Source organism: Alnus glutinosa, chromosome 14 (assembly GCF_958979055.1).
Source record: "Alnus glutinosa chromosome 14, dhAlnGlut1.1, whole genome shotgun sequence".
Lineage (NCBI taxonomy): Eukaryota > Viridiplantae > Streptophyta > Magnoliopsida > Fagales > Betulaceae > Alnus > Alnus glutinosa.
In genome coordinates, this window is record NC_084899.1 from 23224637 (window position 1) to 23349549 (window position 124913).

The 124913-nt window shown below is 36.1% G+C and overlaps 12 protein-coding genes across 29 annotated transcripts; 4 read left to right on the forward strand and 8 right to left on the reverse strand.

Moving 5' to 3' along the window:
* Positions 1 to 2479: 2479 nt before the first annotated feature.
* LOC133857396 (uncharacterized) lies at positions 2480 to 6755 on the reverse strand. The gene is made up of 4 exons (XM_062292655.1): positions 6596 to 6755; positions 5777 to 5911; positions 3421 to 3608; positions 2480 to 2881 (listed from the first exon to the last, which is right to left on the reverse strand). Exons 1-4 carry the CDS (start codon positions 6652 to 6654, stop codon positions 2691 to 2693), a joined length of 573 nt encoding a protein of 190 aa, XP_062148639.1. The 5' UTR covers positions 6655 to 6755; the 3' UTR covers positions 2480 to 2690.
* A 2994-nt stretch (positions 6756 to 9749) lies between these two features.
* Positions 9750 to 13426, reverse strand: LOC133857080 (hypothetical protein At1g04090-like). Its single transcript, XM_062292198.1, has 2 exons — positions 12921 to 13426; positions 9750 to 11770 (listed from the first exon to the last, which is right to left on the reverse strand). Exons 1-2 carry the CDS (start codon positions 13141 to 13143, stop codon positions 10164 to 10166), a joined length of 1830 nt encoding a protein of 609 aa, XP_062148182.1. The 5' UTR covers positions 13144 to 13426; the 3' UTR covers positions 9750 to 10163.
* Positions 13427 to 17426: 4000 nt separating this feature from the next.
* On the forward strand, positions 17427 to 20763 carry LOC133857166 (uncharacterized). Its single transcript, XM_062292312.1, has 4 exons — positions 17427 to 17586; positions 18899 to 19796; positions 20092 to 20264; positions 20364 to 20763. Exons 2-4 carry the CDS (start codon positions 18954 to 18956, stop codon positions 20491 to 20493), a joined length of 1146 nt encoding a protein of 381 aa, XP_062148296.1. The 5' UTR covers positions 17427 to 17586; positions 18899 to 18953; the 3' UTR covers positions 20494 to 20763.
* A 1920-nt stretch (positions 20764 to 22683) lies between these two features.
* On the reverse strand, positions 22684 to 38850 carry LOC133857218 (nuclear transport factor 2). Of its 2 annotated transcripts, none has more exons than XM_062292400.1 (9): positions 38138 to 38850; positions 37880 to 38014; positions 30744 to 31053; positions 29894 to 30153; positions 28986 to 29184; positions 28556 to 28677; positions 28409 to 28474; positions 26718 to 26799; positions 22684 to 23196 (listed from the first exon to the last, which is right to left on the reverse strand). In XM_062292400.1, exons 1-9 carry the CDS (start codon positions 38174 to 38176, stop codon positions 23048 to 23050), a joined length of 1362 nt encoding a protein of 453 aa, XP_062148384.1. In that variant the 5' UTR covers positions 38177 to 38850; the 3' UTR covers positions 22684 to 23047. The 2 variants fall into 2 exon arrangements, with proteins under 2 accessions (XP_062148384.1, XP_062148385.1); XM_062292401.1 differs by having other exon boundaries at positions 29894 to 30150; positions 38138 to 38836.
* A 1601-nt stretch (positions 38851 to 40451) lies between these two features.
* On the reverse strand, positions 40452 to 54246 carry LOC133856979 (pre-mRNA-processing factor 39-1). 7 transcript variants are annotated; one of them, XM_062292056.1, is made up of 14 exons: positions 54108 to 54246; positions 51565 to 52064; positions 51020 to 51129; positions 49470 to 49699; positions 48663 to 48830; positions 47749 to 48112; positions 47118 to 47261; positions 45271 to 45423; positions 45051 to 45167; positions 43651 to 43734; positions 43414 to 43563; positions 42100 to 42399; positions 41326 to 41439; positions 40452 to 40775 (listed from the first exon to the last, which is right to left on the reverse strand). In XM_062292056.1, exons 2-14 carry the CDS (start codon positions 52028 to 52030, stop codon positions 40659 to 40661), a joined length of 2517 nt encoding a protein of 838 aa, XP_062148040.1. In that variant the 5' UTR covers positions 52031 to 52064; positions 54108 to 54246; the 3' UTR covers positions 40452 to 40658. The 7 variants fall into 7 exon arrangements, with proteins under 7 accessions (XP_062148040.1, XP_062148042.1, XP_062148039.1 ...); XM_062292058.1 differs by having other exon boundaries at positions 51565 to 52072; XM_062292055.1 differs by lacking the exon at positions 54108 to 54246 and adding an exon at positions 53051 to 53101 and having other exon boundaries at positions 51020 to 51123; positions 51565 to 52072.
* Positions 54247 to 55970: 1724 nt separating this feature from the next.
* On the reverse strand, positions 55971 to 57467 carry LOC133856910 (uncharacterized). The gene is made up of 5 exons (XM_062291956.1): positions 57402 to 57467; positions 57168 to 57278; positions 56826 to 56888; positions 56504 to 56599; positions 55971 to 56359 (listed from the first exon to the last, which is right to left on the reverse strand). Coding segments are annotated over exons 1-5 (459 nt in total). The 5' UTR covers positions 57403 to 57467; the 3' UTR covers positions 55971 to 56171.
* A 2756-nt stretch (positions 57468 to 60223) lies between these two features.
* LOC133856508 (mitochondrial import receptor subunit TOM9-2-like) lies at positions 60224 to 60982 on the forward strand. Its single transcript, XM_062291556.1, has one exon. It carries the CDS (start codon positions 60295 to 60297, stop codon positions 60610 to 60612), a length of 318 nt encoding a protein of 105 aa, XP_062147540.1. The 5' UTR covers positions 60224 to 60294; the 3' UTR covers positions 60613 to 60982.
* Positions 60983 to 66649: 5667 nt separating this feature from the next.
* LOC133856485 (plasmodesmata-located protein 1-like) lies at positions 66650 to 69271 on the reverse strand. Of its 2 annotated transcripts, XM_062291522.1 has the most exons (3): positions 67942 to 69271; positions 66997 to 67166; positions 66650 to 66901 (listed from the first exon to the last, which is right to left on the reverse strand). In XM_062291522.1, exons 1-2 carry the CDS (start codon positions 68750 to 68752, stop codon positions 67033 to 67035), a joined length of 945 nt encoding a protein of 314 aa, XP_062147506.1. In that variant the 5' UTR covers positions 68753 to 69271; the 3' UTR covers positions 66650 to 66901; positions 66997 to 67032. The 2 variants fall into 2 exon arrangements, with proteins under 2 accessions (XP_062147506.1, XP_062147505.1); XM_062291521.1 differs by having other exon boundaries at positions 66650 to 67166; positions 67942 to 69270.
* Positions 69272 to 70900: 1629 nt separating this feature from the next.
* LOC133857998 (homeobox-leucine zipper protein HDG3-like) lies at positions 70901 to 75630 on the forward strand. 2 transcript variants are annotated; one of them, XM_062293401.1, is made up of 11 exons: positions 70901 to 71012; positions 71554 to 71697; positions 72399 to 72542; positions 72653 to 72967; positions 73350 to 73463; positions 73579 to 73791; positions 73956 to 74133; positions 74521 to 74765; positions 74867 to 74950; positions 75042 to 75336; positions 75476 to 75630. In XM_062293401.1, the coding sequence occupies exons 2-11, from the start codon at positions 71638 to 71640 to the stop codon at positions 75505 to 75507; spliced, it is 1680 nt and encodes a 559-aa protein (XP_062149385.1). In that variant the 5' UTR covers positions 70901 to 71012; positions 71554 to 71637; the 3' UTR covers positions 75508 to 75630. The 2 variants fall into 2 exon arrangements, with proteins under 2 accessions (XP_062149385.1, XP_062149386.1); XM_062293402.1 differs by lacking the exon at positions 72399 to 72542.
* A 2087-nt stretch (positions 75631 to 77717) lies between these two features.
* On the forward strand, positions 77718 to 88865 carry LOC133857195 (probable inactive histone-lysine N-methyltransferase SUVR2). 8 transcript variants are annotated; one of them, XM_062292362.1, is made up of 11 exons: positions 79765 to 79830; positions 80104 to 80337; positions 80444 to 80479; positions 80575 to 81073; positions 83132 to 83343; positions 83548 to 84369; positions 84556 to 84818; positions 85922 to 85988; positions 86108 to 86158; positions 87715 to 87811; positions 88335 to 88865. In XM_062292362.1, the coding sequence occupies exons 2-11, from the start codon at positions 80155 to 80157 to the stop codon at positions 88361 to 88363; spliced, it is 2259 nt and encodes a 752-aa protein (XP_062148346.1). In that variant the 5' UTR covers positions 79765 to 79830; positions 80104 to 80154; the 3' UTR covers positions 88364 to 88865. The 8 variants fall into 8 exon arrangements, with proteins under 8 accessions (XP_062148341.1, XP_062148342.1, XP_062148340.1 ...); XM_062292363.1 differs by having other exon boundaries at positions 79766 to 79830; positions 80578 to 81073; XM_062292357.1 differs by lacking the exon at positions 79765 to 79830 and adding an exon at positions 77718 to 77843 and having other exon boundaries at positions 83132 to 84369.
* Positions 88866 to 90056: 1191 nt separating this feature from the next.
* On the reverse strand, positions 90057 to 95675 carry LOC133857027 (cellulose synthase A catalytic subunit 4 [UDP-forming]). Its single transcript, XM_062292123.1, has 12 exons — positions 95527 to 95675; positions 95254 to 95452; positions 95038 to 95156; positions 94652 to 94709; positions 94380 to 94530; positions 93082 to 93694; positions 92824 to 92961; positions 92326 to 92451; positions 92012 to 92224; positions 91410 to 91922; positions 90965 to 91315; positions 90057 to 90879 (listed from the first exon to the last, which is right to left on the reverse strand). Exons 1-12 carry the CDS (start codon positions 95608 to 95610, stop codon positions 90298 to 90300), a joined length of 3147 nt encoding a protein of 1048 aa, XP_062148107.1. The 5' UTR covers positions 95611 to 95675; the 3' UTR covers positions 90057 to 90297.
* Positions 95676 to 100548: 4873 nt separating this feature from the next.
* LOC133857190 (protein PHOSPHATE STARVATION RESPONSE 1-like) lies at positions 100549 to 110428 on the reverse strand. 2 transcript variants are annotated; one of them, XM_062292349.1, is made up of 10 exons: positions 110053 to 110428; positions 107204 to 107265; positions 105583 to 105661; positions 104852 to 105493; positions 104549 to 104750; positions 104387 to 104463; positions 104243 to 104282; positions 103248 to 103305; positions 102270 to 102339; positions 100549 to 101089 (listed from the first exon to the last, which is right to left on the reverse strand). In XM_062292349.1, the coding sequence occupies exons 4-10, from the start codon at positions 105485 to 105487 to the stop codon at positions 100763 to 100765; spliced, it is 1410 nt and encodes a 469-aa protein (XP_062148333.1). In that variant the 5' UTR covers positions 105488 to 105493; positions 105583 to 105661; positions 107204 to 107265; positions 110053 to 110428; the 3' UTR covers positions 100549 to 100762. The 2 variants fall into 2 exon arrangements, with proteins under 2 accessions (XP_062148333.1, XP_062148332.1); XM_062292348.1 differs by lacking the exon at positions 107204 to 107265.
* Between the last annotated feature and the right edge of the window lie 14485 nt (positions 110429 to 124913).

Sequence of the window (124913 nt, forward strand, 5' to 3'; positions counted from 1 at the left end):
AAAAAAAAAAAACAAAAACAAAAAAAGGAAAAAGGTGGCAACCCCAGCCACCCCTTGCCTGCCAGTTTTTTTTTTTAAAAAAAATAATTAATTAATTAATTAATAAATTTATATTTTTTATGAAGATGGACACGTGTCGCCATCTTATTGGCGACACGTGGTGCTGATGTGTAGGACTAACAGATTCCATCAAAATTGTGGACGGAAAATCGACCTAGGGAGTAAAATGTAATTATTGTATATCACAGAGACCTCCCATGCACTTTTTAAACCATAGGGAGTGAAAAATAATTATGGCATACCACAGGGACCAACAGTACAATTATCCCTTAATACTATATTAAATTACCATTAATCTTAAAAACTTAAGTTTATAGGAAAATATAAATTTATCACAACTTTAACATATTTCACCTTAATCTTAATGGGACACTACAAACAAAATGAAATAATAGTTAAATAAAATTATAATTCATATTATTACTATTACCCTACCGACAAACAAAATGACATAAAATTCATCCTTAATGAACAGCAAAGAAATAATCATGAAACAATAGACTTTTTCTTTTTTTATTATTATTTGTTTTGTATACAAAGCAAGCCCCTAAGTCTTCTTCACTATCATATCGTATGGCGAGAAATAAGATGAAAAACTCAAAACATAAGAGGAAAAACCTCCAAAGTAGGACCGACGACCTATGTGCTCCAAACGACAACCCGACAAGGTGGGGGCCCATAGGTCACAAGGCTCTACACGTCGGAGGTAGGACCAGCTGGGTCCCGCTTCGTAATCACGAACCCTGTGACACGTGGGGGACCACCAACCATCAGATTAAATGTAGACAGCTCAACGGATGACCAAGAAAAAAAACGTTTTTTTAGGCCACCTTTCAAGTCCGCAAAACGCTTTGCCCTGTCCGCCCGCGGCTTGCCACGTGGTGACCCCGATCTCGACGGGCGCACCGCGGTGTCGAGTGCCGGGGGGACAGAGTCCACAGTTGCCTCACACATGTACGCGCGTGAGGGCCCACGAGAAAGGGGACCTGCACCCGGCTGTTATCCATATGTTTCGACACCGACCCGTTGATCTCTCGACACGTTGAAAATTTGACGAAGCAAAAAAAAATCAATGGTTTTAAGTAATAGTAATTAATTAACATGATTAGATCACAAAGCCGAGTCAGAATAGCAAGATTAAAAGCGTTTTAATTTGAACGTGTAAAGCAGATTAAGATCAAAAAGAGCCACACAGGTGGTGGTATTATGGAATTCAACTTCTGTGTGCAGGTGATGCTGATTTGTGGGCCTGCTCTTCAATGAGTCGTGTCCAACACGCTACTTTTCATTGATTTTTTTTTTTTTTTGTATTTTTCAAAAAATCTCAATCCTGAGAAAACTGTTGGTATTAAATGTGAAATGGACATTTACTGGTACCTAGTTGGTGGTAGAGTGGATGATGCAAACATTTGTGGGCTCCAGAGCTTGATATAATAAAAGCTCATTTTGTGGCTATGATGATTTATGGGTCAATTTTTATTTTTTTTTTTATTTTTTTTTTTATAGTTTTAAAAAAATTGTAAATTTTCAAATTGAATAATTTATGCTGTTTTTAAGCATTTTTGATAAAAAAAAAAAAAAAAAAAAAAAAAAAAAAAAAAAAAACCCTATTTTCTGGATCATTCTTGGGATATGCTCGAAGAGTCCGAACAGCTGAGGTTTAAATTGACCGAACATTTTTGCCAAAACAAAGATGAAACTGGAGTAGCCTCTCACGTAAGGTTGCCCGGTGCATTCTTGGCAGCTTTGTCCAAAGTCGGCCAAATCAGTGCCTAAATTCAATCGACCTAATTTTCGTCTTTATTGGAAATGTGCAATGGTCCCAATGCCATTTGTTTCTTTACGTCACTTCTATATATATATAGTTTGTTTGTTTACTCTTTTCTGGGCTGGTGTCCTGTTCTGCAAAGCTTATCATAAACAACAACTCTGAAACCTCGTTGCCTGTTTAGCTGCACACAGTGAAGCTGAAAAGGCAAACATTTTTACATGGTAAAACATCCCATAACTCTTAATCAAGATATCACTAAAAGCATAAGCCGTATCTTGGACACCCGAAGTCTCGTATACACTCGAAGTATACAAAAAAGCCACCTAACTAATCCACAACCACAAGGGTGTCCATTCGTGTTCAGATTCGAGTCGTGTCAATGTATAAATCAACCTTACACTGGTTCATTTAATTAAATGAGCCAGACTCTTAAACCTGAACCTGCTAATTTAATGTCGGACTCCCCGGTAGTAAAAAAATTGACAGCCCTGAGTGACAAGCTAACCAAGGAAACTATTTTGCAGAGTGCAATTAAACCAGTAAACCACAATGCTAATCATATGTAACATTTGGTGCTTTGAGTCCCTCTAGGAAAGGGCAACTACATTGCTAACCAAATATACTGCATTACTGGGGTGGAGAAGAAAATAAAACAATAAGAAAAAATTGGATCTTTCATTTCATTTTGTTGCATTACATGCCAACATATAACAAAAATTTCACAAAACTTATTCCATAAACATATCAAGAATGAAAAGCCACTCAGTTCGGTTTACCAATCTCGGAGTGGAGGAAACTCATGTGAGTACAGAATTCAAATGGAAAAAAACACGTTACAATAATCAGCAGAATATGACTTTCATTTCTGCTCTGGATCCTCTGATTCTTGAGGTTTGCAGTCGGTGTACGGCGTACAAGCTGCAGGAGGGAAGTCAGAAAGAGTAACTCTCAATGTTTGATGCTTCTCATCATTGGTAGGAACATGGAGGAGAGCATCCATGATTAGGATGTCCCAATCACGAGGCCTGAGAAATGAAAACCAGGAGTCGTCTGTTGAAGAAACCCAATGACTGTTAATGAAGTAAAACAATCAAGGAAATTCAAGCGATATAAGCAGCTGAAATCACGAGTTGTACAGAAGAGTTGGGATAACTTCCAAACAAAAGCTTTTGCTAGCACCAACTTTTATTAAACGGTAAGGAAAAGGTCAGAAGGGGAATAATTTTTTATTTTATTTTTTTTTTTTTTTAAGACTAAGAACCTCACTAAGGCAGGGCCCTTCAGACTCACCCCTAGGGAGTAAACCCCGAATACACAACTCCACCGGGCAAAACCGTGTATCAGGTAATCCAGGGAACCTTCTAGTGCAGAATCGAATTCAGGATGTCCGAGTTTACAGCTCATCCCAAGCCCACCCTTTGACCACTAGGCTGCACCCTGGTGGCCTGGAAGGGGAATAATAACTAACATCTTGATGCAAAGTCTTACTAAGGTTATGGTTTTGAAAACATCAAACGTAATCAAAAGAGCTTGAAGACCACCAGAACAAAACAGTAAATATAAACAATATATTGAAGGGGAGAACAAACCTCCATCACGAACTGCCTTCACCTGGAGGACTCCCGAGCCTTGTGGTCCAGACACGGGAAATGTGCAAGACACAGAATGTCTTTTATGAGCTACAGCAAGTGATGCATTGTACCATGGACCCTTTACAATAGGTTCCCCAATGGCATCTATGACTGCCTGGTTCTTAATGGCTTTCTCCAAGGCCTTGCTGCAAAATTTTTAGGCAAATGATTAGCAACCTTGCCTTATTGTCAACCTTTATTTCTTCACACCTTTATCACTTGAGCAGATAGTATCGATATTATGGAATGTGCATAATTTGAAGCAAGTACGTTTGCAATAACATACAATATATAAACAACAGAGCATTATCACCCAAACCCAAAACTGACATACCTTTTTTTATTTTATTTTTTTTATTTTTTATAAGTCCCAAAAATGACATACCTAAATATAATTCAATTCAACTAAACTGTAATTCCAACTAAATTTGGGTCAACTTCATGCATCCTTTTTCAGTAATGGGGTTGTTACATATATCTTTTTCCACCATTCTGCCATACTAAAGATCATACTCTCCCTCACCTCCTCCTTTATTATATCCTTTTTTACCTTTTACACGCGATGGATTCGACAATGAAAAATATTTCGATTTCAATAGAGGGACGGTACCATTCTACATGCATTATATCAAACATACCTAAACGTGAAAATGTGATAGAACCTCAAACAAAGATTGAAGGGCTAATAATCAATCACTGAAAAAAAAAAAAAAGAGTAAATAATATAGATAATAAAATAAAATAAAAAATTCTAGCCTTCAGCTTAATCAGTGCACCACTACCAGACTCATCAATACCAAGCCCTAGTTCTAGGATCTTCCACAGGTTGTCAAAAGACCTTGGTAAATATTTTTCTTTCTTTCTTTCTTTCTTTTCTGATGGGTTGTAAATATATCCGAGCCTAAAATTTAACGACGAATATGTCACCATCTGTCAAAATGATTTAAGATTTTGAAGTGCTCAAGTCTAAGGATGACTAAATCATTAGTACAATATATTCTCTTACTATTGCAGAGAAATTTTCATCATAGCAGCACCTAAAACAATTGGGTACACCTTGCACTGGTGAATAACTGTAAGTCTTCATCATTTCTCCATTTCCTGAGCCTCTTGTTACCAATAATTGCTATATACGAAATCAATTGCCTAATGTCCATCATTAAGGTATCTGAAACTCTTAAAGACATCTCAATCCCAGTATATATCCTTATTAGATTCATTAGTACATTAGTCAGTACAAAAGTTCAATCAAGAAACTCAGAAAATTTTGTTTCTTTTTCTCTATTTGGAGGATACAGGGAGGGGAAAGGGTAAGGAACTGATGAGACCAACAACTAATATAAAAAATCTATAACTTTTTAAGATACCTTTGAACTTTGGATTCAATGGAGAATAAAACACCTCCATGATTATATATATTCACTATCTGACGCCAAATGATTCCCATAAAACTTCATTTTGGTGCAAACGGAAAATGAATACATCCAAGTACCAGTGTACTGTGCTTGGCAACTCATGAATATCCTTAGGCACGCAGAGGGCCACCACTAACCAGCAAAGGCTCAAGCATACAGAATCCATGGTAGAATTATTTACCAATATGTCTACTTATCAAAATAAAATTATTGACCAATATGTCCAATCATTCATAACACAACTTTGTGAATTCAAAATGGGAAGCTTATAAAGCTGCGGAAAGCAAGGGCAAAGAAAATAATGCAACATCTTCATATGAGCCCTCTATGTCCATAGCACCTCATTGGTATGCTATAAAACCCAAATACGATGGGTTCCTATGAGTGAGCAGCAGGTCATATAAGCACCATCATAAGAGTCTTAACAAGCTGATTTGCATTTCTACTCTTTCTGACAATGTTCTAACACATTTATTCCAATGTCAACAGATATCCAATTGCTGGATACAATTGAACAACCAAGGAAACAAGTACACTGGTCCATCTAAAACATTTATAACGCTAGCAAAAGCCCCTTCTAGCTAAATGGCTTAAGAGGATCCCAAGTCCTGATTTCAAATGTTCAATATCTCCACCCTCATGTGCACATGATTTTAGGTTGGGGGGAGGAGGGGGGGTAGGAAGATAGAAATAAACACTGAACATATGAATTGCATATGCTTTTCTGGTCTTCGTATCGTTAAATTTATGAAATATAAAATCAAAAAATTCACAGAAGAAACATTTTTTTTACTAAAATATCTAATGCAAACCATGTCAAGATTGATATTAACCATTTAATCAACAAAACTCCTAGTTTCTTACATGCAAAAGACACTCCTAAATACAATGTCACGTACCTGCTACAGCTATGATATATAAAAAGGTCATCAAGAGCACTCAAAGCAACGCCACCCGTTACAGTAAACAAAACAAAAGTCACTGCCTTTCGACCGAACCACTTGCCCTTCCCTTCATAGTCAGACTTTGCAGAGCTGCAGCACAAAATCTTATAAGTAATATATCATTGACCTAAACTTCCGTATTCAAATAATTGAATTAGTATGAAACATTGATTTCTTTGAACTTATAATTCATCTTACATGATCTCAAGACAATTATACAGAAAATGGGTCTGGACTCTCATCTCACAAAATTCAACCTCTCAACTCTTCAAATGCACCCTTCTCTTCCCATTTTCCATTTCTCTTAAGTTAAAACGTATCATTGGTTACTCGGGGAAAATAAGAGACTAAATTTAAATAGTATAAATGCTTTTTATTTTATTTTTTAAATTCCCTCACTCAAGAGAGGGAGAGAAACAGAGAAACAGGTTTGAGAAATAACACCCTCCAATCAACTGAGCCTAACAGAGAAACGTCAAGCCTGTTTCCTCATTTTTCTCTAACCAAAACAAAACATAAATAAGGCACAAAAACATCATTCCCTAGCCTTTTTCTCCCCATTCTCGGCTACCAAACCGAGTGACAGTAAAAATCTAGCATATAATACCAGAAACTCGGCCAAAGAAAGAAACTGGAAGGACCCAGATCAAAAAAATTCCCCAAAAGAGGGTCAAATACAGTAAAAACTATTAATTTGATGTATTAGTACATGATATTCAAAACCAATCTACACCAAGAGAAAAACAATAAAAGGGTTGGCAAAGTATTGCGTACCTGGAAAGCTGTGACGTTGGGGAGCTTTTGAACAAGGAAATTAGTCTCCTCCCTAACATTTCCCTGCTTATCTCTCACTCCGTATGCTGCCCTAAACCCTTCTTCTGACCAAGATGGTCTCTGTGAGGTTTTATTTTTTCTTTGGCCTTGTTTGGGAAAGTAGTATGCAGAACAGGATAATTGACGGTTAATTTTAAAATTAGTAAAAAGTCATATATGCGATATATAGTTAAATGAATTTATATATAAAAGTAGAAAAAAAAAAAATTTGTATTGTATTGAATTTTTTTATTTGAATAATAATAAAAAATTATTAATATAATATAAAAAGTAAAAAAATTAAAATATTTTGATATTAATTGTTAATAAAAAATATAGAAGTAAAATGAGAAATTTTTATGTTTTTCGCCAAATAAGGCCTGGTTGCACCGCTTACGCAGCCAAAAGCGGCAAAACCCGGTTCAGATTTTGCTTGGACGAGTTATTGAGTTTTTTTTTTTTTTTTTTTTTCATATATATATATATATATATATATATATATATATATATTTGTGAAAATGAATTTGATATTTAAGACTTTAATTGAGTTGAGTCTAGCCAATTGCTGAACGTTTAACTTTGGTTGGATTAATTTTATTTTGAATATGAGTGAAATTTGAACTTATAATTAAATTAGATAATATCTTTGAACTCAATTTTTTTATTTTTTGAAAGAATTCAAATTTATTCACAAACTACTTAATTAATTTATTCATTTTTTTTATATAATAAATATCATTTTCATACTAATAATTAGTTACTTAACTATTAGATAATTATTTTTTTATTTATGAACTTATAAAAATTAGCATCACAACCTTATATTTATAATAAATCATATAATTTTTTTTTTTATCACAAAGTCTTTTTTTAAAAAAATTATATCTTATAACTTTAAACAATCCAATATTGAGTTTAATGTTAATATTTTACTGTACATATTTACAAACACCAGCACACACTAGAAAGATGATTCTCTTTTTATCTTGTTAAATACTTTAGATGTTATTGTTGCAAAATTAAAAGCAATATTATAAAATAAAATAAAAATGAAGTTATACCAATTGAGCCAAATTTATACGAAATCTTTTATAGATGTAGAAAAAACTCATAAAAAAACTCCTTGAATCAATTTCCTTGTTGTCTATAAACTAAGGAAACACTAAGGGAATCAAATGTTGTACCCTAGATCTAGGGAAGTATAAGTGGTTCCTCCCTCAAAATTATTTTAATATAAAAAACTTTATATTTCCTCTCTTATTCCTCTAGTATTTATTTAAATAGTTTGTGTCTCTCTAATAGAAAACCCTAGCCGTCGGGTTTCTCTTCAATTCTTGGTTGAGGAGGGAGCCCCCCTCCCCCCTGCTTTGCTTTTTCGGTTTTGTTCTTTGCTTTATGTCATTGTTTTGTTTTGGCTTGGCACTGAGCTGTGGGCTGCAAGTTTTCTTCCCTCTCGGTGGCTCTCTGTAAAACCAAGAGGTGAAGGTGATTTTGTCTAATCCTTTTGAGGATTTGGAGTTTGTGTGTTTCAATCTATTGTTGGGTTGATCTATATAAGATGTCAATCTTAGTTTTTAGGCCATTTTTTGAAGCTAGATTTATGATTTCCTGCCATTCTATGCATCCCATGCGCCTCTCTAGGGCGTTCGTTGTCGTCCTCCACCTCTGCTGCAACTAGACGTATTTTCCTTAGCACTCCGTACACTGGAGCGTGGTGTGCACACGCCAGCAAGTGCTCCTCTCTCGCTGGCGCGTGTTGGCTCTTCATCTCCTCTAGTTTGCAGTCGGTGGATCCTATGAGATTTGATGGTTCCTCTGATGGTGAGGGGTCCTCTGGTGAAGGCGCGTGGTATACACGCACCGTCACTGGCGACTCCCGGTGTTCTTTGCCGGCCAGTGTTGTTTTAGTTTGTGTTTTTGGTTTTTTAATTTATGTTTTGTAGTTAACCTCTGCAATAGTTGTTTTTAGATCAGATTTTGTTCTCTTATCTCCTCATAGTGGAACTCATTGTAAAAAGAGGTGTTATTGTGTGTCCATTTGCTATGGCAGTTGCCATCAAAGTCAAGAATTAGTCATGTACTTCGTTTTTAAGAGTCTTTCTATCTCTAATTACAGCGTTTGGCCATTTGGATCTCAGATTATAATGAAGGTTCTTCCCTTGGTAGAAAAAAAAAATAGTTTCTCTTTATTTTCTCTTTCTCCTAACATTTAATTTAAAGAATATTTAAATGGTATAGAAAAATGATAAGAGTAGTTATTGTGAACAATGTGAAGTGCATTTAAATAGGAAAGCAAAAAATAATTTAATCTCTAAATTAAAAAAAATAAATAAATAAGATAAACCGTTGCTAGTACTCTTACAAGCTAGCTCGAGTCCAATTCATAAACCGGGAAGTTCAACAGGCTTCTATATGCTTTAATTGTAAATGGGCATCACCAATTTCCAACAACACTTGAAAGTAGGACCGAGGGCCCGAGGCTCAAAGCAGAGCTTATATTCCCACCTGTTTACTTCAAGCACTCGTTGCCTTCATGGCTTGCTAGTTGCTTCATCCATTGAAAACCTTCCCCTTTGCGGCACAAAAAGGATTTTTCGCTGTTTGGACATTGCATATGGCTGTTTAGAGTCTTTCTGAGCGGATTTCTCGAGCTTTCTCTGAGCATTTCTGTTATTAGATGCATAAATACAGTCACGTGGATTGGAATTGGCTGCAATTCTGCCTAGCAGGTCGAGGTGCAGGGTTTACTTATCCGGACAAATTGGACCGCATAAGAACCTCTCACATTAGCTACTTGAATTGGCAGGAATTCAGTAACACAAATTACAACTGCCCCATGGACAGTCTTTGGCCTATAGCTCTGTTTTCATGACATTGGATTCATCTATGGTAACAAAGCTCACAGAAATAAGGTGATTTGGTTCCTACAAATCCAGACAACAAAGCAAAATCATGTCTCTCAATTCACTTTCAGTGCAAAAATCTCTTAGAACACTGATAATTCTGATAAAAGTAATGTTTTTTAGTAAAATGCTATACAACTGTCATATTGTATAACAATCGTACGACAATCTACTAAATAGCATTATTATTCTGATATAATTTCTGCAATATCTGCATAATTTGAAATTCATTCTATGATTCTGATATACATATTTGTAATATCCACAGCTCACCATTATACTAACCTAAACAAATCCACATCTTGGAGACCAACCCAATAAAATACTCTGCTTCATTCGGAACGACAAAAATGGCCCTTAAGTATAAGGAACCGGTTCCTCTCCAGTTTAAATGAATTGGGGAGGATCCGAATTCGCTTCATCCACCCCTTCCCCCTTCTCCTTCCAATGATCTTTCGCTCAAATTAGAGCGCTCTCAAGCCTATCTAAAAATACAAATACAAAAATGACAAATATACTACAGTTTAACAAGACCAGCCTTCAAACAATACTCACTAACCATGTATGTACATGACCATAAACAGTAGCAGATGAAGAACAACCATCAAGGTGGTTCTGAGACAAATCTAGCTTCTTTCATCTCCCACCCAGTTGTTCTTCTCCTTCGGCCCGGTAGGACCTTCCTCCCCATACAGCTCCAACGGAAACTTATCAAATATGTTCTCCACTGAATATCGAAGCATCACAGGCAAAACATTAATTATCTTATCCAGTTCGGTTCTTGAATCATAGATGATAGTCGGACCCCACTCTCTCATAAACTGCAACCAAAATGGCTCTGTAACAACCTCATTTCCAAGATACTCTGCTGCAACAAGTTCATAATGGATGCTTGAATCCACATAAAAGTCACTTCGAGCACAATCATTTCTCACTCCAACCCCAAGCTTTGCGGACCCCTGGATATAGGTTCCTGGATGAGGGTAGCTTGCATGCCCACTTTTTGATGAGTAAACAATAGCTTTATTTCCCTCTAGGTACTCTAAATCATAAGCTTCCACCCAACCACCACCGCTGTGCTCTGAGAAGTATATACTCCAAAGCTCTCCAGTGAAGTTGCATACACGGAGTGTGAAATGCTCCCAGTCACCCACATGCTCTCCGATTTTGCTAAGAGCAATATTCACTAACCCAACTTTAAGTGTAACTGGCCCATTGAAGGGGCAGAAAATCCACATTGCAATGTCAGTAAATGTACCACCTAGAGCTGGCTTCACATGAACATAAAGTTTTGCACTTTCCAAATTACCATGTTTGACACGCTCTCTCTGATCATCACCCGGCAAGTCAATCCAAAACTCTCCGTCATTTGTTCCCCCGCCTGGCAAATTTGAGCCGCTTTCATCAATAGGCTCACCATATAAAGTTCCAGCTCTGAACAACAGTGCTCCATTTTTGAACATCCATGAAACGGAAGACGGCAAGAAGAGCTCTTCAGGATGAAAAAATACAGTGGGTCCATAGTGGTGGATTAGTGCATGAATCTGATCATGGTTTGGCATTCCAGGTAGAATAGGATTTAGATTCTTCAAGCAAGCAACATGCAGATCTTCTCTAGCGTCCCAGTAGCCACTGCAGAAAAATGTTCCTACAGAAACTCCTCCCCCCAGCATTCCCCGGTGCAAGGGCCTTGTTTTCCAAACTTGAAATGGAAAATTTGGAAATTTTGGACTAGCATCAAATATGAGGTGGTAACTTTCGCATTTGTCTGTTAGGTCAGCTCGAATACATCTTACTTCATGCAACTCAGGCTTGTCTGGCTTGTTGGTAACCAAATATCCCACAGACTTGTAACCCTCAGGTGGCTGAGGTAGCCAAACATAACCACATCCAACAAACTTTCCACCACTCCCATCATCGGAAGTCCATACTAAGGCATAATCAAGGGGCATTTGAAGAGCTGGTGACTTATCAGGGTCACAAGCATTGGAAGTTTCTGGCAGATAAGTACCTACTTCCCTAGCCACAAGAAGAAATCCGCGTAAAGGCTGGCTGTTAAGTTGGCAGTAGTGACCAAGGCAATAGAACCCATCAGGTATACCCACTGGTTTATAAAATGAAATACCCTTCTTCTTGTCGTGTATCAGACTGTATCCCCAAATGTACTCAAACCTGGTAATTTTCATAACTTCTAATTCTCCAAGACTTATTCTTCCAGAAGCAAAACTTCCACCTAAGAAGGCAAGCAAACGGTCAAATGGATTAACAAAGCAAGCTCAATTTCCGTAGTGAAAAGAGATTAAAATGCACAATAACTTGAAACATTAGATCAATATATATGTGTTTGTGTGTTAAACAACGCCAATCAAGTACAAAGGATAGAGAAGTGCCAGCCAACTATCATGACGGATGTTTCTTTTTCAAAGTGCTGGAGCTCACAATTTACAATCATGTTCTAAGAATAAATTTACAAAACGAAGAACACAAATCCAAGGTCCAAATTCACAGAAAGTAGGAATATCCCAATGAGTTTACAGTTCCCAAAGGACATCCTTTCTCTACTAGCTTCGATAGACCAAAATCTACCCATCAAGGAACATAAAAGAGACTCATAACGAAAAGAGACAGAAAAAAAAAAAAAAAAATGCTAAGATCATTTCGATTTTACAGAAACTAGGAATAATCATACATGGTTCCAAAAGTACAACTTGAATGAGAAAAAAGAACAGATCAAAAACCGTTTTCCTATTATTATGTATACAATCAACTTTGAATATCTTTTCCACAAAAGCACACAAGTCAACAAGAAGTCACCCAAATGGTCTATAAACACGTTCAAGTACGCTAGCAGCATACCGAGTACATGAGTTGGCATTTTCCTTTTTCTTTTTAACCCTCAGGTAAGCTCAACTACAAAGATAGCCTACCGACAAAACAATACGAACCACCTTACCAAAGGAAAGGAAACTAAGGAATACAGCTGGAAAATGAAAAATGATCAAGCTCAAACAATCAATTAAACTTCAAATTGACACCTCATACAACAATTCAAAGAAACTGCACGGTTTAATTTGATCATTTCGATCCATTTGAGCAGTAAAAATCTGATTTGAGTACACGGTAAAGTCAGAAACATTGACAAACCACTATAACCAGAAGAAACAAATGTCACCGGGAAACAACTTCAACCCATGATCCACTCCCACAAGCAAGCCATAACCAGAAACACCCATTAAACAGAAAAGCAAATCCCACAACAGCAACTGACCCAAAACACAAAATTCAGCAAACCCCACATATCCATGATTTACCTTTTATTTCACAAAACAAATCAACACTCAAAAAAAAAAAGAAAAAAAAAAAAGAAAAAAGAAAAGCTTTACCTTCCGGCCATTTGGGAATCGGAGCTGGCAGCGAGAAAGGTTCGGGCTCGGTAGGCGGCGAGAAATCGGTGACTGTGTTCCAATAAAAACGCTTGCGCCCAAACATTATCGCTAAAAGCTCTCTCACATACGAAATAACCTTAAGAAAGATGGCTTTCAAAGCTTTGATCTTTAAGGCCTCTGAACCTGATCGGAGTATCTGGGTCCGTGGAACACCCAGCATATTCCAAACTCATATGAGATTGGAGGGGTCATATCATTTTGTGGGACCCTTTTCTATATAAAAACAGAGAGGTGTTTCCGTTTCCCTCTGAAACTCTTCGTTTTTTTTTCTTTTCTTTTTTTTTTTCTTTGGGAGGTTTGGGAATGGCTTTGTTAGGCAATTGGGTTCAATATAATATATTGTTTATACAATCATATCATGTTGGATGGATTGGGTTTGCTCTTTCATGGGTGGTTTATAGCCTCTGTTGGTATGGAAATTGGTGGGTGATTGGAGAATTCAATGATTGTTACAGCTTTATAAAGTGGCAACCTTTCCATCCACTCATAAGATGCTTGCACTAAATTCAATCCCGTGAATTATTTTTCTTCTGTTTTTTCTTTTTCTTTTTCTTTTTTCCTTTTGTTTGTTATGGGAATTTTAAGATTGATAAACTCTCTATTTGCTTTTTTTTAGCATATATACAATCATATTGTTGGTTCGCTTTTTGTTTTACCGCGTAAGGCGGAGTCGTATAAGACAGCATAGAAGCTTCTATTTAACCATCCATTTTTATTTGGATTTATGATTTTAAAATATAATTTTTTAAAATGCAATTAAGTATTTGGTAAAATCGTAATTTAGTCTTTAAAATCGCAAGTTAGCCTTTAAAATTTTGCGTTTTTAGAAAAGCATCAACTTGCCTGCGATTTGAAAAAGTAGTTTTCTGCGTTTTCAAATAGCAATTTTTTAAAAATGCAATTATCAAATGATTCATTTGGTTTAAAATCACACTTTTTATCTACGAAATTGCAATCTCAAACACACCCGTGTTGCATTTATATATATATATATATATTTGTCGAATATAGTCTCAACTAAAAAGTAGGGACAGTTTTTCATATGAGAAATGATCCCTACACTCATTTCTCACAACAGCCCCACAACAAGCTGACGTGGCTGGTAATATTTTATTATTTTTTTACAAAAAGAAAACAAAACAAAACAAAAAAAATAATAAAATATTACCAACCACGTCAACTTGTTGTGGGGCTGCTATGAGAAATGAGTGTAGGGATCATTTCTCTTTTCATATATTCCATGCATGCATCTGATCTCCACTTTATTTAGGAATAAATTCTAAAAACATATACTTATTGATTTCATAGCACTAACTACATTTTTTTTTTATTATTATAAAAGTTCTTTAGACCTGTCACCCCTGAATTTGTAAAATAATTATAGTAAAAGTTGTAAACATTTTTTAATGATGCGTTTGAGATTGCGATTTTGTAAACAAAAAATGTGATTTTAAACTAAATTGCAAAAAATGGAATTGCAGTTTTAAAAATTGTGATTAGAAAACTGATTTTTCAAACCGCAGACAAGATGATGCTTTTTTGAATGCACATAATTTTAAAGACTAATCTGTAATTTTGAATGCCAAACTACAATTTTGTCAAACGCTTAACTGTATTTTTAAAAATTATTTTTTCTAATCACACAATTTAAAATCATTATTTATAAAATTGCAAACCCAAACAGACTTTTAATGACAATCCAATAAGTTTAAAGAAATTCTAATTATACGATTGTGAAGTCTGAAAGCATTTTATAAGGGTGTAAATTTTGGATATAATATTGCTTCCGCAAAGAATTGTTTTTAAGGAAAGAAAATCCAAGTAAACTTGTAACAGGCTCTTAGTCTTAATAGCTTTTCTTGGAAGATGGGCTGCAGTGATTTCTGCATTTGCATGTTGTTAATCAACTAGTTTAAGGAGCAGTAATCGGAGGGGGACTTCCCCTTCCCTTCCTTTTCAATAAACAAATTAAATTTATTGAAAAAAAAAATAAAACAATAAAAAAAAATTACTTTTTAAATAAAAATAATTTGTTTATTAAAAATGAGAGAAGAGAGCCGGTCAGGAGTCCTCCAATCATTGCTCCTAGTTTAAGTAAAGAAAACAGAAGAGGTTAAGACCGTCCGTACCGACTCCTCTCTAATATTCAATTAATTAACGGTTAAGCAATTTTATAATTTGAGCTTTCCTTAGCCAAGTGACCTTACTTGGTACGTACCCTTATCTTAAGGTAGTAACCTACCTTAGAGATACTTCCTTTCTTACTTTAGTACAGGCTTTGCGGCTTCAAATGAGCGATATGTTTTTTTATTATTGAATTTGGAATGAGTTATTTTAAAAACTGCATTACTTTTGAAAAGTAAAAGAGAAATAAAAGTTTTACGTATAATATTATTTTTTTATTTAATTTGAAATAACTAGGCCTTACTTATTATGATTAGGAGGATGAAAGACAGAATGGTGTGTTTAGGGGCTTTTTGATCGGAGAAATGGAGGGTTGTTGATCAGTGTGGGTTGGTGTGTCAATGGGTCGATGGATTGTCATTAGGAAAATGTATTCAATTTATCATTAGAGTTGTTATATCCTCCTTTTGCGTCTAAAATGACAAATAAATAAATAAAAATAAAAGAAAATTCAAAGCGAAAAAATTCATAAAAACGAAAAAAAAAAAAAAAAAAAAAAAAAGGAGAAAAAATTGTTGAGAGTGGTTCGGCACCCCATTTTTCTTTAAAAAAAAATAATATTTTTTAATATTTTATTTTTATTTTTATTTAGATTGTTTTGTTATTAAAAAGAAAAATAATTTTTCTACATTACATTACATTACTTTACACTAACTCTACACCAAGACACATAAGGTGTGTAACCAGGGGCGGGCCCACGATTCGTCCCCCCAAAATTTTGAAAAATATCCTTAAATATACCAAAAAAATAATTTTGTTCTTCCAAAATAATACTTTTGCCCCCCCAAAATAATATTTGTGTCCCCTTTAACTTATTTTTTTTAGTTTTGCCCCATCTTTTAACACAAAAAAATATAAAATACACCATTCATTTAATTTCCTTCCATATTCTAGTTGGCTTCTAACTAGAAACTCAATTTAGTTTAGAACTCTGAAGATGCAAAAGAAAAAAGTTAAATGGTTTGGGTTCTTTGAATAGTTATTCTAAGTGAAGTCTGTAACCAACAATCAATTTTTTGAGTAGTAATTTTGCAGTCATTTGGGTTCACAATATTTTTTTTTGGCATCATAAGTTAAATGGTTTAATCATTTGTTTGGTTCGACTCATAACATTGTTATTTGGAGCTTTAAGGATTGTTAGGAAAAAGAGTTCACGTTCATAAGTATCATTTTTATTGGACCCTATAGATTAAGTTTAGTTTTTTTTTTTTTTTTTTTTTTTTTTTTTTTTTTTTTTTTCGAGTTTTTTTTTTTAAGCTATTATGCTAGTTGTTTATACCACTATGGATTTGTAATGCCATGAGATTAAATGTAAGACTTAAATGCTTTTATTTAATATCAATATGTACAAACACAAATATATAAAGATTTTAAATATTTATACGCTTTTGTATTTATGCAAGTCTGTCTCCCAAAAAAAAAAAAAATTCGTCCCCCCTCACCAAAAATCCTGGTTCTGTCCTTGTGTGGAACCCATTTATGTAGGTCTCATATACATAAGTTACACACCTAATGTAACTTGGTGTAGAGTTGACGTAAGGTGATGCGATATAGAAATAATACATCTCGATTGAAAAATATTGATAATTTAGAGAGGATATTTAATGCAGTAATTTATAACAACATTAACAATGAAATCGAAATTTGCGAGAAACATATTTGGGATGTGTTTTAGATGCACAATTAAAAGTGTACAATTTTTACATAACTAAGATATACTGTTAGGAATTATGTATAATAAGACCCACATGCATGAATCTCACAACTGGATCTTAGTCGTGTAAAAGTTGGAAAAATTATTTTCCTACTACTTTCTCCCGAAAATATCTCGTTTCTCACGTGCATAAAAACAACCGCACACAAAAAAAAATATCTGCAATATAATCCTGCATTGAATAGTCCGAGGAACAGTTTGAGCCACTTGTACGGTCTGGAGTTTGAAAGGACACGCAGATAAACAACGCGTGTTGAAGAATAGTAGTCTCTCGAGTCAACGCATGATGCTTCACAGGGTCCTTCGGCAAATAGCATTCGATGGCGCATATGCCTCAGTGGCCCAGCGGGAAGCGCGTGCGGACTACGCTCATCAATTTGCATGGGAAAGAACAGGCTGTCTCAGGGTCCTTCTGTGGACCTTCTTGAAGCAAGAGAACAAGCCGATATTTTTCCCTGCAACATCCAGCTAGATCAGTTTCTTTCTCCACCATACACATCTTTTTCTCTACTTTATATAAATATTAATTTTCAGAGAACAAATCAAAGTTAGATACCATATATGAAGCACAATATTCATCTTCCTCTTATATATAAAAGAGTGGTTCTGTAGAGGGCTCATTCGTTCAGTTTCTAAATTCTTTTTCTGGGTATCCTTTTATATTGCTCTGGGATCATTGGGTGACTCTTTTACATCTCAAAAGAGGTACCTTTCTTTCTGTTTTTGCCTCGTTTCCATTTTTCTATGCAAATCCATTGAAAACTGGTATATTGGCAATACAATACTAGAAATGGCTTATGCTATTGCATTGTTTTTGTTTTGTTTTTTTTTTTTTTTTTTCTCTACTTTGTGAATTTTGTTCTGTTGTTCTCTTTAGGAATCTGCACCCCCATGTGTTGTTTTCATTGTATTGAGAATTTCAGCTTCAGAGTAAACAGGTTGTAGCACCGGATTGGGATTACATGCCATATCTAGAGTAAATCTGGGGTGAATTGATTTTTTATTTGAGCCGTTCATTTAAAATGGACGACTCAAAACTTGCCAGCACATAGAGGGGAGAGGAGAGAGGAGAGAGGAAGGGTGGCCGAACCACCCCTTTGGGTGGTTCAGCTACCCTCAAGCTGACCTTTGGAGGCGGCTGAACCACCCCTTTTGGCCACAGGGTGGTTTGCCCATTCAATGGCTGGGTTCTCCTCACCCCCAACCCGACCTTTGGAATAGCCGGACCATCACTTTTCGCCACAGGGGATTGGCTCTCTCTCCAATCTGCTATCGCGTTTGAGGCCGTTCATTTTAAATAAACGATCCATAATAGAGCTATTGCACACGATGTCAATCTGGTAGCACCACTTTGTATGGAGCAGGTTGTTCCGGTAGAGGATCTATGTGTCATTAAAGCTATTGCTTGATTAATGGGAGAATTTCATCAAGGAGATAAGCATACCCAAGTGTTTGTAAAATTGTGTTGCTCACTTCACTTTGAGTCGTTGGGTTGTATTTCATTCAAATGCAATCTCTGTTTATTTGTATCTATCTTGTAATCCTGTATACATATTATAAATGTAATATATGTGTACGATAAACAGAGATTGCATTTGAATGAAATACAAGTACGATTGTTGCTGAGTTCCTTGTGAATGAATGACTTTATCTTGGGATGAAGTTTTATTTTCAGTTTTATCTTCATCTTCTCTTCTGGTGTTATCCTTCAATGAAAGCTGCTGGTGATGTTTATGTTTATCCTTATCATAATCTTAAATAGAGTGAGAAGAAGAAAAAAAAATAAAATTAAATGACCACAATATCTATGCAACTGGTGTAGTATTCTATAGCAGTTGAATAATAGGTTAACTTTACTAAGTATGTAATCAACCTAATTGTACTATTCCTTTTGCCTAGTATACCGTAAAGATTAGCCTTCTCAACTTTTGCACTTTTTAATGATATTTCTCTTATCAAAAAAAAAAGAAAAAGATTAGCCTTCTCAACTTCACTCAACCTCTCCTTTTCTCCACAGGATTTGATATTCAAAACAAAGACAGCCATTGAAGCTATATTGTCGAAGAAGAGAAATGCTGCTTAGAAGCTCTTCAACACCAGTTCTTGGATCCCTCCTCTCGTCCGTCCCAGACAGCCCCAACAACAACAGCAATCACTATGAAACCAATACCATTATCAAGCACCCACCAACCACCATCAAGCACCCACCAACCACAATTCACCAAAACCACAAGAAGCTCCCACTCCACCCAACCGGGTGTCTCAAGCTATCCTCATGCAGCTCCTCTCCAATCTCACCCTCCATTGCTGAACTCAACCGCAATAAAGGCTTTCGAAGAGCGCAGTCTGAAGGAAACTTGGAAGGACTAGCCTATGCTTCTTGCAACAGCAATGAAAACCAGCACTTTGAAATGAACCAACCCAAGAAGTTTCTTGGCAAACCCATGTGCTTCATGTTGCAAACTATACCGTCTTTCCAAGGTGGACGTGAAGATGAAGAAGAAGAAGAAGAAAGTGATATAGAGGATGATGAAGAGAGAAAAGAGTTGGAGGAAAATGAAGAACTGCTAGAGAGGGATAATAGAGGTGAAGGGAGGGTCATGGCTATGGAAGCACAAATTTCCAATTTGGAGAACAAAATGAAAAACATGAATTTGACAGAGGTGATTGCTAAGAACGAAATTTGGAATATGGGTTTTGGAGATGTAGAGCTTTTTGGTCAAGAGATGTTCCTTGCAAGAGGGATAGGTACTGGTGGTGGCGGCAGCGGCGGCGACGGCAGAGAGTTCAAGTCAGCAGGCTCTGGTGGCGATGGTGGGGACAATCCAGAGGTTGAGGGGCATTATAAGAGGATGGTGGAGGAAAATCCTGGCAACCCTTTATTTCTGAGGAATTATGCTCAATTTTTGTACGAGGTTAGTTTTGTTATCTCTCTTTGTTTACCTGCTTGTTTCTTTTCTTGTTCATCAACGCTGAGGCTGTATTTGGGAAAACCTTAACCTAAATATCACCTAGCAAATAGCCGCGTTAGTGTATTTTTTCAATTTGTCAAAATGATCAACATTTTGCTTCCATATGGACATATTGCTTTCTCAACCTATGCAATGATCAACATATTGCTTCCATATGTGATTTCACTGCTCTAATTTTCTCAGTGGAACTTAGCTTCATTTGGGCATTATTGGTTGCTTACAATCATGATTTTGACAGACCAAGAGAGACCTTCAGGGGGCCGAGGAGAAATACTCTCGTGCTATCCTAGCAGATCCCAAGGATGGTGAAATTCTGTCTCAGTATGCTAAGATAGTGTGGGAGCTACATCATGACCAAGATAGGGCTTCAGGCTACTTTGAACGTGCGGTTCAAGCTTCTCCTGAAGATAGGTGTGTATACCAAAATTTAATATGCTAAAATGCAATTTCTTGGTCAAGTACTTGTCATGCACTCGCCACACTATATAACTTTTGATTCTTGCTTTGCAGCCATATTCAGGCAGCATATGCTAGTTTCCTCTGGGAATCAGAGGAATATGAGGATGGCAGTGATGTGCCGAAAGATCTCGAAGCCATGCCACCACATTTTCATGCAGCTGTGGCTTCTGCAAGTGCTTAAATTGTGGGAGCCCTTGTGAACAAAGCACGTAGATTGTGAACACATCACAGTATCAAGCTGTTGAAACCATGTCAGGGGTTAGAGAGAGAGAGAGAGGGAGGGAGGGTTGCCTTTTCCAGTATGACTTTTATTGGATGATGATAGCATAGCTCTAGAATAAGGATTATCCTATAGCTGCATATGTATGTAGGGCCGATGTAGATGTATATATAGACATATAGGTCTCATTGACATAAACCATTTGGTGGCAAAATTTTTGCTTTATTTAGACGAGAATCTGTCCGATGAATATCCAAAACTCATCTAAATCTTCATGCAAATTTAACTCGTAAATGAGTAGTTCAGATAATAACGGAGTAACTGATAGGAACACGTGGAGGAGGTTAAGGAAAGGTAGTGTTAGTTGGTTAAGAGGTTAAGGAAAGTTTATGTATATCTCAATTTAGAATAACTAACTAAAAATTACTTCATTAGTTTAGACACCATATATCTGATTATCTATTTTTAACTCTATATATATATATTTTTTTCTTTTTTTTATTATCGTACTTTTTGACTTTTTTTTTTTTTTTTTTTTAAATAGTCATATTTAGCCATATTTGTCGATGGTCGTTTTGTTAAAACAGTCATTTCTCTAATGTAAATTTTTTACGGTCATTTTCACCAATTTTTTAACAATCATATTTTTTTAATAATTGTTTTGTTAAATCTGTCATTTTTTCAATGCAATAATTTTTAAAAATCATATCAATTTAAAGAAAAAGATTATCCTTTTATTATTACTGGTGATTAAACAAATGAATAAAGCGGCATTGGCAGCATGAAAATGATGGATAAACTATTATTACTAGTGGTTAAACAAATGAATAAAGTGGCATTGGCAGCATGAAAATTGCTGAAAATGATGGGATAAACTATTATTACTAGTTGTTAAACAAATAAATAAAGTGGCATTAGCGGCATGAAAAATGATGGGATAAACTATTATTACCGATGGGATAAACAATAAACATAAAGCAACTTGGAATATTCTCACTTGTGCAAATAAAATTTCACAACTAGTTGAGATATTTATGGAATCTCATTGGCAATACTGATACTTCATGTAGAACGTGGAGTGAAGAAAAAAATAAAAATAAAAAAAGAACGTGGAGGGCAAAAATAAATAAATAAAGAACATGAAGGGAAAAAAATAAAGATATGTGAATGGTGCAACTTTACATGTGAAGTTGCACTATTTATGGAATTAAGTAAAATCTATTCTAAAGTTTGAATAGTTAAGCCAATGAAGTCTCTTTTTAGCACTTTGATTATCTATTTTAGTCTAAAGATGAAAATACGTAAGCCATTAGAAGTGCTCTAATAGAAGTTATATTGTAGTAGGTTAGTAGAAGTTATACTCAGCAGTAATGGGTAATTTACATGCAGTATCTTAGTGGGTAGTTTACAATTCATGTAGTGATCAGTTATCCGTAGCTCTAGTATAAGACAAGGTCCAAAATGTAGAGAGGGTATTGAATATTGTATTGGCATTTGTCATTATGGTTAATGGGTTTGTTTGTTAAGCTCGAGGACAATACAGAATAGTGCTAGTCACTATTCACATTTTTTTTTTTTTAATTTTTACATTTTTCAATAACAATCAACATCAAAACATTCTTACTTTTTTCACTTTTATATCACATTAATAATTTTTTATTACTATTCAAATAAAAAAATTCACTGCAATACAAAACTTTTTCACTTTTTTATACAAATTCTTTTTATTTTATATCACATCATCACTTTTTACTAATTCCAAAACTAACAACCCACTACTCTGTACTTTGCCAAACAAACCCAATATCTAACCCTAATTGGATTCATTACCTATCATTGTGAACTTTCCTACCCAAAAAGAGCTATCAAATCCTATCTCACGTCACTAAACAATATTGGGTACCTATCAGTAACGTTCTCCAGTATTTTCTATTTTGGCTTACCACCATCTTACATATGTTGTTGTAGTCGTAGTTCCTTTCGGTGATCTTAAAACCCCCATCTTCCTGGTTTCTATTTTCTTTTTCTTTCTTTTCTCTATTTTTTTTTTTTTTTTTTTTTTGTTGTAGTTTGGTTTCTGATCATTTTGTTGTGTCGTCTTTGCCAAGGAAAAGAAAGTACGACCAGCATAAAGAACAATTTTGAAATAAGTGAACTCAGAAAAGTAAGAATCATATACTAACCCATTAGACAAGCACCTTGTTTTCCTGAAAACATTGGGATTGGGCTCAAAATGCCAAAAAAAAAAAATTCCCACTTGAATTGCATAATAAAACTCATTCAAGGGGAAAAAACAACATAGCTATACCCAAACAAGAAACAACACAAACAAGTCTCACCAATTCCATTCGTGTAAAATGACACACCTCAAAAAGTACACCATACTTTCCTGAAACCATCACAAGGAAGAAAGTTTGATTGGCAAAACTAAAGAGCCTAAATGGCTCAAATCACCCTCAGATCAAAAACCTAAGTAATGACCCACGAATATTTCTGCCCATCTGTAGTTTTTGTCTCATCGTGAACCACGCTGATAAAAATCATTGCCTCTTACTCTGTTGTAGTCACCACTATCCTGACTGCTTCCCCTGCCCAAGCTCCGTGCACCAAAACGCCCCCTTGGGGCCTCTGTTTGATAACTTCCTCGTCCTCTTCCTCCCCTTCCTGGTGAAGACAATTCAAAATTAAGCCAATTCATTTTCCAAGTTGACAACAAAACAGAAGAAAGACAAATTGGTTACTCAAAGCACACCATGTCAAATGGAAAATAAGTTAATTAAGTATGAAAATTGAATTATGTGCATACAATTGTAAGAGATGGCCCAATTTATTTTTTTTGGCATCAATCAATCCTGTTGTTACCATATGGTTTGACATGAATCATAAAACAAATGATTAGTTACAGACATTATCCTAGCAGACACAGCAGTCATTGTTTATTGAGTCATGACTCATATTCATCACTACAACAAAGTAGAGACCAAGGGCCAGCACAATTGCCATAGCCACTACAGAAGTTGCCATTGTTTAAAACCTGTTTTTTTGGCCCGAAACCAGCTTTGTATAGGAGAGCTTAAGGTGACCTAAGAACACCCTACAAAGACGAGATGTAAGTCGAGACCTACACTCTAAAGAGCATGAACATAAGCTCACTTTGCATGATCCATGTGCAGTAAATTGAACATACAAGCATAGTATGATCATTCAACGAAAAGAATTGAACTTGAAATGCGAAAGTGAATAAGTGAAGTGTGTTGAACTTTTGAAGCTAAAGAGAGAGGTAAGTAGATATGGTCGTACCTTTGCTTTCTTCGAAATGTAAATGTCAATGTCACGTTTTCTTAAAATTGCTTTTCGAGGTATATGATGTAATATTGTTCTGGAGGTCTATGATGTAATGTTTGCCTTTATTCGGTAGCCCCATTTTATGCATCCTAAACTATATGTTGGGAAAAGAGTTTAAATGTAATGAAAACGTTATGAAGATGTTATAAAAACGTTATGAAGATGAAAAGTGACTGAATAAAAAGAAAGGAAAGAAGTAAGTGATTGTATGAACTAATGAAATGTTTTACTGGCCATATGAAATGATGTGCATTATGCAATAGTACCGGAGCTAATGGGCGGGGCTAGCTATCTTTTATGGTCTGCCGGGAATGGCTCAATCGTGTACTTTAGTTTATACAATGGTGTTCATATCCTAGACGTCGCTCCATCTGTGGCCACAGGAACAAAGCCGGGATCCTAATGATCGCCAACCCTTACACACCAGGTGTAATTGTGTGTCAGCCACTCAAGAGTTTAAAGGAAAGAGTATTTATATTTTCAGAGTATTTGAGTCACCCTTTGTTTTTGAATTTTAAACCAACTCAGATGATGTCATTGATGGTTCTATTGGCCAAGGAAACTAGAGAAAGAAGCCCTCACATAAAAAAGGAATTGACTAAGTGAACCGAGCACATTAGTTTGTTTTGTTCCATCATACTTTCTATGCTAAAACTAAGGTTACATTTAGTACGCAGAATGACTACTTTCCATTAGAAAAAATAAATAGCTTTGATTAGGCATAGAAAAATGTGGAATAGAATAGCCTTGGTGTTAAAGTATATAATAAGGAATGAAATAGCCTTTGAATAGTCATTCCCTCATGGGCCATGATAATGGTTATTTCAAGGCTATTCAATTCCATATTATTCTATTCACAAAAAACTATTTCTTTTCCTAGTAGAATAGCTATTTTGCATACCAAACGTAACTTAAGGGTTTAAAGGTTAAGTTTTAATGAGATGAGTTGTAAGAATGGTAATATGGTGGCTTAAGTATAAATTGTTATAAGACGTTTGCTTTGGTTTGGTTTGGTTTGGTTTGAATTTTAGTTTCTTGAATCCGCATACCCTTATGTGTAATATTGTCTTCCTACCGGAAAGGGGATGCGACAACCAACCAACTCATCAAAGGCAAAACCTTTCCCCTTCTCTAAGGTATCAGCCCATCCTGATGTAACGAGTAAAGAACCCCGACCAGAGGCAATAATCATCTTTGACAGTAAAGGTATTGTCTGGGCCTCAACTCCTCGTTTCTCAAGCACATTGAGTCAACCACAATGCCTTCATTTTGACCTACAAGCTGAGCCAAACAAGGCAAACTCCCAGACCTATTGCTGTCAAAAGAGACAGGCCCAGCGATGGGACCATCTCAGCCTCCTCACCATAAAAATCTAATGGAAGGGGGCGAGCCAAATGCTTCGGCTGGACCACCGGGAGCTCCACTACAAACAGCTAGCAAAGGCACAACATCTCCTGAAGAAGTCTGCGTGTCTCACGCTCTAGCATCCAAAGCCTTGAGAGCTGCCGGCGAGCCCACCGAAGGACCAAAGAGCTAGGAAGAACTCGGGTCCGAGCGACCCATATCCTTTCCCTCCAAACCGCTTCCTCAACCAGGTCTTTACTTGACATAGAGGCCTTCCTAGCCTCCCCAGCCCGGGAATTCATAACAAAAGTAGGCTTGTGTTTCACTAGTGGAGGCGGGCCTAATTTCTTTTTAAACACATTCTGGGTTTTGGCATTTAGAAGTGGGATGTTGGCTTTAAGTGTGGGTTGGCTCCTCTCCGAATATTTCCCTGTAGCAGATTCAGGCTTCTCCAAGTTTTTGGCCCTGTTTGGCAACCCCCTCCCCTCATATTGGGGGAGGAATTTTTTTTGGAGGGATAGTAAAATGTGATTGATGTGATATAAAGTTAAAAGAATTTATATGGAAAAGTGAAAAAAAGAAAAAAAATTTGTATTGTAGTGGGGTTTTTTATTTAAATAGTAATAAAAAATTGTTGATGTAATACAAAAAGTGAAGAATGTTTCGAAATTGATGTTTTTTGAGAGAAGTGAAAATAAGGGAAGGGAGACGAGAGGGGATTGCCAAACAGGGCCAAAGAATTTCAAACCCTCATCCACTAACTCAAGAACCCGATCCACCTCCCATTTGATAAATCTCCAACTAGCTTCTCATATTTTGAAGGGTCCCACCGACACCCATCGTACGCTCACGCCTCCTGATGCAACGCAAAAACAGGTAATGGAGGCGGCTGAAGTCCTTCCTTGGGTGACCTTGGGTACTGACCCAACAGTCTTTGCACTGCCCTCCCCACGGGACAACAAACGAGGGGCACACTCCGCCGTTACTATCGGCACCATTGGGCATTTCTGCAGCTGCCTTTCCCGTGCAGGGCAAAGGATGAGAAGCACGCCCCACCGCTACTAACGGCAACTATGGGCGCTTCTGCAGCTGCACCTCCTTACCTAAAACATCCGCGAAGGACATTTTGCCAGCACCAATCATCAACACCTTTCCTTCAAACACCAAGGAAGAGCCAGTGGAAGCAGAGCTATGCTCCCCTTGCCAAGAGAGAGCTCGAGGAAAGCCAATGGCGCAGCTTCTCCAAAGATACTCTGACAGTTGCACTGTTTAATTCCAAAGATTTTTTTTTTGCAAGTTTTACATTCCAAAGATACAATTCCAGCCAAAACTACCATAAAGCAATATGCAATTCAACATTAAAACTAAACACAGCATATAATTAAAGAATAAATGAATAAGTAGAATACAACTGCTGGAGTACATTTTTTAAGACATCTCCAACCATGCCTGATTTATATATACTTCTAATTAGAGGAAAAGATTGAGGCACATACTTCCACCTCGATAAGTGCTGCCACTGTTTGGTCTCCTCTCTTCAATGTAGACTTGCCTTCCAGCCAACTGAATTGGAGATGCCTGCAGAGGAAACCATTTTAGGCCTGGCTAAAATTATTTTACAGAATTGACATTTAAAATACAAATCATTCTGAAATTTCATCGGATCATTGAAGCCATTAATTATGACTAAGGCAGACTGGTTCTTTTAGGCACCATAAAAAAAACAAGACAAACATTAAAAAAAAAAAAAAAAAAAAAAACTCAATCAGTCCCAAAAACAAAATCCCATCTGACCAAAAACACATTTTAAGGAAAGAATACTAAATGATATCCATCCGTGAACCATATCTACTTTTGATGAAAAGTGAAGAAAAGTATCAAAATTAGAAATTGTATTGACGTGATAAAAAGGGTATTATAGGAAAGTGAATAACGTAGATATTGACTTTTGAACATGGACATCCCAAAATGGCAATGTAGATCATACATATGGGACAGAGGAGGTAACATATTAATGCAGATTCCAGGAAATAATAATCAAAATCCAAACATACTATACAATCATATTCCCTATTTCTGCCAGGGATTGCCCCAACCAACCCCTGCCGCCTAATCTGGCGAGGGTCCTGGCGGAGGTGCGAGATCTTGTGCACTACCAAACCCTGCCAATAAATCCAGCGGCGGAGGTGCGAGATCTCTGGCAGCAATCTAGCCGCAGGGTGCAAATTCTTGCACCTCTCTCACCAGATTTTGCAGCAATCCTGCTGTGGAATGCAAGATCTTGCACCCAATTACAATCTCGACAGCCATCAATGTCAGCTAAGGTCAGACGGCGTGAAGCCGTCAGTCAATTCGAGGGTCTTCTTGAGCTTTTGACCAGTCAGTTTGGCTGTCAGGGGTGCCCACCCTTATCCATGTTTTTTTTTTATAAGTAATAATATATTAAAAAAGCGTAAGACGCCCTTAAGTACACAGGCAGTATATATAGGAGGCTCCAAATGAGCAGGAAACCCAAGCCTTCAAACCCACAAAACAGCAAAGCCCAAAACCCCCCGAGGCACTCAACGGTAGAAGACGTGAGACTTGCCTTTTCCCCCGCCTAGAGGATATACCCTTAGCATCGTAATTGATGGAGCATTCTAAATTTAGAAGCTCCCTTCTACCCTTTACCTTTCCGGGGGGGGGGGGGGGTAGCCTCCACCCTTGTCCATGTTACATTCAACATGTAACACAAATATCAATTAAGAAGTATCCTAACATAAAATAATGATGATGATGATGTAGCCTCAATCAAGAGCCACTTTCTTTCCTACCCATACTTTTAGTTGGACCAAATAAATGATTAAATAACAAAATCCAGAAGATATGAACAATTAAGAACTCCAATGCAAGGTTTTAAGGTATTAAATAGTAAAAAAAATAGTACGAATTACAAGCATATATTTTTATTCACATTCATAAAATACCCTAATGAAAAGCACAAATGCCACTAAAGTCACAAAAGGACCCAATTAATATATTTGACAGAATAAAAAAAAAATCATGTCATAGGATTGGGTAGGTAAATGGTAGAGGTAAAAGGACCATCATCAAACAATGAGATATTTGCCTCAACTCCTTGAAAAAGTTTTGAGCAGAATTTGAAAATGTTCAAAACAAAAAATGTAAGGAAAAGAGAAATACAAACCTTGAGCGCATTTTGAACACCAATAAGGTCTTCAAACTCAACAAACGCATAGCAAACTCCAATTTCCTGTATAAATAAATTGCTATTTTAGCTTCTCTCAAGGTTACATTGAAAGAAACTGGGTCAAAAGTAGAAAGAGAAGCTCACCTTGCGTAACCTAATGAAGATACCATCAGGTATAATTGTGCCAAAGTTCTTGAATTCCAGCTCGATTTCTGCTTCAGTAACAGTAGGGGACAAGTTTCTGACATAGACAGATTTTGGTTCACCTGGAAGGATGACCGAGGAAGGATCAGTTAACCTTCTCTAAGTCTCAAACTGAATTAAATGTTGTATCTCATAAATGGAATGTCAACAAGTTCATGTAAACTGTATATTGGCACATACCATACTAAATGTGGGAGTTTGGACCCATCACATAGTAACAAAAAACGTCAGTAAAATTCTCATATATTCTAGGATGCAAAACAAGGGGAAGATTAAACACTAGAGTAAGACCAACAATAAATTTAATGCAATAATTTCATCAATCAGGTCATGAGAGAGAAACTTGTAAAACATGAATCAAGAACTTAACCTTCTTCTTCCAGTGGCAGACCCTCCTCAGCTGCCTCTACCCCAGATTCAGGCACATATGAAAATGCAGAGTTTGAATGCTGAGCAGCAGGCTGTGGCGTATGATTCCACTCTGAAGTAGCTGAAGTAATTGGAGCACTTCTGTAGAAAGGTGGCTGGGTAGCAACTGATGATCCAGGCTGCCCACTAGAAACTCGCAGCTAGCAAGTTCCAACCATTAAAAACAACACAGGAAATCAATAAGTCAATTAATCCAACACAAACTAGTAAATTCCAAATTTTTTAACAATCAACAACAAATCCAGCACTATTCATTGAAAAAAAAAATCCAGCGCTAGTAAAATAAAGTATATATACATAAATACCAACAAATACATACAAAACGTATAAATACAAGTTCCACTCCTGCATAAATCAGTTTCTGTAATAATCAATGGCAAACACCCAACCCCTCCTATGTTGACTCACATGCATGTTTCTGTTCCTGCAATTCATTTATGTTCAATTTGCAAATAGCTTCTACGACCCCAGTTTCTCACTCATATAGATGGTTTTGTTCCCATCAATTATGCCCAGCTCCTCAAATTATTAATGCATCCAATAACGTTTGATGAGACTCAAAGGGTTGTGTAGCTCAAACAATAAACATCTTTTGACCATTTCATGTAACTTGATAAGAATGCATCAAATAAAGAACACATATAAGTTAAAAGCCTACTGGAATAAAGCTTCGATCTGGGAAAATAGCACATGCAAAGGCACAAGTGAAACCACCATGCTCACACACATGCAGAGGCACATCGGCCAAAGACAAGTGCAGCAGTACATTTGAAAATGCACACAAAGAGAGGCACAGGTAAACAAACCCCCAAGCCACCCACACACTCTTGTAATGGAAGAGGTGCATACAATAGAAGCGTAAGTTTTCTTTGGTGCCTCTCCCAAAGGTTCCTCCACAGCTGCAGCTGGGGCTTCATGCACAGTGTTTACCATGCTTTGAAGTGAAACAGATGTCTCCTCTGCAGGAGTTTCCTCCACGACAACTTCACTCTCATAGTCCTCTTGCAGCTGTTGCTCTGGTAGACTATACTTATCAACTGGATCGTCTTCTATATGGATTGAGTTCACGTACTCCCGAGCCTCATCCTCCAAAACATAGTCTGAAACTGCTAAAACCATGGGGTTAAAAGAAAACGAAGAAAAGAAACAAGAACAGCAAAAGGGCAACATTTTCTCCCATTAGAGAATCTAGAAGAGCTAGATGCCAATAACTGCAAAAAGGAAATTTCTCAGAGATTACTTATCAAAAAAATAAAAAAATTCTCAAAGATTAGGATTGGTTGTATAGTTCAACCAATTAATGAATATGTCTACCTTCCATATTAATATTCCAACACCAACAAAAGGGGAAAAAATAACTACATGCCCACAGTTCACAAGAAAAAACATACTACCTCAATTACAAATACTATTCATGACTTTGATAATTATGCCTTACACTAGTAACGGCAAAAAGAACCCATGATTCTATTAGACTAAACACATGCAAAACTATTAAACATGGTCTAGAGCTGTGAAAACTTGATAACTGAGTTGAAAGGCCAAAGACTAGGGCACTCAAAACTTGTATACTAATTTAACTGGACATCTGCATCATAGAATTAGGTTGAGCAATACAAATCTAATATGAAACCTACTGGGTTCCAATTACAAAATCTTCAACAATAGTAATTAACCAGCCTCACAGGAAAGGCATTACCTGGTGGCTCCGGAAGAGGGCTAGAAGCATTCAGTTGGGTGTCATATTTGCTTTCCGATGGAATGGGTACTTGATGTTGGCACGTTATCCCCTCATCAATGAACTGGAAGATATCATTGAGAACAAAGTAACCTTTCTCTTGAGGAGCCAGAAAAAAGGTCTGAACAAATTTTCTCCTTCCACTGAAATCCCTGGTTTTAACCAATCCTGAAACCATCACCAGGACACCTCCATTCAAAGAATCAAGAGAGTTGATTGTTTTGATCTCAATTGCAGTAAAATTTAGTGACAGTATAAGTGTATGAATTTCCTGCAGAAAAGAAAAAAACCAATATTAATTAACATGGAGAAAATATAAAGCGGGGATTAAGAAACATATTAGTTCATAAAGCAAAAGACACATGGAGAGTAAAGGATGACAAAATTAAAATTTAAGGAACAGCTATAGTTGTTAATCAACATCCAAAAGATATTATGCCATAACTAACATTTCCAATAGATATATAAACAACCCAGTTAATCGCAAATTAATGACAAGAAAAGAATCAACTGGCGATGGGAAACCATTTGTAGGTACTAAAGAATATGGATGACACATATTGGAATATTGGGTCATCAATGAAACCAGCTGGGTGACTGCATACAAGGTAATAAGATCTAAATTTACACATGCAGACAGGCACATGCACAATATAAACTTGGAAATATTAAAACATAAATCAGAAAAAAGCCCCTTAATTGACTCATTTTCAGCTTCCTAATATATCTCCTCTAATTACCAATGCTACTCGCACTAAGTCAAACATTTAATTATATACTCCAACAATATGATGCATCTTAAGGCTTTTTTTTTTTTTATAGGTAATAAACAAAATAGCATTAAAAAGTGTAAAAGGCGCCCCTAAGCATACAGGAAGTATACAAAAAGGACACCACAAAAAAAAAAAAAAAACCCGAAAAACCCGAAAGAAGAATTCTACATCAAACCCCCAACTTCTTGCCTCTAACCCGGCTAGAACCCACTCCCCTAGCATCGAAATTAACAGAACATTCTAGATTCTTGACCTCTCTTTTCCCCTTTTTCCTTTTTATCTCCTTAACCTTCTTAGAAGGGGAATCAGAGTCATAGCGCTCATCCTCAATCAAAGTCAAAAAATCCAGAAATCCCTTCTGATCAGATCCCACAAACGAAACCCCCATCGTGTGAAAACACGACCTACTATCTTTCACTACCCTGGGGTAAACAACAACACTTTCCTTCGGATCAATCCACTTTGAAGATTCCCCACCTCAAAGACCCCAGATGACAAACCGGGTAACTGGGGGTACCCAAACACCGAGGAGAACGGCCTTGGCCACTAAGGAAACAAGACCCATTGAAAATGGGGAATGGAAGCCGAAACCTCGGGAGGACCTCCGAACCTCCCAAAAAGAGGAACCCCACCAAAACTCCTCACCAAGGCAGGGGCAACCGAATGCACCACTGCCTGCCGAAGGAGAGATCCTAAAGGAGCACCAGAAGCAACGCCGACGGAAGCAAGCCCAACACCGCCTGACGAGGCACCAGGCTCACCAAACTGAAATTCCTCAACACCCGACCTCACCAAGACAGAGCCAGCCGACGGAAGAACCACTGCCTGCCGATGGATGAGCCCTGAACCGGAAAAACTTGAAACCATAGAAGACCGCACCCCAGAAGGAAGATCACTCAGAAGCACCGGAGGACGCAACACCGGCGCCGGAAGGGGGGGAAGAACGGTAGCCTGATTGACGGACTCGACCACTGGAATGAGCTGCCAACCCCTAGAACCCACCCGAAATGTGACAGACCCAGATCCACCCCAGGATCTGCCGCCAATGTCATGTCCTGCCAAAGAGCACTCCCATGGACTTCCGCCGAACGCTGAAGACACCCCGGACCCGATCCCCGCCCCGAAATCGCACCAAAAACCGAAGACAGCTTATGGCCCGAAACAGCGTCCAACTTGGCATTGGGCTTAATCACTTTATCCCCAGCCCGAAACCCTTTAAAAACAGACTTAACCCTCTTAAGCACCCGGCCCGCCACAAAACCCACCCTACATTTAAACCCAAACAAAGACTTAGAGCCCAACTTTTTCGAAAAGCCACAGGCCCAAACCAGCGCCTTGGAGAAGCGGCCCAAAATTTCAAAAACCTTCTCGAACACTCCAAACATGCCATCCCCTTGCAAATAAACGTCACCCTCAACAGCTGAATCCCTGGACACGCCAGCCGGTCTACAAACACAACCTCGAGACCTAAAATGATCATCTACACGATGGTCCATACCCGAGGGGCCAACCGCTTGCTCCTCCAGAACGGAGCAATCTCTCACCTGACGGACCGCCCCCATCTCCATTCCCCGCAGCTGCGTCTTCTCCACGTCGCACCTGACCGGCAAAGGCCAATCTCCAACAATCTTTGCCGCAACCCTATTTCCTGAGACGGTTGCTGCTGAACTCACCACCTCCGCAAACGACGGACGCCCTGTTCCTTTCCCCAGCTTAACGCCCGACGGAAAACCATCAGAGGAAGGTAGACCGCCAGAAGTCGGAGACCCAACCGTGGTTCCCAGAAAATCCAGAATTTTGCTCAGCTCCCCGGAAACACGGCTCCACCCTCTCCCGTCCCGACCTTCAGGAAAGAGAATACATCTTTAGGGAGGGGTCCCAGGATTACCCAAAACTTCTTCCACCCTCGACAGCATCCACGCAGTGCAGCTCAACCTGAAAACAGCAGAGCCTGAAAACCCTTTCCTCTTTTCCTCCACCCGAAGCTCGGCAAACCCTGTTTCCACCGAGAATCGGAAGGACTTCGCCTCCACAAAGAACCGGCTCTCCATCAGGCCGAAACCGACACCCCTACAGGCAAAGCATCCCTTCCAACAGAACGAAAAAATTAAACCCACCACCCAGGAAACTCCAAGAAAATGCAAGAGAGAACGACGGAGAGACGGATAGCTATTATTGTTGTATTTAATATTGGAAACGGTAGTATCCATCTTAAGGCTTGAAACCAGATTTAAGGTAAAAAAGACGATAGAAGATGTGGACATGCCAAAGTCTGATGATCTAACTGCTGATTAGAGTTACCACGAATCTGATCCTCTTTCCAATTCTTATGGGAGGAGGAGGTACCATTTGAGCCAAAGCTCATTGGTGTACAAATTGCATATCAAGATTCCTATTACTACAAGTTTTGTTCTCCTTAGTTACACCTATGGAATCCCAAAATGGAAAGGTGTGGAAGAAAATTGTATACATAGAAAACTTGTTTCTTAGCAAAAGGAGGAAAAGCAACTATAATGAAACATGCTATTTCTAAAATCGTATATATTTTCTCTCTTTTGGCTTTTTCTCCCTCTACAATTGCAAAGATGATTGTCATAGATCCATAGAGACAGTCTTCAGACAAGCAAGAGAGGAGATATAGTTCCTAGGAGCAACTTGGATTGTGGTATGTAATGTAAAGAAGAGAGGAGACAAGGGGCATCAAACCAATCGAGGAGTTCCACTCAGACTCTTCTGTAATAATGGATATGAAAATTTAGTCAATTGCACCTCGTCATAGTAAATAGTTGTCACAGGTTGGGGTGGGCTGGTTGTAGCAATTGGAATCAAGTATTCCATTCATCTCACAACAAATGAAAATTTACAAATTGCATGGTACTTTTACAAAAACCCTTTTCCTAAAATGCCCTTAGAAGGAACAAGAACTGTGGGTTTAAATTTGAAAAAAAAAAATGTGAGATCAAATTTTAAGGAAAATAAAGAAAAATTTGATAGGATAATATAGAAAATTAAAAAGATAAATGCTTTCATTTTTGGAAACTTTCATCTAATAAGACAACCCAAAAAGGAAAGCACGCCATCTATTATGGGGAGGTGGGAGTAACAATTTTGGGAAGATACGTGCTATGACAATTTCATTTTAAGTTCCGATACTCAAGTACCATTGCACAACTATAGAGAAAGAGGAATACAGAGAGGAACCATAATGCATAGATTGAATTAACAAGAAATAGACAAGGTTTTAAGTTAATATCATTGATGAATTTTCTGGCCAAATTTCACATACCAAAAAAATAGTTTCTAACTATATTGTTTGTTTTTATAAGTAATAAAGTTTTATTAAAAAAGTGTAATGTGCTCCTAAGTACACATGATGTGTACTTAAGAACAGCTAAAGCAGCCCACAAAAGAAAAAAACCCAACAAACCCTCAAATACCAAAATCCCTCAAACCCAAACCCTCAAGAAGCACTCCCCACTATAGCACGTGAGCCTTGCCTTTCCTATGCCGAGTGGAGGCCCTTGCATCACCATAGTTGATGGAGCTTACCAAATTCAAAATCTCCATCCTACCTTTGGTCTTCAGGCGCACAACCTTAACTTCCAGAAGAAAGTCCTCTTCAAAGGCATCCAGAATTGCCAAGGACAGATCCCCGTCCTCAACACTATCCAACTCTCAATCCAATGCCATGTTGGGAGGAAGAACACCCAAAGGGTAAGGGTAATCTCCATCCTCCCCATCCCAAATCTCATCTCCCTACTCCCACAGAACCACCTCCCCAAACGGACCCAAACACTAGCCACTTCTGAGATTGGGACAAACCATGCACCCTGAAATCATCACCATTTTCAATTGTAGAACCACTCGAGGGGGAGGGAATCCCTACCACCCCATCTTCCTTTACATGCAGAGTCGATGACGACATGACTGACTCTAAAAGCGAGGTATGAGTAGAAACTTTCACAGCCGGGCTCGGATTCAAAAACCCCCGCCGAAGGAAACCCTTATTCGAATTAGATGGCTTAACAATATCCTTCACGGAATCTTTCACTCCGGCAAAATCCATCACTAAAAGCACTGCAGCTACTTCCTCGGCTGAAAAACTAACAAGCAACCTCACTGCTGCCACAAACTATGCAAATAAATTCTCATCCATGCATTGATCTGCCTTCCGGTAGTACTTTTGGAAAGGCTTAGATATCGGTGACACAGAAAAAGAAGAGCGAAGCCTCTCTCCCAACTCAGCAGCCCATGAATACGAATCTCCAAAAAACGAAACCTATGAAGGGGTGAAGATGGGAAAAATATCCAATATGTTCTAACTATATTGCGGGCCATGAGGGAGGTAATAGAAGGAAATGGGCTTCTAAAGCTCTTTTTTTCTGTCGGGCCGCCATGATTATATCACAATCGCAAAATCCATCTAAAGTGACTTTCTTGTCTGAGGTAACTGATTTTGGAGCCAACCTAAAAGCTTAATATTCTAATTTCAAGAAACTAATTCCCAAAAGGATGGGTGTTATGAAACTAGCCTTTATAATCACTTCTACTGTACTCACTATTAACATATCGACATGAAACTCTGAGGCAAATCCAGCATTAGGAATTGGTTGAAAGTTGGATGGAAATGCTTGGAGTTTGAAATATTCAGATAAAGTGGGAACATTTTTCATTGTGGGTCTTTAAGAACTTCAGCAAGAAAGCAGGACTTGCTCAGGAGATGTTGCAATATGCTTTCTTACACCTAAATAAGAGGAAGAATAGTATCAGCAGCCTCTATCTCTTCAAAATCTAAATTTATTTCGAGATATTGTGATTAAATGCTGTCATGATTGCATTAGAAATGTTTTCTTAAGAAATCAAATCTCTATTGCCATGGCTTAAGCAAATTAATGACTGCTAAGAACAACTTAGTGAAAATTATGCTTCCCACTCTTCTGGATTGCTAGCATGGCTTGATGACACCGATGGAAGGAACACTGAAGATTCCCAAATATCATTTGTCCCCATTAATACTATCTTTCATGTCAAATCCATCCAAAAAGAAAAATTCAACATAGCCTTTGTAGTAAAAACAAGTGTCAAAATGTCAAGATACACAAGTCATTGCACTTTCCTCTCCAAAACCACATCCTACTTTTAATAAAAAAAAAGTTTCGCATATTTTTAATTAAACACATACAGACAGAGATCCCAAACCCACAGTTGGGCATTACTAGGAAAAAATAAAAACCTGAACAAAAGTATAAAATAAACGTCTGCGATTTTTGGGGAACTGTACAGCAATTTGTGTCGGACACCTGTGGAAAAGACACTCATGTTGACCCATTTCAGAAGTTTGCATGGATTCTACTAAAAAAAATATACCCTCATTTACATAGCTATAAACAAGTGTAGAACAACAGGAGTATAAATTGTTTTTTTCAATACTCAAGAAACCTACATGTCTGTTATATTCATCATTTTTTTTGCTAACCATGGATCTCACGTATCTAAACCTACATGTCTGATACATATAGTCATGCCCCAAGGAGTTGTCTCCAACACCGTAGGAGAAAGTCTTTCAAGTTATATTGAATAAGAGGAAGGCATATTTTGTCATTGGCACAAGACCAAAAGAAAACCCCTCTCCTACAAAACCATAATCTTGCAAGACCATATGAATCAAAACAAAAAGAGAAACAATCCACCAGCCATTTATCATAAAAAGAAAATTAGAAAATCAATCTACCACCCCATAACATGATTAATTTTTTTTTTTTTATAAGTAATCGACAATATCATTAAAAGCGTTAGGCGCCCCTAAGTGGAGTATACAAAAGGAAATACCAAACTAGAAGAAGCAAAAGAGTAAGGAAAACGCTATAACTAATCAACAAAGGAGTTACATAAGCATACAAAATTCTTTCTCAATTTACGAGCGCATAAGATGATTAATAACTGCCAATATACAATAATTTATTTTCTTTTTATTATTCAATAAGCAGAGGATAGAATTCAAACCCATACAAGACTTGCTATGAAAAAACAGATTCATCTTTTAAAAAAAATTAAATAAAAACCATAAAAAATAATCCACGCTTCATCGTCATATTCCATTCAAAACGCATGCACACCTTACCAAATCTGATTCCTCGAATAAAATAAAATAAAATAACCCACAAGAAGCAAACCTCACCCAGAAAGCACACCAAGACATTCATATACACGCGCAAGCATACAACAAACATAGATATAGGTATATGGTATAGAATGCACATAAACTCATTCATTCATATACATTTTTATATGTATACATACATATATAGTTCTAAAAAAAATTACCAGCATTGCGGAGGCAGTGTCGCTTGACTCGCCATCGACCCGAGTCATGGTGCTCGCCTCGGAGTAGAACTGATGGACAAGATCGGGATTTTGCTGAAGAACCTGATAGTACTGTCCCACAAAGTACGAGCCCACCTGACAAACCCAACACAACCCCAGATACCCATTAATATCAAAACCTACAGAAACCCAATCTCACGCATATAAACTCACATATACAATATATGTATATACATATACATTCTCACAGATATATACCTGAAAGGCACTGACACTGCCTGGATATGAAGAGGCCATTCTCACAGTGTCTCTTGGTCGCTCTCTCTGTTTAGAAAAGCATGCAGTAGTGGAAAGCTATGACTTTCGGTCACAGATCCACCCAGAACCCTAATCTTCAAGAACCAGGGTTTTGAATGAAAGGTTTTTTGTGTCAAAGAAAACGCAGTTCAGAGAAACAGTTCTTGGAGATTTCAGAGAAAGATATAAAGATTAAAACTCTAGAGAGAAAGAGAGATTTTAGAGAAGAGAACAGAAAAAGATTAAGAAAGAGAATGAGAGGAGTTGATGATAGATCTGTGAACACCGAGAGAGAGAGAGAGAGAGAGAGCTTTGTCTGCTGCACTGGTGCTTTCTTTGTATGTAGATTGTAGACCTTTGGATTCACTGGCTTTATACCGTGCTGCTGGCGAATACCACACAAAACCAGAGCCGTCGGATTAGGTGGTGGCGCTTAGAAAGAGCTGCCAAATCGGGACCGTCCAATGTAAAGCAAAAAAGAATGCTGTCATCATCAACGGCTGTGGTGAGTTCACTGAAATGGGTCTGTCTGTTAAATCCAAGGGTCGAGATTTGATCAAGGGGGGGTTGTGTGAGAATAGCAAAGGTGGTGAGCCCAAGAGAGGAGAGGAACTGTGTACTTTACCAATTGGAGTAAAAAGTATTTTGGGATGCCATTTACGGGTGTGGCAGAAGTGACTGAGTTTTGCTCAGCAGGGAGAGAGTCAGAAATTTATGGAGCTTCCTTCCTTCCTTCCTTCCTTCCCCTGAGTGGTTGGAGGGGAAGTTTACTGTTTCCCGATTTGGAAACAAATAGAAAGAAAAGTGGATGTTTGTTTCAGAGCCATATCACATGATAACCGAATCAAAAAGGGGGAAATCTCTGAGGTTTCTAGTGAATTTTTTAATTTGTGGCTTCCAAAGTTGATATTTCACAATCATAAAAGGATTACTTCAAATCTGCCGCCCAAATGTTTGCTTCCCATTTCAAGATATGATCATTTTCTACTCAATATTTATAATAACATCTATTTCCTTTTTTTAAATAAAGCAAGGTGATGAAGCTTTTTTATTTTTTTATTAGCAATTACACAAAAAAATAAATAAAATAAAAAGGATAAAAAAAAAGTACATAGTTTTAGGGGGAAATGATTTCTAAAGTTAAGATATTTTAGAAAATTTTATTCAATTCCAATGAGAAAATCTAGTCATCACCAAACAAATGAATAAGAATAATCTTTCATTCTAACTTCTTGTATTTCTATTACTAGTAATCATCGTTCAACTCTACCAAACATACCATCAATATCTTTTCCTAAAGCAAGGTTTAGAAACCATGATAAAGTATCTCGAATCCATGAAAGGGTATAAAAACAGTAGGAGAGCTTAAAGCAATTTATGGGCCGACCATCAGAGTCGAAAGATCCACTAGAGGTTCACAAGAGCTCTATCCAAAGTGAAAATTCCGGATATAGACCCAAATTAATAAACAACTCAATTTACAAAACAAACAGCTATCAATTTAATCACAACAGATAATGTCACCATAATCAGAATGAGCAAAAAATATATTAACACAAATTAGGTAACAAAGTGAAATTTATTTATTTTTTGAAGATCTCTTGAAAAAGTAAAACCACTCGAGGGACAGCAAACCCTAAAGACATCCATTATAAAAAGACTTAATGATAAAAATTGTTGTAATTACAAAACCTTTGTAAATTTGAAATTTATGATATGTTAACAAGAAATTATAAAGAGCTTATGATCTGTTGACTCTGAAGACTTAAAGCATTTTTTGTGATTTGAAATGCTAAACAAAAACTATGAGAAGTTTATGATCTTTTAGGTTCATGAACAATGATAATCTTCTCTCTTAACAAAAGGAATAACGCCTCTCTTCAAATTGATGAGTTGTATTTAATGGTTATATAGAATTGGAGAAAATAAGACTTTTATACTAAGTTGGCCACACCAAAAGGCAGGACAACATAAGCAATATGTTATTGATTTTTCATTATTTCAGCTCCAAAATATATATATTGACTGAACCCTAGACCTAAAACTTAGGTCCAAAAATGTATTGACATTGAAATTGCCAACTAAAAACCTAACATGAAGCGGTCACTCACGTCTGTTCACTGAAACAGTAAACATAAGGGCCTGGCAAGCACCAAGCCAACCGATCCTTAGCTGTTCGACTTTAAACCCCAGTGAGGAAGGCACGTCTATATATCAAGAGTTGAGTATAAAAGGGCACAACACAAGCACAAATTTCTCCATAGAAAACATGAAATAAAAAAAATAAAAAAAATTTTTTAATAAAACTAAAATACAATTGCTAGTATCACAACTAAAACAGGGACCTCTCAGCCCTTGAGTCTTGTTAGCTACACCATACCCATGTCTAAAAAACTCATGGTACGGGTCAGGTCTGTGAAAGACGAAAAAGTTAACCAATAGATTACAGCCGGCAAAACAGTGCAAGAAGAGTCTTGCCATTTCAGTAGTAACTCCCATAATATGCCTGAGGAACTGAAGCAGGTTGCTGGGCTGGGGCCGCCATCGTTACTGCTGCAGTGGGTTGTGCTGCGTAATTTTGTTGTGGGAAGGCCTGCTGCTGAAATTATAACCAAATCTGTCAGCTTTAGAAATTTTGTGTGTGTATGTTTGGGGGGGAAGGGAATAGTTTTCATAGTCCAACTGCCTTTTTTTCTTAACTGTTACAAAGATTAACATGCACCAAAGGGATTAAAGGTGTAATTCACAGATAAAGATTCCAAGCAATTTTGTTGTTCGAATTGTTAGCAATCTAGACAGCAAATATGAGAGAGTTCCCATGGTACTCATCTGCCCAAGCAAGTCTCGGATAGCCTACCTAGTTGTTTGGGCAGGTGAGTCCCATAGGGACTCTCACATTTACTGCCCAAACTGCTAACAATCCGAACAACAAATAAACCATCCAAAGAAAAAGAGATAAAGAGGGAAAATGAAAATTCAGACAAAATAAAAAAGAAACAAAAACAAAAACAGTTCCAATGTAATATCACAAAAGACATCGTCAATGAGTGACTCAACTCCAAAAAGTGATCATTATAGCAGCTTGCAAAAAAATAAAACATTAGAAAATTTTCAACCACAACAAATAAGCGACAAACAATACTAGGTACCTGTGCAGGATATGTACTAGGATAAGTCCCATAAGCGGCAGTTTGTGGTGCTGCTGTTGCTATTTGCGGATTAGCGTAGCTGCTTCCATAACCACTATATGCACTGTATGCAGCCTGTTGCAAGATGCCATTTTAGGAAAGAACATCCATGAAAAATGAAGGTCTTTCAAAAAAAAATTGGGCTAGTTTAAACAACCTTGCTTATGCACATGCAATTGGAAATCTATTAAAACATTATCAGCACATTTAATCTTGAAAGAGGGGGACATGTTCTCATTATACATGATAGCAGATGATCTTGAAAGAACCAAACTCACAGTTCGCATAACAGTCTGTCTTGTTTATTACGAGTGAAAATTAAATCCTCAACTACCCAAAATTCTTGATTCATTCAGGACATGGAAACAACACTTGGCACAATGGCTATTTTAGATAAGGGCATAGTCGAGGTCAGTTGTTTTGAGCACAATAGTTATGCTGCTTTTTCAGGAGTTCTAAAATAAATAGTTTTGCACCGACTAAAGAAACACAAAGAAATAAATTCTCCCCAATCTGCATTAACACTTCTACCCATTTGATACATTACTTAGCAAACTTCTTAACCAACAAAACGCAATCATTGGAAACAACCAATACTAACCATGACACGGAAATCCATATAATGTGGAAACTATAGCAAGCTAGTAAAAGATTTTCCTCAGCCAGCCCATGTCAAACAAGTAAAATTTGTACAAATGCATGTAAACAAGTTATTATAAAGAAATAGCAATCTACCTGTTGGGTATAGCCAGGGGCCCACTGTTGTCCCTGTGCTTGCGTAACTGGTGGCCAAGCTTGAGGCTGTACACCATAACCAGCTGTCCACTGGTTTTGCGCACTTGGATATGCACCCATCAAAGACTGGGCAGGTGAAGGAACAGAATAAGACTTGGCCATCTTCGTTTTATCTGATGCTAGAAAATCCTCTGCATGGCGCTTTTTCAATTCTGAGGTGCTTCTATGGGGCAAGAAAAGTTTGGCATGCCGATCCTCAGCCTTCTTGATAGATTGTACATCTCCATAGACGTTCAGAAACTGAAAAGTCCATGCAAGCACATGAGATCTCGAAGCAAGTATAATTCCTTGAAGGAAAAAACAATATCAACACAAGGGAAATGGGTGTTTGTCATTCTAGAAGATGTTCAACTTAGATGCATACTAATTCCTAAACTACACACTTATCTTTAAAGAGTAACAATTATGGACAAAAAAATGTATAAACTCCATTATAACAATATTAAGGGCAATTACTCATCGGGACAAAATAATTATGATGCATTGAACATTAAAAAGACTTCAGCCTCAAGAACACGCGCATTACCATTCAGCCCAAACCCATCCCATCAGACCCAAACAACAACTCCTTATACAAGGAAAAAGCATTGAAAGCATCAATCAAAAATCAAATAGAATTTTTTATTATTATTATTATTTTTTTTTGGAAAAAACAAAAATGTTCAACAAAAACATTGGAAGTGCTTATTGAAATTCCACACAACTGGAGAGGATCTTCTGTCTACTGCCACAATGCCAAGTTGCAGATAGAAGACAAGAAAAAAGAGCTAACAGACCTTTAACCAAAAAAAAAATGCACAAATTTACAGCTTTTGATTTGCTTGGAGCAACTATCTAATCTCAAACATACAATTCTCAAAACGGAATTAGGAGTATATGAGCAAATAGTTTTCAGCGGATAGTCTGAAATTACTTCTTCAATCTTCCCATTTTTTTTTTCAAGATTTGAAGTTAAGGATGCAACTGAACCAACAACTTCACCCTCCACTCTGTTCTTACCAGGAGAGGAAGTGTTATTAGAGGTAGAGCTCCGAGTTCACCCTCCCCTCTATTATTCAAATTCAATTTCTTTATTAAAAAAAAAAAATTTAAAACTATATAAAAAATTTAAAAAAAAAAAAAAAAAAAGGATGTTGCAGAAACCAGAAACCTGAAACTTGCCAGACAAGATCTTACACAGAAAACAACACGTAATACTTCTATCTTTTCCACTCAAAAAGTCATGTAATCATAAATCACTGCTAAACAATTTACCTCCAAAAAAATGCAAGATAACTCTTCCCTATCACCCGGACTAGCAACATTGGAGCTCTCCAGGTCAGAAACTATGAACTTAACAACCAAAGACTCTAAATAATCGATTCGCTTTGGTAAGGTCTGAATTGCCTCAAAATGTATTAAAGCCTGCAGGTTACAGAAGCAAAAGCGACATGTTAGTTGTAAGAACATTATTGAGATGATATTAAAAAAATGTCAAAGAGAGAGAGAAACCTCAAGCAGTGGTTTTGAAAGTTGCACATGCTCAAGTGCTTGAACTAGAATTTCCCTAGCTTTTTCTGCATTACCAGAAACCTGCTAACAAAATCAAATTGAATGAGAGACATCAGCTACAATATATTGATATCAAAACATAGATCAATCACCAAAATGCCCATGGGGAAGTACCAATGGATGAATACAGTACTAGGCTTATGGGGGCTATATCAGGAAATTCAGTTCATTTGACAGAGAAGAAACAACCAACATCTAAAAGAGGCAGAAACAAAAGCTTATTTAGATTGAAACACTCATGTAGCAAGTCCGGGTAGTTTGCCCTAAAGTAGAATCCGGAAAGTGTATTTTAGCCATGTTCACCTTGATAAAGACTCCTCGAAGAAAAAGAAAAGGTAATAAGAAACAAAAACAACTGCAAAATCTCTGAAGTTTAAACTTGCATAAGTCGTAAGCAGTGAAGAGAGATTTTTGAAAAAAAAAAATAGGGTTAAATACCCCAGAGGTACCTGAGTTTTACGTGTTTTTAAATTTAGTACCTCAGTTTCATTTCGTATCACAGGTAGTACCTAAATTTGGAGAAAAAAAAAACCCTAGGTAGTACCTGTTAGATTTCTCGTCCAAATTTCAACTTCTCGCCACGTGTCAACCGCTGAGGTTGACACGTGGCACCACATAAAAAAAATTAAAAATTAAAAATTAAAAAATTAAAAAAATGATTAAAATTAAAAAAAAAATGAAAAAAAAAAGAAGAAAAAAAGAAAAAAAAAAAAAAAAGAGGGGTGGCTGAGCCACCCCCTTGGCCGGTCTGGGGTGGCCGAACCGCCCCCATGGCCCTAGGGGGTGGTTCGGCCACCCCCTAGGGCCAAAACCCTTCAAAATTTTTTTTTTTTTTTTTTCAACTGTGGGGTGGCCGAACCACCCCATAGGGGGTGGTTCGGCCACCCCAGACAGGCCAGACCGGCCAGACCGGCCAAGGGGGTGGCTCAGCCACCCCTCTTTTTTTTCTTTTTTTTTCTTTTTTTTTTCATTTTTTTTAATTTTAATCATTTTTTTTTAATTTTGTAATTTTTAATTTTTTTTTTTTATGTGGTGCCACGTGTCAACCTCAGCAGTTGACACGTGGCGAGAAGTTGAAATTTGGACGAGAAATCTGACAGGTACTACCTAGGGTTTTTTTCTTCCAAATTCAGATACTACCTGTGATATGAAATGAAACTGAGGTACTAAATTTAAAAACACGTAAAACTCAGATACCTCAGGGGTATTTAACCCAAAAAAATAAAACAAAAGATGAGGAGTGGAAATACAGTTAGGTCTTGAGAATCAATCCAAACAAAAATCATTATATCTATAAGCTACACCAAACACACAACACACAAAGATGTTGCCCAACCTACCATGTACAAAAACCGAGAGTATTGCGCATACAACATCGGTAATGTCTGTGAATGTTCTTTTCCCTTTTCAATTGCAATCGCCTGTTCATACAAAGAACAAGCATCTTCCAGATTCCCCTGCAATAAAAGAGAAAAGATTGAGTGGAAAAAAGAAAGGAAAAAAAAATTAACCTATTTGTGGGAAATTGGAACCTTAAATAGTGTTCTTTGTCCAACATACCAGCCGATGTTCCATATTAGCATGCTTAATAATTGCTTCAATAAGACCAGGTGAGATTTCAGCATTTACTAGTTGATAGGCAGCTCTAGCACCAGGTATATCCCCATTTTGTTCTTTAAACCGAGCAGCAAAAAGGTGAATCTCTGGTTGTCTCTGTTATAAATTTGGTGAAATAAAATATATCATATATAAGGGAATTCAATTAAAAAATAAAGACAGTAAATAACTGTCATATCTCATGGCTGAACGCTAACATAGGAAGACGAAAATAGATAAGACTCATTTGCAAACAACATTAATAGTTCAAATATATCATGTTATAAATTTTTTTCTTGATGATATGAGGGAAGCAATTTAAATTCTCTATAATTAAAAGAAGAACAATTCTTGAAAGGTTAAGAACTAAATGATGGTTGAAAGGGTCTTCCAACCCAGAATCTATTTAACTAACAAAGAAAGGGAAATAGAACACAGGCAGATTACAGGAGGGAGAATTGGCTTCCTATACAAGTTCATGAAATTTCTTTTTAACCCTCAATTTAAACTATTTAAATAGTAGCAAAGCGGAAAATTTATTTTTGAGAAGTGTTTTGGGTTGGTTTGGCAAAATTTTGACATGTGTTTTGGGTTTTGGAAAAGGTAAAAATTTAGAATTGATTTGGTGGGGGCTACATTTGGAAAAAGTGTTGTATGTTTGAAAATTCGTTTGGTAAAATTTTGAAAAGTGCTTTTAAAATTTTAAATAATAAAAAATTGAAAGTGTTCCCCCAAAGGAAGGAAAAAAAAAAAAAAAAAAAAAAAAAAAAAAAAAAAAAACTATTGTAGTTTACACTACATGGTGGTGGCCACCAAAGCATCCATGCCAGACTGTCCTAGCGGCCACCACAAGGCCACCAAACATTCATGGTGGCCACCGTAGAGCCGCCGGACGTTCTTGGCAACAACTGCGGGGCTGCCAAACATTCATTGCAAATCGCTAGTACATGGCAGCCAACACGGGGCTGTCGTACATCAATGGCAGCCACTGTGGGGGCCACCGGACATTAATGGCAGCCACTGTGGGGCTGCCGAACATTGATGGCAGCCACTGTGGGGCCGCCAGAAGTTCATGGCCACCACAGCAGGGTGGCCGAAAGTTTATGGTAATTATTTTTTAATTTAGGTACATTTAACCAGCAGCCTCCACACCTAAAAAAATAAAAATAAATAAATAGTTGTACATGGATAATCTATACACATGGAAAATATATATATATAGTATTTAATTTTTATAGCATTGTGTTTTATTTTTTGAAAAATGTTTTGTGAAAACTGTTTTTGTTTTGAGAAGAGTTTTGTGTTTTGCTTTGAAAAGTGTTACTGGTGGGGTCGCATCTGAAAATCCATTTGGATAACTAATATTTGGGAAGTGAAAAGAGTTTTGGAAAAGTTTTCCATACAGATATATTTGAGAGGAATTTTCAGCATTTGAAAAGCAAAAACCAATTCTGAAATTTTTGCCAAACATACCCAGCTATACTCATTTTTCTACCCTTCCCTCCAGCCAAACAACAGTAAGGAAACTAAACTTCCCTTACTTGTCACTCCCCTTTATCCCCATCCCTCCTACCAGAGTGTTAACGCTAGGCGCTTCTCAGCCAAAGAATGATAAGCCAGAAGAGAAGTAGGAAAATTCTTGTCCTATTCTTCAATTCAACACAGCCAGCAAGGCATGTTGCTTCCTCTTCATCTCCTCTGGCTCGAATAGACCCATCCCAAACTTTATTTTCCAGTCTCCTGCTGTACTTTACTTCTCTATCTCTATCCTAATGTCTCAATGAAGAATATTCTGATGGGGAATTTCATACCTTGACAAAGACTTGGGTTGCCCGAGCAAGAGCATTATTTGCAAGATCCAAGCAAGCACTAGCCTCCATGCATAAAACATAACGTATCCAATACTCGGGATAATTGGCACAAGCAATCAGGCATCTCTCATATAACTTGACCACCTGATTCACATTAAAGGAAAACAACATCACATTATACAGCCATATTCACATTAAATTAAATAGGGATATCACAAAGCACAAAGGAGATATGCATAAGATATACTCCGTTAGCGGAACAGAGGGGCCCCTCAAAAACGAAGGGAGGGACCCTCCTTGCCTGACAGACAGATGGTTAGGAAGATAAGAAGACACCTGCATGCATAACATTGGAACTTTAAAAAGAATAAAATTTACTATACAAACACATCATCAACCTGGAACGTCCACTGACAAATGAGGGATTGAAGTACTTAGCCTTAAAGAAACCAAATCGAAGGTCCATGCTTTAAGTCTCAGTTCAATTTCCCGTTTAAAAAGTTGCTTCATCCAACGTTTAGCCAGTAAAGAATATCGGGCAGCAGATATTACTTAACTGTAAGTCAATTGTAATAAGGAGGACAACTAAAAACTACAAACCAGAGAAATAGAAAACAAATAACTCAAATACCTTGTTAAAGTCACCTTCCCTTTCCATAAAATCCAAATAGCTATGCCAATTTTCAAGCTCTGCAACGTTGAGGGGCCGCACATGAAAGTATGGCCTCCTAATAGCTGTTTCAAAACCAATGATCTTAGAATCGACCTCTTTAGCTTTCCTATACATCTCTTCTCTAATGGCGATATACTTCTGCAACTCCTCTGCTTCTGTTAAGCCAGCACTTACAGGTTTAGGAGATTGTTCCGCAGCATCAGGATGAACCTCTCCCTCGTTTGCTTGGACACTAGCCTCTGAAAGTGCACCTGCTGCTGCAGCAGCTTCTTCAGCAGTCCTTAATTCAGACAAAGGTCGACTTGCAGCTAACTCCTTGAAGCTGTAGAACCATAGGCACCAGGGATGTATATAAAACTTCAAAAGGGAAATCTTATGCAAAACAACAAACAAGAGGTGCATAACACCATATCTCAATAAACAAGACATGAAACCACAAAATATATATATATATGACCAGGGAGACATCAACTAAAAACAAAACTCAAATCTTGAAGACATCAGGGGCTCTTTGGGGAGATACAAAGATGTTGTAATTAAAGGCATATATGGAGGATTACAAAATAAGCAATTGCAATCTGGCAGGATATGTTCATAAATCCAAGGATATCAAGCTTACTACAAAAATCCTCCCTCAAAGTTAGTGAACCAGCAAAGATCACAATTAGGAGTGAGGAAATATCCAACCACACTAATTCCAAAACCCGCCACAAAGGCCTTCAACCAACCCAAATGTGCTCAATGCAACACTGTACGAGCACAAGAAGTTTACAGGAAACATAGAGCTAACATAAGAAACCTAAGCCCACAACTAAGGAGTACGAGGCCGATAAATAAATATATGGGCAACGTAAAAGGAGTCAAGGAATTACCTGTTAAAATATCGATCCAACTGTTGATTTGGATACTCCAAAATCCTGGTGTAAATCATAGCAAGGCGGCCCCATTCCTGCTGCATGTATTCATATTCAATATATTTATCCCAAAGGGCGAAAGACAGGTAATCTGTTCCAACATAAGTTAATCCTCGTTCAAAGAGCCTGAAACACCATAAAAATAAAATATACTGTGATTCTATAAGTAAAAGCATCAACTCAGTTAACACAAGCACATCCATGAATGGGTGACAGTGACACTATGACAAGGAGAAGAAACAATTCATTGTAACAGCATATCACTTCCAAGCGCTGCATTTACCTTCCTGAAAATAAACCATACTATGTCCGAGAAATGGAGCAGTGAAAGAGGCCATCTTAGCCCTTAACCTGACGAGATCTTCCCAGCAGCAAATTGCATATTGATGCACCTCAGAGTGTCAAAGTTTAAGGTAGCCATACTTCAAAGATAACTACATTACTATGGCACAGTCCTTTGGAGAAAAAGGCAAGAAAAGAAGGGGTATAACGAGACAAAAGAATTGAAAAAGATCCTAAAGACAGCTACCCTGTACAGTAGCATCAAATCAAGGGTTTGCACATCAGAAAAAAGTATTTCTGAAGTGCATTCCCATCAAACCTTTCCGCCATAAATGTGAAGAATCACTGTTGCAGGCATACTGAAATGATGTTAGCAGCAAAAAATCACTATAGCCTTGTGACTGAGGAAACCATGCAATCATGATCTCCCAACGCCTATTAACAAATAATAATAATAATAAGACATAAATCAACATCTATTACCTTCGGACAGTGTCTGGATCTCCATATGTGCTAATGGCAAATATGCAATAATGCAACCACATGTCCACCGAATAGGTCACTCCTTGAACTGCCCGTTCATAAACCTCCACAACTTTATCAACCGAACCTAGGTGCGCCTCATGGTCTGCATACTTTTTCCAATAACCATAACACAAAGGAAATTCTGCCAGAAAAGCGTCATAAACTTTTCGTATTTTCAATATGTTCTCCTGCACGAGGGATATAGAGGAATATGTTAGTTCCACCAGGACAAGTCCTCCAAAGCGCAGAGACAAAATTATATTAAAGAAATAATAACACCAACCACATAATTGAAGGGCAGGAATGTAGAGAGCAGAAGTTTGAAGAAAAAACTAGCCACGGCAAAGGCCTATTGCTCTAAAGAAATATATCAAGAGAATTCACATCAAAAAGTATACTGAATTTTGAAAAAGAGAGAAGAAAAAACAAAAAAGAACAAACACATTACAAAAATTTCAAAAGAAATCATGTTCGTTACACATTTACTAGTATACCATATTACGCAAACCCAAAAAAGGAATCCATCTAAACAAAGAAAATACAGATTTTTACAGAAGCAACAGCCCATAACGTGTTATTTTCACATATGCTCACAATGGCGCTCTAGGAAAATATTTCATCTCAGGGGCCACAGAACCATATAGCCCTATAGGGAGCCTCTACATTCAAAAAACTTGAAACTATCATATATAACAAAACTCGACGTGTTATTTTCAGATTGTTTTTGGTAAATTATAAGAATTTATTAGTAAAATTAGAAATCTCAAGTGTGTCACGACGAGGTTCTCTTAGAGATGAGAATCTAAAATAAAATAAATCAAGGAAGTTTAAAAAGAAATTATGTTTTGGATTTGATGGACCATATTGCAAATTCGTAGTTACTATGTGCAAAGTTGATATCCCCATTCACAAGACAGGTTAATAGAAATTTGTTTCCAAACAAAAGGGTGAGAACATTTTAACACCTAGGTATGTAAATAGACTAGTAGTGTTTCAGAAAGCCATAATGTACATATCAACCAAATTATCAGAAAGCTAAAGAGAGATACAATAAAGGCCATCTTTGAAATTGCATGCCATCCTGCCAATTTGTAGTCACCATCTAAAAAGGTGATATTCCCTTTCAAAAGCCATGTAAATGGAGATTTTTTCCAACCAAAAGGGCAAGAACATACTAACATATAAGCATGTAAATAAAGTAGCACTGTTTCAGAAAGCCAAAATATCTACACATACAAAGATGCATATGAATGAACAAATGTCTTAGTTGTCTTGTTAGTAGGCATGTAGATTGACCTGCAACAACTAGTTCATGTAAGGTATCAGACAGATAAAGAGAGATGCAACACAGAACATATTTGAAATTGCATACCATCGTGCAATCTAGCATGTAAATAGATAAGCCCATCAAAACCACATAGCCAATTGGTTGAGAACCTTCCTCGCAATAAAAGGTTGGCAAAATCAACTGAATGATTCATCATACATCTGAATTAATGATCACATACCTGCGCCACCTTCTCAGTCTCTTCAATCAGGGAAGTCCATGCATTAAAATCTAAAGAATTAGCCCTCACAATGTTCCACAGTCGATCTTCATCAGCGGACATAGCTGGTACTACAAATAAAAAGGAAAAGGGTTTAAAACAAGATCAATCAAACCAAGACAATAAATACATGGAGCAAAAATCATGAAGTTCAATATCAGATGCATCTGTCTAAAACTTATAAGTTTTCTATAAACAAAGATCAATTCAAAGCTATTTAAGCAAACAGGCTGATTTATTGGCATATTTAGCACTTACAATAAAAATAAAATGTCTGTAAAATATAATTCGAATAAGGAAGATATAATAAGTAGTGCTGGAACTGGCTTTTCAAGTTATTTCACAAAAACTTTAATGATTTCCACATTGTGTACTTGTATCATGTGCTCGTGATTTACGATGCAGATTCATGTTGCTCATCAACATAAATATAACAAATAAAAAATCACAGCCTCGTCCATAACAAATCAATATAACAAAAATTGCAGAGGAAAAAAAAAACATACCAAAACCATCAAACTGTTGCTCATCAACAGCTCTACCCACATTATCTGAAGCATTTCCGTTCTCAACTGCCAGATTTCCCGCTTCACCAACACTAGCATTAACGGAATAATTAGTACCAGCTACTTGAGACAACTTTGCTGCTGCGCTTTCTGGATCACTAACTTTCTCACTACTAACAGGTGGCTTAGGTTCAAATGTTGTATTCACATGAGCTTCTTGCATGACAGGATTAGGTTCTGTGCCATATACATTCCCATCTCCTAAATCAGAACCACCGGGAACAGTTGAATTTGCATCAGCTAGAGAAGCAGAAGCAGCAAAATCTCCAGTAGCCTCGGAAGGGGAAGCATCAGTATTGGGAACAACATTTGAGCTGGCATCAGCGTAGCCAGTGGAAGTATAGCTTGCAGGAGCATAGTCCATCGCAGCAGACGTTTCAGAAACTACTGTTTCACTGTCTCCCATACTTGATGAACAAATTGTTACTTGGTAGTATACCCTGCAAGACTAAAAGTATTACAACTGTAACTTTTGATAAATTCAGGAAGAGCATGCATAACATCAAAGCAATAAGCATTCAAATGCACCCTTACTGCATGTGTTTGCATCAATTCTTTTCAAACAAAAACGATTGCAATGGCAATCCAAAAAAATATTTGTCAACCACTAACCACGTTCAGATTTAATTTGGAAAGGTACAAGAAGGATGTTGGAGGGGGGAGGCAGCCAGGCAACTGAGGGTCTAACATATTTGATGCATGTGATGTGAAGAGTAGAAAATCAAAGAAAGAAACACAAACTAGAGTTGAGTTTTTTATTCTGTTTGCTAAGCCAAGCAAACAGAGCTCGAGCTAGAATTTTTGGCTAGTAAAAAAGGCAAGCCAAGCCCAAGAAAAAATTTCCTCAGTTAGAGGAGCAGGCAAGCATGACAAACAATTATAAGCTAAAAAATCAATTGGAAAGCAAGAGTCATGTTATTAGGTCCCCAGGGTCTCTTGGGAGCACCTTCTTGCTACTGAGGATCATAAATGACTGGAGGCACAGCTTTGTCAAGTATGAACTTGCCCAAAATGTCATACGTTAATACTTTTCTTTTTTCTCACCAATGTTAGTTTTAATTTGCACAAAAAGAGGTCAAGAATAAAAGAACTAAAAAAATGGATGTTGGTAGAACACGTATCACAGGCACGTTCTATTATCAGATGTCCATTGTTTAATTGAAAGCAACAGAATCAGGTGACAATGATCTATAACTTTTCTTCGCACTAGGCAATTATGTTCCTACGCAATTCATGTACAATGAAAAGGACCCACTTTTTCCAAACAATTGGACTTTTGTAGACCCAAACTTATACCACTCCCATGTTTTGTTTTTTAATAAGTAATGCATTTTATTAAAAGCACAGAGGAGCACAACCCTAGTACACAATAAGTATACAAGAGAAAAACCCCTTAACGAGAAAAAGAAAAAGAAAAATCTTATACCACTCCCATGTTATCCTCAGCTGGTATCATTTCCATCCCCAGTAATGTAGTGGGTTCAAATTGCAGCAATAGAGGTCAAGGTGTCGGTACCAATGGTATGGCAGCAGTAAAGAGGGGAAAAGAGGTGCCAACTGCCACATGTTACATAGTTAAAACTTAAAAACGGAGCTCAATTGGTCGCAGTGCCTGGGTGGCAGTCATGATGCAATTAAGGAGCTGCAGTGGTAGTTCAGTGGTCGTAGGCAGCAGCAACAACCACACAGATGTGTTGGAGCAGCAGTGGTGCCACGGCAACGGATATAGGTATTGCCTTGGAGGTAGGGGAATTCTGGTTAGCCTTTTTTTATATAAGTAATTCAATCTCATTAAAAATGTAGAAGGGCACAACTCAAGTAGACACAGAAAATATACCTCTAATTAGAAAGAATTCTGATCAGTTTTGGACCGTTTATAAAGTCCAATAAAGTTTTTATATTAGAGTCACAATTTCCTAAACAGGTTTTCAAGACCCATTTAACAGGAAAGTGATCTATTTGTAGACATTAGAAACTAGAACAAGCCAAAAATACAGAAATTTACCCTACATCTTGCTAAATATATAACCCAATCATCTATTTTTCTGGGTTATACCTTAATCATCTAAAACAGTATGTTTACTTGTTCAGCACAGTAAACATTCAGTATTTGGCATAATCTCCTTGTTCCTATAAATGGAGCAGGATTAAAACATGAAATTATGACCACTGAAACATTTCTTAGCGGTAAATATTGCTGTGAACATTGTGAACTAAAAGTTAACAAACATTGTGAACTAAGAGTTAACAAATGCTACCAATCTACAAAAACATTAACCACCAAAGCTAAACAAAACAATTAATAATTTCACAAAAATAAAAACCAAAACGCGTGGTTCAGATCCATTACACAGAATCCCACACCTATGTTTTCAGAGCTAAACCATAAACCTAGGGTTTCGTTTCGCACGCTAAACCCTAATTCGTACTGCGAGTATCCGAGACCGAACCGAAGGGGACAAAGAATTGCTTCGGGGGAGTACCTGAAGGAAAAAGCAAAACGGCGTCGTTTGCAGAGAGCTCTGGATTTGGCTTCGAAGGTTTTTGCTTGAGGTTTTGTAAAAAAATTGTGCAGTGGCAGCAGTAGTAGGGCATGAAATGTGGGGAGCAGATTTTATATCGTTGAGGGCGGGGTGGGGGCGGGACTTGATGCTGGTGTTGGATCTGGGCCGTTGGTAAATGGACGGTTTGACCAGGGCCGTGCGGATAAGAACGAAGAAAATGCAGTTCACCGCGGAAACCCCACCCCAAAAAAAAAAAAAAAAAAAAAAAAAAATATCACAAAACTCTTCTCATAAAACAAAACATTTTTTAATAAATAAAACAGAAAATTCTTTTCAAATTATAACTAGAAGTAAGAACTTTGTACAAATTTTTTTTTTTTTCAAATGTGGAGAGGCTATCTTGTTATATGTAAAAAAATAAAAATAAAATAGAGATTGATGTACCGGCTATTGATGGCCGCCTGACCGATGATGGCAATAGCCACGCCACCTCAATGGTCACTAATACGTCTGACAACTACTAAACAACCATCAAATGGATCGGGTGTCTCATGATGGCTACAAGGACCGTTTGGCAGCTTTGCATTAACTGTTAAAGTCAGTGACTGCCAAGATAGTTCAGTGTGGCCACCGCAGTGGAGTCTAACTCTAGCATTTTTTTTACTTTTTTTATTTTGCGAAATACTATTATTTCTTCTTGTTTCATAAACACTTTTAAAAAATTTACAAAATGAATTTTCTTTTATAGACTTTACATACAAATTTTTTTTCAAACATGACTTCCACCGTCAATTCTCATTTTTGACATGTCGTTGTTGCCACTATTATTATTAATGGTAACCATCACTATTGCTATAATTATACCATAATACCATTGTCATTGCTATTACCATTTATTTCATTATTATAATAGTATAGTTTATAATTTTTAAGTATACTCATAAAAAAAATAAAAAAATAAAAAAAAAAATAGATGGATCTATCATTGTTTTGAATTTTATAAGAGGTTTTCATATTCTTCAAACAAATGTTTTTAAAAAGTGAATATTGCTTTTTCTTTTTTTCATCAAAAAGGGAATAAAGTATGATCACATATGAAAATTTCCAAATTACAATTTGGTACGTGTATCAAATTATCAATTATGATGAGTATTTTGTTAATAAACAACTCCCGCATTATTTTGCTTTTACTCAACAAAAAAAAAAATCCAATTATTTTGCATTGATGAGATTAAGAAAATGTTTAGGGTATTATAGTGTTTATTACAATTTATTTACAAACTCACGCGACAGTCATGTAAGTGTCACGTACCATTTGTTGAAAAAATTAATTAAGCAACAAATTTTGATTGGTAAATTTGATTATTTAGTGGCTGACATGGTAAGTGACACGTGGATTGCCACATCAGTTTATAAGAAATTTGCAGTAAAAGCGATAATACTCGTAACAGCACAGCCAACACTCAGTAAAATAAAGCCTTTTTTTTTTTTTACTAAATCATCTTATAGCCCTATTATGATTATGTACAGGGAAGAACAAGGGTTTCAATAAAATAGTCAAGCAAAATAGTAAATCGCTACTTATTCTAAAAGCTTAGTGGTGATTTAACATGGTATCAAAGTTAAGGTATAAGTTTGAACCTTGATTCTACAATTTTTCTTCAATTTCAATTAAATGTTCTACATTTAAGGCATCACGTATTACGGAGGAATTTGAGCTCATACGTTAGGGAAAGTGTTAGAATATTAGTCAAATGATTAAATTTATTATTTATATCCGCTTAAACTTTTAGGACAAGTAGTTATTTAACATATATCAAATAAAAAAATTATTAGTTCGAATATTGTTTCCGTCGTTTACTTTCAATTTTTAAGAGCAAAGGTCACGAGTCTTCGACCCCTGTGACTCTAAATTTCACTCCATTTCAATTGAATATTCCCCCTACAATTTGAAAAACATTACACTTGAAAAGTTTGAAACCAAGCATCAAGAAGCCACCAAGGCATTTGGCATATTCAAAAGCAACTAGGCATATGGCATATTTAAAGGCATGAAGGTTCATGAAGTTTCCTTTGCTTATTATCTGATACTTCCTTGGAGCCTTTTTTGGTGCTCAGAGGCCTTGCTGCCTTGACCTTATTTTGGGCTGCAGGCATCTTCTCTTTTGGTCTAGAATGCCAACATTTTTCTTCCATCAATTTGTTTCTGCTTCCAATCATCCCATCATTGTCTGAAAACATAGTAGCAAGTTAATGGCATTAAGGGTCAAAAAATGCACCCTATATCGAATTGCAGTCAATTCAAACAACTCATAAAAGAGGATAGATTGGTCTCACATCTTAGACTGTCCAGAGTCCCAAAATATAAATATTACCTGGACTGGACAAGACGGCTCGCGGAGGTGGAGCTGAATTAGCTCTAATATTTGATTTGGTATTTTTATGAGTATGTGCAATGTTCTTCACTGTTCCTGAGAAGAAATATATTTTCTTTGATAAATAAACAAAAGTTGCTTAGTATTAAGAAGAAAAAAGAAAACAAGACTACTAAAAACAAAAAATATTAATAAATAACTCAAACGGCAAAATACCCAAAATTATTTTCATATTTATATCACATTATAACACCTTTTTTAAACAAAAAAAAATAAAAAACGCCATCCAAAAAATGTTAACAAACGGGTCTTAGTATCTTACCAAAGGTAGAAATCTTTGTGATTATGGCAAGAGAAGGCGAAGAATGGCTCTGGTTGTCCTCGGCTGTGAAAGCAATATATTCAAAATTTTCACTAACTCAATCTATTAAACCAACACATTCAAAATTCATGTGATTCTCACTCTCACGTATATTTTCAATTTTCATGTGCACTTTAAAAATGTACGTAAGAAACATGTATTTTAGAACTCACGTTAATTTAATAAACCGAATTCCTATGATCCAATTTATAGGAAAAATTTGTTCGAGATTGAAATATTACAAGCTCGTAAGTAAAACTTGAATGTTAATGGATGATAGATCGAGCAGGGCAAACAGGTTACCTCCAATGGATAGGGAGTCCTTAATCCTCAGAATCAGCAATGATTCATTATCACTTGGGAGGGAAAATTGATCATCTTGTTTGTTTACCCTCACCTTCACACTTGCATACACTTAAAACCCCAAAGCAAAAGGCTTAATTAAGTATAACAGTCTACTAAATAGAATTATTCTAACGATTATTATATATGAGATCACAACTTAATTTACAACAACAAAAGAAAAAACATACTCACTTGTGAGCCTTGTTTGGTTGAGAAGATGAAAGGAGAGACGAGTGGTGGTTCTTTAACTTCTTGAAGCATGAATGGCTACGAGCAAGGAAGTAGCGATATTTGTATATATAGTTTAGGAAAAGTGTACGTAGACTGAAACAGAAGGTAAGAAGCATGTGGAACGTCTGAAAAGTGCCATTTCCATTTCTTGACTTGGAAACCAAGAAGAAAGGATTCTCCAGCTGCTCTGACTTGCTTGCAGTGAGGGCCCTTTAGAAGAACACGTAAGTGTATAGGCATTGTATATTGTGGAGGGGTTGGGTGTGAATGGTTTTATGGGATTTGATGCTGGTGTTGGATCTGTACCCTTGATGATGGTAGGTGGTTTGGTATGGGCTTTCTTTATGATGAAGAGAGTATTTGGCTATCCCCAAGGTAGTTTTAATTTGGTCATCCTTATTTAAGTTATTTGGTTATTTGGAGTGATTCACCGCTCTAAATGCTGATGTGACAATGAAATATGCTATTTAGAACTGTTTCAGCATTTTTTTAACATTTTCAATTGACGTGACATGCTCAATTTATCTTAAACAAAAATTAGTTACAAGCTTAAGACTGATAATTTTTGACACGACTCACGAATCCGACACGAAATTAAGAGATTAAGGTTAAGCTTAAAATGATTTGGGTCATAAAATGGTTGACCTGATTGACATGTTTAATAAACAAGTCATTAACGGTTCAACCCGTTTGACCCGTATACTTAAAACTTTTTTTTTCGACATTAAAAAAGTAAATCTAAATAATTGTATTACTTCTTTATTTTTCTAACTGTTTAAAGAGTAAAGACTAAACTAAAAAAAACTCACAAAAGACAAAACAAATCTTTTTATTTTATTGAGTTAGAACTTGAACCAGAAAGGCAAAGAGTAAAATAATTAGTCTGAGTTTTTTTTTTTTTTTTTTTTTCAAGTTGTCGAACTTAAAGTTGAACCAAAACAAGTCCTATTGAGACATGTCAATCCAACGAGACCCGTTTAATAAATCGATCAACGGGTCGTATCGTGTTAACCAATTATTTTAATGGGTCGTATTAAGGTTAATCTGTTATTTTAATGGGTCGTATTAAGGTCAAACAGATCTAACCCTTTTAGTCAAACAGGTTGTATCAATGTTAACCCTCAACAGGTTGGCAAATTAAACGAGTTAACCCGAACCCAACATTTCAACCCGTTTTTGCTGGCCCTAACAAACGAGTCTAATAAAGTGACTAAGCCTTGGGTATCGAGTGATTCAGTGTCAAAAATAAGGCTTTTGATTTTCTACCTGAAATTGTCGGGTAATTACCCGACTATTTTCCATTAAGCATGAATTTCGAAATTGTCGGGTAATTTGGTAACTATTTGGTCGGTTAATCGGTTAACAAATTATCCGTGGGCTATAGCGAAAGATAGAAACCCCAAAGAATTACAACCCACGTCAATCAGATTCAACCACTACTATCTACAAAGCCTTGAAAATTCGAGAATTAAGTTACCCCTAATTTGGTCAAGATGATGTTGTTTAAGGGAAGCCCAATCGTGGTCTCAGCAGCACCCTTGAACAACCGGAGACGCAGGGGAAGAAACAGTGTGTCTCGGCTTGCCTAAAATGGGCGGACTAAGGAGTTTGAGAGAGAGAGAGAGAGAGAGAGGAGGGAGGGAGGGGGAGGGGACCGGGAGTGGGGGCTGCTAGGTTAGGGTTTAGTTTACAGAAGAGAAAAAAAATATAAGGATGAATATATTGTGTCAGCCTTGGAGTAAAAGACGCTGTTTCACTTATGTCGGTTCAGGTCAGTAGCTTACAAAAAAAAAATCTTCACCGATTATCAATCGGATATTCAAGGCAGTTAGGTAATTGTCGGTGGCGACAATCAGATAATTTGTCCACCTTAAAAGTAACACGTGTTTTTTAGCATTGTTGAAACATATATTTTTTGAATAGTATTAATAAAAAATAATGAATAATTGTACTATTAGTCCATGTGACATGTCATATTTATTTTTCATTTTCTATAGTTAACAATAATTACAAATCGATCTATATAGTCAAATTTCGTTAAAAATTTTAACAGATTATGTCAAATGGCACGTTAGTACCATGTGTCGTCAATAAGATGGCGACACGTGGTACTAACGTGACATTTGACAGAATTTTTTAAAATTTTTAATAGAATTTGACTACAGGGATCGATTTATAATTATTGCTAATCACAAGGACCTCCTATGAACTTTTTGAACTGTAGGGAGTGAAAAATAATTATAGTATATCACAAGGACCAATAGTACAATTATACCAAGAAATAATGTGCTTTTCACATGCTTTAAGAACACGTGTCACTTTCTTATACTTCAATTTGTTGCTAATTGTTGTCCATCCATCATTAAATCAATTTTAATTAAAAAAGGAAAAAAAAATTGAAGAGTGAATTGAGCATGCTACGTCAGCAGAGACTGCTGGGAAAATGTTAAATGGCATTTTTTTTTTATTACAATAGAAATATGCTATTTAGCATTCTCCTAGCAAAGTATTTTTATCTGATGTGATATGCTTAATCCATCCTTAAATTAATTTTAATTAAAAATAAAAACAAAAAACAAATTCAACCAACTCTTGAAGGTTAAAAAAAAATAAAATTAAAGATTGGTTGGGAGTGGGACTGCTGATAGTTATGAGATAAAATGTGTAATAAAGGCATATAACCATTTCTTTTTCTTTTTTTTTTGAAAATAATATATAGCCATTACTCAATTGTCAAACTCTTTACTTAAAAAAGAAAAAGAAAAAGAAAAAAATAATAATAATAAAAAATTGTCGAACTCTTTGTAGAGTTAAAACCCTCGTGCTCAGCCACCCACCCTCCGTTTCCCTCGCTATGGCGTCCCAACCCCGAAGAGGCGGAGTGTCCCTGCCGGAGAGGCGGGGCGCGAAGAGCGGTGAGACCAGCAGCGGCGTGATCGCGAGGCTGAGGGGGTCGCCCATCGTGTTGCGAGGCAGGCAGGCGGCGTGCGACGCCTCGTTCGTGGCGAAGAAGCTCCTGAAGAGCACCGGCAAGGCCGCGTGGATCGCCGGCACCACCTTCCTCGTCCTGGTGGTGCCCCTCATCATCCAGATGGACCGCGAGCAGCAGCTCAACGAGCTCGAGCTCCAACAGGCCAGCCTCCTCGGCACCCCATCCCAGCCCCCGAAGTGAACCCATAACAACCACGTTGGTACCGCTATTCAGTTTGATCTGTGAGTCTGGATTTGATATGGTTGTGTACCTCTAGGGTTTGGGGTTTTGCAATTATTTGCATTATGTTAGTCTTAGGGTTTCTCGTTTGCGTTAAAAAGGCGGGATTTAGCTGCTTAACCAATAACCATGTATTTTGCTCAGATAAGTTCTCTTTGATGTATTTTGAGAAATTGAAACGAGAAGTCGAAATAGGAATTTATGTGATTCTACAATTTATGCCAAAACTTCAAGGTTAAAATTGTTTTCATGATATGAATGCTGTTCAAGGTTTACGAGAGACGATGAATTACTTCAGCATTGTAGTATGAGATGATTGAACGGTGATGAATTGTGTAATCAATTTGTTGTAGTTGTAACATGATTCTAAAATTTTAGTAGCATGCTTTGATTTTTTTCTGTTTTGGGTGCAGGAATTGGAATCATATCATGTTGATTACTATCTCACTAATAGAAATTTTGGTCGATATTCAAGGAATTTTTGAATATAGATCCTTGTTGTAACGTAGTATTTTCTATGCAGAGTCCATAGTCAGTTCTTTTTTTCTTGATTTGTAATCAATTGCATGCTCCGGATATTACAGTTTGTTCGAAGTCGTTGATTGTTGTTGTCAATATTGAATAGAGTTGATTTTGTAGTACAATGAATAATGGACTTCAGGGAGTTGAGAGGTAGGGGGCCACAAGTTTTTAGGATTAATGCTTTGTTGTGTTAAATTGACAGAGGGGAGACTTGAGAGCCATTGAGAGACTTAGGTGAGAGTGGAGTTTATTAAAACCGAACTATTCAACCGGCAGGCTGTGAGGTCAGTTTCTTTTGGTTTGACTGATGGGTTGAATTGGTGAAATCAGAAAATTCAGTTCATTCCTTAATGTTGCTGTAGTTATACATAATGGAAACTTGCATTGCATTTGAGGTTTATGATATAGTTTTCCTTAAGGTGTATTATCTGCATGCAACATGTATACAAACCAATTAGCCCCAAGCTTAATTTACAGTGGTTTTCATAGAGCTTAGTTTACAGTTGCAAAGTTTGAAAGTCTGGCTGCTTTAATTTTAGTTTTAAGATCCTTGATTTCTGTGCTTACTCATAATAGCTGGTCTTTGTCATCTGCTATGTTTGCTTGTAAGGATCAGTGACCTGTGTTTGATTCTCAAACATTGTTACTGGTGAATAATGTTGGTATACATATGACTGAAAAAGAATGGCCGAGACATACTGTTGTTAATCATGATTTCTTGCCATTATGTCAATTTACTGCCGCAGAGATCCAATTTGTGTGAGAATGCTAGGGGAATGAGTGGGTAAAAGATTTTATTTTTTTGTTAAGTAGGAATGAGTGGGTAAAAGATGGAGATGAGAAGTAGACTAATTTCACATGCAAATGCTTTTTTTGACCCTCTGCTTTTTATGCTGGTTCTTTCTCCCCGCTTTTTTTATTTTATTTTTTTGTTATCTATTATCTTTTACTTTCTTTTATCTTGGGTTGGTACAGAAATCAAAAGTAGGTCTTAAACTTAGATGATGCTTGAGGTATGAGGTACTTAGGGAAAAAAAAAAAATGAAATGCTCATAAACCTCATACCCTATCAAAGGGAGGGCTGGGTATCAGGAACTTGGTGATGTTCAACCGCACTTTGCTAGGTTAATAGTTGTGGCGGTTTGGGACTGAGAGAGATGCTTGGTGGAGAATTGCGGTGGACTCCAAGTTTGATAGTTTGTAATTGTGGGGCGGATGGTGCTTCCTTAAGCCTGTAGGTGTCTTTGGGGTGGGTTTGTAGAAGAACATCAGGAAAAGTGGGAGACTTTCTCTAATTTTGCTAGATTTGAGATGGGGATGGGGTTAGGACACAATTCTAGCATGATCTGTGGTGCAGGGATACGGTTCTGAAGGTAGTGTTTCTTGTTCACTTTGGTATTGATCGTGTGAAGGATGCCTCAGCTGCGGATAATATGGAGATTCTAAGCGGTTTTACTCAGTGAAACATGAGCTTTGTTAGAGAGGCATATGATTGAGAAGTGAATATCTTTGCTTCCTTCTTCCAAGTGTTGCACTCAGCCATTGTGAGTAGAGATTGTGCATATAGGCTTTGGTGGGTCTCTTCCAAGAGAGGCCTGTTCACAGTCAAGTCCTTCTTTAGCTCATTGGCTTGCTTTGAAGGTAATTGTTTCCCTTGGAAGAGTGTGTGGCGGACTCATGCTCCTTTGAGGACGGTTTTTTTTCTTGGTCAGCGGCCCTTGGTAAGATCCTTACAGTGGATAATATCAGGAAGAAGCATGTTATCATAGTGGACAGATGTTGCTTGTGCAAGAGCAATGAAGAATCAGTAGACCACCTTCTTCTTCAATTCAATGTGGCTTTCGTTATGTAGAATGCTTTCTTTACTTGATTTGGTATGTCTTGGGTTATGCCTATAAGAGTTATTGACTTGTTTGCTTGTTGGTGGAATTCTGAAAGGTCGATGAGTGCTGCGATTTGGAAAATTGTGTCAATCTGCATTTTTATTTTTATTTTTATTTTTTGGTGTGTTTGGAAGAAAAGAAATCTTACGTGTTTTGAGGATTTGGAGAGTTCCATGGAGAATATTTTAGCTTCGTTTTTTTGTACTCTGTATCTTTTGACGGTGGCTTTTTTGTCCCCACTGTCGCTTAGTTTTGTCGATTTTTTTGTTCCTTTTTTTTTTTTTTTCTAGTTAGATGATTTCTTTTGAATACTTCTGGTATACTTAGGGGTGTCTTACGTTTTCAATAAGACTTGATTTACTTACTTAAAAAAAAAGAAAAGAAAATTCTAACCTCTTAGGCAAAGATCATTAGGGAAACATGAATGTATTACTGTGTTATTTGAACTCACTAAAAATTTGAATGCGGATCATTCATGTGGTGTTTTTTATATGTACTGTACATAGAATATAAACATTCATCTCGATTGGTTTGGAACTTCCATATGTGTCTTTGATAGCATTGGAAGGAATATATCCATTTGGTGGAATAAGATAAACTTTAGAAAGAGGTTTATTAACTTTTGTCAAACGCTTCACTAGAGGATGGATCTGTATTTTAAAGTGCTATGTTATAGATAACTCAGCAATGACATATCCATGCAACCTTCATAGCTACAATTTAGTATTTGCCGACATGTAGTAATATTTTCAATTCTTTCAAAGTTTTATTTATACAAGCTTTCGGATGAAAATCCGCTGTTATTAAGCTACCTTGTTCCGGACAGCTTAAGATGCAAGACCTACCTGTCTAGGTTTCACAACTTCCTTCTCTTGAGTAGTTGAAATTTTGTGAAATTCCAACAGCCTATTATCCCAAAATCCTTTTACAAAATTTTGCATATAGCCTAAGGAGAACAATAAAAGAACAGGCTTTGTGAACATCAACTCACTGCTGGGGAATTAGTTTATGAATTGGCTCCCTAGGAAAAAGGCTAGCTAAACCAATCCGAAAATATGTGTATGTACTTTGCTGTTTTTGCCACTCTTTGTGTTGCAAAAGCAAGTGATCCATATATCATATCAGATTGAAGTTGCACCAATAAAAGATCAATTTCTAGGCTCCAAATAGTTCAAGAACTCGTGTGTGAAATCTCATATATTAGGGAAGAAAAGGCTGCCGACAATGACTCAAAAGAGGTTATTTATAATAGCAGCCATTTATCTTTCATCTAACTTCGTGAAAAGGTAAAAGTTAAAAGTCACATGCTAGTTATATGGCATTTTTAAAATACTAAAACATAATAACATCAAAGTGGGTGGTAGGAAATTTTTCCGACGGAATTTATAAAATTGTCACATGTCATTTGAGCATACGAGAATACATATTTTTTTAATAGCATTAACAGAGTTAAAGAAAATTTTATTTAAAAAAGTTTTTGACATTATGTTAAAAAAGCATGTAAAAATTATATGATACAGAACACGTGTCAATTTTATGCATTTTGTCCATATAATATAAGAGAATACTATTTCTCCAATTCCTATCCAAATATTTAGTCCTTAGGTTTTTATCTAGTTTGAATTTAGTCCTTTTGGGTTTCTAATTTCAAAAGTAAAGTCATTAGGTTTTGCCAAGATTTTAAATCGGTATTTCTATAACTTCTCCATCAAAATGAATGGTTTGTCATACTTCACGTGTGTCTCAATTGACATGCTAGCATTCATATCAACATCTAATAACAACGTCTATCATTAAGCGTCAAATTATCCATTAAAAAAACAAAACAAAAGAACTCCAAAAACAAAACAAAAGAACTATATTATTTGTCATCTTAATCTCCTAGATTTGTAGTGTTAGAGGAAAAATCATTAACTTTTATGCTGATATAGACCCCGATGTGTCAAAATGAGACGCACATGACAAATAGAGAATTGTTAACTTTGACAGTAAAGTGATAGAGATACCAATTTAAAATTTGAGTAAACCTTAAGGACCTTATTCTTAAAATTGAAAACTCAATGATAAAATTTAAATAAGATGAAAACTTAGGGATTAAATGTGATTTTCCTATATTTTTTTCTATACGTGGGTTTTATATATCCAATTATTGATTTTTTTTTTTAAAAAAAAAATATTGGAGTTGAATAAAAGTTTAAAGGAGTTAGAGAAATAACAATTCTAGTACTATAAAGCATAGTTTTGACAGGATAAATTAGACTTTTACGTTTCTTTGTGAATCAGACAGTAATTAAGCAGGCTGTTTATGGTTTGACAGTTTGTTAATGGTGGTGGCCCTAACAGTCTTCTTCTTCTTCTTTAATTACAACGTGTCTACGTGGCCTCTTTGTGAGCATACTTGTTTTCTTGATTAAGACTTTCCAGAATGTAGTCCATGCTTATCATATAAGTTGCCCATTAATATGTAATACATTAATGCTTGGGATAATACATTTTATGTAATATAATTTAATATGTAATGCCTATCGTATTATGTAACTTAACTTATTCATAAAGTTTCAATCGCAAAAATAATAATTTACTTAGTAAAAAATGCTCGAAATACTACAGATTTCAACATTTTAGTGATTGGCGGATAGCGTTACGAGTGCCACGTGAACTGTCAAGCCAGTTTGTAAATATTTTAATTGCTGTTATGATAAGAACTACGTCAGTTTATAAGAAATTTATAATAAAAGCAGTAGCACCTTAACAATATATATTCTTACTTAATTGCAGCCAAAGTCCAACTAAAACACTCTTAGTTAATTGCAACCAAAGTCCAACTAAAGTGGTTCTAAACGTAGTGGTGATTGTGATGTTCTTAATTATTATTATTATTATTATTATTTTATTTTTTATTTTTTAAGAAATGCAAAAGGTCTCAATCATTGCCACACAGGAGTTACCCCAACACACACAAACAAGAAAAGGAAAAAGAAAAAGAAAAGAGAAAGATCATTGCTTAATTACGAAGGTATGAGGTTAAAATGATCAACTAACAATCTTGTTGAAAACATCCAAGAATCCATCCAATAACAAATGGCCAACCCTAAAAATATTCAATGGTTTTGTATACCTGGCCAGATATGTAGGCTATCTTAAACTCCTAGTCTATACTTGTTCGAAATATTATGCAGCCCTTTGGGTAAAAACTGACTTTATATAATATATTCATTCACAAACATCTTAGTTGATTGGACCAGTTTGGAAACAAAGGAAATGATGGACCCCAATATCCAAGATTGTGAAGAGAAAGATTCAGTGACATAATCAAAGTATACTTGCTATGGCTTTTCTTGCTAAAAGTTGCATCATGATCACCCACCATGCAATGTGTGTTCTATAACGTGTGGCTGAGGGAACAAACCAATATATGCTTTCCAACTCATGTTCATACTTGGCTGGAGTTCAATTGATTACCAGTACTTGGTTCAAAAGAAAGTGCTATATTTAAGTATCTTCTATACCGACATTATAGTATACTTATTACTCACGTCAGTTACTTAAAATATAAACAGTTCATGTAAAACTTATCACGTCAGCTACTAAACTTGCAGCAACACGAATCACTATATTAAAAGAATTGAAGTTTACTTTATGGATATACATTAACAGCTCTAAATCCTTTGTACATTCACATTCAGAGGAAACAAACTGCTGCTAAAGTTAGTAGTATCTTATCCCTTCACATTCCCCAATAAAATTCTGCCTAACTTTACTTTCTGTTACTCTCATATAAAAGCTACTGTCAAAAAATTAGACCCACCGATCTTTATAAAGCATTGCAAACTTCAACAAATAATCTGCATGTAATGACATAATTGTCAATTATATATGGTCACCAAGCAAAGTGATCAGAAAAGATGTAATTAAGGGTAAGAGAGCCAGGAATACTAACATGTATGTATATATATATATATATGAGCAATCAAACTCAGCCTCCACGCTTACCACCTTTTTTCTTCATCACTGATTTAAGAAACAACAGACAAACAATAACAAAGCCAAAAGCTGCCAAACCTCCTACTGCAATGGCTACTGTCCTCTCTGTGTGTTCTTGCCCAGCCCCTATACCAATCAAACATATCACAGGGATTAAAGCTTGACCCTATATGGTACCACAAGAGTAAATATAGAACTTAAGGACCCATCAATCCCAATCACACATAGAGACCACACATAATCATTTGGTTTTTAATTTCCAGAACAATAAAACAATAAAATAGAAACCACCCAGGCCCTCCCTAAATCATGACATCTGCCAATGTATAAAGGAAGCCTGAAAGAAGTACTAGTGTCATTCATAGAAGAAGTACTAGTTTGTTTTGATGTAAAGCTTTTTTGAAAAATGTTTTTACTTAATTTTTGGTGTTAGGTACGACCAAAAATCTTAATCAAACTCAAAACATTTTCAATTAATCAGAAAAACATAATTTAAGCGACATAAAATGGTTTCATTTTTCTTAAAAAAATAAAAATAAAAAATTTGGTAATTCATTTTTTGAATTAGAACTTCTCATTGCTTTCTCTCGCATTTCATTCTACGCCGTCAGCGACCTCCAGCCGCCGCCGTCGCTGATATTGATTTTCCGTACGAACGAAACTCATAAAAATTCAGTTGAAATGATTTTCCTTAAAATGATCGGGCTCAAAACATTTTCTAACAAAAAAAATATTTTGCAGAGCCTTATATTTATTTCAATTCTCGGAGAAACAAGAAGGGTGAGGATCCCCCTCCCCTTCTGAAGGTGATTTTTCTGGCCTTCCAACCGGGCAAACACCAAGTATATTACTTTATCTGTAAAAGGAGTATATGATAAAGATTTTTTGTCTCTATCTTTACCTGATGCTGAAGATAAGCTAGGGACACCATCTGGGTAATAGCTATAGCTAACATAGCACTTTTGGAGATACACTTGGGCAGAGATTGAATCATGACACTCATCTTTGGCCCGGTCCACAGCACTCTTCAGACAATCCACACAACTGTCACTGCCCAAATCACCCTCACACTGGCCCAACACATACACTGACTCGTAGCTTCCTGTGTAAAACAAACCCCCAGCGCCAGCGGCACCGCCATCGCTCTTAATCTCACTATCCACCATATCAAAAGCTGTCTCCCTTTTCTGCTCAAACCCATTTTTACTTACTTGAGTTGATCCACACGACTTGTACAACAACTCAGTATCAGAAGTTTGTTTGAACCCAACAACCTCATAACGCAGGTAACAGCCGCTCAGTTGGATCCTAGCAGCTATAGCTTTGCCACAGAGCTTGTCAGCCATGGCTGACACCTTGCTCACACAGTTGTTGCAGTCAGGGCCACTGAGGTCCCCTCTGCATTGGTACAGACCCATGATGTCATTTTGGCCTCCACCAGAGGTGGCGTTGGAGAAAGTTTTCTGTGAAGATTGTGAAACCAGAGAAGACAAAAGGGTCTCGAGGTTTTGTGAGTAAATCCCAGTTGGGTCTTGGAATTTTTGGTCTGCACAGCCCTTGTAGACCAAGTTTGTGTTGTCTGCAGCAATCATAGCAGAGGGAAAGAACACAAAAAATGTGATGAAGGAAAGCGGAGAAATGGAAAAGAGAGAGAGAGCTTTTGCTGGCAAGCCCGTTTGGAAATCTGTGGAATTTGTTTCCAAGACATGCATGGTTCTGGACAGGGTTTGGAAATACTTGGGCGTTTCTAGAGATTGTTTTTGGATGAAAACAAAGACAGAGTCACTGGGGTTTTTCTATATAGACTGATGGGGGGTGGTGGGGTTGGAACTTTTTGGACAAGTTTTGTCCTGGTAGCTTTCAGTGTCTTTAAATGTTTTGCTAGCTCCACCTCAACGGTTGTATTAATGGGTGAAGATCAATAATGGTGGTGTTTGATGAGTATTTTACTCTCACTATATATTGCAAGTGAGTAGACTAGGATTTGAAATATCAACTAAAACAGGGGAATTACTTCAAAAGGTTAATAAAAAAGTCTTTGAAGCAATCTTTAGTAAGTAAAGAGACGGAACAAATATAAAGACATCATAAAAATGCACACTCAAACTAACCGGGGAGGGTGGTGGTCCTGTGGAAAAGGGTAACTAAGTTAGGTGTGGAGTAGGTTTTGGGATCGAACTAATGGGGCTGAAGTTAGACTATAGCTGAACTCCCGAAGGACATAGGCATGACCTCTAGAGAGAGTCCTCGGCCTCGGCGCCCTTACCATTTAAGTTTCAAGTTTCTCAAGACATTAACTCCCAATAAATATACGTTATTATAGTCATACCCAGATAGAAATATAGGTTGAACCTCTTTTAAGGAGTTACTGTAGCCCTTTTATTGTCTAGCCCCTCAAGACATTAAATCACACTCAAACTGATGTGTGGTTCTTTAATAAACAATATATGTGAACATGAAAATTTATTCACTTACTGTTAAATAATTATTCTTTTCTCAGTTTTTTTTGTATTTTTCTCGAGTACATATGATGTAGTACACGCTAAAGGGGCATGAATAATGCACGTCAAGTGCACTTGATTGAACACCCTTTTACTTTTACTATAAATTTGTCATTGAATAATGAAGAAATGTATAGCCACATGACAATTTATCTTTACCTAGGAATAGATCGGTGCAATTATTATTTTTATTATAATCGATGTGTCAGTTTATGTGATACTTATCACATTTATAAATTAATGTGACACTTATTTCATGATGACTAAAAGGTAGCATCAAATATTTTTTTTAAAAAGTTTAGGAGTCGAAAGAGAGAGATGTAATCAATAGGTTGGAAGAGAGAACTTGTTGATTAAGATAAAAATAAAAGAAGAAGTATAAAAAGGAAAGAGTTTTCAATTATTCAAATGCCTTGGCAATTTAATTGATCAAAGCACACACTCGATTGCTTTAAGGGTGGATGATAAATGAAAGATTAATTTATATATGTAGTATGATATAATAATGTTTCTTATCAGACTTTTTCTTTCTAAATATTCCCGCATATCATTGCCATTAGTCAACTTTAATTAAGCTGTTAAAATATTGTATTAAGCAATTCCTATTAAAAGAGAACAAAAGAGAAAAAAGAAAAAAAAGAAGAAGTATGGAGAGTATTTTTGTTATTTTTAGTCGGGATATTGCACTCCGAAGATAGCAAAGGACATTGAAAAAATTAAAATAGTGGGAGGAAAGGGAAGGCTGTACCTCTAGGTTCTACTACAACATGCCTGCCAAGGTACGACCGCCTAAAAAAATATATTAAGCCAGTGTTAAATTATTGATTAAATAATTTAATTTATCTTTTGTAATCATAAACTTTTGAGACAAGTGTTGATTTAATATGATATCATACTCAAAAGTTATGAGTTCGAATCTTGTTTAAGTTATTCACCAAATTTTAATTAAATATTTTACGTGTTGGACCTTACCTATTAAAAATTAGTTTGAACTCACACGTGAGAGAGAGCGTTAAAGTATTGATTAGATAATTAAATTTACCTATTTCTATCCGTTTAAGTTTTTAGGACAATTGATAATTTAACTAAAAGTTCCCACGCCTTGAATATACATCAAAGATTCAAACATAGCCAAAACTAAATATTCATCTTTAGTCGGTAATGATCTCATAATAGCAAATAAGGTGTTATGGTTCCTTAAAAAAAAAAAAAAAATCGAGGTTACAAAATTGTATATATTTTTTTAAGGGTGTTGAAAATTGAAAATTAATTTTATCCCCTCTTAAAGTACAAATCACGTGCCACTCACGTGATCCCCCAACTCCCAAAAACTATATATATTTTACCGGAACAAGAAGCAGAACCGAAAAAGCTCACGGCGGGAAGGAGATCAACCAAACAGAAAGAAAAGGAAAAAAGCCCAGACACCCATTTCTCTCTCTCAAAATTTAGATTGAGCAGTCACTCGGAGGTACTCTAACAAAAATCTTTGAGTATCTTTCTTTTATAGCTTCATAGTCTGCTTTGTAAAGTTGATTCTTCTCTTCTCTTTGTTTTTTTCTTTGAAAATATACATATTTTTTTTTTCTTGGTGCTCTAAGAGTTTGCTGGAGTTTAAGATTCTTGAAGTTCCTGTTTGAGTTATAAAGTTCAGAATTAGTGTTATAGACCAAGAAAGACTGCGTCTTTGTATTAATCAGTTTGATTAATTAGTGGGTTAGGGTGATTTTACAGACACTTCTACTTGTTAATCTGACTTTGTGCTTGAGTTTTGTAATTCTTGTTTATCAAGGAAAACTGAGTATTGGGTTAGTTGCGATTAATTGTCATGATTTTTGAGTGCAAAATACTTTGCGCTCATTCCTATTACTGAATATTTATAGGTTATATCATTTTGATTGAACTTATTAATTGTAATGATAAGTGTATAAGTGGAAAAAAAGGGCTTTCATATATCAAGCATGGATCTTGTGGTTCTCGAATAATCATGTCCTTCTTTTGTATTACTGCAGAAAATTTTGGTATTTATGTGTCCCTCAGGTTCTTACTTCATAACAACTTACTTCAAGCAAGTGGTGGAGATCTAATCATCTAAGATGGAAGAAGGAAAGATGGAAGAAGGAAACATAGAAGAAGGAAAGATGGAAGAAGGAGAGGTGATTATCTTACTTACTTCAAGAAAATGTGATCAATTGGTGATTATCTTCTTTCTATGAATGCCTGCTACATTCATCAATGTGTGATCATTTGGAAATCAAATCCGTTTAGTCCTGGATCCACTGCTGCATGAGCCTTTTAATTTGTTCACAACAGATATATTTAAAGTGACAGTTGAAGTTTATCATTAATCATAAAAGTGGTACGAATCCATGACAAACATGTGTAAGCGTTAATGGAGAAATGTTTGCATCTCCAGTCCCAAGAAGTGAGGATAAGGTTTAGCTATGTTGGATTGAGATCCAAATTTTCTCTCCAATTATTTGAACTCTTTTTTACTGGAAAACATAAAACCTTGTTGGAATTGAATACTGTCTTCCGTCCATTTTTGTTAATGTGAGGAATGTATCTGAAATTTGCTTAGCATTGGAAAAAATTCGGTGAGATATCCAAAACCACTATTCCTAGCTATAAGAGGATATTATTTCTCCCTTACATGAATGACTTGGGCTTAATTTCTACACATCAAGAGATTGTTTTGCAAATGTAAGTCGGGATTTACATTAAGCGTAATAGAGAAAAAAATATCTTGAGGCTTCCAATTCACCTCAATAAAGAAAATCTTGATGCTTCACCTTTCCTGTATCAGACAATGGTAGATTGCGTAAGTAATTTTCTGGGATGATGTTTGTGTTTACAGTACTATACTACTGATTCTGATACAGAGCTTTTGGGGGATCAAGACTTCAATACTCAAATTCCTAACCATGAGAAACTTCATTCTAGAAAAGAAGATAATGCCCAATGCTCCGGGAGTAGTGCTCCAGACAGCACCAGTGAACTGGTCTGAGCAAACCACCTTGAAGATTTTTCTAAATTGCAGCTCATTTGTCTTGCCTAGTGTAATTGGTTTGACACTAGTAACTGTGACATGAATTTATACTTATGTTGCAGGCTTTTAGACAATCTTCCCTTCAGCATCCAGTTCAAGCATCCATGGATAGAGACATCGATTATGACTCTAGGGAGAGTAAGTTCCTAGAACTGCAAGAGGCAAATAACATCTCCAAGGCAGCCTTCAAGGAAGTCATGGCTATGGCTTTAGAAGCAAACACTTGGGTTGTTGGCACTCCAGCATTAGGTTCAATTGAGGAATTCCAACAAAGGTTCAGGAGTCCACCTGCGCCTGGAATGAGAGTTGAATGTTCCATTGAGACTGCAATTCTTCCAATTCCCCCTAAGAATCTGCATTCTGTCTTCATGGATGCGGTGAGATTTCTTAACCCTGGGATTAAGATAGTTACAGTCTGGCATAACCTATCTGCCAAACATGACTTGTGACTAGCATTATAGAATGGGATGACCTCCAAATCCACCAATTATGGTTTATCCAAGTTCCTATGAAGCTTAAACTCCTAATATACTGAAAAGATTAGTTTAGTAATTCAGCTACATTTTTCTTTAACTCCCAATGAAATGATTTGTGCAATTCTCAGTTTACAACATGAAAGCATAACTAAGCATGGTAATGTCAATGTTGCTTTACATTTAGTCAGGGAAAATAAACACCAGCTAAAGATTTGAATCTGTTCATCCTTCTTCTTTCTCCCCCATATATGTTTCATTCTTTTTTCTTTTTTTTCCCCTTTAGGATGTATGGGCTTCAACATTATCTGGCATTGTCCATCGTGGATCTATCCATTCGCCAACTGGTGTTTTGTCGCAGTTGATTGATACTGATCCCACAATCATTGATATAGTGGTGGTAAGCTTTCTGGGCCTCTCATTTGGAGATTATAATGCCTGATCCATTTTGTTTAATCCTTGTATCCATATAGGTGAAGTATGGCTCTAATAATACTTATTAATATGTTTCCTAGGTCAATGCTGAATTTCAATTGCCCACACCATTGGTGCCAATACGGAAATTCTGTTTCTTGAGGTGCCTAAGAGAGATCGTAGCAGATGTATGGGTCATAGTTGATGTGTCAAATGATTATTTCGACCATGAACCTTCTAATTCTACATCGGAAGTAAAATGTCGGCGAAGGCCATCAGGGGTGATAATCAGAAAGCATGGCAATGGCTCTGAGGTCAGTGAAAAGGCACCAATATTTTGCCTAAAAAAAAAATAAAAATGATATGGAGTATAGAAAGCTTTATTTAAGATGTGATAGAAGGGTCCTTCTGATTATATTGATTATGTTTAGTACTCTAAAATATTTTTCTATTCAATTCTGGCTCTCTACTGGAGCAGGTTATATGGATTGAGAATGTGGAAGTGTATGAGCACCAAGTCCAAGAAACTATGTACTCAGAAATAGTCAACTCGAAACTCGCATTTTGTGCAAAGCGCTGGGTTGGGACATTGTTGCAGATGTTCAAGCGAAACGACAGTAAATTTTTCAATGTTAAGATGCCACTGGGATGGCGAGGTATGCTATTATATAATCCAAGTAGGGATGCGATATTTGGGTATATAATGCCCTAAACAGTGGCCTTGTTTGGTGCATAGGCATTTACTTAATGCTCAAATATGCATGATATGCGTTGATTTGTTTTATTTTTGAACTGAAATGACTTTAAGAGACTTCGGAAGTTGTCTTAAAGAAATTAGAAATTAGAAGTTTGGAAGCATGGTTATAAGTGGGAAGTATCATACATTTGTCTCATCTTTTATTTGTTTGTTTGATAATATTGGTCAATATATCTCATGCATGTTCAGATACTTTCAAGTGGAGCTGGATGCTTTCTAATGTTCCATTTGTTATGATTTCTCCAAAACAGCTATTTGACTTCTGATATTATTGCGGGTTTCACAGCTCATTTATATCTGCTGAATTTAATCAAGTCGATGGAGAAGGAATACTTTGACTGCATTAGTGAGGCTCCTAACAGAAGGAAATGGGATATTCTGGCTGATGAAGGAATAAGGGTTTTGAGGGATGTGACTATTAATGCTGACACATTGGACTCAAATAATTACACTGCCTTGACTAGCTTCCATGTTCAAGCAGCACCTCTCTCAGTTTTCCAATTTCTTGTTAAAAAGTATTTCAAATTACAGGTTTACTGCTGTCTTTACAAATATGCTTAATTAATTTGCTTGCGTGTCAATCTCCTAGTGTATCCATTTTTGTAGAATGTTAACATTTTAGTATGTTGCAGTGGCCAAGCCTTCTGGAAGAGTCTGAAGAGCTTTTTACATGTGTTACAGAAGATGATAGACACTGCATCACTTTACTTAAGAAAGTAGTTTCACAGAACCATTCCACATAACTGCTACTTTTCATATGGTTTCACTGACTTTTTGCTTATATGAAATGTTGTTTTGATGTGACAGCACCATGAATATATGTTGCAAGATACTTTAGAAGACGAATTTTGCCACTTTGTTATATCATCACCAATGACCCAAGTAGCTGTTGACACTGCTTTTTGCTCTGGAATATGGAGAGATAGTCTCTTGAAGCCTTCAGGGTTTGCTATAATGCCTGATGGCTCTGGGGGCCTCGAATCTGATGCCTCCCTAGTAACCATCGCCGTTCAACAAGAGCTCGATGTCTTGGAGGCGGGTCCAGCCATTGAAGCCATGAGCAATATTATCAGGCGCATTATTGGAGAGATTAATGCAGCAAGTAAGTGCCACTACTTCTAATGGGTCAAAATCATTTAGTGTTTGAATGTTTTGCTTGCATGTGGTAATGAAAATATAATAGTATATATTCATGTTATCATCTATTATTCTAATCTTTTATTTTTCATGTCCTTTTGCAGTCACAATTGGGGAAGAAAGAGTTAGACTTTGAAATCAAAATGGTTCTTTCAGCATAGAATTTCAATTCATTGATATGAAATTTGTATATTACTGGTTATGCACTTTTGATATGAATAAAATGTCACTTTTACCAGTTACTAGTAGGGTTCTGAAAGCTAGGTCTATTCTATTCAATGACTGCAATGATTATTGTATAATTTGAATTTCATATAGGCTATAACATGAAGCTACGGAATGCATCTGGATCTTCAAAAAAGAGGAACCAGTAAGAAAAATAATTAATGATTCATGCATATCAACATCTTCACAGAATCAATGGCTGTTAATTTTTAACCTAAATAGTCCCAAAATCGACGATCCATTTCAGGTTTTAGGGCAATAGAGTTCATTGTTTGTTGGTGGTAGGGAATAGGAAAATGTTTGGAGTATTACCGTTTTTATTACAACCCTTTACAAACTCACGTGAGAGTCCGTATGAGTACTATGCGGTAAAACATGGGTAAAAAATTGAAAAATGCTTGGAGTGCTATAATTTCTTTACAAACTCACGTGACAGTATTCTAACGGTAAAAAAAAATTAAGCAACAAAATTTGATTCGTAAATTTAATTATTTAATGGCGGATGCGATAAGTGCCTCACTAATTTGTAAAATACTTATACCTATAGTACCTTATTGCAGTACTCTTAACAAATAAACTAGTCAAATAAGCTTTAGGTCTGTTACCAACCTAAGCCCTAGGTTGAATATGACCCCAAATTTTGACTTTGAATGACTGACTCGCAACAAGCAGCCCACGAATCCATATTATGGGCTTCAAAAGTATAACTAAATCCATAACCTTTAGAATGAATCTCATACCATGGATCAAATACTCAATCAGCCCAGGAGGGCTTGAGAGTGGCCTGCATTTTCTAGTCCGAAGAATCACTTTTGAAAAATAATTTACATTTTTTTTTTTTCATTAAAAGTAGGAAGAGTTTTTTTTTTTTATTAGGCTTTGTTGGGAATAATCCTACTTAAAGTTGAATTGGGGTAGTAGTTTTAATCTAGGTCCAATAATGATTTATTGAAGAATTTGATCAATAATTCAACTCTCAGTAAAATGATGATAGTTCCTAAAAAAAAAAAAGAATAAAAAAAAAGAAAAAGTTGAATGAGGATGAGACTTCCAGACTAAATCAAATTCAGGTACTCCTAGTTTAAGTGGGCCTAGTTTAAGTGGGAGTAGAAAATTTAATTCAGGTTTGACTCTATCTTTTTACCTATGAAGGCTCATACCTAAGTTTAAAGGACATACTGATTATTTTATGCATTGACCATACGTTTCTCTCATAATCTAATTTAGGTATCGGACTGATACATCTGGAAGTGTAAAAACGCGCCATTCACACCGTATTAAAAACTGTCATAACAAACTTAAAGAAAAAAATAAATAATAATAATAATAACAAAAAATGAAGGACCTACCGGTGATCCTTCGAATATGCCGCGTCACTATAGCATTTTATTTAAAATGTAGGATGAAAAAAATCGGATATATATAGTTATTTTAAGGTGTAATTCTTCAAGATTTTGAATTTTAGTCATGGCACTAGCATAGTCTCGTTTAGCAACGATTTTGAAATTACTTTTATCTTTTCAAAATCAAAAATATATTTGGAAAAAATTAAAATCAATCTTTAAGTTTTGATGCAATTTCAATTTAATTCACGAGTTTTTAATTTTGATAATTAAGTCCTTAAATTTTATTTTGATATCAAATGGATCATTCCATTATCTTAATGTGTAATTAATTAATAGTACCTCATATCATACCCTTTAATTAATTTGTAACTCTAGTTTGATACATTGTATTTCAATTATATGTGTCACGTGGCACAGTTGGCCCGGCTACTTTTTTTTTTTTTTTTTTTTTGTTTATAAACATATTTTCAATTATTTTTTAAATTTATTATTTAAAATATATTTACAATCATTAATCTATAAATTTGAGTATGCTTCATTTAATGCATCCCGTTGCATTAAATCACTAAAAAGAAAAAAGAAAAAAAGAAAAGAAAGCCCTGTCAGCAGGTGCTGCCCGTTGCACCACGCTCATGACGAGGCTGTCTCTCATCCCAATGCATCACGCTCTTACCTACACGCGTAATTACACGCTCCGCGCGCAACAATACCTCACCCTCCTAGCTCTTGTGCCCCTTCACGCGCTACCTTGAGCGTGACATTTATTTTCCTCGACTATTTTTATACCTGGTACTCTGGTAGGAACCCATTTTCCTTTTCCTTTGTTTTTTCTCCTCTCCATAAAATCGATTTCAGTTCAGAATCTGCAGTTGGAAATCGCTTTCTTTAATGCTGGTAACTGGTAAGTTTTGCTTTCAAAATCTGATTCCAAGCCGATTCTGTTTTTGGGACGCAAAATGTACGCCTCGTTTCTGTCTTTTCAACTTCTTTATGGACAGGAAATACTCGATTCTTTTTTTGAATGTGGTGTGCTTGTTTGGAGAGAATCTACCACTTCGGCTCTGTTTGGTTACTGAGAAAGTTCTGGAAAAGGGAGGAATATTGTTGCATTTAGAGATTAGAAGCGTGTTGGTTTCTTCTATGTTGTAAAGAGTGCCTTTTCTGGTTGTTCTGCTCAACTGAGTTGTGTTTCTTTTTCGTTTTGGGGCTTAGGGTATGTTTTAGGTTTCAGTGGTTTCTTTCTTTATCAAATTTCACCTCTTTATCGACGAGAAATACTCGGTTTTTTGTTTTTGTTTTTGTTTTTCCTCGAAATGTTGTTTACTTTTTTTTGAGAGAATCTATCACTTTGGCTCTGTTGGGCTGTTGAGAAATTTCTGGATAAGGAAATAATTTTGCTGCATTTTAGAGATTAGAAGTGTGTTGGTATCTTCTATGTTGTAAAGAGTGCTTTTGTGCTTGTGTTTCTCAACTGAGTTGTGTTTCTTTTTCTTTTTGGGGTTTAGGGTTTTTCTATGATGTAAAGTGTGCTTTTGTGCTCGTGTTTCTTTTTTTGATAAGTAAGAATTCATTAAAAAGCACATAGGGGCGCAACCCTAGTACACAGGAAGTATACAAAAGTGCTCCTAAATAGAGTAAAGGAAAGAACAAGAAAGTAAAAAGTCAGCGAACAACAAACTACCCGGATTATGCGTCGACACCCAAAGAAATAACATATTAAGCACCTTTCTACAAAGAGCCCCAACCGAAACCTCCACATCTTCAAAAATTCTAGAATTTCTCTCACACCACAAACCCCACAAAACACATAAAGGAACCTGCTTCCAAATACGGAAAACAGGACCACGACCCAGCAAAGTACTCAAACCACTCAATAAAACCACGACACTACTAGGCATAACCCACTCCACCCCAAACAAGCTATAAAAAGAACTCCAAACAACTCGCGCCACATCACAATGAAGAAGAAGGTGATCAACGGACTCCCCATACTTTTGTGCTCGTGTTTCTCAGTTGAGTTGTGTTTCTTTTTTCCTTTTTGGGGCGTAGGGTAAGTTCTAGGTTTTAATGGCTTGAGATGGAACTTCGAGAATTTGGTTTGGTGAGATTATTGTTGATTGATAGCTCTTTTTGCATGTAGCATTTTGAGTGAGTGTGTGCGGGTGTTAATTGACAGCTCTTTTGCTTGTAACAATTTGAGTGTGTGTGAATAAATTTCCTTTTTTTGTGAGGTTTAGGAGCTTTGGGGTATGTTTGATTTAGTTTTGGGGAGTTGGTTTGTTTATGGAATGTGTGTGGATAAATTTCCTCTTTTTTGTGTGGTTTAGGAGCTTTGGGGTATGGTTTTTTTTTTTTCCTGTTTAGCTCAGTGGGTAATTGAACTTAAAGAGAAGCCAAATGAGAGAGTTGTGTAGACACTAGAAAGTACAAAGAGAAGTGTTGCGTGTTGTGGCTTTGAGTAGTTATTTCAAATTCTAAGTACGAAATTTTATATCTTTGTTTCAATTAGTTTTTAGCCATATGAAGGATTTCTAACGAAGTGAGAAGGAATAATTTTTTTTCCTTTTTTTCTGGCTGCCGTGGAATGGGAAGATTTCTTCCTAAAAGCGTAGGGAAATGACAAGTGTATGTGTAGTATTTATTTTTAAAAGACATGCATGCAGAAATAATTATGTGGCACTAAGAAATATAACAGATCTTTTTGACTTGCATGTGGCTTCTAATTATCTATGGTAAAATTAGTTTAGTTGAATAACTTGTGTGATGGTAAAGTAATGCTTTTAGAATTTGTTTTGTTCTTTTGTTTTTCTTTCAGTTTACTGCGAGAAACTGATACAAAGAAGTTTTTGAAGAAGTAAGAAGTTTTGGGTCTCGACATGTCTCAAAGGGTACACTGTTTTAGGGTCAATATTAAATCTAGAGAGGCAAAATTCAATATTTTCTTTTAGTTGGGAGTTTACTTATAATTTTATTTATTTATTTATTTATTTTTATCTATGGCTATTGCCTAATCTTTGAGTGTTCTGACATGTGTTTGGAACTGATGTTTCCCTGTTCTCCATTTTAGCAATTGATTTTACTTCAAAAATATGCTGATGGACTTGTACATGTACTTTAAGTCTCTTTTATCCTGACAGTTTTTTATATATTGGAAAGTTTAGGTGTACTCGGCATTTGAGTCTCTAGTATAAGTAGCTGGTGAATGATCATTGATGGCACCAAATCCAAGAGTTGCAGCAGCCTTTCGGGCAATGAGGGACATTGGAATTAAAGAAGATAAAGTGAAACCAGTATTGAAAAAACTTCTAAAATTGTATGACAAAAACTGGGAACTTATTGAAGAAGAGAATTATAGAGCTCTTGCAGATGCTATATTTGAGGAGGAGGACAATGTGGTACAATTTTCCCTTTTGTTACTTAGAATTTAGTTGGGTGCTGTTTTACCCCTTTTTCATTTTTGTCTCACATATATGTTTATCTAACATTGATACTATCAATCAGGTTGTAGAACAGAAGAAGAAATGTATGAGTACTGATGTATGTCACTAATTTATCTTCTTTGCATTGGTGTTCCTTTATATTTGTTTGTGTTCTTGATTTTCGGCCCATGCTGAATTGCCTTTTCAAACTAGCAGGAGAAGGATTTGGAGGAAGAAGCTCAGACACAAGATGAGCCTGAGCGTCCCCTAAAGAGGTTGCGCAGAGGCCAAGGTGGTCAGGCTACATCATCTGTCAATGTGTGCAACCACAGTTTGGGTGGAAGTCCTTTGAAAAGGCCTAAAGTAGAGGAGGGTGAACCAGTGGAGCCTTGTTTACAACAGCAGCCTCAGGAAATGATGGAGAAACCTCAGTCCATCCTGAAACCCATTGCACCCCTGCATGGTACTGTTAACAAGGGCAAGCAACCTCTCTTACCTCAGATTGCTTCCCCAGGGAAAAGATCTATGTCTGAGAGAGCATCTCAGTTGTGCATTAGAGAACCGATAGTTGAACCAGGCACTGTTCTTTTGCCAAAGCAGAAGGTTACTGATACTCGTGTATTGATCAAACCAAAAGATGAGCCTTTTACTGATGACATGTTTACTGAAGCTGTTCCAGACTATGAGGTTCCTATTGCAGTGATCCATCCAGGTGCATCTTCATTCCTCTGGATCAATATTTCTGGACTAACATAGCTCATATGTGCAAATACTTTTTAGTGTTCAGAATTTTTAAAACTTGGATGTCTCTATCATCTATGATCTGTTTTTATTTCCTATGAAACTTAAAGAAGATTAGAAATTACAATACTGAAACTCCCCATTCACCTTATATCTTCAATGAGTTGAGCTCCCTGTATCTGCCTTTTGGTTTACATCGACAGTTATTACAAATATCTGCGTGTGTGTGCATGTGTTGTGTATTTAATTGGTAGTAGGTTCTACACTTTTATAATCCATAGTTCCTGAAAATATTATTAGAAAATAGCGGGGAGCTTAACCCGCTGTTTTCACTCGCAGTACTGGGCCTCTTCTACCAAAGTTTGGTTTTCAGTCTATTGTGAGTGTCGGTTTGTGTCTACAAATGATCAAACATAACATGTATATGGCACAAAGTTTGCTAGGAAACAAACACAAAACTGCTACCTAAAAAGATGGCGACAGCAGAAAACCCCCTCCTTTTCCCTTGTTTCCACATTATTTCCTTTTCTCTTTCTGCTCCTGGGTTTGCATTAAATGTCTTATGTGGTAGTCTGTATTGGTAACATCTCATCAGCAAGAAAGGCACTTTGGTGGTACTAAATTTACCGTTTTCTATTAACTTATGCTTTTGGTACAATAATCGTTCTTGATATCAGAGCAAGAATCCTTTATAGATTGTAGTCTCAAAAGTAAAAAAACTTGTCCCTTTTCATCTTTCCTGTTTATCTTTCTGTGCCAATCGGGGATTTATCACAACTCCATGTCCATGGAAGCCTTCAACTATGTCTATGGAGTCCAGGGCTTCGCCATTGTTGTGCTCAATTTGGTCTCTAAGCCTTCTCTTTAAGGCGATCAAATGGTTTGTATCTCCGGCAATTATATAAAAAGGCAAGCTCTTTGCATCTCTGTGTAGAGTAGAGTGTGGTAGTGACAGCTTTTACTGGAAAAATTATTGCCGTTGGTTGTGGTTGGGATTTTCTTGCAGTGTGTGATTTGATTAGATGGTTTGGTTTGATGGTTCATGGATTTGGATCGTTGGTAATCATTGGTGATTGTGCTGGTGTAATTTTTTTTTCCTTGAAAATGTTGGTGGTGCGCGAATTTTGAGGTTTGACTTTGTGAGATAAAATTAGAAAAAGTTGAATAAAATATGATTTGTTTAGAAAAAGTAGAATAAAATATGATTTGTTTTTGAAAAAGTAGAATAAAATATGATTTGTTTTTGAAAAAGTAGAATAAAATATGATTTGTTTTTGAAAAAGTTGAATAAAATATGATTTATTTTTGAAAAAAGCAAAAACAGAATTATATTTGTTTTTGAAATCATGGTTGCCAAATGAACCATAGCGATTAAATTTATCATTTCGCATACATTTAGATTTTTGAGGTAAATGGTGATTTATCACAATATCATTTCCACGTGTTGGGCCCACTCGTGAGAGGTAATCTAGGCTTACACTTGAGGAGGAACATTAGAATGTTGACCAAGTGAGTAAATTCATACTTTTTTATTAGCTGAAGCTTTTGGGACAATTAATAATTTATTAAAGTTCATAATTTCTTATCAATCTTATGTTTTAGTGCAACTTTTGCTAATTTATTGTTGCATTACAATTGATATCCATATTTTCTCCAACTTATTGGTCACCCTTCTCTATTAGGATAGTTTAGTACTCTTTAGGTTTGGGTCATTTGGGCTTTTCCAGGACTGGGTTCGTCTGATTTACTTGACGCTATGTGTTCCTGTAACATTATTATTTTTGGACATAAAATGTATGTGTGCTTTATTCTATCTATAATGTGACCCTATTGGTCTAATTAGGAAATCAAGGCATAATGAACATTTTGGAGTTGGACCAAGAATAAGCTCAGTAATATGCCTAACCATGAATGATACATGTAAATGACTGCGAAGCATTGAAATAAAAGGCTTGGTGCTGTTCAATAAATTTCGTTTAATATGAAAGCTGCAATTCATGCTCTTCTAACTGGTTGGTGTTGCTTATAGATCCATCAAGTAAGGGGGGTTCTTCATTTGGAAATGATTCAGTTGAAAACCAAGATGGTCCAGAAATGACAGCATCCCAACGTTTAGCTGAAGGAAATGGAGGTGATTGTATTTTAGCTTCATCGAGTGAGAGGGGAACCAACTGCAAGCTAGCAACCATCCCGGAGGAATCTCCTCCTACTTTAGAGATTGCCTCCTCGCCCTTAGGAGAGGTAAAAATTTCTCTGAGCTGTGACTCCGCTCTTGGAAGACCAGATTTCCATATGCCTAGTCGCAATGAGGTTATAAAACTGATGGAGGATAAGTGTTTGCGGACATATAAAATCATTGACCCAAATTTTTCTGTCAAGAAACTGTTGAATGATATGTGTGAGTGCTTCTTGGAACTGGGAACTTACTCCACTGATGAATCGCAGGAAGGATCAATAAATATAAGTCCAACTCTTGATGTGTTGAAGGAACCTTCTGTGCGAGATGCTGGAGGCAATGAACTAGGTTTGTGCATTCCATCTTCAAATGGATCAGTCAATATTCAATGCTCTGCTGAAGTGGCTGAACCTCTTTCAAGACTTCCGACATCTCTGAATGGTATTGATGAACACATACAAGCCAGTAAGAAGATTATTTCAAATGGCTATGCTGAAAGTGAACGTGAAAAGGAATTGGAAGACCCTGAATCAACAAATTTGTGTAGTTTGGTGGTTGTCCCGCAGCAAAAAAATCCTCCTAGTGATTTAAGGTCTCTTCATGATGTTAATGACATAACGAAAGGAGAAGAAAGGGTCAGAATTTCATGGGTCAATGAAATCAACAGTGAATGTCTACCATCCTTTAAGTACATACCTCGAAACTTTATTTTCCGAAAGGCTTATGTGAACTTCACCCTCTCTCGGATTGGAGACGAGGATTGTTGTTCAGCCTGTTTAGGTGATTGCCTATCCTTATCTACAGTTTGTTATTGTGCAAACACAACTGGAGGCCAGTTTGCATACGGAAAAGGAGATCTTCTTAGGGAAGAATTTTTGGAAGAGTGTATCTCAATGACTCGTGACCCACAAAGACACCAGCATTTATATTGTAGAGAATGTCCACTTGAAAGACTTAGGATTGATGATTGTTTAGAACCATGCAAAGGCCACTTAAGGAGGAAGTTTATCAAAGAATGCTGGAGCAAATGCAGCTGCAGTAAAAACTGTGGCAATCGAGTGGTGCAGCGAGGTATAACTTGCAAGTTGCAGGTGGGGACTGTACCTTAGTCTTTCTGCTAGAATGTGGAGTTATATTGTTGTTTTCCTATGTTTACTAATAATTATTCTTGAATTTGCTCTTGATGCAGAAATTTCTCGTTATTCTTGAATTTGCTTTTGAAATATCCTGTATTTTGTTCCATGTAGCTTCCATGATTATTTTGCTCTGTATTTTAGGTGTTTTGCACTCCTGAAGGAAAAGGGTGGGGTCTCCGAACCCTAGAGGGCCTGCCAAAAGGTGCATTTGTGTGTGAATATGTTGGAGAAATTCTAACCAGCACAGAGTTATACGAGAGGAACTTGGGAAGCTACAAAAGTGGGAAACGTACCTACTCAGTGCTGCTGGATGCAGACTGGGGTTCAGGAGCTCTGAAGAGTGAAGAAGCTCTCTGTTTGGATGCAACAGTTTTTGGCAATGTTGCTAGGTTTATTAATCATAGGTACTTGTTTAAATCTCAAAGACACTGACCTCATTATATCTATTATATTTACTTATTTCTTTGTTTAATACGAAACTTCTGCATAATGCAAGACAACTAGTGAAGTGAAGGTGCTGCTATGAATATATTCACAAATTTGATACCTATCTTGTATGTGCTCATATTGAAATATTAAAAAACTGACCTCAATTTCTGAAATTCAAAAGTAACGCTTTTTACTTAATAATTTTTCAATCAGAAATGATATAGTATGAGATGAGGTGCAAAACCCTCCCCCCCAAAAGAGCAAAAAAATGGCAAGATGACCGTGCATGTTAAGTTTGTTGCATTGACATAGAATTCCATACATACTGATTTTGATGCACAGAGATATTGCTAGAACTTGCTGTAGATGAGATGCAACTTAGACAGTGGTTAGCGCCCAATGATTATTTATATTACATAAAAAATATTATAGCAGGGCCATCAAAAGCATGACATAAAAGCAGGCTGTGCTGATGCGCTAGTAACATAAGAGCGGACCTGGCTATCCCCTGGAAAATTCAGAGCTTGCATGAAGAGAAGTGTTTAGGATGCTTGCACCAAGAAGAGAAGTGGACATGACATGCAGCTGGAATCTGAAGCTTTCCATATGGGTCTGTTTGAACAATCAAAGGCAGGAGAAGAGTAACTGAAGAAACTAATCAAAATGCTCCACCTACCCCGCCCCCGCCTCTTCTCGTCCCTCCCTCACTCTCCTCCCTTGGTGGCATAATGAAACAACTAAGTGAAATCTTTGGTTGCTTCACACACATCAATGATCAGTCCATAGGAGAAATGTTTTTTGAATAAAAATGATGTATGAATGCCTAGGTGAACTAATTATCAAAACAACATATGAGAAGACTGCATGCGAACCTGTCTACTCATGTCTCTTTATTGCAATAAATTCTTATTTATCAAAAAAAGAAAAAAGAAAGAAAGAGAGGGACAGCATTGCTATCTGTGTGCAATAGATGGTGACAAATTGTGGCTTGTGCCTTAACTAGCTAGATAAATATTTTACCAGGTTTTAGAGATTCAATTTGCAGAATATCTGATCAATTCATTCTTTATTTCATTAGGTGTTTGGATGCAAACTTGGTTGAGATCCCTGTTAAAGTGGAGACCCCTGATCATACCTACTACCATGTATGGAATCTTTGAAGCTTTTATTTGCATTTTCTGTGATTCCTTGCTTGATGATAGCAGACTTAGTTCTGTTTAGTAGCAAGTCTAATGGAGCATTTATTTGTCTATTTCTAATGTAGCTTGCCTTCTTCACTACAAGAGTGGTTGCTGCCTTGGAAGAGCTTACTTGGGTGAGTAGATTTTTTTATTAGATTGTTCATGGTTGTGCATATATATATATATATTTTTTTGATAAGTAGATGAAATTTTATAAAAAGCGTAAGGCGCCCCTCAAAGTACGCTGGAAAGTATACACAAGGAAACGCCTAAGAAGTCATAGAAAAATGAACAAGAAAATTAGAATAGCTAATTGACACGAGTGACAAAAAGGCCTTCGTCTAAAGATACAATATATGAAAAAACAAGGCTAAATTATCCTCAATGGAATTCTCTAAGTCGTCGAAACACCTAAGATTTCTCTTCTTCCAAACACACCAAAGAATGCAAATAGGCACCATCTTCCAAACTGCAGTACTCCTTGACTTACCTGCCTTCCACCAACATGCAAATAAATTGACAACTCTTCTAGGCATAACCCAAGATATACCAAACCGAGAAAAGACATGATTCCACAAAGTAGAAGCCATATCATAGTAAAGAAAAAGGTGGTCCACAGATTCCCCGTCTCTCTTGCACAAGTAGTATCTATCTACAATGATGATATTTCGCTTCTTGAGATTATCCACTGTAAAGATTCCCTAGAGCTGTCGACCACACAAAGAAAGCCGTCCTCGAAGGAGCCTGAGTCCGCCACACACTTTTCCAAGGGAAACGTCTACCCTCATAGCCCACCAAGGAGTTGAAATATGACTTAACCTTGAACGAACACACCTTTCTTGGAAGGGACCCACCTGAGCCTATCTGCACGATCTTTATTCACCATGGCTAAATGTAACACCTGAAAGAAGGAGGCAAAGGCACCCACTTTCTAGTCAAGGGCCTCTCTAGCAAAGCTCACGTTTCACTGAATAGAGCCACCCAAAACCTCCATATTATCCGCAACGGAAGCATCTTTCATCTGAGCAATAGCAAAAAGAACAGGAAAAGCTTCCTTTAACTCCATATCCCCGCACTACAGATCATGCCAAAATTTTGTACAAACCATATCCCCCACCTCCAATCTGGTAAAACCAGAGAAAATCCCCCACCATTTCTTGATATTCTTCCACAGCCCCAGCCCATAGGCACCTACAGGCTTGCGGGAGCACCACCCACCCAACAAACTACCAAACTTGGAATCCACCGCAACTCTCCACCAAGCTTTTCTCTCTATTCCATACCGCCACAACCATTTGCCTAACAAAGCGTGGTTGAACATCAACAAATTCTAATACCCAACCCCCCTTCTGAAATTGGGGAATAGACCTTTGACCACCTTACCAAGTGAAAATCAACTAAATCAACTAAATAAAGGATGCAAGTCTTTAACTTTATATGTTTTGGTACATGTGCTTACACGCTTGAGTTTGTACATGCTGTCGCGTAAGTTTGGACATGCAGTCACACATTAACATGGCCCTGTTTTCTCTTTGGATATATAGATTCAGTTGTATCATGCTGTCTTGTCATTAGAACACATTTTATATTTATAGTAATAAAAACCAACGTTGAACTTAGTTTATGTATGCAACAAATCCTGATTCTCTATTTGCCCTCTGTTAAGCTGCTATACATGATGTGTTGGCAGGATTATGGCATCGATTTTGACGACCATGATCAGCCTGTCGAGGCATTCCGGTGTCTATGTGGTAGCAAGTTCTGTAGAAACATGAAGCGATCAATTAGTAAGTATATTTTATCAACTTTCTGATATGCAGTGTTCACGTATCTTTCTTTGTGGAAGCATAATCTTGTTGACCTTTATTTTCCATGTTAATGATTTTGTGCACTTGTGGTAGCTTGAGTTCATTGCTTGTGATTCTGAGCTAATTTTTATTCTTATGCACTGTTAATGATTTCATTTGCTAGCACCTTCCATTATGAAATTATTGAAATGTCAGAGGAAGCTTTCATATTGGAAGTCAGACTATATTTTTTGTTTAGAAGATGTTACCATTAAATGGCAGGCTTTAATGTCAATGATATTTTTCATGTCCCTTTTAAGGTTGATATTTAATTAAGAAGAAAAAGGAGTATAGGATTCAAATGAAACACTATACTGAACTTTAAAATTTCTATAACCTAATCTTGCAATTTTTCTTAATTGGTTTGAGCAAATATTGGCCATATTTGCTTCAATTCTTGATTTTCCTGATTACTGTTGCTGCTACCGCAGTTGTTGATAACGTTCATGTTTTCATGGCACAGGATCTAGATCTGCAACTATTGCAAGATGAATAATGGCAAGGGGGATTGTCTATCTGCTACATTTGTTGATGTAATGGCCTTCCCCTCAATGAAGAAATTTTGATGAAGCAGATTTTACCGAACTGAATTTTGCTCCTTCTAACTATAATGTCTAGTGGCCGAGTATCAGGATATTGGCAATCTTGTCAATCAGTTGAACACTGGGATATAAGTGTTGAAGCGAAGGATAGTTTTTTGAGATGCATTTGTACAGGGCTTTGTAGATTGACCATAGGTGGTCCAAAGTCATTAGCCATCTATACAAAAATCTTGCTACTAAATCTCAAGCTATTGTACTTCTGGAACCCTAGGGCGTTGTATTTGGGCTGCTGCTTTTGATGGGATGTAAATAATGTAAAAACAGAAAAAAAGCATCTAGTGTGCTCTTTAATTAAAGTTAAAGCAGGGGCTAAAATGTTTATTTATGGCCCTCCCCCAGTTAGCAGATTCTAGTGGCTGATAATATATGATAGGGATGCTGCTTGTTTAGAATTGTCCTGATTCCTTGAATGTATTTGTGTAGCTATCTTGCTGCCTGCCTGTTGATTGTTTTAGAGCAACCCTGTATGCTTGCTTAGAATCTGGGGCATTGGAGACCATAAAAAGGATAGTACTTTGAGGAATGTCGAGAGAAGGTTCAATTTGAAGAATTGTGAATTGAAGATAATAATTTGCAACAATTTCATGGAAAGGCTGAAGAGGGAAACATAGATTTGATTGTGGAGGTAATTGAAAATACTGCCATGAAGATCAGGAGAAAGAAAATTTCGAGGAAATTGTAGAAAATCCAATTGAAATAGTAGTGTGGTGACCCCACAACAACAACAAAAAAAGAAAAAAAAAGAGAGAAGGAAGAAAGAAAGATCTTAGCTTTCACTTTCATAGCTGACCAATTTCTAATACAATTTTTCTTGTATATTGTGGCGAACTGACCAATTAACCTCTAATACAATTTTTAATTTCTTTTTGGTCCCTGCTTATACTTAATTTCTTGTACGTAATTACGTTACCTCGTTTCTTTTATGATGCAAGATCTAGCTATCACTTTCTTAACTTGAGAATGCATGCTGGAAGTTGCAGAGCAAATATTTCAAATTTGGAAAATGCTTCGGGTAGCATAGCTTTTACTACAACTCCTTATAAATTCGCGTAATTGACGTAGTAAGTGTCACTTGGATTGTTATATCAGTTTATAAGAAACTTGTAGTAAATATTATAGTGCACCTAGCAATACTCTTCAAATTTTATGAGACTGTTGAAACATATCTCAATATGCATGTATATTTTTTTTTTCCTAATTAAAAAAAAGGCAGGGGGAGGGGGAGACTAGAGCGGCTACTTTACTTAAGCGTGACCATAATAGCCCTTGCCCACTGGGCAATTACATAGGAACGATATAGACAGCAGAAAACTACAGACGCTCCCTCAAGTTTAATAGAGCCATAGCTTTACTGTCCAGCCTCACAAATGAAACTAGCGATACCTAAGCCGATAGGTTGGTAGATCAAATGCTTCCCATTTTGGGATTCGACCTTGAGACCTTACCTTATTGTTGAACTCGAATGCCACTAGACCATTCCTCTCGGTGGTTCAATAGGCATGTGTTTGTAACCGAGTATGTGTGGTCTAGAAATTGTGCATGCCCGCCATTAAGGATAAATGTATGGTAGCCACAAGATGCAATTCACAGCACAGGAAGAAAGTTTTTGCATTAATAAGGTAATATCTCAGTGTTTCTTATAATATTTGTAAGTGAGCATATATTGCTAGGGGCTCCCCCTTTTGTACATTACCAACAAAATCTCTCTGAAATGACTATTCACAACAAACTCTCTTTGGAAGCTTAGGAAATATTGAAACAAGCAACAAGTGACATAAACTATAATGGGAATCACGTAAAGGGAAAGGTGAGCCAAAGCCTTGTCTAGCAGTCCACTCCACATTGTTTGAGGATTGGTCCAGTTTGCTTTGGCAAGAAAGGATCAATTCGAACCCAAATCAGTGAGAAAATTGATGCAAGAAGTACGGACCAAAGTACTACTATGGTAGGAGTCCTGTTTTGCTTTCCCATTAAACCTTTGAGGAAGGGATAAAGATGCACAATGACCCAGAAGGCGAAAAACAGCTTCCCGAATAATGGACCCCATGAGCCATAGCCGTTGTTAATGGCGTCAGAAACTCCGGCCACGACTCCCACCATGTTCAAGATTATAAGAGTAGTTGGTGGGATGAGAAGGGTGGTCCACTTGAAGAGGTAGAGCTCCCCAAACTCAGCATCATCAGCTGACTTTGACGTCACAGTGAAGTTGGTGTCAACTCCAGCAAGGACCTTGAGGAGGCCTTGAAAGACAGCAAAAAGATGTGCTGAGACGCCACCGATCACCCAGAATTGCTCATTGCGCCACAAGTCCTCGATGCTCACACCACTCCATCGGAGCTCAAGCACGCCTGTTGCTATGATGGAGAGGAAAAGAGCCATGAACCATATGCTAGCAAGGTTTGTCAACTGAAGAACAAATAAGATGTCTGATTAGAGCTTGTGTTGCTAGATGGGAAAGAAAACAAATGAAAAGAATTTTAGTCCTACTTACAGTTGGGATGATGAATTTTCCGGTCAGAAGACAGACGGCTGGAAGGGTGCAGTATGCGAGCAGAGGGATGGAAGTGAAGGGGTAAACGATGGTGTTAATGTAAGCCAGTCTCTCCAGCCATTTCAGCTTTCCTCCATAAGCATACCATAGAGGGCAGTGGCGACTAAGGAAGATTTCAACAGAGCCGAGAGCCCATCTAAGAACTTGGTGTAAACGATCTGATAGATTGATTGGAGCTGATCCCTTGAAAGCTGGTCTCTTTGGCATGCAATACACTGACTTCCATCCTCTGCAGTGCATCTTGAAGCCTGTCAAAATATCTTCTGTGACAGAACCATATATCCACCCAATCTGCAAGGGGAAGAAATTAATCATTGTGTGATCTTACAAGTCATAAAACTCCTTTAAATCATGTAATGGAGCTAGGAGCTAATAATTAATATACCTCTTTGCCCCATTCAGTTTTCTCTTCATAGCCACAGCTGATAACATGAATGGCTTCCTTAATAAGTGATGTTGGACTAGTCCCTTCAGGAAGGCCACCTTCTTCCATAAGAGTGGAAGCAATGAACACCGGTGATTGTCCAAACCGTTTCTCAAAATTCTTTTGCGACATGAGTGATGATTTCTCCAACTCATCATAGCCTTCAAGACCTTCTTCAATATCTTCAAGATCAAACATGGTTCCTGACCCTTTTCTCACGTAGTTCTTCCCCATCATTTTTTTCTTCTTGGTGTAGAGTTTCCCAAGCAGGCCTCTTTCACCTTTCTTCTTTGGCTTTGACTTCCTTGAACCACCACAACAGCAGCAGCACCAGGAAGGCAAGCAGTCACATGTCATCTTCGGCCGCTTCTCAGATACCGGTGGATCATAGCCGTACAATGCCGGTCTGTTGAAGACACATCCAGTGCCAACGTACACTGGGCCTTGGATACCATCTAGGCCTTTCATGTTTACCTGTAACCAAAGAACAATGAAAGTCTTAGTCAGACATTTGTGAAAATTGTTATGCAGATGACAACATTTAAGGAAATTGTAGGACTTACATCAAAAAACACAATATTGCGATTAGCATATCTATCGTGTCGATCAATGCCATCGAATCTTTGAGGAAACTGGACATAGCAGAGTTTCTTTCCGAGCTGGGGATCCATCAAAAAGCACATGGCTTCCCTCACAGCCTTGCTGTTGTTGATGTAGTGGTCACAATCCAGATTCAACATGAAAGGTGCATTGGTAAGCACTGCAGAAACTCGAACCTATTGATCATCACATGCACAATCCAAGTTATAAGAATTGGTAGATATATATCCAAACTACACCACCCAGATTGACATTGTTTGAATGACAAGCTACCCACCAAAGCATTCATGGCACCAGCTTTCTTGTGGTGTTGATAGCCGGGACGTTTCTCACGGGAAACATATACTAGCCGTGGCAGCTCCTTACCTTCCACATCAAGTGCACCCTCACTTCCAAGATATACCTGCAAAGCAAATAGCATTTCCACAAGCAGTTTTAGCAGTTTTTGGCAATAGACCCTCTCAAGTAAAGTAGCATAATGTTTGGTTGTAGAAAAGAACAAGGAAAAATTTGGAAAGAAAATAAGAAGTCGTAAATTCTTCAGAAATGAAGTTATTTTTCATTCATTTTATTTTCCATTACCATAGTCTTTCCAAGAACCAAATAGAAGCTAATTAATGTCAATTAGGAGTCACATTTTGATGACATAGATTTTCCGAGAAAAAAAGATCGAGTAGGATGTGTTAGAATATTAATTAAATGATTAAATTTATCATTTCTCATTCGTTTAAGCTTTTGAGGTAAGTGATGATTTAACAAGATGATCTTGACAAACCTGAATCATGCCGGGATGATCGCGAGTGTTGTTTCCTGGCCACGGGGTACCGTCCTGCATCACCCATCCTTCTTCTGGTTTCTTCGTAGCCTTTGCCACCAATGCATTAATCCTTACTTTGAACTCTTCATACTCTCTCTGCAATACAACACAAACACACTTCCTTAAGCCTCATTTGGTTTCTGGGGATCCAAGTGTTGCAAGAAAGCTGATCAGCAAAGAAAATTTCCATTTTCCTTAATCTGTTTATTTGCTTACTTTCATGGCCCTGCGATCCTTTACAAAGCTGGGCAAAACCTTGTCTTTCAAGTAATCAATCTTCTGATTGAAGTAGAACTCAGGGGCCCTTGGCTCAACGCTATATTTCTTGCAAAATGGCACCCATCTTCTTGCAAACTCAGCAGTTTCTGAGAGCGTATCAAAAAGCAGCATTGATGCACCATCATCCGACACATAACAGCTCACCTTGTCAACAGGGTAATCGACAGACAAGATGGAAAGAACTGTGTTTGCAGTTATGATTGGCGGTTCCTTGAGAGGGTCGACAGTACTGACATAGACATCAACTGGGGATAAGCGGTTTGGTTCTCCCTCACGCTCAAACCTCATTGACAAGCGATCCAAGTAAGTCTCCCGGGTGATGGGGAACCATTTAGGGAACTGGTCAAGAATCCAAGAGAAGGCAAACCATATCTCGCAGATTACAGAGATAAGCCACAGGGGATAAGCATCCTTTGCTGGAGTCAGAACTCGAAAGCGGAGGAAGAAAGCAAGAATGACGAGCCGGAGAACAATGACTATGCGGTATGGACTGATTTGGCTTGAGGGAATTGGTATTTTTCTCCACAGCGGTTGCCTGGCTTCAGCCAAACTGCATGCAAAAGGAAGGTGTCATTAATGTTGGTGCATAGTTTGAAGAACATAATCTTCAATATTTTTCTTTTGGGTTTGAGATTTGGATCGGTTTGGATTTTTATTTAAAAAAGTGAGATCTGAAAACGTAACTTTTAAAAACGTAGTTAATTGTTAAGCAAAATTGCATTTTAGTCTTAAAAATTATACTTTTTTTTTTGAAAAATTACCCACTGCTTGCGATTTGAAAAGGCAAAGTTTTTCTGCGTTTTCAAATCGCAATTTTTTTTTAAAATGCAATTTCAAACGATTCATTTTTTGTGATTTTAACTCAAAAAAAATAAAAAAATCTGTGATTCGGATTTAAAATCGTACTTTTTGTTTACGAAATCACAATGCCAAACGCGCCAAAGATGCGATTTGAAAATGCAAATTTTAAAAAAACAGTTAAGTGTTTGATAAAATCGTAGTTTAGCCTTTAAAATTGTTTGTTTTTTAAAAATGCTCCTCTTTTCCTATGATTTAAAACACAGATTTTTCTAAATTTTCAAATTGCAATTTTTTTTTTTACTTTTTATTTTTAAAACACCTAAATAATACTTTTTTTTTTTTTTGTTGAGTGATTTAATTTAAAATTGCACTTTTAGTGTGTAAAATCGCAGTGCCCCAACACTCTCAAAGCAGGGCTTTGTGTATACACTTACAGGAAGTCATCTTCATCGCCTTGATCATTATTTCCATCATCTTTGCTCACCAAACCTCTCTTTTCTTGCCTGATTTTCCACTTCTCTATTCTTTCTTTCCATTCTGCATTACTGTAGGCCTCTTTCTCCCCTTCAAAGTCCTTACCAGTAACTACACGTCCCATTCAACACCACCCAAAAAATGAATAGATCAATAAATGATCATAGAAGAAATAAATTAATTAACCCCCTTTGAAACATGGAAACCCAAAAAATGTTAAAAGATCTCTTACCACTTCCTGCAAAAGAACCAGTAGGATGCCACTGCGGGTGATTGTAGTCCCCATTTTCCTGCAAAACTCAACACCTTAAGTCCTTTCCTACTGTTTGAATTCCCTAGAATGTTTCAACATATGATGAAAAAGGACCATAATTTGATGAGTTATAACTTTTAAAGATGTTCATCTTCAAATGTTCTAAAAGTGATGATCATGTTAGCCTAACTTTTAGACTCTATTTGAAAGACAGCTGCGATTTCGCAGATCAAAAGCGCGATTTCAAAGACTTTCTACTTTAAACTTGAAAAATCAAGTTGCTACCTCATCTCATTCGTATGATAGTCATATAATAGTTTATTAAATAACATTTGTCAAATAATTTATATTGATATTATTATTACCGAATGGACAGTGACATGCTGCCTATCTGAATCATCATAGCGATTCTTCATCTGAAATTCTTCATCAAAATCCTCTGCATCGAAGTTTTCGTCGTCGTCTCCAGCAACTCTAGGGCATCCTGGAGGGAGAGAAATTCAGAAAACCTTATGTTTTGAGTCCCATTTGAAAATCCGAAGTGTAATTATTATAGGGTTAAAATGAGAGCTTAAGCTAACCCTTATGGCGCTTGTAGCGAGTGTTGCACTGAGGACAATTCTGGTTCCCTTCACTCCTTTCATAGTCATAACAAGGCCTACAGACGGGGAAGCCGCACACATGACACGCCACAAACAACTCACCATCTTCTTTGTATCCAATCTCATCGCCACAAACTCGGCAAGTTTTTGACGATGACTGACGGGTTGGAGGCCGTTGCTGCATGCCATCAAGCACATTCGTAAGAAATGGACAAAAAGAAGTAGGAAAAGAGATAAAGAAGAAGAAGCTACCTCGTCACTGCCGGGCAAAACATGGAGTTCGTTTCGGGTGTGAGAACCGGCAACTAGGCCGCCGGCCATGGCATTGGAGGCCATGACAAGCAAAAAAGAGAAGAAAGAGGAAAAGAATGTGGACGTACTGCAGGGAGCTGGTGGGAAGAGAGAAGTGGCCGGAAGGAGGTATTAAAGGGAAGAAGAGGTTAAAGAGTGAGTTTGAGAGTACGTCTCTACCAACTGTGAGTTGGGAAGTCACATGTTTGAGTCTAAGAGACGTTAGCGCGCGGGCGATAGGTGGGAGGGATCGATGGTTTCGTTTGCTTGCTTTGCTGGCCCTCTCAATGCTGCATCGCTAGCTAGCTTGGACTCAAAGGCTTTTAAGCCTGACGCTACCCAATAACCTCTTCCCTCTACAGATCCCAACTACCATATAATATTACAAAATGTTACATGCACACATTAATTGCATGCGTCACCGGCCAATACGTGTCAATTCGATCGAGTTTAGGTTGTGTCGAGCTAAGGTACAAAATTATATGTGTCAATTTTAATCCGACCCATTTAATACGAATCAGACTTCTTAACCTTAACCCGTTAATTTCATTTTAGATTCATGGGTATCGTAAAAAATTATTAGCCGTCGTGTCAAGTTATGAATATAAGACTATATAGGTCAACTTTAACACAACTTGATCATTTAATTACAAGGGTCAAATATCTCAGTCTTAACCTACTAATTTCGTGCTAGATTTGAGGATCATGTAAAAAATTACCATCTCTAGTCATGAACCTCTCACTTGCCTGTTATCAGCCAATAAGCTTAAATTTATAAGAAACACTAATTAATATGTAATTGAAGTAACATGTGAATTACAGAGATATGGTTCGAATTCAAAACTTTTGTTGCGATATCATGTTAAATAATCAATTATATCTCCAAAGTTTAAGCTTCATATATTCTAACATGTTCCAAAACTTCTTTCCCTTAATTATTGTACGTACTTCCAAACTAACCCAAAGAATGCATAAGTTTCAAATTAAACTGGTCTCTCAATATTTATATTATGATATTATTTAAAACTTTCTAACAATAAAAACAATATAAAAAGAGATATCTAACTTCAACTTGAAAATATATATGCCTCCTTACATATTTTACAGAATAATATATATATATATACTAAGAAGTCGTAAAGAAAAAGCAAAAGGAAAAAAGAAAAAGAAAAAGAAAAGGTTGAAAAATAAGGATAAAGCCAAAATCATTTCAATAGGGACCACCTTACATGTTTTTTATACATTGGAATATATTGGGTGCGACATGTGATTGTTTGATATATTTTCCTTGCCATGACATGCATGTTTACGTTATTAATATGTAACAGGTATAGTTGTACACATGAATTCACTTTAAGTGTTATTATTAGACAAAATTTTAAAATACATTGGATTCCTGGTAATTGGTTGTCTAAATTACACGAAAAATAATAAATTTAATAATTTAATTGTGGACCCAAATCCGGATTATAACACTCCATCTCATGTGTGGACTCAAATTCTTCCTTAATAAATGAGGCCTAATGCATTACGGAGACAGAATTTAAACTCAGGACATTTGCTCTTGTGCAATGTTAAATCATCAATTATTTTAAAAACTTACACTGACAGAAAACTTTGAATTTAATATTTTAACAAACAAACTTTTTTTTATTTTTTTCTTTTTCTTTTTTGAAGAATAATAGTAGGCTGAGTAGCATTGACCTGCACTCTTCCGGCTCTTCAACTCCTGATTCAAAGTAAAGGTAGAGATTTATCAAATTAATGTTTTTGGTAAGGCAACAAATTAAGAGATCAACTGCACATTATTTATGAAAAAATAGCTTTGGGTACTTTTCCTTCTTTTTCTTTTTTCTTCAAGTGCCGTGGGGTTTGAAAATGAGAGATTAACAGAAGATCCAATATATATATATATTACCCCAAAATGTGAACCTCTTGAGAAACTGGAAATAAGTGAAAAGAAGAAAAGGAACAGAATCATTGGACAAGAACCTACCAACAACAATGAGAAGCACAAAACTTCATTTCTGCGTTTGTTGGGGTGACTGTAAACTACCATCTTTAATTAAGAAGGCCATAATTAATGCTTATTTTCCGAGTCCTCTCTCTCTCTCTCTCTCTCTCTCTCTCTCTCTCTCTCTCTATATATATATATATATATATATATATATATATATATATATATATATCTCTATATATATATATATATATATAGCATTCATATATATTTGACCAATTAAGTAACTGTGTACCTGTCTGGGAACGACTTCCACAGGTGAGGAACATTAAACCATGAAAGCTGACTTGGTTACAGCATTGGTTTCAAATGGCTGCATGCTCTGAATGAAGGGTATAATTTTATACATTGGGAACTAGGAAAATGAACCAAGAATGACTTCTTACTACTCTAGACCAACTGATCATCAGCAAGCTCTCCGAAGTAGGAAAGTGCATGCTTCAGCTCGATCAGAAGGCAGCTCCTTGTAGCATCTTCGCACTTGAAGGTGCTTAGGCCTGCTGATCCTCTTGAATTAATGTCACAAATCTGTCAAACCTTTTTAGCTGCTACTTGCTAACGAAACATTGACAAACCACTGGTTAATGAAATTTTGTCCAAATTAATAGTGAGATTCATAACGTGGTTGCATGCAGATAATGTAGAACAATTCAGGCAATGTGTGTGGAATCAATTCACTCGTTATTTTCAGATCGAGACAACCCTTCCCTTCCATTGGATCTCCTAGATTATATATATATATAAAACAAAAATTCTTTCTACAAGCTTCATAGCCAATGGTATAATCCACTTGAGTGGTTACTTCTAATTATGACCAACATTAATGTGACACCCTAGAAAATTAGTCTTATGTATGGTAGGCTGATTGCCCATGTTGAGTAAGTAGGATTATAAATGTGTTATGGGTACCGAGTCTTACTTTGGTTCCTTAATAGATGAGATCAAGCTTTATAAGTAATTTTAGAAAGTTTTAATTGTAACTTGACTATTTATTTTGAATTGATATGATAGTACAATGTGATTAACCTTTTATAATAAGCAGGTTTAGTCAATTAAATAAAATATAGAACAATAAGCATAGCAATCATGAAAATGATAATCTTGTGTATGCATAAATAGCCCATGACACTTGAGGGATAAGGTAGGTACGTTAAACACAACAAGAGAACCTACTAAGATTAAGGTCACATGTTTTAAGTATATATGTCACTTAAATAGACTAGATTGAAGAAAATTTTATCACTTTCGATACACTTTTTTTTAGGGGTGAGTTGTGGGCGGGTTAAAATCTCCCGACCGCTCAAATATGCTCACTTATAAGGGTAATGGTTGGATTTTTGGCCCATTACCCTAGGTGGTGAGCCCCATTTTTGCTATCCGCCTATTTAATGTGATAAACTTTTCTTCCAAATTCTCCTAACCCAATTTGTTAAACTGATATAATGCATGTAAAAATCACATTTTAAGTATGTACACATGTCAGTTTAATAGACTACGTTTAAGAAAATTTTATCATTTTTTATATGTATTTTTAGGGGTGAGTAGCGGGTTGGTTAAAACAGTCTCAACCGCTCGAATTTGCCCCCTCATAAGTTGTAAGGTTAATGGGTGGATTTTTGACCCATTAATTACCCAAGCGGGTGGGGCCCCCCTTTTTGCTATCCAGCCATTTACGGGAGGATAACGGTATATGGGTATGTATATATATTAAATAATATAATTTTTTTTATTGACCAAAATGATTTTTCTAAAATCCCTTTCCCTTGCCTCTCATTTTGATCTTCCTCTTCCCATCTCAAATCTTTGTCATTTCTGGTTTGTTTGTTTTCAATGTTCTCAGCCTCAGCCTCTGTCAGTTCGCTCACTTTCTCTTTGCTTGACGCAGCTCTCAACCGTTATCTCGCGCCACTCTTTCTCAGATCTAAACCTAATAATATTTTTTTTTTGCATTGTTTCTGAGATGGAGTCTTGAGCTGAAGGATTTGTGGAGTCCCAACACTGCCCGTAGGGGGCGGTGCTCAACTCTCTCTCTCTCTCTACCATCTCTCTTGCTAGTTTTGTATTTTGGATTGATTTTGTATTTTGATGATTTGGGTATTAGGTTTGGCGCTATTGATATTATATTTTGATGAATCAAAGAAGGATCTGGCAATTTGTAATTTGATGAATTTTTTGGGCATTCCATTGCCTAAAGCGAGGAAGAAAAGACGGCTAACATGGATGGATAGTAACAAATTATTTGTCCGTGGGGCGGATACATGCAGATTCCGCCCCTATTGATGGATGGCTAGATAGCAAAAATTAGCCTCCACTGCGGGTCGGTACGGGGGCAAAGTAGGGCAAAAATCCGTCCGTAAGAAGGCAGTGCTCATCCCGACCTTTTTTTTAATAATTATTTTGTTATCATTAGAGACCTAAGGTTATAAAACCGAATATAGCACTCTCTTTTTACTCAGACCCTCGTCCTTTGATCTAAGCCACCATTACTAGGCATCAAGACCATAATCCATCAATAAGCATTGCATATGTAACTTATGTGAGGCACAAGTAATGCATCTATTTTAGTCTATTAAATTGATATATGATCTTAAAACATATAATTCTCATTCTAGTCTATTAAACTGACATGTTCCTAAAATATATAATTTTCACATGCATTTTTTTTTTAAAAATAAATTAATCACTTGCTCTAAATACAAATGTCAGTTAGTAGACTGACTTAAAAGAATTTTCTGCAATTCGAGGAAAACTTTGTTCTTTTAGAAATCACCGTGAAAGACATTCTTGTTGGTTTCATTAGATTTGCAAGCATGCAAACATAAGGGAGTGACATGATTATTGATAGCTTAAGACAGATTTTTACTGCAAAATAGACTCCTATGCAGGCATAATCAGCAGGATTCTTGCAACAATTCTTTATGCGTCTTCATCCTTGCTTAACTTAAAGCGTACAAATGAGAGGGGGGTTGAAGAAAATTATGATCAAAACTTGACTCAACTTTGTCACTACATATGCAAATTGTCCTTGAGAATATGATATAATAGAAAGACAAGAGAGGAACCCCAGTTCCAGTTCCAAGGCTCTATCCATCAGTCAGCTATGTCTGTCTCAAGAATAATATTTTCCATTAATAAGTAACCTCTTCTCAGTCCAATGCTGATTTAGCAGATGTATATGGGCTATTCATCCTTTCTTGGACGCTTTGAGGGTTGAGAATTAGATTCACAAGCATCGGGCTCAGAATTCTGAGGAGCTTTAGCTTCAGGTGCCTTTTGCTCCGGTGACCTTTCTTCCATCCTAGTGTTGGCACTGCCTGGATCAGTTACTGTTTTACCATGGTCTACCTGGGAGTCTTCCAGTTCGCTTTTGTCAGGGGAATCCGGTACTGCATCAGAGGACGGAGCAGATGCCTTAAGCTTGTCAATACCAGACTTGCATTGCTTCTCAAACATCATTTGGAGGCACCTTCCTTGTTCTTCTATTCGCAACTGTAGATTTCTTTGAATCTGCTCAGAGCTCAAAGAAAGCAATATTAACACCACACAAATTACAGAAACAACACCGAGCATATGTAGAACCGAGAAAAAAAAAAGGGAGGGGGATTACAGCTAGATACACGTTTCACACCCTTACGTTTTTATTCATGATTCAATGAGCATAACAATCAAGCGAGGTACCAGCAACCAAACAAAAATTGCCAAGTAAATGTTGTAATGAAATGCCTAAATAAACAATGCAGCCCCAATATTTCCCATGTCAGGTATATCAGTATTACCCAGTGCCAACATTAAAACTGCAGACTAATAAAAGGTGAGGCAAATTAATCTTCCACTGTCAACACTACACCGACAAATGCCATTTCAAAAAAAAAAAAATTGGAAAGAAAGAAAGAGAAAAATATCATAGCTACACTATACTTGAAGTGCAGTGCTACTTCTCTAAAATGGGGAAAACGTTAAAATGGTAGATCTCCAATTCCTGCAGTGCATCATTGGACTTCCAATGAAAATCAACCGCTTCATGTGAACAAATGATACGTAACTTCCTTTACATTTCAATGATGTGACTAGGGCCATTATCAATATTGCAGCACTCATGACAAAGAACAATAAAAAAAGATCCTGAAACTGATGCTAGACCAAAAGTTGCACCATGGCTTATGGTCCCGTCCCAACCTCCTTACCCTCACCCTCTAATTCCCAACCCCCACCCCCCCCCCCCCCCCCCCCCCCCCCCAAAAAAAAAGAAAAAAAGAAAAAAAACCCAAAAGAATAATCCTTTTTTAATAGTGCCATTACAGTTTTCTTTCTTTCTTTTTCTTTTTTTGACGTGTGAACAAGTCTATTAGAAAATGCCAACAAGGTGCAATCCTCTATACATCTAGTGAAAAGAGACCACCTAGACAAACAGAAAAAAAAAAAAATATATATATATATATATATATATGTTGAAAAAATATATATATTTGGTTATGTATGCATCATAGCCATTAAGGGTCACATGCCCCAAACCATGCTGAGAACAGCCAAAAGCCCAAAATTGGGTGATAAGATCTCTCATACCAAGCGGCTTATCTCACTGTGCCATGGGCTGCAATGACAGAGTAAAGCTGACCTAAACAGGCTTTTGAACCAGATTTCCATTATAAATTAAAAGGAAGTTCTTTTCTCAGGAAAAAATTCAAACCTCGAGCTGTTCGTGCAGCCGCTTCTGAACTTCCATCTGCAACCGCAGAGCTTCAGTAATCTCAATACCTCTGAAACAAAGTAGAGTTCATACATCAATATAAATTTAAAATAATAATTCAACAGATAATGTGAGAGATCACAAGCCAAAACATGTATAAGCTTGAATTATTTGAAACATGGGCCCTCTTTGGACCTAATCCAGGACCATTGAATCATCCTTGAAAACAGCCTACCCAGCCTGTAATCTTAACCCATTATGGAAGCCCATAACCATCTGTCCGGCTTACAAAGCCACTTTAGATGAAAACATCAATCATAAAGACTTGCCAATAGTGACTGCACGGAACACGTTCCAGGGGCTAAAGTTGCTATAGAATTTACAAACAAGTTTTGCTCTTGCTGGCTTCAGTCTTAAAAAATGAAGAGCTGGCTAGAAAAATTGTAGATACAACTTTCCTCTCCAAATGAACTAGAATTACCGAAGAAAATACACGAGAACTTACTGATGATACGACTTACAACTTAAAGCACAACATGAATGTATAAGAAATATCCATCTAATTATAGGAACAGTAATAATAAATTTCAACCTTGTTGATTTCTACAACCTTCCTTGTGGTTCTGGGCTTATGCTTACTATTAGCAGAGACTTAAACGTCTTAAAGGGTTTGGAGCATAAACAATTTTTAAATTTCACCAAATTCATTAAAAAAAAAAAAAGGAGTTATTCGTTTTTTATTTTTATTTTTTAATCTTTTAATAAAATCATTATCGCTGGGAAAAAGAATCCTATGAAAATGAGAACCCATGTGGAAACATAGTGAGCGATATATAATAAACCATGCTGTGCACTACACGTTGCAATAAATTTCTCATACACGACAAAATTATGCAATCCTGGAAGCCAAAGAGTAAATGTAATGCACCACATGATACAACAGAAATTCCTCCAGGCATTAACAAATAGTTGACTTACGTTTTCAAGTCAAGAGATGACATTTCTTCTATTGGAGTCAATTTTTTCTCAGAGGATCCTGTCAATAGAATTTAACAACCCATTGCATTAAAGTTTTTAGAGGTAATCTGTAAATAGTAAAACAAGTCAACATCTCTGTGCCAGCCACAAAAAACATCAGTAACGAACTAGCATAAGCTGAAGCAAACAACTAAGTCAAAAAGGATTAGTAAGAAAACTTTTTTGGCTGCATGCTTTAATCGAAGGCATTGCCTTCAATAACTGAAGCTGATATGTGTTAGTCACACCAAATAAGTGGAGTGAGAATCTTTTAAAATGTGAGAAGGAAATCAAAGAAGAAGCAGACCCCAATTTACTTCGGATTATGGCTTAGTTAAGTTGAGTTGAGTCAAGAAATTAGTGAAGAAATGTTCATTTGATGGTATTTGACCATAACAAACTACTAAGAGAATGGCATAAGATTTTAGGGACGTTTCTTAAGCACAAATTATCTTCAGCAATAAAGCACACAATACCCTGACAATAACAACTTCCACAAACCTCCAGATGATAACAAGTGAGTCTCATTTTATATTTGGGACACAGTTTTGTCCAACACTATTTGTTTGTCTCTCTTTTCTTTCACATCATGCAAAAGCTTCAACAACATAACAGACATTATAATATGCATTTACCAAAAACATGTCCTCCTTTTCGAGACTTAAAAATTTCCATGCAAACATAATAAATAGGGGCCAAATGCATACTTAAACATCCCACCCCCCTTCTTCCAGCAAAGGAAAACATCCAAACAGAAAGGTACTGATACAGTAAGGTATAACACCCCACCCCCCATTGTTCCCAGCAGAGGAAAACATTTAAATGGAAAGGAACTGATACATTGAGGTCAAATGAAAGCAGCACAAATATAACAAAAAAACACTCATACAAGCACGCAGGCACGCCGCCGTGACACATGCACGCATGCAAACACACCTAGGGTACTTGTTATATACCTTCTGCTGACTCTGGTCTGTATCTGGCTGTCCTATATTTCTGCAATTAATAGAGCAAGATCTCCAGTTAAAAGTAAACACACACGCACACATTACTTAAGCAGGAAACTAATCTCAAGGTAAAATAAGCAAAAGCATAAATACCTGCAAATGGCTTTTCACATGATAGATTGTTAACCCTTCAACTTTCATGAGCTTCAGCACACCCTTTGGAGTAGCTCCTGTAAAATGAAGATATAAATCAATTGAAGCAAAAGTTACATAATTTTACGCTAAGAGTGCAGTGAGAGCATGAGAGTTACGTACTTTCACTACCACCAAGTTGATTGACAGCCTCCACAAAGGCTTCATGAAGTTCTGGTGTCCAACGCATGCGTGGCTTTGCCGGGGCTGAGGAAGAGGGGGTAGCAACCGCGTGAATTTCGCCAGATGGAGCAGGAAGCTGCAGATGAACTTGGGATTGGTGCGATGGAAAATTTGGAGATGGTTTGGGCACCTGGTATGCCATCTAAAGAAACAAACCCAAAACATTTGAAAATTAATTATACTAGAAATTATCCATTTCACTTGTGGGTGTTTATTAATCATCACATCTTATGAGGATCAAACCTTTGGTTCCAAATCTGCAACATTGGAGTCAGCAAGAAGCTCATTCCAATTAGAAGTCAAAGCATCATCATCGGTGATTAGCTGGTCTGCCCATTTACTAAATTCCTCAGATGCCAGGACACCATTACAATTACTGCTTTCTACCTGGCCATTCTCAATAGAGGTATTTACAGGAAAATCAAGAAAACTTGGAAGTGAATCAGTATGCCAGGAAGCAGTGTTTTCTTTCAGATAATGACTTGACGTTGTAGATTCAAGAGATTCCGAATGAGAAGAATGTGTGAAAGGTAAAGATGCCCCATTAGTTGATGACTGAGAAATAAAAGGACTGTTTCTAGAATGCTTTTCATGGGGTGAAACAGATGAGTAATGAAGATCTGAAGAAAATCCCGAGGATGATGAAAAAATGTGACCAACTACACCACTGTCGGAGGATAAATGACTCACATGGGTAAGAGGCCTTGTTACAAGCTCTCTTTCCATGGAAACCTGTTGAGAGTCTGGCAACTTAGGATATGTTTCTTCCAAAGGGGTTGGAAGGACTGGTAAAGATGATGACAGTGGTCCAGAAATCCCCATGCTACTGAGCTGATTTGCACCTGATCTTCGAATGGATAGAGCAGGGCGTGCATCCATTTTGTCCTTAAATCAAAAAAGAAGTGTGTGTCAGTTATATAGTCAATTATTAGTTTAGTTTGTGCGGTCCACACTAACATGGTAGTAATACTCACCAACTAAAAATGTACAGAAAGCACCCCGGTTGCTCGTTCTTGATACCCACACCAAGGAAAATTTCATCAATTTTTACATCTGCAAACAGAAGCAGAACATTAATGTAAACTACTAACAAAAAGGAAGCACATTGTAATTAGTATTTCTTGGTGGAGAAGATGATGAGAAGCTTTCAGTCAAGATTAGGAATTTGATTCAGTCATCTGAACTCTGGAATATTATTTCGTCTTTACATCTAAACAGGCAATCAGATTCCAGTTCCACAGTCAACAAAAGCAGCAGTCAATAAGCAAATTTGATTTTTATGGAGGATGTATGGGACATATATATATGGGATCAGCCCCTTGAAACTATGGTGAGTGAAGAATTGATTATCATAAATATCATCATCTCGTGTAAACAAATATGTAGGGTGTTGACTCTGGATCGGATCCTGGTACTCATGAATAATATTCTAAGCCCGACTTCACTAAGCATGCTTGATGATCCTTCAGCTGTTGTACCCTGAGAATAGTCTAATGAAAAGCACCTGATGTAAGACATTCAAAAAGACACTAGTCCTAAAACAACCAAGTCCAAGTCACCAGCTTCTACTAGGAATCCAAGCTCGACAAACTAGGATATCCAGGATATCTAACAAATAATCCAAATGGAGATGCCTATGCTTGTCACGATCAGCTTTACTTACTCCAATGAAGAACTGGAATTTAGGTTCATGAGTCCTTAGGCGCTGAACAACGCAATATAGTCAAAGAAAATACTGAAATGTTGAATCTCTCCACTAAGGATGACAATAGATCTCCCCTAAGAAACTTGTCTCTTAACATCCATAATTTCAGTATCATAAATTATGGTTCCCTTGAGACTGATAAAAGTCAGTAACAAACAGCTACAAACTTCTTTCAGATTCCAACTTAAGACTTTCTGAGGCCCAAATGTAACATTTATCTTCATAGCTAGCCCCAAACATGAAACACAATGAAATATAATCCATAAAATCCTCCATTTTCAGAGGAAAACAAAAGAGTCATCCCAATAAGATGAGAGAGAAAAAGAAAAAAAGAGAACAATAACAAATTGAAGTTCAAAATATCTTCATGATTCATAGTAACTGTATTGCCACATATTGCAACAAGAATATAGAAGGTCAACTGGAAAATACTGAATAATATCCATTCAGGTTCTGGTGAACTCACATCCTTTAAAACAGCAAACACTCTGAATCAGAAAATAAGAACAGTCACAGCAATGCATCAAACAACCATCATGACACTTGTAATGCCCCACCAAAATAAATGTAGTAATTTGCATTTGTCCCCGCGGCGCTGCTACTACTACCTTACAATATTGCAGCGGAAAATGCCACATTGTAAGAACACACACACACACACACACACACACACACACACACACACACACACACACACACACACACACATATATACACGTATAAAACTTTAACTCTACCTGGGATAAACAATAAGTTACCAGAGCACTAATCATAATACACTGTATATATCCATAGTCACAGTCACATTTGTCTTTCATTTGATACATCATATTCTATCAACCTATACATCAGCTATATCAAAATACAAACTAAGAAAGTCCAAAATATACCCTCGAAGCTTTAACCTATGGTTCCCACGTTTGCTCATCCTCTGCCTCAATATTGACACTTTCTGTAAAACAACATTTTCCTTAAAAACCTTAGCCAATCAATTTCAACATACTTTTATCATCATGAAACTACATAAAAAAAGGTAGGCCTCATGTCACGAGTAAAGTCATGCAACGTTTTATCTACTTGCATATACAAGTAAAACAATTCAAATCAAACCATTTCATATAAATCATATTTTGATACTGTCAGTAATATAATTTACTTACAACTTTCGCTTAATCCCTTGGTAATGGGTTTCCAGTTCGTACTCGCATTCGTTTGCATTACAATACAACTATATGTCAGGTTTTTATCCTTTCTTATAACCCTAAAATGTTCCCAAACTTCTAATGGTCCCTTTTTCATTTTGAAAACCCTAATTTATCTGTTCTAGAGCATTTCATTCAAACCAGGATTGGCTTGTTCGAACGAAACCCTGAAAAACCCTAATTTTCATGTTCCGAGCAAATCTTGTTCGAACTAGAGTGGTCTTGTTCGAACGAGACAATGCTGTTTGAATTTTTCCTACGTGAAACCTTAACCAAATCCCACTTTTCTCTTTACCATTATCTTCTTCTACCCCATACAACTCTAACCAACCAACTGAATACATGTTTTAAAACACCAATCTTTAATGCTAAAAACTCTCATTTTGTTCAAAACCCTAATTTCTCCTTTTAACATTTTTGAAGCCACAAACTTATTCTCAAAACATTCACAACTCACTACAACCTCAAAATAACAACAAAACCAACACAACAACTTTTTGATAAGTAACACAATAACTAACAAATTCACAATAAGCATGTCAAAACTCAACCTTGGAGCTCCTCTTCACGATTCCTCCCTCCTCAAGCCTTCCTTGCACAAGCCCCTCCCTTCCTCACTCAAAATTACTCACAAACCCCCAAGGATGCACTATCATGTTTACTCTCGGCTCAAGGGATGAAGAAAAACAAGAAACCAACACTTGGCTCTCGGTCTGGACGCTTAAATAGACAATTTTCTGTGGTTACTGTTCATCTCGTTTCAACAAGATTAAACTTCGTTCAAACGAACTTGCATTAACTGTACGACGAGTTAGCATCTTGTCTCACCTAATTCCGCATGCTACATAGCACGTGGAGAAGTGATGTCGTCCGAACAAGATCCTGTTTGTTCGAATGAGATTGTGTTCGTTCGCTTTTTCAATGCATTTTTCAATCGACACGTGGAAGATGCGATATCGTTCGAATGAGATGTTGCCTCATTCGAACGAGATTGTGTTTGTTTGTTTGTTTTTCCCCGAACATTCTCAACCTACATGTGGAAGATGCCATTTCATTTGAACGAAACCTCCCAGTTTCGAATTTCTTTTGTGTTTCCGTCTCTTTTTCACACCATATCGATCTAAAGCTAATGGAATTCGCCGTGTCAAACCTACCGTTGCTCGTGACATGTATTTTATTTGTTTTCTTAAATTTTTAGGACTCCAAAAATTCCTATTTTATTCCCGGGTGTTACAACACTATATACTCAATAATCATGGTCATCATACTCAAATCTCCATAGACCTACTAATTAGAAAACAGAGGATGATATAGGAATATTTCTCAAAAAACTTGAGACAGAAAATTATACACAACACTGGCCAACCTATTCGGCAAGTCTTGCAAGTCGCAAGTGCTAATTCTGCCACAAAATCAATGTCTGCACTAACCAACACCTATGTAGAGGATGATATCATGCTTGCCTGAACAAAGACTTTAGACTACTTCATGGATTTTTTAAGTTAAAGTTGCACATATTGATTCAATTCACTATGATTAAAAGCAAATAAAGTAAAAGAACTGTTTCCTAGCCCTGGATGAGGCACTGTAACAATGTGATTCTAGTCCAGCAACACTATACTACCAAAGATTTTGCACAACCGTAATACAGGTTCTCCAGTGCCATTTCCAGAATCTACTTTTTCTCAAACACTTAATGGAGCCGTTAAACTCAGACTTTATGAGTCCAACTTGATCTGAATGGCTCTCATAAACATCTGAAGACTAGCAACGCCATTAAGGCTGTCGCATGCTTTTACATCCTGTTCACCAACACCAATCTAAGTAAGAGCAAAAGACCATGTTATCATTACTTCCCAACCATATCCGACCAAAAGTTCACATTGTGGATCATCATTAAAGCACTAGTCAGTCTCACTTCAATACAACGCAGAGGATATCTTTCCAATGTCAACAAAAGACACCCCTAGTTCACATATTTCTGGTTGGGCAAACATAATTTCTAGTCAAACATTCCACCTTATCTGGAGCCAATTATTACTTAATCATACACAAAATATATGGGTTCCACAAGATAAAAGCTTTCGCCATTTTACTCCATATGGGTTTAGCTCTATCATAAGCTATCATCTATAGAACCCAAAAAAACCACAAAAAGAAGAGAAAAAAAGTGGTAACTAGCTCCAAGAATCAAATATCACCAGCACACCTAATCCACCCAAAACCTGAAATTCACCAAAAAATAGCCACGTACCCCACCATGCAAATCAACACATATAACAAACAGTGTATAGGCATAAAAAAACGATGGAAGTAACAACACATTATCTACCAACAAACCAAAACAACATCAAATACCCATGGAAGAGAGATAACCCAATTCAATTTGCCACAAAACAGATTGATAAACACCAAAATTGAATCAAACTCCAAATGGGTATCCCAGACTGCATAACAGCAACCAACACAGCCTTCAAATTTCACCAAAAAAACACAAAATTGTACAACATCATCAACTGGGTACACCGAATTCTCACCTAAAAATTCATAGAAAGCTCGGAAAGTAGGACACGAAAGGCTCAGAATCGATTCGAAACCAAGAATTTGGGCTCAGAAAATGGAGATAGTGCTGTAGAGACAGGCGGGTGTCTTAAATTCCGTCACCGGCGTGCCCAAGGAAGTGAACGGTGACGAGTGCGCTTGCTCTCTCTCTCTCTCTCTCTCTCTCTATCTGGGCCTATTGGCCACTGCAATATAAGGAACAGTAGATGATCCACGCGTCATGGCAGCGCGTGTCGGAGAGTGTCAGGGAAGAGTGCAGTTCATATGTGGTAGACCCACGCTTGGCACTTCGTTATTGGTGGGCGGTGGAAATATCTGATTGGGTGCACGTGGGGCTTAGATTTTTGCCGTTTGTACCGTATGATTAGAGAAAGAGAAATGTTCTTTCATCTCCTTTAAAAGGCCAATAGGGCTCTCTTGGGTCTTTTCCTCTCATACACAAACATGGTCCATGGGAATTTCGCCGGGACACGTGTCAATATGCGGGTGGATAGCTTTCTTGGTGGACTTCCCCTGAAGGCCAGAAAAAGAAAAAGATAAAAAAGTATATTAGATAGTATATTATATTTTCTTCTTGGGTCGTGGATAAAGTGGTCGGACACGAATTTGAGCTATTTAATATTACACTCTTATAATATATATATATATATATATACCTTATGAGTACCTATTAATTCTTATTTATTCTTAACCATGGTTTTTTTTTTTTTTTTTTTTTTGAAGGGCTTAACCATGGTTGATTCGAAGGTTAATGAGCGAGTAATTCTACATGTACATTAAGTGTTCATAAAAAAAATGAGGTAGTTTTTAAAATTACAATTTAATAAAAATCATCATTTAATGAGTCACACGTCCAATGTTGATTTTAAAAGTCAATTAATTTTTTGTGGATACTTGTATGACATTTAAAATTACTTGTGAAATTGGTGTGTAGTGCGTAGCATTACTCGTTTATGACTTATGTCTAATTGGGTCGATTCATTTTGACCTGAACCTTATTGCATTAAATTCTACTCCTCTAATTTTGTATCTTGTTTATGTTATGTTCGTGGATTGTGTTAAACATCACCAAACCTAAATTCTTGGGTGCTAGGGTTTTTCATTTTATTTTTTTGTTGCGTCAAACATTGCGAGCCCTGAATTCTTGGGAGTTAGGGTTTTTATTTTATTTTTAATTCAAAATGAGGAAATGTGAGGTTCAATTGTAATTTGAGTGGTTACATCGTGTGGTTCGACCAGTCATTTAACTTCTTTTATTTTTTAGGAATAAGCAAATTCAAAAAATATATATTATGTTTAGCATTATTCATCTAAAATCTTTTTCAAAATACTTATTAGATTAACTGTAACAATCTTAACAAATACATTTTTGAGTGGTCAACAAACTTTTGGAATGACTAATGACTTTCAAACCATCTTATGAATATTAGACTTACTTCAAAACAAATTGATTTGGTCTTAATTATATTGATACAAGTAGAATTAATTGGATTGGGAGAATTACATGCCTTATAATTCCAAAGAATTACATAGGACCTCAATGTACTCTATTCTTAAGCATTGGCAATATAAATAGAAATCAACTAAAAAGAATTTTAAAAGTAGTAAATGTAGGGAAATATTAAATCATGGCAAAAAATAATGTAATTAGTGATCGGCATAAGACAGTAGATATATTTAATGTATACATATGAATTTTTAAACTGAATAAAGAGAACAAAATTGAAGTAAAATTAATTCTACTTGTATCAATATAATTAAGACCAAATCAATTTGTTTTGAAGTAAGTCTAATATTCATAAGATGGTTTGAAAGTCATTAGTCATTCCAAAAGTTTGTTGACCACTCAAAAATGTATTTGTTAAGATTGTTAGAGTTAATCTAATTAGTATTTTGAAAAAGATTTTAGATGAATAATGCTAAACATAATATATATTTTTTGAATTTGCATATTATATTTGTAACGACTCATAGAAAGTGTTAGCGTTATCACTCTAAAATGACCTCCGGTAGCACATGCTCTAATACCATTTACAACTACGAAAGGAAAAGCTAGCCACATTTGCTCTATTACTTCAAAAGAACAGATCAATTTGAAACTTTCATAAAATCACTTATTCATCTAGCCACTTTGTATAAGTTATTCATCTACTCAATATAGAACGCTTACAATGTGACCTTTTTTTTTTTCAAAGTTACTGTTAGTCTATAACATGAGAGAGTCAGACTATGAATACAACACGTAGATCTCATGTCTAATAGTTCCGTCTCGACAAAACTTGCCACATTTATTTATTTATGAAAAAAGTACATATATTCTCTCAAAATTACTATCATATTGTCAATATTTCTCTAATGACAAAAACACCATTCATAAAATTAAAAGAAAAATCCGAAAATTATATTAACTAAAATAAATATTAAAAAAAAACAAAAAATTTACTTAACAAACGATAAAAATTAAAACTAAGAAAAAAAGAGCCACCCCCTTGATTTTTCTTTTCTTTTTTTCTTCGGTTTTTTTCTTCTAAAAAATAGATTTTGTTTTTAATGGTTTTCAGTTAGGCCGAACTAATCTCATTTTGTACTTTTTTTTTTTTTTTAAAAAAAAAAAGAAAGTATTTTCCCAATTTTTTACTCATTTTAAATTTATGGGATTGCATTATAAGATCAAATGGATTGGCAGACTTTAAAGTATATTTTCAAAGAATAATAGTTGAGCAATACTGTCAAGACCTGCATTTCAATGTCAAAGTCTTTATATATATATATATAATAAGATCCATTGATGGCTGGTTTTAGTTTTTATGGCCTAAAATATTGGTAGAATATTCGTGGGGGAATTCCCAAGACAGATGACTAGATGAGGGTTTGATTCAAGTTCTGTAGTGGGATGATTATTATATTATATCTTCTGTTATTAGTACGTACGTAGTTAGTGTTGGATTATTGCTTTGTGTAGTGCTGTTTGCTGCCTCAGCATACCCTTAATTTTCTTCGCACAATAAAATAAAGAAAGACTTCGCACAACATTATTAAATCATATATCAATTATTCTAAGCGTTTAACCCGATAATAAAAATAATAAATTTTATCATTTAAATTAATATTTTAACATTATTATTCACGCATGGCCCAAACTTCTTTTTAATAAGTGAGATTCAACATATAAAATATTTAATTTAAATGATCAATTATCTCAAAAAGTTAAATAGCTAAAAAATATAGATTTAACTATTTAAATTAATATTCTACCACCCATTAATTGTTGTCATTAGATAAATTATATTCAACCAACATGATGAGACGTTGCGAGAAGCAATAAACGTGAAAGAGAAACATGTTCTCAATGCACAAAATCAACACACATGTCGAGAGAAAATTGATAATATTCCTAATTTATAATGAATCCCTGAAACTAAAAAAAATAAAAAAAAATAAAGGAAGGATAAAACATTCTAGGAATGAAAATAAAACAAAAGAAACAAACTATGGAAATACTTGGTGTCAAAGAATATTCTAAATTTATGGAAATACTGGGTGCTAAAGGAAAACCATATTAAGAAAAATATAATAACTAAATTAATACTTGACGACAAAGGAAATTTAAATATGGGAATCTTCTAGAAGAGGAATCAAGAAATTTAGGACAGTTTATTATGCAAAATATCTTTCAAATCACAATATGTTAATAATCTTTTATTTTCTTCTTGGTCATTAAACTTGTTGGCAGTCGATAAATCAGAAAATAACCTAACAGTATATCGCTTGGGTCCGATTAGTACTTGAGCCCGACTAATTGTCCTACATCACAATGACATGGACCTCATACTACATGCCTTGTTTTTTACATACCCAAAATATTTAAAAAGAAGTAAAAGACCAAAAAAAAAAAAAAAAACTTATATGATTTGTTTATTACAAACAGGAGGTGTTAAGTTGATAAAGAATGGATGCTTGCTATGAGTTCCACATATATATAAAAGAAGTGTAAAAAATTGAAGAGAGATGGAGAGGAGGGGGGAAAAGGTAAGATTAAAGAAGTGATCAAAACTTTCTGCACTTTTTTTTTTTGTTAATTATTTCTGCACCTAATAATTAACAAACAAAGCTCATTTGTGCTCTTTAATGCCTAAAATTAGATGTTCTGGTGAGCTGCACCCAGGCAAATTTGGATTTTTTGATATATGTATGTATGTATCAACTTGTCAGTATGTAAAGCTGGCAAGTAGATTCTATTCTTAAAGCTGTTTGGGAGGAAAAACTAAAAAGTGAGAGAATCAAAAGACCTAATTAAGAAGAATAAGTGACGAGTATAAAAATTCTTTGTGATAAAATTGTAATTTGTTTATCATAAATTCAGAGATTTATTTACATTTGAAATTGTTTAAATCATTTTTAGCGCTATATAAATAGAACTCAGTACATAATCAAATCAATGAAAGAAGATATAGCTTTTAAAGGCTTTCATCTATGAATGTGGGTCATATGCAGGTCAAATCATGTAAATTTTGTAAGGGATGTCAAAAGTTTCAACTCAAAACTTTTGCTCTGTACAAACGAAACTTTAGAAGGAAAGAAAATTATTTGTGTTGAATTTCAATTACATCTTTGTTTAAATTTGTCACTAGTTAACAGGATAAAATTGTTTTGTCATTTGTATTTGTTATTTTCTCTTTCTCTTTTTTCCTATTTAGGGAAATGAAAAATGTCAAGTTTCTCATTTTTTTTTTATTTTTATTTTTTTTTTCCTTTTCCACTCTTCCAAAGAAAAAAAAAATATCAATTTATTCTCATTCTTCCACATTTATCTCTATTTTTTCCCTATCAAATGTACACTAAAATAATAAAAATACAGTGGATTCTTTATCTGTCAAAGTTTGAGGGAGAAACTCGAGTTATTTAGGCCCTGAAAAATTGACAGGGCGAAAAGCTATTTGCCCAATTAACACACTGATGAGCCCATGGTGGGTGTTATAATCACCCCTTTTCTTTTTTATTTTTTTAAATTTTTATTTTAAAATTACACGAAGCTAGAATCTTCATCAGACTGTTAATTTGCCATAAATTTTGCTTCATGTCTGGGAGTAATTATTAAAACGCGCGTTTGATACTGAGTATAGATAAACACTCAATTTTTGGTGGAGGGCAATTGCTTTGACAACTTTGATCATGATGTTTATTTTCCAGGAAAGAGAGAGCAAATAATAATAATAATCATATATATATATATATATATATATATAATAGAGGAATCACTAAAAAGACTGCATAACATTCAGACAAGTAGCATCTTAAAATGCTTCCAAGTGTTTATTTTAAGTTAAACGGTGAGTTTAAGTTTGTGTTAAAATGTGATAGTAAACTCAATTCCTATTTGCATGCTAAATAAAAACTGAATCCTTATTTTTTCTCTAAAAAAAAAAAAAAAAAAAAAAAAAAACTGAACTCTATTTTGGTGTTAAACATGCGGTAACCAACTCATAAAAGCATCAGTTATTTTTTTTTTTAAAAAAAAACTGAACTCTATTTTGGTGTTAAACATGGTAACCAACTCATAAAAGCATCAGTTATTTTTTCCTACAAACTAACTAAAACTAAAACGTAGTGTTTCATACTAACTGTAACTGTTTACTGTACTCTCAAAATCACAACCCTTTACAAAATCGTTCTCTGTACAAAATTCAAAACTATCTACTGCCCCTTGGAGTTCGCCTTCAAATCTGATCAACCAAAAGGTTTTCTCTATGTAGATTTGTGGGGATCATACGTATTTTATATATATATATATTTCGCTGAATCATGTGTAGTTAATATACAAAATTCATTGTTCTTTGTTGTTGTTGAGCATGAGGTTTTTCAAAGAGTTCTCTTTGGCTGCTGAGAAGACACAGGAAAACTAGAAAAGAAATGAAAATATTAGTATAGAAAAAGAAAACTGCTTTGACCCAAGTAATTTCAAATGCAGAAAATTTGTTCTCGGCTTTCTTTTTTTCTCTGTTGAAAGTATATGTTTGGGTCAAGTTGCCTTTTCCCTTTTTTATTTTTTTTATTTTTTTATTTTTATTCTTCTTCTTACTGCAAAACAAAGCTTTTCTTTATTTATTTTCCGAGTTGTATCGGTTCTTGATTAAATTTTATATTGCAAGTATTTTTTTTAATAAAGTGCTACGGTTTTCAATGGGTTCTTTTGGTTTAGGTAACTTTGAGGGTGAGTACGGAGATGGACGTGGAAGAAGTGGAACATAAAGAAGTGCCAAAATGTGAATATGAGACTGTTCGTTTTAATTTTTTTTTCCTTATTTGATGTTATAATTTATATACAAAAAATACAGTTATTTTATATTATAGGAGTATAAAATCACAACCCTTTATAAAATTATTCTCTGTACAAAATTCAAAATTATCTACTGCCCCTTGGAGTTCGTCTTCAAATCTAATCAACCAAAAGGTTCTCTCTTTGTAGATTATATTATAGGATTATTTTTCTAGTTTCTGTTTATTGTCCGGTTTCATATTTTGTCCTTATTTTCTGTTCTAATTTATATATTATTTTTATTTTTGTTCTAAAGTAGTTTTTTTTTTTTTTTTTTTTTTTTTTTTTTTTTTTTTAACGTTATATATGCAAAGAATTGTCGAAATAAAGAATCTCTATTAGACATAACTTCTTTCTATACCTATGAGGCTTTGAATTTATTGTAATTGGAGAAAATATACAATAAAGGAAAAATAAAATTATTTTTATACTATTATGAGTATTTTCATTTTTTTTTCATTTGTCATCTTTTTTCTTTTTTTGTTCTTATTTTATGTTCTAATTTATATATTATTGCTTATTTTGTGCTAAAAGTATTTTCTTTTATGATATATATATGAAGGACGGTGGTCGGGAAAATAAAAAATAAAAAAAAATCTCATTTTGTCGGGACTTCTTTCTATACCTCTTAGTTTCATTGAAACCGAGAAAAATATACAAAAAATACAAATCTTACGTTTCAATTTTTTGTCCTTATTTTTTGTTCTAAATTTAGTTTCTTTTAAGTTATAAATGCAATACATATATATATATATATACACTTCTAGAATGTTGTATGAGTTACACTTCATTTCATATTGCCCTCAATTTTAAAGGTAATAAGAAAACAATATTTATAAAAATGGCAATATAATATTTGGCTTTATGTTTGATGATTTATAAATTGTTAATTATTCATTATTTGATTATGGTGAGAGTGTGATTTTCTTTAGTTTAAAGATGTTAATTGTTAACAAAATTTTCTTTTGGGTTTCTTTTGTAAATATTGAATATGAGTACACTATTTTATTCTTTGTTTTTGTGAATTCTTATATTATGTAAAATGTGTCTTGAATTAACGTCTATAAAAATTGAATAATGTGATTACTAATAAAAAAAAAAATTGAATACATGTAATTTATTTTGATTCCTTATAAGATAATTTACAATATATATTTACGTATTTTCAATCTTATTCCTAAAATTTTATTTTATTTTTTAAATTAAATATAAGATTCTATTTTGTTATGCAGTTTTAATTAGTAAAATTATTATTACTAGTTTTAAAAATTTTAACTAGTAATAATAATAAACAAAAACAAAAGCAATAGGCATAATATGGCATGGTTTTATTTGGCCAGGTGTCAAATTCTTTGTGCTTTGTATTCCACCATGTCTCATCAAATTCTTGCCACAACCATTTTCACCAATATTCTTAAGAAATGAAAGGATAAAAAGTTATCTTCCAAGTTGGGTTGGACTAAATTATTCATATTTAATATATTAAATTGATATTTATTTTTAGTACATGTGATTCTCACATGCATTTTAAAAATGTATGTAATTTATAAATCCTTTAAGCATACGTGTGAGATTTACGTGTTTTAAAAACATATCAATTTAATAAATTGAATTGAAAGAATTTTTCAAACTTAAGATTGAAAAAAAACTTATGCCGGCCAGCAGAAATGAAATTATGCTTTCAAATTGTGTGCTTGATTAATGTATAGCACATTTGGTAGATTGAGTGTTCTTTTCGGACCTGGGAAGTCTCCTTAAACTGCTCCACTTATCAAATATTGCCTTCTATGTGATGTCTTGGGTCAACTAAATTATTTTCCTATCTTCCAAACTTAATATAATCTGTGTTCTTTCTCTTCTCTTTGGTTGTTGTTATACATCATTGAAATTCAGATTGTTTTATTAATCAAATTGCTCGGTGTAGTAAATCAACTGTTGATTACATTAGAACAACTGAAAAAAGTAGTTAGAAATTTTTTCATAATTATATTCACAAAGAGGAAACAAGAAAAATCAACCTTGAACTCAAGTAAGAGCAAGGCTTGCATCCGGTCTTTTGTGTGCACAAGACGCAAAATAGGGCTGGCATATCAGTAATTGAGGACGCGTGGCACCCATCTTATGTTTTAATTTGTGCGCACTGGCATAGAACATGGACCAAAGTCGTTGAGTAACTTGAAAGAGTTATTCTAAGATCTCATATTATTTTTTTAGAATCTCAACTGACTCTTTGAATTATATAGAGAGTTGAAATATTTGCTTAAAGTAAAGAGAATCGGAATAATATTCTTCTTAGGGGGTATAGAGATCATGGCTTTAGAATCATGTGGGAGGCCATATATATATATACCCACAGTACAGGAATAGATGCATATGTCGGAGACATCAGACAAGAACAACTTCTGATATCGATCTGAACTGTACAAACAGACTTTCTAAATCATAAAACCAGACACCTTCACCTAGATAGACAATTAGTTAGAATAAATGTCTTTCCAAATTGTTTGGATGGTATCTCCAACTTTCAATTTGATAAGATTAGACAACTCCCATTGCCACTGGAGTGGACAACCTGTTAGGTCTAATCCAAAAAGAACTTTTTTTGCTTTCCATTTTTTTTAAGATGAAAATATATTGCATAGTAAAGTCTCTAAAAGACCATCTTCGTGACATATATAAATGACAAAGTTTTTCTCCAATCCTTCAACCCAATTTGTTAAATAAACTTGTTCTCAGAGCATGTGATTCTCACATATTAAAATCACATACTTTAAGGAAAGATGTCAATTTACTAGAATGAATTGGAGAAGCTTTCTCTAATGCAACTTGGAAGGAAATTTTTTTGTCAAAGAATAGTCCATTGATCTCCTAACTTGAACTAACCTGGAAATAATTGGTAGCCGATTGCAACGAATAATATACCTCCAATGACCTCTGAGCTCATCATTCACAACCCTTACACTTTCTCTCTCTCTCTCTACACTCAAAAGTACTAGAACTTACTCACAAAACCTCTCAACGGCGTTTAAACGAAAGAGAGAAACCAAATGAGATTTCTCTCAACATTTGCCTCCTTAAATAGGCAAAATTTTTGTTACCGTACATGGTTGGTCGAACGGAATATACTGTTGTTCAAACGACGTTGAGTTAGCCTCAAAAGATCTTCATCACGTCAGCGCCACATTTCACTGCACACTAATTGACACGTGGATATTCTCTCTGGTCAAACAACACGTTACGCCGTTCGAATGCCATTTAACGTTTAACATTAAAAGTGTGTAAGATCAGTATTTTTGCACGTGATAAAATATGAGCCGTTGATCTTCTGTCATCACACGATCTCATGCTGCCACATGAGATGCCCTCAGTTCGAACAACACATACGCCGGTTGAATGAGGTTGTTGGTTTTGTTTGATTTGATATGAACCGTTGATTTTTCTAGTGCTTTTGCCTCTTGCTGCTACATGTTACTAGTTGTCGGTCAAACAGGCCAGGAGACACGACGGTTCAACAGAGTGGTCTGTTTCCAAAAATTTTCCAAGTCTTTTAAGCCTAATTTCTAATCCTAGGCGTGAAACTTTAAACCTAACCCCGGTTAATCTTATTATGGTCGGGATTCGTGTTTATCAATATTTTATTATTTCTCAATTATTTTTTATTATTTGTACATTTTAAACATTCCCAAGTATTACAAGAGGAGCTACCCAACGTGTTGTGGACCTATCGAACGGTAGAATGAATACCAACGAGAGATACCCTGTTTTGCATTGAAGTAGTGAGAGCGGAAGGCGGCTCAGTAATTAAATAACAAAGTAAAACCAAGGAAATTCTGTGTGGGCCGGGGACTTGGTTCTAAGAGAAGTGACCATTGCCACTCCAAATTCAGCTGAGGAAAAGCTCGCACCTAACTGGAAAGGACCCTACCGAGTGACAGATTGCCGACGACTTGGGAAGAAGCTGCCACATTCGTGGAGTGCAAAGGACCTTTGAAAATTTTATCAGGGAATGGTCTTGTATTTTCATTAACAAATGTTCTATGACATATGATTTCCTTGTTTTAGAATACAAGTTTAATGCTTTGCTCCACATTGCCAACCAAAGACCTTGGCCGAGGAACTCCTTTGGTAAGGCAATCTATGACGTTGTCCGGGCCTTGTGCCATAGAAAGGGAAGACAAAGTCCGGTGCAGAGCATCTCTTTGTATAAACACACCTCGTCCCAACTAAAGAACTGTATCCAGCTTTTGGGATGTGAAAGGTGACGGATTTAGACCACATGGGCTTCTCTCAGAGCAGAGCAACGTTGCGCTAGCTCCCCTATCACTAACCGCCGTGAGTCTTATTGAAACACGGTCGGACGCACTTGATTTGTCGTGGAGCGTCCTTTGAGGCTCCGAGCTGCAGTTTCACGATGAGAACTGGCATGCACGAGCCATGAGGAAAGATATTGCTGAACGCTTGATAAAGGGTAAAACAAAGGGAAGAACCGCTGATATAGAAGATTGGGCTCTCAGTTGCTGGTCCATATCTGGAAGACAATCGACAGCGGCATGAAATCGGCAGTTTCAGACGAAGTATAACAAAATAAAGCTTAACTAGGAAGAAAATCGACATAAATGAGCAAATGGTAACGGCCGGACCTTGATTCAACGCATCCACACTTGAGGCTTTTTCCATATTGAGAATGTCCAACGGTCAAAAAGTCCAAAGGCCCATAACAAATAATTCCCATTGTCCAATTTCACACGTTAAACAAGGGAATTATGGGGCAACTATTGGGCCTGTGTAGTGGATACCAGGTCCATTAATCAATCGACCCAAGAACAACATCATGGTACCCCATTGTGTCTTTTTCTTTGGCACATAAGTAATTGTCTATGTGATCCCAGCACGAGGCGGGCGATTACATATAGGAGTAGTAGGATCTAGGGAACATGGCAGTACGAGAGTCTCCAATGAGGGCGTGACACGTGGCTGACGGTTACAACAAATCTACAATAAAAGGCAGCAGACACCAAGTAAAATGGGACTTTCGTCTTATTCTTTGTCACGCTACTTTTATTTTTCCAAAATTTTTCTATTTGCATCATACTGAATTAATATCATAGCTATCCCCTGCCGCCCGACCTTGATACACGTTCAAGTGTTCTAACAAATGTTAACTGCTATTGAAAGAAAGAAACTACACCGCTAATAACCACAAATGAAATTACACTCAAATGTCAAATCCGATATTAATGGTACAAATATTGTTGAGGACAAGAACACTTGAGCATTAACAAAAATTTAAATTGCAATTTGCACATGCATGATCTCGATCTCTTCAAATTTCTTGTTATACAAAGCATTGCCAATAATGAGGATAGTAGACACTCGTCATATTTCCATGTACGTGCCAAGTGCTAATCCATACCAATCTGATCATGTATAGCAAATTGGTGAAAAAGGTAATCTCACGGAACCTTGTAGGCCTTCTCCGATCCAATTCATAGCACTTGCACTTTTCTAAAGAATCAACTCTCTTTGATCCCAAGTCTGTAAATTCAGATTGAGAACTGCAATTTTTCATCTAAGCTAAGTGAAGCTATTAGCGCCCAAATTTAGCGTTTAATTAGAGCCAAGACAGAAAGCTCAAAGACATTACAATTTCTCCAAACAAAATATTAATTGTTGATAGCGTAATTCAAATTAAATGACTAATTAAGTTGATCAGTTTGAGGAAAATTTGAAGTTTATTACAAAAATGTTTTGAGCCATGATAAACAACGTACTAACAGTTTATCATATATATGCTTTCAAATTTTTTGGTATATATCGTTTAGATATGAGGAGAACTATATATAACAGGCTGCAAGAGCACTTCTTGGAACAAAGTACTGAATTTGCCAATTGGTTTGTTCAATAAATATCTCCCACCGTACCAGCCAAACAATAAATTACTTCTACTCTTCTAGTGTGAAGGTTCCAGAAAAACTGCTAAAGGAAAGCTTATTGAAACTGTGTGAACTCGATTTATTATTCACAATTTCTTGCATATCACAATCATTAATTTAAATGATATTATCATTTTTCTATTGGTAGTTGTTAAAAGTTTGAATTGGTGAATCTACACTCTCACAAAAGATGGAGAGGGAGAGGGAGAGGGAGGGGAGGAAATTGATGGAATTATTCTATATATGTATCATTCTTAAGATATTATTTTGTAGATTCTTTTGGATTTAGATACTTAATGCTTTATTGCGTTTTTTTTTGGTAAGTTACATTCTTATTTAAGCTACATTGGCAGGGAGATTAGTATTTTGCTTTGGATACTTTTTGTATTATGGTTTTATGAGAATTTGGCTATCTTGTAACCAACTGTAGTTGTGGTACATATATAGGAGGAGCCCAAATAGAAATAGAAGCAGGAATTCAGCATATATAAGGGCCTCTCATTCTATGACCTTCAATCTCTTTGGGAGGGTGGTGTCCGATCAGAGATAAACAAGTTTGAGTTGATGCCACTGCTGGTTTTGATATCTCGAAGTAAACTACATTGACTGTATTTATATTGGTATTGGGTTTGATAATGTATATTTATATATAATTAGCAATTAACGTTGTATTTATATTGGTTTTGATAATGTAAACAATGTTTTGAAAAGTCTAAAATAAACTGACGTCATTAAGAGCAAGAGATTTTTAACACAATCAATTCTTATTACCATAAGCAAAACAAAAATGGAAAAAAAAGCATTTTCAATTGAGAGTGAACAAAGGGTTGGAAGAAGACTTCAAAGAAGACTTAACAAACTTTTGTAAAACAACTTTAATAATTGAGAGGGAAAACGTAAAAGACTGGAGAGAATCTTCAGCGAAGACTTGACAATCAAAAATGGGACATGCTATTCAACATCGCCATTGCTCTGTCAAAGAATGTTCCTTCTTCCTGCTGGGACATGCTATTCAACATTGCCATTGCGTCTATTCCCTCAAAGACTCGGCGTATTTTATTCTTCTTTTAAGTTTCCTCTTTTCATTCTTCTAGTTATTGTTACTAAGTCTTCTGCTAAGTCTTTTACTCTGATACTTGCTGGCGTAGCGAAAGATTTGATAATAACAACTAGAAGCATTTGCATCTTCTAATCAAACTTGATTGTAATAACTAATAACATACATGATTGAAGTTGGAGGTAGTATTTTGGCCAAAACTTGATTATAATATTTGTGGTTGAACTTAAATGGTAATATTTATAATTGAACTTTTATCGGTAGTTTAAATGTATTATTAAATGTTATTTATGATCAACCTCACAACTTGAAAATTTATGATCATTGTTAGACAATATGTGTTTATTTCAATAAAACATAATTCTTTTTAAACAATTTACCCGTGCGTATTTTCAGGAGTTTAGATGGTTAAAAGTCACCTGCAATGCACATGACTGACATTTCGTCCAAAAAGGCTAAGGGCTCGTTTAGGTGTACGATTTTTTTTTTGTATTATATTTTACTATTCTTCACTATATTCAAAATTGTGAATACCAAAAAAATTTGTTTTTTAAAATTATGTTTGGATGGTTTAGAGAATCTATGACAAAATTAAAAAAAAAAAATTAGATAAAACTTGAGGAGAATTTAGATTTCAAAAATCAAACCAAACATATTTTTCAAAAATAAGAAAATATAATTAAAAAACATGAGTTGCCCAAGCATGTCCAGAATCTTAATGAATGGGTTAACTTGTGATAGTTTAGTAATTTGTGGGGGTCGATTGTCAATCTTTCCTGTGGTTTCCGAGAAACTCCCACAAATTTAGTGCTTGCGAGTGAAACAAGGGTTGGAAAAAAGCTTCAAATTAAGGGTTTGTTTGGGTTTGCGATTTCAAAAAGTGCGATTTAAAATAACGATTTTAAAATGTGCGATTTGAAAAAAGTGATTTTTAAAAACGCAGTTAAGCGTTTGGCAAAATCGTAGTTTGGCCTTTAAAAATCGCAAATTTACCTTTAAAATTCTGCGTTTTCAAAAAAGCACCATCTTATCTGCGATTTGAAAAAGCAGATTTTCTGCGTTTTCAAATCGCAATTTTTAAAAACGCAGTTCCCAAACGATCAATGTTCTGCGATTTGGTTTAAAATCGCACTTATTGTCTACGAAATCGCAATCCCAAACGCACCCTAAGACGAACAGTCAACTTGTCAATAATCAAACTTCTTGTCCTTGAGAGGGAACATCATCTTTTGTCAAACAAACTTTAGAAGTTTGTTTGACAAGCTAACGTTGATGAACTTCACATGGGAATTCCCAGGAAACTCTAGATAGAAAAAGGGCCATTCTTGGTCATAGATGCGTTGATAGTGAAGTCTTGCCCTGAAGTTTCTTGCACTCTTAACATGCCTGGGAGTGAAATAAGGACCGGACAAAAACTTCAAAGAAGACTCCACAGTCTTAAAAGAATTGAATATGTGGGAACTTTTCTTAATATTGATTGAGTAAATTACATAGCATATATACTTTTTTTACACGATAAATGTGAAGGCC

Excerpts from the sequence above, each read along its gene's own strand:
- LOC133857396 (XM_062292655.1), bottom strand. The coding sequence starts at position 6,654 with ATGTTAGGGAGGAGACTAATTTCCTTGTTCAAAAGCTCCCCAACGTCA. Across the intron at positions 5,912-6,595 it reads CCAACGTCACAGCTTTCCAG|CTCTGCAAAGTCTGACTATG; the intron begins GTACGCAATACT and ends TTTGTGCTGCAG. Across the intron at positions 2,882-3,420 it reads GAAGGCAGTTCGTGATGGAG|ACGACTCCTGGTTTTCATTT; the intron begins GTTTGTTCTCCC and ends TTTCTTCAACAG.
- LOC133857080 (XM_062292198.1), bottom strand. The coding sequence starts at position 13,143 with ATGCTGGGTGTTCCACGGACCCAGATACTCCGATCAGGTTCAGAGGCC. Across the intron at positions 11,771-12,920 it reads GATTCCCAAATGGCCGGAAG|GTGGAAGTTTTGCTTCTGGA; the intron begins GTAAAGCTTTTC and ends TTGCCTTCTTAG.
- LOC133857166 (XM_062292312.1), top strand. The coding sequence starts at position 18,954 with ATGCTGCTTAGAAGCTCTTCAACACCAGTTCTTGGATCCCTCCTCTCG. Across the intron at positions 19,797-20,091 it reads ATGCTCAATTTTTGTACGAG|ACCAAGAGAGACCTTCAGGG; the intron begins GTTAGTTTTGTT and ends TGATTTTGACAG. Across the intron at positions 20,265-20,363 it reads CAAGCTTCTCCTGAAGATAG|CCATATTCAGGCAGCATATG; the intron begins GTGTGTATACCA and ends CTTGCTTTGCAG.
- LOC133857218 (XM_062292400.1), bottom strand. The coding sequence starts at position 38,176 with ATGGCCTCTTCATATCCAGGCAGTGTCAGTGCCTTTCAG. Across the intron at positions 38,015-38,137 it reads GCAGTGTCAGTGCCTTTCAG|GTGGGCTCGTACTTTGTGGG; the intron begins GTATATATCTGT and ends TGGGTTTGTCAG. Across the intron at positions 29,185-29,893 it reads AGAAAACTTACGCTTCTATT|CTGCGAGTTTCTAGTGGGCA; the intron begins GTATGCACCTCT and ends GGAACTTGCTAG.
- LOC133856979 (XM_062292051.1), bottom strand. The coding sequence starts at position 53,086 with ATGGAAATGATACCAGCTGAGGATAACATGGGAGTG. Across the intron at positions 43,564-43,650 it reads TTTCAAAACCACTGCTTGAG|GCTTTAATACATTTTGAGGC; the intron begins GTTTCTCTCTCT and ends TGTAACCTGCAG. Across the intron at positions 42,400-43,413 it reads TATCTTGCATTTTTTTGGAG|TTTCTGAACGTCTATGGAGA; the intron begins GTAAATTGTTTA and ends TGGACTTTTCAG.
- LOC133856910 (XM_062291956.1), bottom strand. Across the intron at positions 56,600-56,825 it reads CACAAAGATTTCTACCTTTG|GAACAGTGAAGAACATTGCA; the intron begins GTAAGATACTAA and ends ATTTCTTCTCAG. Across the intron at positions 56,360-56,503 it reads AGCCGTCTTGTCCAGTCCAG|ACAATGATGGGATGATTGGA; the intron begins GTAATATTTATA and ends CTATGTTTTCAG.
- LOC133856508 (XM_062291556.1), top strand. The coding sequence starts at position 60,295 with ATGGCGTCCCAACCCCGAAGAGGCGGAGTGTCCCTGCCGGAGAGGCGG.
- LOC133856485 (XM_062291522.1), bottom strand. The coding sequence starts at position 68,752 with ATGCATGTCTTGGAAACAAATTCCACAGATTTCCAAACGGGCTTGCCA. Across the intron at positions 67,167-67,941 it reads TAGCTTATCTTCAGCATCAG|GGGCTGGGCAAGAACACACA; the intron begins GTAAAGATAGAG and ends TGATTGGTATAG.
- LOC133857998 (XM_062293401.1), top strand. The coding sequence starts at position 71,638 with ATGGAAGAAGGAAAGATGGAAGAAGGAAACATAGAAGAAGGAAAGATG. Across the intron at positions 73,792-73,955 it reads AGCATGGCAATGGCTCTGAG|GTTATATGGATTGAGAATGT; the intron begins GTCAGTGAAAAG and ends CTACTGGAGCAG. Across the intron at positions 74,766-74,866 it reads AAAAGTATTTCAAATTACAG|TGGCCAAGCCTTCTGGAAGA; the intron begins GTTTACTGCTGT and ends AGTATGTTGCAG.
- LOC133857195 (XM_062292357.1), top strand. The coding sequence starts at position 80,155 with ATGGCACCAAATCCAAGAGTTGCAGCAGCCTTTCGGGCAATGAGGGAC. Across the intron at positions 81,074-83,131 it reads TATTGCAGTGATCCATCCAG|ATCCATCAAGTAAGGGGGGT; the intron begins GTGCATCTTCAT and ends TGTTGCTTATAG. Across the intron at positions 87,812-88,334 it reads AAACATGAAGCGATCAATTA|GATCTAGATCTGCAACTATT; the intron begins GTAAGTATATTT and ends TTCATGGCACAG.
- LOC133857027 (XM_062292123.1), bottom strand. The coding sequence starts at position 95,610 with ATGGCCTCCAATGCCATGGCCGGCGGCCTAGTTGCCGGTTCTCACACC. Across the intron at positions 92,452-92,823 it reads ATCATCCCGGCATGATTCAG|GTATATCTTGGAAGTGAGGG; the intron begins GTTTGTCAAGAT and ends TTTGCTTTGCAG. Across the intron at positions 91,316-91,409 it reads AAACTGAATGGGGCAAAGAG|ATTGGGTGGATATATGGTTC; the intron begins GTATATTAATTA and ends TTCCCCTTGCAG.
- LOC133857190 (XM_062292348.1), bottom strand. The coding sequence starts at position 105,487 with ATGGATGCACGCCCTGCTCTATCCATTCGAAGATCAGGTGCAAATCAG. Across the intron at positions 104,751-104,851 it reads TTGCAGATTTGGAACCAAAG|ATGGCATACCAGGTGCCCAA; the intron begins GTTTGATCCTCA and ends TTGTTTCTTTAG. Across the intron at positions 102,340-103,247 it reads TCATCTCTTGACTTGAAAAC|AGGTATTGAGATTACTGAAG; the intron begins GTAAGTCAACTA and ends ACTTTGTTTCAG.